The sequence below is a fragment of the Hyaena hyaena genome, unplaced genomic scaffold (assembly GCF_003009895.1).
Source record: "Hyaena hyaena isolate Hyena2069 unplaced genomic scaffold, ASM300989v1 scaffold_549, whole genome shotgun sequence".
In the NCBI taxonomy this organism is placed as follows: Eukaryota; Metazoa; Chordata; class Mammalia; order Carnivora; family Hyaenidae; genus Hyaena; species Hyaena hyaena.
In genome coordinates this window covers 336,825-481,003 of record NW_024081180.1, presented here as the reverse complement: position 1 = coordinate 481,003, position 144,179 = coordinate 336,825, and the positions used below count along the sequence as shown (strand labels likewise).

Here is a 144,179-nt window from a genome sequence, read left to right as displayed (position 1 = left end):
AAACTCTATAGCAGGAGGGTAAGAACAATGCAATCCCCACTCACAGACAACCTGTTCACCGCCCTGTCTCCCAAAGCTCATACTTACTATGAGTGGGTTCATCTCTGAAAAAGCCCGAGACCACATCTGTGTAATGTCAGAATGCTTTGTGTCGATGTGCAACATTCTGCCAAATAGATAGCTATTTTGCCTGTATAACATCAAGCAAATAGACATTCATTCATTTTCCCATTCATTTATCACATAGTTTTCTTTTCTCCTTTGGATGCTTAATATCCTTTAAATATGATCCAGAACTCATTCAGAAATTAAAAACACTACTTTCTTAAACAGCTCCAATAACCAGCATGATATCACCACCACCTGGCTATAAATAACGGAGTATCAGTGATCCTGTGGCCTCCCTCACAGAGAGCAGATGACAAACTCCTACCCCTTTTCTCCAGGGGAAGCTCAGGTTTTGTTATTTCCAGTGTGTGGTTTATAAAAGATCTAATGTACAATGTTCTTCTATTTTTACATCTGCAAAAATTGTGTCTAGGAGACATAGGAGCTATTTAGGGTGTTTTAGTTCACTGGCCACATTGACTCAAGGGCACTTGAGAGGCCCAGTCTGCAGCAGAAAAGCCAGGCATGCTGCTTGTTTCTGACACTGCTGCCTGAGTAAGCCAGGTGGCTCGCTAGGAGTGTGGCTTTTCTCAGCTCAACCACTATAAAAGTCATCTTGAGGGGCATCTGGATGGCTCAGTCGGTTAAGCATCCGACTTCGGCTCAGGTCCTGATCTCCTGGTTTGTGAGTATGGGCCACATGGGACTCTGTGTGACAGCTCAGAGCCTGGAGTCTGCTTCAGATTCTGTGTCTCCCTTTCTCTCTTCCCCTTGCCACTCACACTCTCTCTAGGCAAGGGATGACAGAGACAGGTGGTCTGTACTGTAACAATGTATGAAAACTAAGAATTGCCATAGGTCAAAAGGTAGCTCACAGTGAGTTGCTGAGCAACTGTGGTGTCATCTTTGAAGGGAAGGCTTTTCCTAGCAGGACCTGGTGAGTTGGTTTCACTGCATAAACCAAGATTCCCAGGCCTTTCTGCCATTGATTGGAGACATTCCTAAGTTTGATCTTAGAACTTTCTTCTGGACCCCAGGGAACTTCTAATCAAAAACAAGACAGTATAAGTATGTAGACTGATATTCTGTAAACAGAGACTTAATTAGAAGTGTGGTCCACCTTTCTGGTATTGTCCATTTTTTAATTAATTGTAGCAGTTGCACACATAACTTGCAATGCCAGTTATTAAAATAATTAAAATTAGAATGGAAGCAGATGTATAAGGCCTGAAGAAAGTAGGAAAATGCATATTGCAAATGCATTAGATCATGACTGAGGAATAAAGCCAACATATTTTTTAAAAGGTAACTGATTTACATCAGTAAATAATTTGGCTGTATGGTAATTTGGCTCAAACGTTTATTGTTCTATGAATGTATCTATGTAATCTTTATAAAGTTCTATGAGTTATTGGAATAGAATAACATAGTATATGTTCTTTTCTAACTTTTTATTTTAAAATATTTTGAAATTTGTATGAAAGTTGCAGGAAAAATTTAAATAACTTACATTACCACAGCATAGTTAACAAATTCAGTACATTTAGCCCTGATATAATAGTTTTTATCAAATCCACAGCCTGTTTTACCATTTTCATAATTTTCTCATAAAGTTCATGGTATTTTTTCCCTTTAGGATAAAACCAAGATCATACATTGTAGGAAGCTGTCATGTTTCTGTGTTCTATCATCTGGAATTGTTCTCAGCCTATGACATTGATATTTTGAAGAACACAGACAGGTTATTTCATGGAATATTCCTGAATTTTTAATTGTTTGCTATTTTCTCATAGTTAGATTCAGGTAATGCCTTCCTGGCCAGAATGCTACAGAAGTGATATTATGTCCTTTTCAGAGTGTTGTGTCTGGAGGCACGTGATGCTTACTTATCCCTCCTTGGTGATTTTTGATCCCTGGTCAGTGCGTTGTCTGGTTTTGCCACTATGTAGTTACTAAGTCCCCCTAGAAACTGATAAACAATTTGTGGAGAGACACTCTGAAATCATGCAAACATTGATAAACATTTATATCTTAAAGATATATATTTATTAAGTAGCCAGAATTTTTCATTTTTTCAGCCACTGTATGCTTAATAATAAATTAATATAACTCATTCCAAAAAGGGATACTATAAGCTCTGAATCCCAAAACCTCCCTAAAGGCAGTACATTCTTTCATTCAACAAATATCTGCTGAGCATGAACCATGGCCAGGCCCTGGTTTATGTGATTAAGATGTATCAGTGGACGTAGCACACAGGAATCCTTGACCTCCTAGAGCTAACATTCTGATAGGAGACAAATGGTTGCAAGGGCTCTAAAACTTCATGGGATATAGGTCACTGGAACCCCAAAATGTTCAAGGAAGTCTTCATTGAGGAAGTAATGGTGAGCTGTGCATTCAACTAAAATTTAGATAACCAGAAAGAAGAAACAACACTATAGTAAATGAATTCCTGGAATTTGGCATGCATTTTTATGAGTTAAAACACTAGTGTGTTAGTTGGTATTGGTAACAGAAAAAATCTAAAATCTGCACTTAAAAAAATGTAAGTAAGGTAGATCTCAATTTAAAGTCTTCAAATGGTTTTCCAATGCTCACAGGATAAGATTTAACATCCTCAATAGGCTTCTTCAAGACCTGGTTTAAGTATACCTATAAAGCTCCTTCTTTAACCTTACTTTTCCTTGGTTAATAAACTCTAGACACACTGACCTACTTTTAATTCTTATAGCTTATTAATCTTCATGCCAAACTTTGCTTAGAAAGACCTTCCCCCATCAATTTTGCTTAACTAACTCCTACGTATCCTTTAGTTCTCAGCCAAATAGCATTTTCTCAGGAAGCCTTTCCTGATGCCCCAGTTACATACTCTCAACATTTCGTATTTTTCCTTCGGAGAAGTTAATAGAATATAATTAAATAATTACCTGTATAATTATGGTTTAATATGTGTTCTCCCACTTGATTGTAAAAATTTTTGAGCACTTTTAATATTTGTTAAATAAGTTAATGAATAACATGAAGCTGTTGTGCCTATTGAGGAGACCCTTTCCTGTTCCAGGGAATATTTACTGTAGAGATTATGCATGTCTGGGAACAAATGACACTAGATAATCTCACGATGGGATTTGCCAACAAGGAACCTTATAGCAGAGAGTATAATCTTTTCAGTCTCCCTGTCTAGAGTAGATTAGAGACTGCAAGAGACGTTGCTTTCTTAGGGTACCAGTGAAAATTCCCCTTTCTTCTTCTGTCTGTCCCTACTCATGGGATGACTATCATGTACCCCTCCACCTCTACCCACCCACCCAATTGGAGGCTTGCTGAGTTGCAGGATCTGCTGTTCCATCCTATGCCTCTGGATTGTGCAGAAATATCTTTAAGGTGAGGTGGCATTGTGAATATATAGGGAGCAATAAAAAAAATAAACTGATTTAAAAATATTAATCAAGTTTCCAGTGGTGGGTGAGATTCCCTGGGAAAAATATTAAAAAGTATAAAAAGAAGAGAACTAAAAACCCCAGGGCATCTACATTTAAGGGAAGATTTGAGAATAAACATACTGAACGGGAGAAGCCAGAGGTCTGGAGAGAAAACATGGAAGCTCTATGTCATGGAGACCCAGGGAAGAGAATCATTCAAGATGAGGGGCAAAGTCAGTGCTTTAAATAAATGCTCAAAAGGGGTTGAGTACAATTTTAAAACTTTTCAAATTATCTCTAACAAGGAGATCATCGATGACCCTGATAAAAGATAATTTTATGGAGCTAATATGGCTTGGAGACATGGGGCATATTGATTCAAGGACGTGTTTTATTTATTTAAAAAAATTTTTTTAATGTTTTATTTATTTCTAAGAGAGAGAGAGAGAGAGAGACAGCGTGAGCAAGGGAGGGTCAGAGAGAGAGGGAGTCACAGACTCTGAAACAGGCTCCAGGCTCTGAGTTGGCAGTCAGCACAGAGTCCGACGCAGGGCTCGAACCCACGAACCGCGAGATCATGACCTAAGCAAAAGTCGGATGCTTAACCGACTAAGCCACCCAGGCGCCCCTCAAGGATGTGTTTTAAAGAGAGCATGTTTAAAGACTTGTAGGACAGAGATTTTAAAGATGGAAACATTTCAGATATATCTACAGGGAAGGAACAGTCCCTAAGGGAGTAAGGGTAAATAGCATCTAGGGCTCAGGAAAAAGAGCCAACCTTTGAGATAGGAGGGAGTCAAGGTTCAGTGTCTGGCATGAGCATGAAGGGAAAGATAACCCTGTTCTTGCCAAATGACTTCCTTTTTTCCCCAGTTATAAATGAGGTGAGGTAGATTGTTAAAAACAAGGAGGGGGAGCGAAGTGGAAAAGTGGGGGACTGAAACTCGCATAGGGAAACGGAAGGGACATAACAGAAAAACCAGAGTAGCGCCTCAGTAGAAAAACTGAGGCCCAGGTGAACTTGATGATTGTCCCATGTGGCAACACACAGACGAGCCTGGACAGCTGTAGGATTTCCTTTCATTTGTTCAGCACTCCCAATAGATGAGAGGAAAGAAACTATTGGATTGGTATAGATCTGTCTTTTTCTAGGTGAATGACATGGTTAGGTGCAATGATGGCCAGATACTTCCCTCTCCTCCTATGATTGTTATTTAAATTATAGAAGAAAATCCAAAAGGAGGAAAGAACATACCACATCAAATAAACACACCAGTGGCGTTTTGATATAATTATTTATGTCTTTTTAATGCACGTTTTTATTATTTATATGATGGAAGCCAATGACTATATAATGAGGGGTTTTCTTTTCAAATTTAAAATAACTTTTTACAATGATAAAATTATGTGTCAGGTGTGGAAAATTCAAGTTAGAAATTCAAATTATGGGAATGATGGATAGGTGATCCTGAACTCTCATTTTTTTTTTCATAATGTGCAGAGTGGCCTATATTCTCAATTATGTACCTCTCTTATAGCCACTTGGATAATTATCAAGTACCTTTTGCCCAAACATGATCTTGTAAGTACTTTTAATAGTTTTCCAAATTGTTCTGTTAGACTGGAATATAAAAGCAAAATAAATATTCTCCATATTTAAAGACTCTTCATGCAAATATCATCTCTTTTAGAAATATTTAATTAGAAGAATTATGTTTACACTATATGGTAAAAAGATGAGTCAAAATTAGAAAGTTTGGTATTTTAGTTTTTCATTGTGATATAGTAAGAAGAAAAAAGCCAATGAACATTTGTTGATGTTTTTGTTACATTTCACTCAAATTAGGACAAGGTTCTTAAGTCTCTCCTAATCTGATCTTCTCCTTTTCAACTGACTCTCTACTTGCCTAGAGCTGCATATTGAATTTAATAGCTCAGGAAGAGGAGTCCCGTATCCTATCTGTTAGAAAACCAATTATATTATTGCTTTGTCTCCCACTTGGGCAAACAACATTATCGTATACAGTTGGTCAGCAACTCACTGCCAGTAGGTTTTGTCTCTTTCTGTTACTTCCTTGGCTGCTTGACTTTCTGGCTTCTGAGCTGGTCTGTTACAAATCCCTGCCTGACTCCACTGAGCCCTGAATCTGATAACTCTGCTTTCAACATCCCTAGTCACCTCTTGTACACTCCACCATGAGCTTTTCTTTAAGTACCTCATTGCCACTGGGGCGCCTGGGTGCCTCAGTTGGCTGAACACACAACTTTGGCTCAGGTCATGAACTCATGGTTTGTGGGTTTGAGCCCTGCGTCGGACTCTGTGCTGACAGCTCAGAGCCTGGAGCCTGCTTCAGATTCTGTGTCTCCTTCTCTCCTGCTTACACTCTGCCTGCCTCTCTCTCTCAAAAATAAATAAACATAGGGGCACTGGGTGGCTCAGTCGGTTAAGCATCTGACTCTTGGTTTTGGTTCAGATCATGATCTCACAGTTTTGTGGGTTCCTACTCTGTGTCAGGCTCTGCACAATGTGGAGCCTACTTGGGATTTTCTCTTTCTTACTATCTCTCTCTGTTCTTCCCTTACGCACACTCTGTATCTCTCAAAATAAATAAAGTTTAAAAATGCATTTAAAAAATAATAAATAAACATTAAAAACATGAGTGCCTCATTACCACTTTCTTAAGGGTGATGGGAGGTCCTCTCACCCATATCGCTTTAGGTAAAAATAAAATTGTGTCTTGGATACAGTCATGGCATTTAAACTTTCAGAAAGTACCTCTCCCATGAGGTGAGTGTGTGTATGTGTTTATGGGTTGGGAGGGGGGAGGGAAGACAATGAGAAAGAAAGTAGATTTCCTGCCTTTTCTCTTGTTATGACTTTACCTTCTCCTATTCAATGCTAATAATCTTACTCTGTTCTGAGGCCAAGCAGAAATGGAGAGAAGCGAACTTTTTTATTTTTTATTTTTAATTGTCAAGTTAGCTAACATACAGTGTAGTCTTGGCTTCAGGAGTAGATTCCTGTGATTCATCACTCACATACAACACCCAGTGCTCATTCTAATAAGTGCCCTCCTCAATGCCCATCACCCATTTTCCCCACCCCCTCAACCATACAGCTCTATCAACCCTTCATCCTTCTTTCTGCTTCCACGTCTTCTCCATGAGTAAAACAGACCCCATACTGATATATCAGCATGTTTCCCTAAAGCCCTCTATTTCTGGCAGGGAGGAAATTAACTTCACCTGCCTCTGTGATCAAATCTGAATATCCTAAATCCCTGGGTTGTTTCCATAATCTAAATAACCCAGATTTTAAAGAGAGATTTACCTTGTAAAGCTAGATTTACTGAATCTGCTGTTTTTACTTGAATTAGCAAGATAATAATTCATATCAGTGCTATGCTTACAGATTTAGAGCCCATCTGACAGACAATAAATCACTTACAATTACTTTTCAATTTCAAGGGTATTTCTGGGAACTCTAAAGTCCTTGATTTTATAAGATACTCATTGACTTATGTAAAATCTAAAATATAGTTTTATGGGAGGTGGTTTGGATGCTGTCCCTTTCCTCCTGTGACTTTAGAAAGGAATTCTTTCCAGGATCTCAAGTTTCTGTGAGTAAGGAGGTATTTCTGGGTAAGGTTTTCTGGGCTCTGGGATCATGCCATGTTCAGGTTCTGTGGACTCTTCCCATTCACAGAGCCAACGTTGATTCAGAGTCCTCCCCACCTCCTGTTTACACAATCTAAAAATCAGGCTCAAGGTAACTGTAATAGGGAGAAATCACGGCCCAGCAAGCAAAAGGTGGACTTTGGCTCATCTAAGCCTCCTTATTCTCAGCCAGGTTCTTGGCCTCTAGCCCTTACTCCTGACACATTCTTCTTAAGTCTGTTCAAGAAAAAGATTTAAGGAGCAATGATCACTAAGAATGTAAATTTCTGTCCTGCCACAGAAATAAAACGAAAGGGGAAGCTACCCCACATTAGCTTTAGACTGCCTAGTACCTAGGTTTATCTGAAACCTGCGAAAGTAAATGCGAGCTATATTTTTTAAATTTCAGTACTGTTTTACTTAAAGCAATATATAGTATTATATCAATAAGTAATCAAAGCCAACATTATTAATGAGATACTTGACATTCTTTTTTTGGTAACAAATCTTCAAATTCTGTGTGTGTTCTGTGTGCACATTATTAGTGATTTTATCAAAATGAAGGCAAGAAAAGTAAGTGTAATGGAATGTATGATAATTTATTAATTGTGTTTGTATTTTTATTTTTAATTTTTTAAAATTTATTTATTTTTGAGAGACAGGGAGCAAGCAAGAGAGAGCACGAGCGGGGGAGGGGCAGATAGAGAGAGAGAATCCCAGACAAGCTCCCTGCACTTGGGGCTTTATCTCATGAAACGTGAAATCATGACCTGAGCCAAAATCAAGAGCCGGACACTTAACCGACTGAGCAACCCAGGTCCCCCTGAGTTTGTCTGTATTTTATTATTCATCACAGCACCAGTCTGTGAGCAGGGATCTAGATGTGCATAACAGAAATTGAATTCAGCTAACTTTGGTATTTTTCAGACATTCAAGTTGTATGTAAAACCATATTATACACATATTTTATAATTTTGTTGTTAGGGAGGTATCTGGCATGTAGAATATGGGCCTCCATTTTTACTATCGCCTGCAAGCTCCATAAATGTCAGGAGTAGGAATGATTACTTTCTCTCATCCTATGACCAGAATCCATAGTATCATAGACTCCCTCTCTGATAGCACTTACCACTGTGCTTCTTATTGCTAAATACCTTCCCACATTCTCTCTATTCTCCCCAACCTTCCCCTTTCAAAGAAAGAAACACTTATTGACTTTGTAAATTAATGTGGTGTTTTTCTCTCTGCAATCTGTAAGGACTCCCACATGCGTTATGTAGGTGACATAACATACTCTGGGAGGTAGATAATAGCATATAAGGAAACAGACTGAGCAAGTTTAAGTGACACAACCAAAGTTTAGCAACTAGTCACCCAGTTTCTTGTTTTTTCCACGTCATTCTGTTGCTTCATTTTGGGTATCTTTTAGCAACCAGGAGAAAGGGGAATTCTGGATGCCCTTTAGGCAGAGCGAACAGCATAAGCAGAGAATAGCTTCTCAGTTTGGCTAACGGTCTCTGTCCAGGTTCAGGAAAAATAGGAAATGTGGGAAAGAATAGCAGTGTGTGGACGAAGCCTCGGATGTCAGGTTTGGAATTTTGCATTTTACTCTAATGAGTACGTGCTGTATATTTTTTAAAAGTACGTCCTACACCCAAAGTGGGGCTTGAACTTATGATCCCGAGATCAAGAGTCACTTAATCCATGCTGTATTTTTTAAAGAAAGTAAATGAATTAAAGAAGGCTTACTTTTTATTAATAAATATACTATTTACTTGCTGTTGAGAGCGAACTGACTTTCATCTTGGCAGGAGCAAGGGGAGAAATAAGAAATGCAATTTGCATCTGTCAATATTAAGTTCCTAGGGCCCACATCTTCCTTTCATTCCCCAGTGTGGGAAGGAAGCACATAATCCTGACCAGCTGGTCTTGTGGTGTGTACGACTGGTCACAAGGTGGCAAGGCTGGGGAGGCCGGATGGACCAATTCCCACTTCATCACCAGTTTTTAGCCACATACTTAAATGAGGATGGATCGGTTACATCTATGTACAAAAGACATGACATTTTCCTTCTCAATTCATCTATGATACTTTTATGGGTTCTCTATTTCCAAGGCAAAGGAGAATTACATGTTTAGACTTTTAATTCTCAACATAACAGTGAGAGAAATCCCTTTAAAACATGTGTAAGATCATGTTGTTCTTTTGCTTAAAACTCTGTAATAGCTCTTTGTTCTATTTGGAGTGAAAGCATAATTTAAAAAAATTTTTTTTTAATTTGTAAAAGAGAGAGACAGCGTGATCAGGAGAGGGTCAGAGAGAGCGGGAGACACAGAATCTGAAACAGGCTCCAGGCTCTGAGCTAGCTGTCAGCACAGAGCCTGTAGTGGGGCTCGAACCCATGAACCGTGAGATCATGACCTGAGCCGAAGTCAGACACTTAACTGACTGTGCCACCCAGGCGCCCCTGAAAGCATAATTTTTAAAACAACTCCTAGGGCTTATACAATCTGGTTCCCCATTACCCTCCTAGTCTCTTCTCTCTCTCTGTCGCTCTCTCGCACACATACACATTCTCTCTCTCTCTCTCCTCTAGCCACATTGGATTTTTGCTGTGCCTCCAAAACACTAGATGCACTTCTGTCTCAGGACATTAGCACTTGCTATTCACTCTGTCTAGACACTTTTTCCTCCAGATGCCTATAAGTTCACCTCCTCACCTGCTTATGATGTTTGCTCAAGTATCCTCTTCTCAAAGAGGCCTCCCTGGTCACTCTAATTAAATACAATCCCCTTTCCTCTATTTAATTTTTCAACCTGCTGTTCATCACCACGTAGCATCCTATGTCTTTTATATATATATTTCTTTTTGGTCTCTCTTCAGCCACTAGACTGTTAGTAGCGAGGAAGGACATTTGATCACTTTTGCTTATGGTTATATTTTCCAAGACCTATAACAGTGCCTGATATATACATGTGCTCAACAAGTATTTGTTGAGTAAAAAAAAGAGAGGTTTTTTCATTCTCTGGTGATTGAGCATAGAATTTCTTTGGATCTTTTAGTTTGTTAAAGAAATTTAAATCTTCTGATGAATCTCTATAAATCTAGATAAATTTCTTCATCCCCCTAAGCATTTTGAGTTACAATGATAGAGGCTTCATTTGTTCTTTTTTAAAATTTTTGCCTTTTCAGGACTGGCAATATCAACAGGGTTTTAGTCTGACTAAACAAAAATGACATTACTTCTAGGTCATAGAATGGGCTTGTCAAAGCCTGAGGCTTTGAAAAAATTTCCATCTGCTGAATGGGACATAGATACTATCTACAGTCAGAAATACTATTCCCCAATCTGTCTAATTTGTTATTTCTGCTCTGCTTCTAGTTTATATGTATGTATTGAATTTGTGCTATTATAATATTGTTTTATGCTCACTGACTGCTAACTTTGGAAACACTTATGTGCTTCGGTCCAGTCAAATCCAGCGTCCATCATGAATGCTCCCTGATAGGGCCGTGCTCCAGTTTTGATCTTCTAGACATTTAATTGCCTTCAGAATCATGAATTATGTTTTATTAGAAGTGGAAGAATGGGCATGTCTCCCTAAATCCCAATTTCTTCATCTGTTGAATGGCGTAAAAATACCAAACTCACAGAGTTGTTGTGAAGGTTAAAGTTTCTAAACCTTAAGAAGTTATGAAAATATTAGGCATGTCATAATTTCTGTTCAATGTCATGTACTATTTTTAGTTATCATTTTATATGTAATTATCTTATTTCTCTATCTATAGCCTGAAGTCTTTGAGAGTGCTGCAGTTCTCATACTTTGTCTCCCTACCATGCCTGGTCAGGAATTCTTTTTATTCTACATGAACAAAAATATTTGTCAATTGGTGGCCTGGATTTGATATGGTGATGAAATGCTGCCACAGTATCTCACTTTGATATCTTATTCATTATATAGTGCTTAATTCATTTTTGTAGTTGTTAATTACAGTGGATTTGGGATAATTTAAAACAATTATGTGACAAAGAAGATCTATGTTGTATACAGTAATTAAAAAAATTATATACCCCTCCTTTTCATTTCTACTAGAAAACCAGTGCTGAATTTGATCAAATGTCACCTGTTATTCACTATTTTAGTTTTAAATGCTAGGATCCAGTCTTTGTAGAATGACATAATTCAGCCTTTTGGGGGCTGGCTATGTATAAAAACACAATGGCTTTAATTAGAGCTTTGAAACAGCTAATAAAAGTGGAAAAGCTTGGGTGCCTGAGTGGCTCAGTTGGTTGTGTCTGACTCATGATTTCAGCTCAGGTCATGATCTCATGGTTTGTGGGTTAATGTGAAGCCTGCTTGGGATTCTCTCTCTCTCTCTCTGTTTCAGACACTCAGGTTAGTGGATTTGCCAGGATTTAATCTAACAGGTCTCTAGGGGAAATGTGACAGTATGGAGCAGAGCAAGAAAAATATGTAACACAACCAAATATATTACTTCAAAGGCTACCTTCTGGTTATTAATACAAAGTTGAACAATCTGTTTCTCTGTACATTATCACAGGTGTCCATTAAGGCTTTAAATTTGAAGGCAACCTCAGATTCATCAAGTATTCCTTCTCCTCTTATCTCTTATCTTATCTATATATATTATATTATGTCTTATCTATTATTCTGTTGGGTTATTAGTGGTGTGTCACTGTGCTTCCAATGATGGCTAAGAGGGCTGGGCTTTCCCTAAAAGGAAGGGAAAATATAACAGGGACACTCTTACCCATGGGCTCCCAATAATTTTGAATGTTTCAGAGTATTTAATCAGAACAAGAAGAAGGAATTTTAAAAGTTACTTAAAAGAATCATAGGAACCTACACTTGCTTGAGCAACAGGGTAAGACAAACTATTGCATAAAACATTTTGTGCTATTTAGAAAACTAACTTTTCGTAATTCAGTAACATCAAAATTTTAAAAATATTTAATCGTATTTACTTAGAAATCCAATTTTTGATCATCTTTCCAAAGGAAATAATAAGAATTAAAGGTTTATTCACCAAGATATTACCTAGCATAAATGAAGTATAATGCAGCTCTTATGATACTGCCATTAAATGTGACATATATAATAAGTGATAGTGTTAAGAGAGAGAAAAGACATAAAATTACGTTTATAGTATATGATTAAAGCTTTACAAAATAAACAAAATGATATATAAAATATTATAATATACCAAAATGCTAGTGGGGTTATATCTAGGGATAGACAGTATCAAGTTAGCTCCTTAATTTTCCTATGTATTATATCAAGACAAATACAATTTTAAAATGAGAGACTTAATTATTCCTGTTGAAATTAAAGGAAGAGATTTGCTCTCCCCTCCTTTTCTCAGAACATTTATTTTAAAAAATGTGTAATTGTAAATACTTTCTCTTCTCTTTGAAAGGCTTTTTGTCAGCTCTGGAGCATCTCTTTCAAGGATCTGAGAACCATCTCTTTGAAATGAAAACAATCAAATCTTTCCACCAAGTGAGGACACAGTGAGAATGGACCTGGTTGTCTATGAACCAGGAAGTGGGTTCTCAACAGACTTGAATCTTCCAGGCTACTTGATTTTGGACTTCCCAGTCTCTACTCTAGAACTGTGAGAAATACATGTTTGGTGTTAAACCACATATTCTTCCCCCTCTTCGTCTACTCCCATCCCTGCAGGCAAAAGAAAATGTAAACATTAAAGAAGATAGCACCCTGGTCTCCCTCTTTGGGAAGGCAGGAACCTCACTTTTAGTGGGCACCTTGTTCCAAGTTGCAAGGCTACCTTCTGTTATAAACACATGAGAAGTTTGCTTTTTCCCTGGATCAGGCTGGTTAACTTGCACAGTTGGCCACTCCATTACCAGGCAAATTTAGGACAAACTACGTGTGACAAATGGTGCTAACCAGTCTTCTTACTAAGGACTAGTTATTGTTACCTTGATAACTTACTTTTATCTTACCTAACATCTATGAAATGGGTTGAATCACCTTTGCTGTATAAGGGAGTGAGATTCCTTTCTGTTTCTGCAGTCTCTTAGCAGATTACCTGTGATGTGGCCTATTCAGTAATAAAAGTGCTTTCTTTCTCCATTAGTGTTTTGGGTTGGGAAAACATCATGTTTTAAATTCTATTTCTTCAACAATGTCGTTTTTTTCCTGTAGGCTTCACATCCAGCACAGATCCCAATCTGGGGCTTGAACCCATGACCTGAGATCAAGATCTGAGCTGAGATTAAGAGCCAGGCACTTAACCTAAGCTATCTGGGTGTCTCAACAATGTCAAATTTTATATAATGAGCTTTATTATGATTGCAATGGAAAAATATTTTATTTTATAATTGGCTTTTATTTTCCTAAATGATGATTTCTTTTGTTATTAGTTTGTAACTACTTTGTTGGTTTAGCCTACTCTAAGCTATAAGCTCCTCTTTGCTCAAAATCTTTTGAGTTGGATGCTGTTCCTTTTTTTTTTTTTTTTTTTCTGATCTGCAGGTTGTAGAATTTTAAGCCTGCAAGATACGTATCAGTACATAGGAAAAAACCTATGGTTAACTGACAGAGATCACATTCATGCAGGACTTGAGTCTCCATCAGTGTAAAGTTGTAAATTACAAGAAAAAGTTACTCTCATCAATAGCCTAACCTCCAGAAACCCATTGACTCAGTTTCCTGGGGCCCTGAGATTACCCCTCCCCCCATAGTGATGTGGGAAACAAAGGTAAGAAGGCAATGGTAGGTAAAACTAAATTTCTTATAACTTGTAGCCCATTGACAAATACTTGAGATGGAGAAGTATAACTAACACCCTACTGTCTTAATGTTAATGCTTTGTTAGACAGAAAAACAACCTTAGCTTGGCAATAGCTGGGCCTCTATCTTTTGAGTCTTATTTAGCATATGAAGGTCCTTTCGGAAATTTTTCTTTTGCCTTTATCTCCCTCAGCTCCATAGTATATAATCAGTCATTCCTCAGAACCCCAGTGCAGCTCTTTCTGCCCATGATCCTGTCCCTGTAAAATTGCCTTTTTTGCACCAAAGATGTCTCAAGAATTCCTGATGTCTCCCACCACTGCTCCAAAACCATATCAAAAGGACATCATTAAGAAAATATAAAGACAACATACAGAATAAGAGAAAATATTTGCAAATCATATACATAATGAGGCAATTATATCCAGCCTATATAAAGAATTCTTAGAAGTCATCACTAAAAGAAACACAATTATGAGTTTTTGAAAATTTGAATAGACAGGTCTCCAATGAAGACATATCAATAGCCAATAAACACATGAAAAGATGCTCAAATGTTTTGGTCGTTAGAAACAAAATAATCAAAACCGCAATGAGATACCACTTCACATTCAGTGATGTAAATTCAAAAAGGATTGCTAAAATAAAAAAGCCTCATAATGACTAGTGTTTGCCAAGGATGTGAAGAAACTTTATCCTTTGTGCATTGTTGGAGAGACTGTAAAATGATGAAGCCACTTTGGAGAAATATTTGACAGATCCACAAAATGTTAAACGGACATCTTGGCTTGTTCTGGCCAAGATGAAATAGCCCAATTCTTCCCAGGTCTTTCTTTAAAAACCTTGGACATAACACTATAAACAAATATCTGAAGTCTCTGAAAGCTGTGATGTGAGGCACAAGACAAGGTTGAGTTCCCTGGAACTTTCTTTTTTGCCTCCCATATACCCAGACAGGGCACTGGGGAAGTCTGCAACCTGAACCATCAATAGGCATGAACAACAATAACTCCAAGAAAAGCCTATTTACCCTTGTCAGAGAACCAGGAAAAAGACAACTTAACAGAGCAGAAAAGCTTTTTGACAATACCTACTGTACTCGAGCAAAATATCAATACAACATTCAATACTCTGTCCACCTTACCCACAGCACACACTCCATGGTTTTGGCAGAGATGAGTTGGGAGCCAATTCTACCTCCTGTTCACTGGATAATGGTGGCAATGATCTGCTAGTTTTGCCATGGTAGTGATAGTGGGGTCCAGCTGGGAGCTAGTCTCCATCCTGACCCGGCATCAATGAACTAGATCGAGGAGGAGCAAGCCGGGCTGGTCTTCACTCTGTATTCCCACTCACCCTGTTGTCATCAGGGCCCAGAGAGGAGCCGAACCTCCATCCTTGCCTGGCATCGAGGTAGACCAAGGTGGTATGAGGTGGGCTGGATGCCACTCTGATTTCCTCAATTCTGGTGCAGCAGGGAAATGCACATTAGAACCACAATGAGATATCATTGCATACCTATTAGACCATCTAAAATAAAAAAAATTAATAACAAATATTGGTGAGAATGTGGAGAATCTGGAGTCCTCATACACTGATGTTGGGAATATAAAATGGCACAGACACTCTGGAAAATAGTCTTCCCAGATTTTACAAAACTAAATATGCACTTACCATACGACCCCAGCAATTGCTTTTTTGGGGCACTTACCCCAGAGAAAACTTACGTTCACACGAAAACCTGTACATGAATGTGCAGGTGGTTTATATAGTAAAATGCTGGCAACTATTCAAATGTCTTTAAGTGGCTGAATGGTTGAACAAACTCTAGTACATCAATACAATGGAATACCACTCAGCAATAACAAGTAATGAAATAGTGATATACCCAACAAACTGGGTGGCTCTCAAAGACCTGGTGTTTAGTGAAAAAAATTAATTTCACAGTGTTACATATTGTATGAGTCTATTCATATAACATCCTGGAAATTACACAACTATAGAGACAAACAGATTAGCAGTTGCTAGCACACAGAGACAGGTGTAGTGTGGGAGGTGGATACACATACAAAGAAGTAACACAGTGAGTTCTTTTGTGATAATAGAAAAAAATCTGTATTTTGACCGTGATAATAATTACACAAATTTATACGCAGAAAATGCACGAGATTATACACACACAAGTGAATGCAGGTTTTAAAGCAGTAATGTACTAATGTCAATGACTTTATGCTACTGTTTTATTATAAAAGATGTCATTATCGGGGAGCCTGGGTGGCTCAGTCGGCTAAGCGTCTCACTTCGGCTCAGGTCATGATCTCGTGGTTGGTGGATTCGAGCCCTGCATCGGGCTCTGTGCTGACAGCTCAGAGCCTGGAGCCTGTTTCAGATTCTGTGTCTCCCTCTCTCTCTGACTCTCCCCTGCTCATGCTCTCTCTCTCTCTCTCTCTCAGAAGTAAATAAACATTAAAAAAATTAAAAGATGTCATTATCGAGGGTACTAGATAAAGCATTCATGGGATTTGTTCTCTTTTCTCAACTTCTCATGAGTCTATTACTATTTCAAAATAAAAAGTGTAAAACTGTGTTTTCTACCTGCCAACAAAATACGAAAATCTACATTTTTTTGTTGGTGAAGATTTCGTTAGTTTTATATAAGCACAGAAAGCATAAAATTTTTATGCACAGGTATTGACTGAAAAATTTGATACCTCTGTGTTTGCAGAATAAAGTAATGTCAGTATTGCAGTTCCAAGAAATTGATCTGGACCTCCTACTAGAAGAACAGAACATGCTAAGGTTGCTCATGATACCGGCTGCTAGATTGAAAAAGCTGAAAAGTGTGATGTCCTCATGTGTCCCCAGAGACCTGCACAATTTTTAGAAATTATTTTGTCACTGCAGGAATCAGTGCTTGGTTTTTAAACTTTAGGTTACACCATCACACCCCACAACCCCTTCCCAGAAAGTCACTGATTCCAAAATGGAGTTTAAGAATTTGTAACAGTTTCATTATATATTTTGTTTACAAGTGCTTGATTTCTTTTAGTTCTGCTTCCTGCCACTAGCAGGTAAGTACCTCCTAAAAGTCTGTACTACGTGTGTGATATTAGTATTTTTTTCACTGATACGTTTAAAGTTTAACAATTTTGGGGCGCCTTGGTGGCCCAGTTATTTGGACATCCAGCTACGGCTCAGATCATGATCTTGTGGTTTCTGAGTTGGAGCCCCGCATTGGGCTCTGGTCTGACAGCTCAGGGCCTGGAGCCTGCTTCGGATTCTGTGTCTCCCCTTCTCTCTGCCCCTTTCCTGCTTGTGCTCTCTCTCTCTCTCAAATAAATGAACATTAAAAAACATTTTTTAAAAAGACATCTCTCTCAAATTCGCTTTAAAAAATAAAAAATAAAGTGTAATATTTTTCAAATTAGATTTCCAACAGGAAATATATGATTTAATACAGGAAGTTTGGACCACAAGCTAGATATTGGGTAAAATAGGAAAGGTTATTTAAAATTTTTAGTACAACCAGAAGTCAGCAGTCAGCCTTACCAGTGACATTGATGGTAAAAAAGATCATAGACCACGATTGAACTGGTTGTAGGTAGCTGCCATCTAAAAATAGCAGGATACATTTAGAAGCATATTTAAAATATGAGCTATGATACGGTAGCACTACCAAAGGATCTAATCCTTTATATCTTTCAGTGGATAAAACCCTGAGGGTAGTTGCAACAAACCATCATTGCTCTTTTGGGTAACATTAAAAATGAACTATTGAAATAACCAGAAAATGTCATACCAATAAAGGAAACAACAATATTGGCTAGGTATGGAAAGTACAACAAAAAGACAAAATTGCTTGATGATCAATTTAGAGTCTATTTAAAGAAAAAAGAAAAAGACTTGTTAAAACTCCAAGCTATAGTTATGATCAAATCTCTTGGGAACTTAAAAAAGAGGTGGAAAGTTGCCCTTACTGGCCATTGCTCCATACATTTTTGGGTTTTTTAAGTTTTTATTTTTTAAAGTAATCTCTATACTCAACGTGGAGCTCAAACCCACAACACCGAGATGAAGAGTCTACAGTCCATCACTGAGCCAACCAGGTGACCCAAGGTCTATTTAAGGGGAAAAAAAGTCTTCATTAAACTCCATGCCATAGTTATGGTCAAATCTTTTGGGAGTTTAAAAAGAGGTGAAAATGATACTCTTATGTCAATGCTCAATACTTCTAACACTTCAAAAGGATATCTTAGAATGTTGAGAGATGAAAGTTAACTTTGCTCTTTATCTTAAATTGGAAATATGGACTCTAATAATTTAGCAATTCGATCAGCTATTGACTTTTTCCACTAATTTTAAGAGGATACTTTATAGTAAAATAGCCAGTACAAATAAATTTTAAAAGATCTAGGAGATTTACTTTTAATGATTGGAAAAACACATATTGATGGATGCATGCAGGGAAACAAATCTATAATGCCAACATCGGCGGAAAAACTTCCCCTTTTGTATTTTGCATGAGTCAGCAGCACTGGAACAGCCTGTCAATACTATCTCCTCTCAAAGAGCTTGTCTCTTGATTTTCCATGCATATTAATAGGTTGACAAAAAAAAATATTGGTTTCTATTGTAAATTTTCAGAAATAATTATTTAGATACTTATCTTTTTAAATAAATTTGTAAAGAAGTGGGAAAATGGTTTGAAAACTTGCTCTTTGACATACATTTGTGCCGACTTAGGCAGAGAAAAATGCTGATTGAATTTCAATTTAGTGAAATTACACTTTTCTTAATGGAGAATTAAAAACATAACAGTGGCTAAAACGTGAGTTAAAATGATGAATTACATTTTTGCCTAATGATAACTAGTTCTAATGGTTGGCTTGCTCAGTAAAAACACTTCAAAGGTAAATTGTTTGTAGATGTGAAATCATGAAAGTTGTCACTGGGTGTGACAAAACACAGCAGTGTTTCTCACACTTAAAGTGTGAGAGCTGTATGGGGCGCCTGGGTGGCTTAGTCGGTTAGGCGTCCGACTTTCGCTTAGGTCATGATCTCGCAGTTCGCGGGTTCGAGCCCCGCGTCGGGCTCTGTGCTAACTGCCAGCTCAGAGCCTGGAGCCTGTTTCAGTCTGTGACTCCCTCTCTCTCTGACCCTCCCCTGCTCACGCTGTCTCTCTCTCTCTCTCCTAGAAATAAATAAAAAATTAAAAATGAGTTGATTTTATTGACAATGAAATTTTGGAAACTTAATTCAATTACGTTGGTAAAAGTTAGCTCGTATGATGTTATTTTTTTTTTCCTTTGAAAAGGGTCTTCAGGATGTGTGGGTGACATCCATTACCCCATTAGTCACCAGGATTGGTTGGGCTCATCTGGATGTTTAGGCAGCTGTCCCCTTCCACCCTCAGCACTCCTGGGTGTCTCTACCAAAGCAGCATGCTGGGTCAAAGAGGAGAAATTTCCACAATAAAAGAGGGTTGATCTTCATCAATGACATAGAAGTAGTTGTGCTCCTCTGATGGAACTTCCCAACAGGCTCTCAAGGTCGATTTGTAGGAGAAAGGTAGGGTAGTCATGCTTCCAAGACTCCAGATACATGCAAATTAGGTACTCCATGAGGCAGTCAGCTTTTCCCAGAAAAAAATAAAAACAAATAAAGCAAAAAGAAAAGAAAAAAAGTTCCTTCAACTATTTTTCCCTTAAGACAAGAGACATCCTGACAATATTTTCTATGACATGAGTCAGACTATTCAGTTAAAGGATACTTAAATTTTTCATCGGTAGTCATGTCACACATTCCATTGTACTATAACTTTAGTAGTGTTCTGGGCATCATAATTATTATGCTTATAAAGTTTTCAAAACAATGAAAAGAATTATTCTTTTTCTTTTTTGAAAGAGAGAATGTGTGTGCTCATGCACATGTGTGAGGGAAGGTGCAGAGAGAAAGGAAAGAGAATCCCGAGCAAGCTCCACCACCAGCACCGAACCCCCAGGAGGCTTGATCCCACCACCATGAGATCATGACCTAAGCCTATATCAAGAATTGGGTGCTTAACTAACTGAGCAACCATAGGTGCCCTAAACTATATTGATTTGTGTGCACATTTTTTAAATGGGTTCATGGTCTTAAAATACAATGACACTATGACAAGAAGGAAAATTACTGTGCAATGTAAATTCAGATTGGCTCAATTTTATAACATAAGTATATCAACAGATGTGATTAAATAGGGAAACAGAGAGGAAAACTTTTTGTTTTTCTTGATAGCAAACTATAAAGTGTTTGAAGTTTGTATTAAGGTATTCAACAAATATTTATGAACCTACTATTTGCTGACACTTTTCTAAGTGCTTTGTATAGTCGTGGATAAAGCAGAAAAAGTCCCTATTTAAGAACTGAAAAATGTAGTGGATAAGAGTCAACATGGTGAAGAAGTAGGGAGACCCAAAATTCCCTCGTACCTCAAACACAGCAGTATTGAAGCCAGAAGACAGAATTCCAGGAATCTGGGCTACAGAGTGACAGAAACATCTCCAGGGGCCCAGGGGGACAAGTTGGCAGGCCATAGGTGTATGATTGTGAACTGGGAGAGATAAAGTGGGCAGCATAGGCACTGAGGTGAGAGATCCCCTTCTGTGGAGAGACAAAAGGAAGAGAAAGAGAGGGTATGGAAGTGTAGGATTGTATTTGGATGAGAGAAAAACCTCTCTGGACCATGGACAGGGGAACAGAAAGAAACAGAGAAAGACCATTTTTTAACCTGCAAACAGCTTGGGAGGTGATGATCCGGGGTTGCGGGACTTTCTCTGGACTATAGTTGGCCACCTTCTGTGTGTGCCTGATGAGGGGGGGGACCAGCCCTGGCCTTGATAGCGGCAGTGAGCTCAGAGGCACAGTCCGAGAGAGCAATCTCTTCCCTTGAGTGCTGTGGGAAGAAGGTATACAGCCACTCCAAAGACAAAAGACCCTACAGGCACCTTCCAGCCAGGGGCACTTTCTCAGCTGGGTAGGCAGTAATACTACCCTAGAACCTGGGAGAACAAAGCAGGATCCTTTAAGACAACAGAGTTTGAATCCCAGCCAAGCACCTGGGAGGCACAGGAGATGGTGGAGCAGAACAGAACCAGCCTGCTAGTGCCTGTGAGGCACCGTGAGGAAGGCCTGAACAGAGTGGTCTGGGAGACCTGGTCTGGGAAGGAGAGACTGGGGTGTCACCATTTTTCTCCCCATCGTCAACAAGGTGGGGCTTCAGGGAATAGGATAGTGGGACCACAGTGGAGGCGGACGGGCCTACACCACACCCCACCTCTCTGAGTCTGGAAACTGTGTATCTACTGGAGTGAGACTGACACCGACCAAACCAGACAGCACAGCCACCAATTCCAAGGCACCATCAAATATCTATCTGTCCAGTGGTTTTGCATTTTCTGATTTGATTTTTGGTCAATCCCCATTTTATATATACATATAATTTTTTTCTTTCTTCTTTCTTTTCTTCCTCTTATTTCTTCTCTTCTCTATTCTGGTTGTTGGTTTGTTTAAGCAGATATTTTTAATCTATTCTTATTACACCTCCTCTGTATCTCCTTCTTTACTTTCCTTTCTCTCTGGATTAAGTCTTATAGTTTCTCTGATTCTCTGCCTAATCAATTTTTTTTCTTTTCTTTTTCCCTACCCCTGTCATTTCTCTCTTTGTAGGGATAAGGCTTCTTCTACCATCATCCTCTTTATTAAATTTTTCCAGGATTACTTTAATGAACAAATCAAAGCACACCTGGTAGAAGATCCAAACCACCACTACAAGTAGGGAGGTTAAAGCAACCAGAGTCAAAACAACAGAGAGTACACAACACACTCCAAAATAACCTCCTGAAGGGCCAGACCTGGACAATGTATGACCCCTTTATCTTTAATATAGTAGTGTTCACAGGTGCAGGACACATAACAAGCTATTGAAATACATAAAGGATAGAAAACTAGCCAAAATGATGAAACAGAAGAATTTTCTTCAAAAGGCATTCCAGGGAGAAATGACAGCTAGAGAATTGATCAAAACAGATGTAAACAGGTATCTGATAAAGACTTTATAATAATAGTCATAAGATTAATCACTGGGCTTGAGAAAAGCATAGAAGAGAGCAGAGAATCTATTGCTGCCGAGATCAAGGAACTAAGAAGTAGTCATGACAAATTAAATGCTGTAAATGAGGTGTAAAATAAAGTAGATGCAGTGAAAGCAAGGATGGAGGAAGCAGAGGGGAGAATAACTGAAATAGAATATAAAATTATGGAAAAAGATTAAGTCAAGAAAAAGAGATATAAGAAAATGCTAGACCATGAAGGAAGACTTAGAGAACTAAGTGATTCAATGAAATGTAATAATATCCAAATCATAGGAGTTTCAGAAGAGGAAGAACAGAGATAGAGGAGCAGAGGTTTATTTAAACAAATGATAGCTGAGAACTTCCCTAATCTGGGAAAGGAAGCAGACATCCAAATTGAAGAGGCACAGAGAATGACCTTCAGATTCAACAAGAATAGGTCTTCACCATGGTATATCACAGTGAAACCGGCAAAATACAAAGATAAAGAGTATTCTGAAAGCAGGTAGGGACAAATAGGTCTTAACCTACAAGGGTAGACACATAAGGGTAGCAGCAGACCTGTCCACTGAAACTTGGCAGTTCAGAAGGGAGTGACAGAAAATATGCAGTGTGCTGAGTTGGAAAAATATGCAGCCAACAATTCTTTATCCAACAAGGCTACCATTCAGAATAGAAAGAGAGATAAAGGCTTTCCCAGACAAACAAAAACTGAAGGAGTTTGTGACCACTAAACAAGCCCTGCAAGAGATCCTAAGGGGAATTCTGTGAGTGGAACACTGAAAAGACTACAAAGGACCAGAGACATCACCACAAGCATGAAACTTACAGATAACACAATGACATTAAATCCATATCTTTCAATACTAGCACTGAATGTAAATGGACTAAATGCCACAATCAAAAGACATAGGATATCAGAATGGACTAAAAAAAACCAAGATCCATTTATATGCTGTCTACAAAAGACCCATTTTAGACCTGAGGACACCTCCAGATTGAAAGCGAGGGGATGGAGAACAATCTATCATGCTACTGGAAGTCATATCAGACAAACTAGATTTTAAACTAAAGTCATACTTATATCAGACAAACTAGATTTTAAACTAAAGTCTGTAACAAGAGGTGAAGAAGAGCATTATATCATAATTACAGGGTCTATCCATCAAGAAGAGCTAACAATTATAAATGTTTATTCTTCCAATTTGAAACCACCCAAATATATAAATCAATTAATCACAAGCATAAACAATCTTACTGATAAGAATGTGGTAATTGTAGGTGACTTTAATACCCCACTTACAGCAATGGACAGATCATCTAGGCAGAAAATCAATGAAGAAACAATGGCTTTGACTGATACACTGGATGAGATGGACTTGACAGATATATTCAGAACTCTTCATCCAAAAGCAGCAGCATACACATTCTTCTCAAGTGTACATGGAACATTCTCCAAGATAGATCACATACTGGGTCACAAAACAGCTCTCAATAAATACAGAAGAATTGAGATCATACTATGCATATTTTCAGATCACAATGCTATGAAACTTGAAATCAACCACAAGAAAAATTTGGAAAGCCTCCAAATGCATGGAGGTTAAAGAACATCTTACTAAGGAATGAATGAGTCACTAGGAAATTAAAGAAGAAATTTAAAAATCTATGGAAGCAAATGAAAATAAAAATATGACAGTCCAAACCCTTTGGGCTGCAGCAAAGGTAGTCCTAAGAGGAAAATACATTGCAGTCCAGGCCTATCTTAAGAAACAAACAAACAAACAAACAAAAAAACCCAAATACAAAACCTAAAGGAACTAGAAGCAGAACACCTAAAAGAACAAGAAGCATCAGCAAAGAAACCCCAAAGCCAGCAGAAAAAGAGAAATAACAAAGATTAAAGTAGAAATAGACAATATAGAATCCAAAAAAAAGTAGAACAGATCAATGAATCTAAGAGTCATTTTTTGAAATAACAAACAACGCTGATAATCCCCAGGCCAAACTTCTCAAAAAGAAAAGAGAGGACCCAAATAAATAAAATCACGAATGAAGGGGACAGAGCAAAACCAACACCACAGAATACAAACAATTATCAGAGAATACTATGAAAAATTATATGCCAACAAACTGGACAATCTGGAGGAAATGGACAAATTCCTAGACCCACACACTACCAAAGCTCAAACGGGGAGAAATAGAAAATTTGAATGGTCATCACCGGTGAAGAAATTGAATCAGTTATGAAAAATCTCCTAACAAATAAGAATCCTGGGCCAGATGGCATCCCATGGGAATTCTACCAGACATTTAAAGCAGAGTTAATACCTATCCTTCTCAAGCTGTTCCAAAAAAATAGAAACAGAAGGAAAGCTTCTGGACTCATTTTCTGAAGCAGGCATTACCTTGATTCCTAAACCAGAAGAGACTCCACAAAAAAGAAGGATTACAGACCAATATCTCTGATGAACATGGATGCAAAATTCTCAACAAGGTACTAACAAATCAAATTCAGTATGATCAAGTGGGACTCATTTTTGGGCTGCAGGGCTGGTTTAATATTCACAAATCAATCAATATGATACATCACATTAGTAGAAGAAAGGATAAGAACCATATGATCCTGTCAATAGGTGAAGAAAAAAATTTTGACAAAAGTCAGCGTCCTTTCTTAATAAAAACCCTCAAGAAAGTTGGAATAGAAAAAAAGTAACAACATCATAAAAGCCAAATATGTAACCCCCATAGCTAATATCATCCTCAATGGGGAAAAACTGAGAGCTTTCTCCCCGACATCAGGAACATGACAGGGATGTCCACTTTCACCACTGTTGTTTAACATTGGAAATCCTATCCTCAGCAATCAGGCAACAAAATGAAATAAAAGGCATCCAAATTATTAAAGAATAAGTCAAGCTTTTATATTTGCAGATAACATAATACTCTACTTGGAAAACCCAAAAGACTCCACCAAACGCTACTAGAACTGATACATGAATTCAGCAAAGTCACAGGATGTAAAATCAGAATATCAGTTGCATTTCTATACACCAATAATGAAGCCATAGAAAGAGAAATCAAGAAATCTGTCCCATTTACAATTGCACCAAGAAAAATAAAATAACCTAGATCAACCTAACCAAAGATGTAAAAGATCTGTATGCTGAAAACTATAGAAAACATATGAAAGGAGCTGAAGAAGACACAAAGAAATTGAAAAACATTCCATGCTCATGGATTGGAAGAACAAATATTGTTAAAATGTCAATATTACCCAAAGAAATCTACACATTCAATGTGATCCCAATAAAAATTGCACGAGCATTCTTCTCAGAGCTAGAACAAAAAGTCTTAAATTTATATGGAGCCACAAAAGACTCCAAAGAGCCAAAGTAATGTTGAAAAAGAGAACCAAAGCAGGAGGCATCACAATACCAGACGTTAGCCTCTACTACAAAACTATAATCATCAAGACTGCATGGTACTGGCACAAAATCAGACACATAGACAAATGGAATAGAATAGAGACCCCAGAATTGGACCCACAAATGTATGGCCAACTAATCTTTGACAAAGCAGGAAAGACTATCCATAAGAAAAAAGACAGTCTCTTTAGCAAATGGTGTTGGGAGAACTGGACAGCAACAATTCAGAAGAATGAAACTGGACCACTTGCTTACACCATAACAAAGTGTAAACTCAACAAAGTGTAAACTCAAACAAAGATAAACTAAAAATAGATGAAAGATCTAAATGTGAGACAGGAAACCTCAAAATCCTAGAGGAGAAAACAAGCAATAAAGGTCAAAGGACATCATCTGCAGCAACTTCTTACTTGACACATTTCCGAAGGCAATGAAAATGAAATAAAAACGAACTACTGGGATGTCATCAAGTAAAAATCTTCTGCACTGCAAAGGAAACAATTAACAAAACTAAAAGGTAACTGATGCAATGTGAGAAGATATTTACAAATGACATATTGGATAAAGAGTTAGTATCCCAAACATATAAAGAGCTTATCAAACTCAACCGCCCCCCCCCAAAAAAAATAAATGCAGTGAAGAAATGGGCAGAAAACATGAATAGACACTTTTCCAAAGAAGACATCCAGATGTCCAACAGACACATGAAAAGATGCTCAACATCACTCATCATCAGGGAAATACAAATCAAAACCATACTGAGATATCACTTCATACTGGTCAAAGTGGCTAAAATTAACAAGTCAGCAAACAATAGATGCTGGTGAGGATGTGGAGAAATGGGAACCCTCTTGAACTGTAGGTGGGAATTCAAACTGGTACAACCACTCTGGAAAACAGTGTAGAGGTTCATCAAAAAATTAAAAATAGAATTATCCTACGACCCAGCAATGTCACCACTAGGAATTTAGCCAAAGGATACAGGAGTGCTGATTCATAGCGGTACGTGTACTCCAATGTTTATAGCAGTTTTATCAGCAATAGCCAAATTATGGAAAGAACCCAAATGTCCATCGGCTGATGAATGGATAAAGAAGATGTGATTTATATATACAGTGGAATACTACTTGGCGATGAGAAGGAATGAAATCTTGCTATTTTCAACAACATGGATGGGATTGAAGGGTGTTATGCTAAGTGAAATAAGTCATTCAGAGAAAGACAGATATGTGTTTTCACTCATGTGGAATTTAAGGAACTCAACAGAAGATCATGGGGAAGGGAGGAGGAAAAAATAATTTCAAACAGAGAGGGAGGCAAACCATAAGAGATTCTTAAATACAGACAACAAACTTAGGGCTGATTGGAAGGGTGAGGGAGAGGGGAAAATGGGTGATGGGCATTGAGGAGGGCACTTGTTGGGATGAAACTAGGTATTGTATGCAAGCGATGAATCAAGGGAATCTACTCCCGAAGCCAAGAGTACACTGTATACACTGTATACACTGTATACACTGTATGTTAGCTAACAATAAAGTATATTAAAAAAAAAAGAAAAGCAAAAAGGTTGAAGATCAAAAATAAATAAATAGGTAAATAGATAAATAGATAACTAAGTAATAAATAAATAAACAAATAAATAAATTGATGAGAATGGGCAAAAATTAATAAATAAAGTTATTAGAAAGTAGCTAAAATAATAAGAGCTGAATAATGTTCAAGTTATAACCCCCCCTCCCACATTCAAGAATTGTAGACACCATCCCAGACATTTGGATACATATTTCTTTTCTCTGCTATTCTAGAATTTTCTGAAACATTCAAGAAACACTAGTCTAGATGCTCTTTTATTTCCTTGAATACCTAGAATAGTTAAGTTGAGACTCTGAAGGCTGTTTGAGTGTGTGTGGGAAAAGTGAGCTTCCTGCATTTGGGGACCTTGAGGGATACCTGTGTGGTACAGGTCAGTCTGGGGGAACCTACTGCTCCCATGACCAGAATAGAATAGGTCATGGCCAGGAATGTCATCTTTTCAGACCCCGGCCTTTTCCGCTGGAGGGCAGGGGAACAATACTAAATATTTTTCTGTAGGGCAACTTTTTCTTTGGTTCCATGAAGCCCATTTTCTTTCCATTCAGATAGAGTTTGGAGTAGGTAAGTCTTTTTTTTTTAATGTTTATTTATTTTTGAGAGAGAGAGAAAAAGAGAGAGAGAGCGCACAAGTAGGAGAGAGGTAGAGAGAGAGAGACACACACACACAGAATCTAGGCAAGCACCAAAGCTCTGAGCCTTTAGCGCAGAGCCTGACACTGGGCTCAAACCCATGAACTGTGAGATCATGACCTGAGACAATGTCAGATGCTTAACGAACTGAGCCACTCAGGCGTCCCTGGAGTAGTTAAGTTTTATCTTTAGTTATAATCACATTGTATTTCTTTTTCTTTAAGACAATATTCTATTCTCAGATGCAATTTGGGTGTTCCCTATGCTCACCCATATCATATATACAGACAATTTTGAGTGATTTTCTAAGTTTAAAAAATGGCCTTACTCTTTGATTACGTGCCGGTTTTATATTATTATTGGAGAAAAATATCACTTCCAATTTCTGGGATACCTAATTTTGCTCTTATGGTCTATTATGTGAAGGTATAAGTGGCTTATTTTATCAGATTATCTAGATAAAATTTTTAGATTCTGCTGATACAGTCACAAGAAAACAATAAAGCAAAGGTGGAGAGAAAAGAATATTAGTCTACCCGTAATCATCTTTACCTGTCTTTTTAAATCCCTTATAGTGTGAGGTCTTCTGATGGCCTCCTATCAATTCTAGTTCCTAAAAATATTCCGAATGAGAGCTCAAGATGCACCGAAACTCCATTTATTTCAGCTCTGCAGTGATTACACTGCTAGTTGCCTGCTAGCAGTTAATGGGTCCTTAACTTGCTATCCAAGTCTCCTTAACTCCCAACTTCAGTAAAGATGTGGTGCACCGGTGAAGACCTCTCCATTCTATTTCCAATGGAAACACCCCCTCTCTACCTCTAGCTGCATATTTTCACTTTCCTACACGTTGGTCCCCAGGACAAAGCTCTTTGATCTAGCGTCTTGCTTTTGACAATTTCCTTCCAGAGTCACTTCATTCCTACCTTGGCTCAAGCATCAGTTTCGGGTTTTAGCTGCTTTATGAAGAATCTCCTTGTAGATGACCACTTGCTTGAATCTGAACCATGGTCCACATTGGCGTCTTTGATGTTGAGTTTTCTCCAGGTCCTCGATTTGTTTGTCTGGGAAAGTCTAGTGCTTGCTTTTGCTGAGTTCAGTAAGTCATATAGTTTTGGCTCCCTGGGCTACACCATGACCAGCTTCTTTTTTAACAAGGTGACACGCTTAGTCTCAGCTCCCCTCTCCTTGCCTGGGATCTCCTAGGAAGAATCTGTATTCCCAATAATTTACCTCCTGAATTTTAGCAGATGGAGACTATTGCCCACTTTTACTCCGACATGTGACTCTTTAAAAAAAAGTTATAAATAGTTCTCTGGCTTTCATTGTAAATTGACTATTTCACCCCAGATATCATTAATTCAGAGAATCTTTTAGTAGGTTAACTTTAATGTAAAATTTTGTGCAAAAATTAAAAAATATACATAATTCAGGTTAGATAATTTGGCATTATTTTGAGGCTGAACGGCATTATATAGAAAAAAAAATCTGCAGATCCCAAATAGCTGGATTGAATTTGTTTAATGATTTTTATAAAATTACATAAGTAAATAATTTACTTAGAGAATAAAGCCTCAAAATGAAATTGGCAGATATAATTTATTTCAGAGTAAGATTATAAATTGGAAATAACTGCAAGCTTCAAGGGAAATGTTCTCATTCACTTTGGAGTACATTTAAGTCATATAGTATGAAAATTTTCCATGATTCCTTTGAAGGTTGAGGAGATCAGGATTCACTTGGTACTATAGATGAGGATTGCTTTCGCTACTTATTAGTTTACCTTCAACATTTTGGCCCACATAAAAAACTTATACGATATCAGAGGATAGGCATCAAAAAATGAAAAAATATTTTGATAAAGTGAGCCTTCTTCATGACTTCTTTAATACTAACTCTTGAAACCACTGAAACCATATAAATCATGAATGATGAACTTTGGTTAAGAAAATTGAAAGGCAAAATTAAGAGAAACTCCCAGTGAAAGCAAAATAAGCCATTTGTTTTGCAAATTTGCTTTGCAAACAAAATAAGCAATTTGTTTCATGCATAAAACATAAGTGAAAAAGAAGCGTCATTCTTTGCTCCCTCTTCTTCTTTTTTTTATTTTAGAGCCTTAATTAGGAGTCTGGACAACCACCTATATATTTGTCAGTATTATCTTGGGAAATGTTATTCTATTATCTTCATTATTTAGTTTCTCCCTCTGTAATTAGAAAGAAATCACAGAGGCCAGCCTGAAGTTTGTTGTAAGAAGTAAACAAGCCAAAGGATAGAAATGTGCTTTGCAAACTGTCAACTCATAGAAGCACATAGCTGTACAGGGAGGCAGGACATGGGTGTTGGAGCCCAGCTTGCTGCCTATCCTGATAACCTTGGCAAGCACACAGACAGCTCTGAGTTTCAAGTTTCTCCCCTCTCCATGAGATTGTTCTGCGTGACTTTTACGGTCCTTCCCATTCTAGACTCTTCCTTAATTTCTAGATTACATCACAGCTTTATATAAGCATATTATTTTTCAGAATTTGCCAATGTTACATGTTGGCTTAATAAGATCATTGCAATATGTATCAGATTTTAAATCTGTTGGTTTTTTTCCAAAATTATTTTCTATGAGAAGAAAAATTCCTACAGTAAAAAATGTTGAGTACACACTTTCCTGAAAGCTGCCCCCACCAACTTTTTTTTGTTGTTTTGTTTTAATTTTTTTACTTTATGAAGTCCATTTTTTGAAAGAGCATATTATGGGCTATATTAAACATGTCATAAATTCTAAGAACAATACTTGCTACTTAAGAAGACATGCAGAATTGAAGCAAAATAGTACTATAATAGAAGTCTGAAACTGCCTAAAGATAATTAAACTAATTTCACATGTAAAGGCAAATATCAAAAGAGTAATCTTGTTTAAACAAGAATTCAGTAAGTGGTTAAATGGGCAGAGTGGATGTCAGGTGTAAAAAATTATACGGGGTTATGTATGGCCAGGTGCAGGAATTCATACCGGAGTGGCTTTTAGATTGTATTATGTAGAGATATATTTTTTTAATGTTTTATTCATTTCTGGGAGAGAGAGAGAGACCGAGTGAGCAGGGGAGGGTCAGAAAGAGAGGGAGATACAGAATCTGAAACAGGCTTCAGGCTCTGAGCTGGCTGTCAGCACAAGAGCTGGACGCGGGGCTTGAACCCACAAACTGTGAGATCATGACCTAAGCCGAAGTTGGACGCTTAACCAACTGAACTACTCAGGCGCCCCAGTGTAGAGATATTTTAAGAGAAGCTAGGCTGAAGTGTGATTTTAGACTTCATAAAACTTTCAGCTTTACTGGAGATTGCTATAGAAAAGGAGGAAAATCAAAATGTTCTCAATGTATATACATGCCACAGCAGGTGTTTCCATATCTATTTTATTTGATAACTTCCAATACTGAAGGGGATTTTAATATCAAGTAGTTGTTTGTCAGTAAATGTACCTATACCTAAAAATAATTTTAAACATCTTTGTAGGGAAGCAGGTTCTTTTTTAGGTCCAGATATTTTCTCAGGATGACATGGAGTCTGGCTAAATCCTCTATGTAGAGCTAAATCATGCATGACAACATCTGGTTATCTTCATTGTCTATGTAAAGACAAATGAAAGTTAAGGTTAATTTTTGACAAAGTGAATTATGCAAACAATTTATATATTTATATCTGGCTTTGGTGATAAGGCAATATAGAGAACTCGTGCAAGGATTGTGTGCACTCACACACATGCACAAAAACTCAAGCACTTTTTCTGCCTTGTTCTTATTCATCTCTGAGACCAGACTCCTCAGTTGAAATAATGTAAGAGTTTTCTCCCCAAGAGTCTGCTCAGGAAAATTTCTATTAACACAAGTATTTCTAATCAAATAGTTCTGAAATATTAACAAATGTCTTAAATCTAGCAATGAGAGCATAATGAAGGGTATGTTGTGGGGAAGAACATGTTCATCCAAAGTAGAAAAACTACCAGTTAAAAATCACAATACATAAAAAAATATTTTTCAAGGATAATTTCCATTTACCTGATAGGTTTTTTCATAAAAAATTATAAAATATTTTAAAAGAGAAAACAGAATATTTCAATAATTTTTGTTTTAGTTTGTTTATCTTTACAATCAAGGAGTTGGACTATATACTAAGGTTTTTTTTTAAATTCTACTCTTCTATGATTTTTAGTCCACATAGGAAGGTGTTAAAATATGTCCCATTGCTTCATTCAAATGGTAGTAGAAACAGTGGTTTAAAATTGTATGCCTGATAATATAATCATTTTCTTTTACAGGTAACAAAAGCAAATCCCAGGGAAGTAACGTGACTACCAAATGGTGCCCATCTATTTGAGCATCAATGCCACTGCTTCCAAATCTCTCTAATCATCAAATATTTTGCTTTCTTGTTGGTGCTGTTGTTATTGTTTTATTAAAGACTCCAGATTCCGACTCTGCACCCCTGGAAATTCTGCTCTAGTAAATATGGGACGAGGTCAGGAATCTATTTCTTTTTTTAACGTGATCCTCAATATTCAACTTTAACTACAGATCCACATCAGACTGCCTGGGATACAGTGATGGAGGGGCAAGAAGGTTGCCCTGTTCTTGGGCAGCCTTTCCACTGTAGCAATAGCAGCATCTTCCTAGCAGGCCAATCATTGTATGCCATAGGCTACCATTGCCCTAGTGTTTCTCCTCTTCTAGATGAAAAGCACACAACATAAGTGACATCAGTTGGCATCTAGGTTACTTGTCTCTGATAGGTTTCCTATGGAAAAGGATACTCCTGAAAGAAACAAGAATTAAAAGAGTGGATCTAAACACCAACCACAGAAGTATAAACAGTTATAAGAAAAACTGTATGTCAACAAATTGGACAACCTAGAAAAAAGCGATAAATTCCTAGAAACAACCTACCAAACCTTAAACAGGAAGAAAGAGAAAATTTGGACAGATCAATGATCAACAAAGAAATTGAATTAGTAACCCAAAACTTGCAACAAACAAAAGTCCAGGGCCAAATGGTTTCACAGGCGAATTTTACCAAAACCTAAAGAAAAGTTTCTATTCTTCTCAAACTATTCCAAAAATGAGTGGATCTGTAGCCCTTACTTACCATCTGCTCCATCTTCACATTCTAGAAGTTTAATTCAGCTCAACTCCTATAAACTCTCCTTACTGGAAAGTACAAATCTGTCCATCACCAAGCAATAGTCTTGAGCATTTTAAGGCAGTCTGGGATTTGGAAATTATTTACTTTACCTCAAGTCATGATGTATAATGAAATGAATTTCTCTTAATTGTTAGAATATATCATAAGAAGGTTACTGAATGCTTATGTGGCAAGAATTTCTTAACCTTTTTGGTAGTAAAAGAAAAGCTTACATAGAAGTTGTATATAATAACAAAGTTGGTTTTATAGAGAGACAATAGAGAGCGAAGTTGCTCTACGATTGTCCATGTAGAATTCCAACCACCTCAACATTCATACTTCTTTCAGTTCTCAACATAGATCTTACATGTTCACTGTATGTAAACTGTGGCCAAAATACACATTTCTGTTCCTTATGCTACTCATGGATGCCAAAGTTTAGTTTAAGGCTTTTTTAAAAAATGTAGCACTCTATAAGAAATATATTATAATTCAGCTCTCAGTGAAATATCATTTCTAATCTTCCCTGTTAATAAAAAAGTGAATTAATTTTTCACCTACTAATTTTAGAGAAAGTTAGAAAAAAGAAAAAGGAAATGACTTACCTCTAAATATGACTTCAAATAAAGGAGCTTAACTAACAGCTTACTACAATTTAACAAAAAAGTAGAATTTAACATAACTGAATTTATTTTCATATCCTATTTAAGGATTATTTGTCATTGAAGTTGATAAAATAAGTTCATTTTTAAGTTCTGTTATTTCTAAGGCAGTCTCATGATATGGCTCTGGGGATCAAGTATATGGTTAAAGCCATAATAGACTACCAAATGACATACAAAAGATTTTGTGAACATTTTATGTTTGCTTTAGAAGGCTGGTCTATTAAACCTGTGACAATTTTATTTATTTAAGAGAATAAACAAGAAGATCAATGGTATTAGTCCATCCTTACATTGGTTAAGAAACTATTTATGAGTTGTATATAGAAATCTACCAAGTGTTATTAATGTGTATAATTCTTATTTTTTAATGTAGTTGGGACCACGAAAGTGGTTAGTTTATATATGTGCCTCAAATGCCTTAAGTGGATACCTATTAAAAGGTATACAAAATAGAAATAGTACTGTATATTTTCAAAAATTTTAAATAAACACAAAGAATATATAGGTATACATATTATAATTTCAAAGTCAACACTAGCACAGAATGGTTTCCTATCGAAGTACATACTAGGATACTTCCTATTTCAACACATGCACCTACAAACACATAGCCATGCACATAACCTTGTTTTCTGCCACTTGCAAGAAAGTTAGAATATACAATATAGTACACTGTTTCAACTTAAATCATATTGGCAAATTAATGAAGATGGCATCAAAAAATTCTGATCTAAGAAATCAAAATACAGGAAGATAATTATTCCATAGATTAAAAACACTGAAGACTGATGGGAAGTTAAGATTTAAACTGTCTGTCCCAGTGATCTTGAAAGACAGAGAAGAGACCGGATTGGCTGTAAACACTTGGAATGCTCTGTTTGGCAATTAGGACTTTTGTCATCTAGCAATCCAGGCCAGAGACTCAGACCATCGATGCTGCAGATTGCAGAGAAATGGTATAGCTGGGGGCAGTTCTCCGCAAGGCGGGGGGCGCCGATGGAGATCTTGAGGCCCATCTGGATGGGAGACGGCGATTTGCTGGTCTAGCAGGTCGGGAAAATCCTTTTCCAGGTGAAGATTTCATTGCCATGGATTCCTAAGAGACAAAGGAAGACATTTATCTCACTATACAAGCACCAACAATAGGCTTACTGTGTTACGGATCCCAACTACAGGGTTAATGTGTTAGCATTTTTATAAGCAAGTAAAAGCATCAATAACTAAAGAAGGCAATTGTCTAATATTTGTGGCCTTAAACGTTTTTGCTTTTTTTAAAACAAAATTTTAACGTTTATTCATTTTTGAGAGACAGAGAGGACAGAACGTGAGCAGGAGAGGGGCAGAGAGAGAAGAAGACAGAATTCAAAGCAGGCTCCAGGCTCTGAGCTGTCAGTACAGAGCCTGACGCGGGGCTTGAATTCATTGACCATGAGATCATGACCTGAGCTGAAGTTGGACACTCAACTGACGGAGCCACCCAGACACTCCTGTGGTCTTTAATGTTTTAATTAAAGCAACTCACTTTTAATATGGAATATGACATTTGATAATCTTGTAGATCTTTTTACATTGCCAAATTTTAATACAACTGATCTCTTTTTACAATGAAGAGTTCAGGATTCAAAAGCTTATGTTAGACAAATTTGATGATGGAGCCCTAAATGTTTCTTAGAGGGGTATTAGGATGTAAGATAATAATTTATAGGAGAAACTGTGCTCATTTATGTCAAGTTTTTGGCACTTTCAGAAATCATAAGCAAAAGGCACACATTGATGCTTTTTACCAAGAGCTGCTATTACTATTTCTCAAGTTTCAAAATTATCATTAAAATATTTTAAACTATAATTTTATTGTAAATGCTAATAAACAATCAATATATTGGACATTATCTGATGACTTAAACCATTTCCTTCCCTTCCCTTTCTTTTCTTTCATTTCTTCCTTTCTATTTTAATGGCAGAAAAACATTCTTAGACCCTTGCAATTAAAACAAATTCAAGTGCCTGGGTGCCTCAGTCGGTTAAGTGTCAGACATCAGCTCAGGTCATGATCTTGCAGTTTCTGGTTTCGAGCCGCATGTCAGGCTCTGTGTTGACAGCTCAGCCTGGAGCCTGCTTTGGATTCTGTGTCTCCCCCTCTCTCTACCCGTCCCCCACTCACATTTTGTCTCTCTCTCAAAAATAAACATTAAAATTTTTCAAAATTATTTTTTAAAAATTTTAAAAAGTTCAAAAGGGTGCCTGGGTGGCTCACTCAGTTAAGTGTCCAGCCAGCTTCAACTCAGGTCATGATCTCTCAGTTTGTGAGTTTGAGCCCTGCACTGGGGTTGCAGAGCCTGCTTGGGATTCTCTGTCCCTCTCTCTCTCTGCTATTCCTCCACTGGCGTTCTCTCTCTCTAAAATGAATAAACATTTAAAAAAAATTTTTTTTACAGCTTCCATGACACATTTTATACCAAAGTAATATTACTGAGCTTCTTAACAAAGCCTGAGTTCTTTCAGCTGAGATGGGTAGTGAGGAGGGCCTCTATTTCTATACAATAATCTGCATTTCCTTTTTCTCTCTTTGGAATCTTTTTTTTTTTTTTTTTTTCAGGTTTCCTCCAGCAGCAGGGTGGAGGTGGGAATGAAGAACTACTCTTAAGAATCTATACTATAGGACTCCTCCCAAATTCTGAACCAGTGCAAAAATGTAGTGGATGAATATTTGGCTAGTTATTTTATACATGTTTCCATTTGCCATCTGAAGCTATCGGGCTTTCCAGGTATTTATGGGCTCAACTAAAACACAGAGAAATACAAAAGCAGGGTAATTATTTGTACTTTGTACAAACGGGCAAGGTTTCTGACAAAATAGATAAAAACTAATATTTTTATTTATTTATTTTATTTTTATTTTTAAATGTTTTATTTTTATTTTTATTTTTGAGCTCACCACCCTAAGATCAAGACCTGAGGTGAGATCAAGAGTCAGACGGTTAATCAACTGAACCACTCAGGCGCCCCCAAACTGATATTTTTATGGGTTTGAAAGCCATATAAAAATAATTTTTTACACCAGAAGTAGGCAACCTGCATAGCTTAAAACTATACTGCATATACACTGCACTTTGCGAAACTAGAATTTTTCAAAGCATTAGTGAATGAAAACAATATGTATGTCACCATGTAACTTTTTGTAAATTATGCATAAAAAGGGACTATTGGAGAGCTCATTTTTATAAATACAAATCTTTTCAACCACTTTTTCTCCTATACCTAACAAGGAATATATTCTTTTGCAAACAAACTGGAACAAAGATAGAATAACAGTTCATTTAAATACTTATTTTGGGGGAGCAATTTTCATGGTAAGGATTTACACAAATAAGAATGACCTTAAAAGTTTTTAAGTTATAATATCATTTTATTTACATGTACTGCCTTTCTGCTCCACAAAAAAGAAAATTTTATGAGGCACTGTTTTATGATGTGTTATACCCATAGTCACATTCATGTGACTAATCCCATGAGAAGGAAGATAAATCAAATGCTGGCAATGACTGAACCAATCATAGCCAGTAAGTGAAAAGTTATTTGAAAAATATTTGCAATACTGTTTTGTTAAAAATATAAAAACTTTAGAAGAATAAAATTCTGTAAACCAATCCATGAGCATTTAAGACTATTCCCAATCTTAAAAACTGTATTTTAAGAAGTTCGTGTTGAGTTACAGTCCTAAGGTTTATACTTATTCAAAAGTAAAGGGTTGAGAAGTTAAGAAGATGCCAGAGTATTTGCCTACATTCTATTTATATAAATGGGCAGTTGACTGAGCTTTGAGCCACTGTTTAATATGGACACAGTTCTACCAACATATGTTAATGGCTTTCTCACCTCTGTTACCTTTTTCCAATCTGCTCGTCGTTTAACTTGCTGTGCTCCACACATAGTTGTCTTTTGCTGAAGCTCTTGTTCTAATTGAAGTATTTCTAAATGCTGACTTAATGTGGACCCACCACTGACATCAGAATTACATCTGGTCCAATTATCCTGGAAGCATTGAGAATTTTGCAGTGTGGGCCCTGTTGACGTCTCATAGGTTTTCAGCAGCTTTTCCACAACACCATAATTTGACCTAGGATCAGCTGATCTTGGCCGGCCAGACAAATTACTTGGTCTCCAGTCATGCTCTTGGAGCATACTCCGATAACTGCTAGGACTCATGTGTTCCTGCATTTGTCTGATGAGACCTGTTGTGGTTTTTTTGGTGGGATTATCAGGCACATTTTCTCTGGGCATGGGCACGTGGGCACTAGTTTTCAGAACATCAGACACATTGTCATTTTCTGATATGTTACCTGTATGAGTAATTAAGGTATCACAGGACTTAAGATCTTCAGATGATTCTGAGTAGCTTTGATTTTGCTGTATTGCCTGACAATTTCTATCTGTTCTAAATACAATTCTGTTAAATTCATCAGTCTTTGCTGCCAGCTTTTCATTCCTAGTTGTCCTCTTAAAGCCACAACCGAAACTTCTAAGTGACCCATTGCTCTCTGTCGCTGAGGAGCTATAGTCACTGCTTACACGAAGAAGAGGATGAGATTTAGCAGGATGATCTGGAATCACCTTTTCACATTTTGCCTTTTTGGGAGTAAAGCACGTTTTCTGAAACCACAATGTAGAGGGACTATTTTTTGCACTGATCCCTGTGTCATATGACCACATGCTAAGTCCAACATTTTCATCACATGCATGCTGGTTATCTATTTTGGTTTTGGGTGCCAATGAAGGGAACATGGTACCATCTTTCAAAGTCTTCCTTTCATTTAGACACAGCATAGGCATCTCCTTGTGCCTCAAAAGGAAATCAGGACTGCAGTCCCTTTCACCTTGTCCCTCTTGGGCCACGTGGCTGTTGTGTTCTAAACTTTCCTTCAAACTTTCCCGAGCTTGTTCAGAATATGAGCTGGGAAAATTTCGAGATGTGCTTCTTGGAGGAGGAACTGGTGGAATTTCATTTCTTTGCAGATCAGTTGTATCAAATTCACATTTTTTCATAGAATTGTTTTGCAGCACATTGGAACAGCTCAGATTCTTTGTATTTTTCTGCTTTTCTTTTTCTAAATCGATTGGAAGAATGCCCTGGCCATCAGTGATCATGTGGTCTCTGTGAGGCATATGAATTACATTTGGCATTTCCTGAAGAAAAGAATCTGACTTCATTCTAAACAATTATAAAACAAGATACATTAGTGATAACTTTATTTAGGACAAGTTCTCAAAAGAAACCATGACATAAACCATGAATTTCTGCTGTAAGAAAAGGACTCACAACTTCCTCAAACAGCATTTTCGTATAAATTCTCTAGTCAAAACCCCAAGTCCATTTACTATAGGATCAAACCCACCTCTTAATGCTGCACTCACAGTGTACATGCTCTGACCCAAACTATCTTTCCTTTGTATTCTCAAACTGCTTCTTACACTTAGACTAGACTGTGTCGTCTCTTGAGTGTTGGCTACTGGGATTTCCATGTCTATGGGTTCTCTCCAGCCATTGCCTTACAGCTGCTCTACCTGTTCAGTTCCTATTCATTACATCACATGAGCTCAAGTTTCTTCTTTTGACTTTGAAATGACATTCTAAGCTAAGAAGTATGACAGAAATCTGAATAAAAGTTCAGTGAAACATAAGTAGTACCAAATGGGAGATGTCATTTAGGTTTGAAACAGAAGTAAGAATTTTTTTGATGAGTAAAGGGCATATAAGGCAAAGCGAGCCACAATAAAAATAGGGTGGCTCTTCAAGGAATAGGGAATAGTTTGGTATGGATGGATCATAAAGCGAGTGTGGAGGATGAAAGAAACATTAGATTAAATTGTAATGTATCTGAATTACATACTAAGGATTTTGAAACTTTTTCTAAAGTGTATGGAGTAGCAAGGAGAGCTTTATACCAGGTGTGATTTGTAAAAGAAAATTGACAGGTGAGCCTTTTCTAAGTTTAATCAAAACAAAAAAAACAAATATAAATTCACAAATTAAAGTTAATTGATCATACTAATAAATATAGATCATATTTCTATCTCTTCACTTGTAAAGTATTATGAAATAGATTACAGTAAAGTGTAGATAAATACTCATTAATAGAGAATGGTAGCTAAAAGTTAAATGGGGAGGTAGAGGGAAAAATTGTGTATAAAACATGGTTGAATAAGAAAATCTATTATAAGTCAACACAAAAATTCTTTCCGAGCTTCTTAACACTAAAGGAAAATATGGATACACACTGCTGTTGCTTTCTAAGGAAAGCACGCTCCCTCATTATGAGATAAATATTGATCCTAGAACAATCTGTCTTTACTTACCTTATAGAGCATTCCAATTTAGTGTTTAATTTGGTGAAATTTACTTTCACAATTGTATAGGTGCTTCTAAACTGAAACAGCTTTTGAAAATATCATTATATATGTTTGTACACATATTTACAATATGTTGTGTTGAGAATTATATATGCTTCCATTATATACATAATAAATGCGGACAAACAAATGACCTTTAGGTATAAAAATGCTGCAGTAGAACATCATTATATAATTAAAATTCCGCATTGTTAAATCTGACATGCTTTGTAGGTGTATTTAATTACCCAGCTATATATTCTTCCAATGGCCAAACACTCAAAAGGAAAAAGAACTACATTAGAAGATACTTGTTAATTTATTATGCATACTATATCTTCACCCAAATACCAAAAGAGTATAGTATTCCTAAAAGTCAAATTACAAAGAGAATGAGATTTGGTTTAAAAGTTAGTAAACAGAGATATATTCAATTAAGGTTTTTATTTTCTTTTTCTTTTTTTTTTAAATGTTTTATTTATTTCTAGGAGAGAGAGAGAGAGACAGCGTGAGCAGGGGAGGGTCAGAGAGAGAGGGAGTCACAGACTGAAACAGGCTCCAGGCTCTGAGCTGGCAGTCAGCACAGAGCCCGACGCGGGGCTCGAACCCACGAACCGCGAGATCATGACCCAAGCAAAAGTCGGACGCTTAACCGACTAAGCCACCCAGGCGCCCCAAGGTTTTTATTTTCTATCTAAAATAACACGTTTTAATAACTCATTGTTAATTCTTACTAGCAAAGTGTAAGGAGGAGGCAGTTGGGATTCATTAACTGAAAACAATATTTTTCTTTATTTCCTGATATAAAATAATCATAGATGTACCAGCCTACCTTCTGTGGTTAGACCGCTTTCGGATTTCCTCTTGAAAGCTGCATAATTCTTCACTAACTTTGGCAAGTTCCTCCAGAGCCTTTATACAGATAAGCAATAGCATGTTAGCACTTTGAGATGTAAATATTTCTTTAGAAACAGTTCTAGGCCAATCCCAGTCCTACTTACTGTGTTAAGGGCTCCAGAACAGCTCGTGCCCTCTACCTTGGAAGTCTTCAGGCCAGGGCAGGCCTCACATGCTTTTTGGTTATCTGTGGCCAAAGGATCCATAAACCCTACTTTTGATTTTTTTGATGCTTTTTGTTCCTTACACATTTGATTTCCTTCATGGAGTAAGCTCTGCTCTGTTTTATTTTCTTTTTCCAGACCATCCCTGTGATTCATCCCTGTAAATTTGCACTGTCCTGAATTGGGGTAATTTGGAGAAGTTTCCACCGCTTTATCTTGAATCGCTTTCTCACGATCATGATCAAGGATCTTAGCACGTTCATTCATGTTGATTTTCCTCCGAAGCTTTACTTCATGGCAAAGCTGTAAGGAAAACAAAGATAAAACTTTTTCTCTCCCTAATTTCTTTTGTCAATTTTTTTGATACAAAGCACACTATTTTGAGTTTTCTTTGCTAGATCATGACACACTCCTCTGGGGTATTACTGTTCATGCATCTGAGTGGTGCTTCTAAAATGTGATTAGCCAGAACAACTTCGATGAACCATAAAGATTAGTTTTAGTAAGTCAAGGTATGGATGGCAATTTCTGTATCTTTGTGTAGAAATCAACTCATCAAAAATTTTAAAAAATTTGTATCTATATAAACATGTCATTATGATGTGAAGCACTGTTACCAAGTTGGAAGGTCCTGAATCAATTACTGGTCATGCTCTCTAACTGTTTTCAGAGAAAATCAAGAGTTTAACTGACATTAAAGTGATGTTTTAAAAATACATGAAACGGGGCGCCTGGGTGGCCCAGTCGGTTATGTCCGACTTCGGCTCAGGTCATGATCTCACAGTTTGTGGGTTCGAGCATCCGGCTCTGTGCTGACAGCTAACTCAGAGCCTGGAGCCTGTTTCAGATTCTGTGTCTCCCTCTCTCTCTGAGCTTCCCCTGCATACGCTGTCTGTCTCTCTCTCTCAGAAATAAATAAAAACATTTTAAAAAACCAAAAATTAAAATGCATGATTCTACTTGTATGCCAAATAGTTGACAATATCATGTGGATATTGTGAAATCAAAAGATATTTCCTTTGGAAGTTGGGTTCATGTTACTGAGATATTACTAGGTATTACTGAGATTCTTTTTTTAATGGCAAGCCTATACACATTTAAAAAAAGATTTTTCACCCTTATTAAAGCAAATATTACCCTGTTCTATGTGATATTAGAATTCCAGTACTTTATCATCTATCAGTCTATGTTTAAGTGATTTCTTTTTTTTTCTTTTTAAATTAAATTTTAAATTTAAATTCTTTTTATTTAAATCTAACTTAGTTAACAAATAGTGTAATAATGATTTCAGGAGTAGTATTTCTTTTTTGTAACATTTATTTTTAAGAGAGAGAGCATACTAGTCATACTCACTAACTGCTTTTGGAGAAAAGCAAGAATTTAACTGATGTTAATGCTTAAAAATACATGATTCCACTTGTATGCCAACTTCAAGTGTCTAAATAGTTGACAATATCATATAGTATGTCAGTTCATTTCATTCCCTAAGTGGATATTGTGAAATCAAAAGATGTTTCCTTTGGAAGTTATGTTGGTGTTACTGATGTATTTACTACGTATTACTGAGTTTTTTAATGGCAGGCCTATACACATTTGAAAAAGATTTCTCACCCTGATTAAAACAAATGTGACCCTGTTCTATGTGATATTAGAATTCTAAGGCTTTATCATCTATCAGTCTATGTTAGAGTGGATCCCAAATGATTTTTTTAATGTTTATTTTTTTAATGTTTATTTTTGAAAGAGAGAGTGTGAGAGGGGCAGAGGGAGAGGGGTACAAAGGATCTGAAGTGGGCTCTGTGCTGACAGCAGAGAGTCCGACACGGGGCTCGGACTCACAAACTGTGAGATCATGACCTGAGACAAAGTTGGACACTCAACCAACTGAGCCACCCAGGTGTCCCAATCCCAAATTATTTCTTGATGAAAGTTTAGTTTAATCTGTAGGCATGAACTCACTCACCCCTAATTAGAGGAAATAAGTGGCTTTCTCCTCAGGGTTGCGTTGTGGGAAAGCTTGACTATTTTATTTTATTTTATTTTTTTTAATTTTTTTTAATGTTTTATTTATTTCTAGGAGAGTGAGAGAGACAGTGTGAACAGGGGAGGGTCAGAGAGAGAGGGAGTGACAGACTCTGATACAGGCTCCATGCTCTGAGCTGGCAGTCAGCACAGAGCCCGATGCGGGGCTCGAACCCACGAACCGCGAGATCATGACCCGAGCGAAAGTCGGACGCTTAACCGACTAAGCCACCCAGGCACACCAAAGCTTGACTATTTTAAAGGATTCTGTTAGATAACCTTTGAAGCAAATGACTACATTTTACAGCCACAACCTGTATCTACAGACATCTTTTATTCAAGGAATATAATAACAGATTTATTGCTGCTCAATATTTACCCAAATCTCAGATGGAGGAAGCACTAAACATAGTTGATGTCTGAAGGATATGCAGTACATTTATTTCTACAGATACCTACATATCTATCATTGGATGATCTCAGGATAACATCAAATGACAGCCATGATTCAATTGTTTTGGGCCTCATGAAATATTTGTTCTGAGCTATTGTGAGCCTTATGATTTTGGCTGATCTTGAGAGATACCATAAGAAGCAACCCACAGAAGTACATATTAAATTTAAGGATGCATGCTTATAGTGACATTGTCCTTTTTTTGAGGAGCTATGATTGAAAAACAAAATTACTTTAGTTTCAAAATCAGGGACAAAAGTGTTATTCCTGGGAAATATGTTTGCTTTTGTGTTCTAAATATTGGGAAATATGTATTTGGTAATTTTTCCATTAGTTACTGGAAAGACTAGCTGCATGCAATTCATGTAAAATCCTCCTGTCTTCATCTCTCTTTTTTTTTTTAATTTTGAAATACTTTACCTTACATGACATTTTATATCCCATCTTAAATTCCCTTCAGATTTAAGTGAGGTATGGAGAACCAAATAATATAATGCTATTGATGAAAAACAAATTTATTTTGTATAAGGAAATCTGTGTTATTTCATACCCAAAAACTTGTCAATGGTTATCTGATTATTTGAAAAAAGGCAACAAACAAGAAAAATTGCAACATCATTAAAAACTAATTCCCAGGTAACTGGAACTTCTATCTGAATTAGTCCAGATTTCAAATGATTCAAGTATATAGATAGCAAATGGTTTTGCAATAGTAAATGCAATGACAGTGGATAGTAACTGAGCAAAGGATCATTAATATGCAATGCTGGAACCTCTCACTAGAAGATATCACTTGGTGGGGTGCTTGGGTGGCTCAGTTGTCTCAGTCAGTTAAATGTTAAGCATCCGATTTCGGTTCAGGTCATGATCTCACAGCCCATGAGTTCGAGCGCTGTGTCAAGATCTGTACAGACAGCTCAGAGCCTGGAGCCTGCTTCAGATTCTGTGTCTCCCTCTCTCTCTGCCCCTCCCCCACTAGCACTCTGTCTGTCTCTCAAAACTAAAATAAAAACATAAAAAAAATTAATAAAAAAAGGAAGATATCACTTGGAATCACCAAGGTTACATGTGCACATTTGGGAATCTACAATTCTCTAGTACATGACTTAATAACTTGTGTTGGAATTAATACACAGAGGGGCGCCTGGGTGGCTTAGTCGGTTAAGCGTCCGACTTTCGCTTGGGTCATGATCTCGCGGTTCGTGGGTTCGAGCCCCGCGTCGGGCTCTGTGCTGACTGCCAGCTCAGAGCCTGGAGCCTGTTTCAGTCTGTGACTCCCTCTCTCTCTGACCCTCCCCTGCTCACGCTGTCTCTCTCTCTCTCTCTCCTAAGAAATAAATAAAACATTAAAAAAAAAAATACACAGAACTTAGTTATATATGCTAAACAAATACAGTCTGTTATGCTTGTGTTATGTTATACAATCTTTTCAAGTGTTGATGTTTAATTTTAGTTTTAAAAAAGTCTTGCTTCTCTGTGACATATGAAAATACTGAAAATACTTTCCTCTTGTCTGCATCAAAAAATTTTTTTACCCCCATCTGTGGCCTATAAGATGAGTATATATATATTTTTTGAGTAGGCTGCACACACAGTGCAGAGCCCAAGGTGGGGATCAAACTCATGACTCTGAGATCAAGACCTGAGCCAAGATCAAGAGTTGACTGCCCAACCAACAGAGCCATTCAGGCACTCCAAGATGGGTATATTAAAATTACATTTTTTTTTATTTTTATTTATTTCTAGGAGAGAGAGAGAGAGAGACAGTGTGAGCAGGGGAAGGTCAGAGAGAGAGGGAGCCACAGACTGAAACAGGCTGCAGGCTCCGAGCTGGCAGTCAGCACAGAGCCCGACGCGGGGCTCGAACCCACGAACCGCGAGAACGTGACCTAAGCGAAAGTCGGATACTTAACCAACTAAGCCACCCAGGCGCCCCTATTAAAATTACATTATCACAGGTTACAAAGCTGGAAGTAGAAAAATATATATTAATATGATAAGGGGAGCACAATGTTAGTATCAGGTATTAAAAAGCATTGTCTATGGGTCTTCTGGGGTAAGCACATTATCCAAACATATCCCCAGTAATGGAGCTGTATATTTCAGATAGCTTACAGTTACTATTCAAGATAAAGAAAAAAAAATATTACACCTTTATATCTCCCTGATGCAGAAAGGAACAGCATTTCTACAAAGTATCATCCTATGTTTAAAATGTGTTTAATGCCTGCTAATCAAAAAGGGTAATATTTACCATAGACAGAATTTACAGAATTGTCAGAGTAATTATATGACCTTAAAATATTTAACCAGAGAGCAGATCATTTTAGTTACGTGGCTTAAACAATTGACTACACTAGTCCCGACTCCTTTGAATTTTTTTGCTTTGATGCTAGAATTATCTGAATGTTACTAACTGGCCTTCCAAACCTTTGGGAACCAATGACCATGATTTCAGGATTCTGTTTGGAATTCTGGATTCTGATTTGACTTAGACATCTCCTTGTTGATGCAATCTTAGTCTTTAGGTAAGGAGTTGAGAGTAAGCAAAACATATTTTCTAAACTTTAGAGGTATGAGCAGTGGAGTCTCCTTTTAATATAACCATGCACTACCTACATGCTCTCTCAGTTCTGTGTTAGAGAAACAGTTTAATAGCTACTCTTTTTAATTCTTCCTTGTAGCATGCCAATTTATATTTTATTCACAGCCAACTACATGGCTGTTAATGAGAAAAATATTTGCACTATAAACACATAAAGCATCATGTGTTTGATTGCCTATGAACAAAGGTCAAAGAGTCGGTTAAAAATAATCACTTTAGTAATGTGCACAAACCATATTATATCACGATGTCACTAGAAGAAAGCAAGATAAGTATAAATAATTTTCAGTTGAAACAAGCTTAAAAATACATCAATGTAAATACTTAAAGGAAATATTCCAGGGCCAACAAGCTGAGGGATGGTTAATGGTGATAAAACGGCTATTTGTATCAGAGTCATGGCATGTCGTTTTTCATAACCCCTTTCCTAACAAATGTGCCAATAAATGTGTCCCATCTTGCCAGAATAAATATCACATCCACTGCCATTTTCTGTTTGATATATGGCACTCCTTTTGATTATACTGAACTATCTAATATGTAATTTCCTTTAGTAGATATCATTCATAAATCATCTCAAGAAAGATCTGTATTTTAATGCCCAATTGTAATTTTGCTAATATATGTTCCACCAGTTATGCCTTTCTTAGATTTTCCTCCTGGACCCTGTGTTTGAAAACTCATGCAAAACACATACCTCACTTTTGATACCAAGGCACTTTAGCCAAGGAATAAATTGATATACTTTAGAATGACATTTTAAGTTCTTAATTTTCATGCAGGGCTACAACAAAGCATAGTCCCTTGGATACCACTGGATAAGGTTCTGCTATTTTTGATCCAGCAAATGTCATTGAGACATGCATTCTTTAGGCAGAATAAGGAAAATAGAAATAGTTTCCAATACAACAAATTTGAAACAGAATTTTTATTCTCAGCTTTAAGGTTCAATATATTCAAAACAAATCAACTTGTACCTCTTCTATCTTCTTCTGCATGATTTTCCATTGACTCTCCCATTCCTTTCTTTCACTGTCAAACTGGTCCAGTAATTCCATCTTTTCCTTGTGCCAGTCAGTCTCTGTGTTCTCCCATTGCTTATGCAGGTCCATGGCAACCGTGTGAGTGTTAGTGAAGGGTATTTCTGCTTGTCTCTGCCTTCTTAACTGTTTCTTGAAAGCTTGGAGTTGTTTTATTTGAAGCAGTCTCACTTGCCTTTAAAATAAAGCCTAATATAAACATAACAAGAAAGAGTTCCAAATCCATTTGCTTTTTGAAAACACGTTATCATCTTATTAAGAGCCATGACATAAACAAACTATAAGAATACTATCCTTAAAAGAAGAGAGGAGATGATTAACAATCTGCTTAAAAAGAACTAGCACAGTCAAAAAGTCAGTTTTGTTCAAAGGCTTTTTCTCCCCTTTCCGAAATCAGACAGCAAAATTAAATACATACTTGAAATGTAAGCATTCTTTTAACTAACTAATCTAAAGATGGAATTAATTTTGTGACTAAGAGTGGTGGTATGAAATTCAACTGTATGGTCATTATCTACACAATTGTGGTAGATTCTACTGCAACAGAATTAGTCCTGTTTTGATGTAACCAGATTATATGTTTCTACGAATTAAAGTGCTGAAACGGTGTTGGACTACAGTCTCAATTTTATATTCAGAGTTCAAGCCCATGCCAAATGGGATTATTGTATTAATAAGAAACCCGAGTTGGTAGTCGATCTGGAACTGATGTATCAGCAAAAAAAAAAAAAAGACAAACTAAATCATAAAAATATCTTTATTATTTTACTTCATCAAGTAAAATGTAAAAACAGCAAAGTTATCCTGGGAACCACATGTTAAAATTCATCTCTCTTTTTCTTTGAATGGACCATATATTCAAATCTGTTTAGGCTAACGAATACAGAGCACTGAAAAAAACAGCTTGCTCATTTTGCAAGGAAATCCTTGATCACCTCAAGCAGTGACTGAAATAGATTTCTAGCATTTAGGGTATGTGTATTTAGCATTTGAAGATGTGATTTAAAATACCAGATTGGTAACTCTGTTGTAAGTCATCTAAAATTTCTGAGATTTAGTTTATTTATGTTAAAGTGGAAGATACAGGTTTATTAGAAAGATTAAATGACATATGGCATACGAGATAGTCTGAAAAACTTAAACATCTTCCATCAGATACTGGTCTGATCTCTACTAAAAATAATTTTTATTAAGAAAGTCATATGGGGTGCCTGGTTGGCTGGGTCAGTGGAGCAGACGACTCTTGATCTTGGGGTCATGAGTTCAAGTTGGGTGTAGAGCATACTTAAAAAAAAAAAAAAAAGATGTAGAGCTTTATTAGTGGGTATAAAAGCATATTTAAGATGTTTAAACCACCATCTAAGATAATTATGTCTATTAAAAGTCTGTATCTTCAGGTTTCTAGGCCATGACTGAAATGTGTTAATTTACCAGGTGGCGGCTTATGCTAATTACAAGAAAAGTGCCCCCAGGGTCTATAGCTGCTTGGTTCCTGGTGCTGTGGAATGAAGCCGACACAACCAGGCAGCAAGCCCCATTTTTTGGTGCAGAAGATGGCTGCATATTTCGTGTCCCAAATATAAGATAAACATTGAAGATTAATTTTACTTTTATCAGACTGTTCTGAACATGCACATCCAAGTGGTAAACTGTTCCAAACATAGTTTTGAGCTGCAATCTATCAATGAATTATAACAGACTAATAAGGATAAAAAATGTCAGTGCTTTATGAGGGCTCACCCTTCAAAAACAGCCTAAAAATATTGAGATCTACATTGTTATTCTTCTCTTAAACTATTTCCCACAGACGCATTGGTCCTTTTTACCTACTTCTTTGACACTCACAATACTATGACTACTCCAGTCAAGAAAAAGAAGTAATTTCAGATTTAGCCACTTAAGATGCTATCATGTCTCATTTTATCCACTTAGCCATGCTTTTTTTCTAATCTCATTTTCCATCTTCTCTGTTACCCTTCCTTTGGCTACCTCCCACACCAATGAGCCAGGGACCACATGTACCTGCCATTGCCAATGCAAGTTGCCCAAAATAAATACATCAATGCCAAAATGAAGATAGTAAAGAATATACGTGATTTTGTCTTCTGTTTGTTTTGGAGACTCTGTCATTAATCTTGATTACCTAGTAATCTTTTAAGTTTGTCTAATAACTATATTCACAGGAAATGCCGACAGTGCTTATTTTTAGACTGGTAGACTGCTTTAAAACTATATGTAATTAACTGTGAGCTGAAACTGCGTTGCTCAACAGCAGATCCTTAACACTAGGATTTCTTAGGAAGAGTGGAGTGAGCAGTTTAAGACCTCAAGAGATAGTTGCAAATGAACCAAGGAAATGAGAGGAAAAAAAAAATACTTCTTTCAAGCTAGCTGGAAAAGAGGTGCTATGACTGTCTATATTTCATCCTGTCTTTAAGCACTAGAAATGTTCAGAAATCATAAAATTTATCCGACAGTTATGTAGCAAATGGCTCCAATTTTTCTTTCTATTGCTAATTCTTCTAGAACCACTTCCAGACCAGAGTTAATAGAGTTAAAAGATGCCAGACTCTTTCTCTTTTCTTTACTTCTTCTTTTTTATAATCTACCTGAAGGTCATCCAGGAAAACTCTAACTCAGGCTTGCTGCCTGTAACAGCACTATACATGAACCCAGGTAATGTTCCCAAAGCAGACAGAATCCTGCACTTAACTGCTAAGAGCCACTCATCACTTACTACGGAGAAGAGCCAATCCGCAGAGCTTCCCCTTTCCAGGGCCAGACCCATATCTAGTGCCAGGAAATGTAATGGTTATGGATCAAAACCAAGCCTTTGAAAGAAAATTCCTATAGAGCAATGTCTGTGCCAAGTTTTGTGGGAGGATTTATTTTGCCTTCCTAGCATCGATATCTCATCATAAATGTCAAATACAATATGACTGAATTTATTGCTTTCTCCTCCAAAAATAAAATGGGGTCCATAGAGTCATTGTGAGGATTACATGAACAAAAGAGAGAGAATGCTTAATAAAGGTCTCTCACATCGCTTTGAATCATAGTGGGTGCTCAATAAATGCCTATTCCTTGGTTTCTCCCTTCTGTCCTTCCCCCTTTTTATTTTCCTTCCTCCCTCCCTCCTTCCTTGCCTTCGATTGTCCTTCTTTATGTTTTCTTTCTCTTGAATAAAACTGAAGATTTTCACTTTTATTTAGTTGGGAAAAATTAACAGAAGCAAATCTAATTGTGTGAACTCTCATGTTTTCAATGACTTTCTTTTGCTCTAGTTATTTAAGTATTTTAGGATACATGGCAAGTTGAATATTCAGAAAATGTTTTATTATTAGTAAAGATTTGGATAGATAAATCTATATAAAACTGATTTATTATAATTCTCCTTAAATATTAAAAAATCAACTCATGGGGCAACTTTGGGGGGACATAATGTTCTACGATGAGAAGTTATGGGGTAAAGTGGTTCAGCAGATTCTAAAACTCAATTTCACTGCTCTCTACTGATGTAAATACAAAAGTTCCCTTTGTTCCTAGTTGTCATTCTTTTTCGCCCACAGATATTGGCATCTATGTGGGAGAGAAGGAAGGATTTCTGCTATCTGTATCCCTCCTTGTGTCTCTATCAATTCCCTCCATGCAGAATTTCATTCAGAATAAAAATTTATTAGAGCAACTGTAGCAGGGCAGAGTGAGCTGCAATACTCAGTCACACGCACGTTCTTCTCTCAACAACTCCACAGTAGCATTAGACAATCCATGTAACCTACTTCCAAGCTCCTGAGGCCAAAAGCCAGAATTGCTGGGATGTGAGTGGGCTGCATGAGTAAGGTGATGGGAGGAAGATAGTTCTGCTTTACCTTGTGCCCTACCAGCAAGCAGCATTTAAGAGCAACACAGGAGTCTCACAATAAATTATCTTAATTTCCCAAATTAGCCTCAGTTTGATCATGGGAACACTTCTTTGAGGAGTGTCCCATTCTTACTACTCTTGGGTCAGTACCCTTTTAACCACCTTCTCTCCAACTGGAAACCAGACGAGAGCCAAACAAACGAACCAGCGTTACGGGAGCTGAGTCTCGCTACTTCTCTCTTCTGAGATTTTTGTTCAGAGTATTTGTTTCTTGCTCTCTGGTCTCCTTTTTCTAAACATACTACTTTTCAGATCATCAGAGGTTTTTAATTTGTAGAAGGTTACAAATGACTGCAGGCATGCTACACACAGGGCTCTCTAGGACCAAAGGTGCTTCGCTTCTCCTTAACTTTGAGGGATTAGGAATTCCAATGCCTATACCCGCCAGAGTTATGCACCACTTGCCTCCAAGATTCTCTATTCTCCAGCTCATTCTCCAGGCTATCATTCGTTTGCATACTTTCAGCTTAACAGACCTTATTCCTCGCCTATTGTTTCACTAGCAAATGCGCCTTTCCAAAGACAACCATGATTTGCTTTGATTGCAAGGCAAAAAGGAATTTTTTTATTGCTATTTCTTGCTATTTCAACATGTTCCTCATGTTCCAAAAGGGTCAAAGAGATACGACTACATGTAAGTCTGAAGAAATACTTTTTGCTTTCTCATTTTATTACCCTCTTCTTCCTTGTTTTTCCCCAGTTATACACTCAAACTAGAAAACATCCAACACATACGTGTACTGATTTTACCTCTCTTATGAAAGAAAAGCTTTGAAAGAAACTTTAAGTATCCAAAATTAATTCACTTAAACAATAGAAGATGAGGTGATAAGGTCCTCTTCTAATGACAGATTAGTCAATTATTAATGGCACACACTTCCACTAAAATTACAGAAACACTCTGAGGTAGTGAGCAAACCATCATCTTGAATGAGCTACATTTACTTTTTTTGTAATTTTCAAATACCAATAATCTCATTTGAACCATACTCGTAAACATAAGAAGTCTTTATCCTAATGAAAAACAGCATTCTAAAAAATATATTTAGTGAAATCCTACAGTACGAAAAGTGCTGTTCAAAATACTGAGAAGCAGTGCTTGAAAAACAGTTTCGGAGGGCGGATGTCATTGTCAGTCCAGAGTTGAGAAATCCACTCACTGCAGCTGGACCTTCTCTTCCCTGGGCGTCAGTAAAATCCGTTATGCACCCCGCCCCACTGTTTTTAAAGCCCAGACACAGACACTGAAACAGGCAGATGTTGAAATAATCCTGCACTTAAACAGTGCCCATAGTTTAAAACACATCAGCAGCAGCCCCTCTATATTTTGCCACAATGAATCACTTGATTTCAAACGGTTAGGAAGAAACCTACCTTTCAGCTCTGGGAAGAAATCCTATGAATGTTCCACCATTGGTCAATCTAGCAATGGAAGCATAGCTAGTTTTTTGTTTTTTTTTTTAAGACAAAATCTCAGCTCGGTGAATTTTGCTTCTTTGCAGGAAATGGGAATGCAAAATAGGTCCAACCATGCAACAGAGCGGTACTGACAAGTCCCTTTGAAACCTTCACTTTCACAAATCAAGAAGCTGCTCAGCTCAGTGTCACAGCAGCAGCTGAGACTCCTGTGACGTCAGTTACTTGGAGGCGGCCTTCAGGCCACTCTTCCAACCAGAGCTCTGTAACCTTAGAGCGGCTCATACTCTGGGTAAACAACTCCAGGTCCAGGACATTTTTAGCTTTTATAATGGAGCCCAGTATTTTCAAACTTGCCAAAAGGGCTGGTGTTAATATCACACAATGACAATGGCCAATTTTACATTTTATTTGAAAAAGTCGACTCCTTTTTTATAGTCAAGAATTATTTCCTTGCACACCCCTCTCCTTCCCTTTTGCAGCTAGAATCAGAATGCACTCTTCAGTGCCTTGAGAAGTTGGTGTCTGGATGTGGCATAACAACACGTGCAACAATCTTATATACATACATATATATAATATATACAATATACAGTATATATATACATATTATATATATACATATATGTAGATATAAGACATATTTAATCTCCAAAGATTGGTGAAAACGTATCAAACTTCCGTCTTTAAATAAAGTAAGAGTGGGGCATATATAAAGACCAGCCTCATACTCTTTGTGTTTCTATGACAGCTTGCTGTCTGTATCTACGATAATGATGTATTTCTGCCAGACGGAATCAGAGGCCATGGAGAAGAATAACACTCATTTTGGGAGGAAAAAAACCCAATGAGATACCCATGTGCTTGTTTTCAATTGAGGTGCACCGCAGCCTGAGTATATGGAGAGGCTCCCTAAACCATGGCCAAATCGATCTCTCCTAGAAATGCCAGGGAAGGTGCCTCTCTCCAGCAACATTTGCAGGTTGCACGTGAACTTGTACATGCATCCATCTGCTCGTGTTTGGTTTAACTGAGTTAAAGAAAGTGTCTAAAACAATTTTGTGTCTATTATAGCAAATAAGCCATTTAAAGGTTTAAGTACTAAGGTCTTTTCCTCACATCTGAAGAATTTCCTCTGTGTGATCATTAAAATGTTACATATTCACTTTCACATTATTTTTGCCTGCTTCCAGATGAATATTTCATGGGGACTTCAGAAGTTTAATTATAGTAACCTGCCCATGGTAGCACTTTAGTACATACAGTACAATTGAAGGAAATCATGCTCTGTGTTTTGAAAGCCTGGCATCACAATTTCAAAAGCAGTAACAGTAATAACAGTTATAGCAATAATAGTGGTTACTCATGGAGAGACAGCTCTCTGCAAAGCTCTGGGCTAAGTACTTGGTACATCTTTATCTTAGTTCACTCTCATAGCAAATATATCTATAGATATTATTACCCTGATCTTACTGATAAAACCATGGCTCACAGATGTCAAGTATCTTGCTGAAGTTCATAGAAAAACACCCATGTGGAGGAATAGGACTTGGAACTGGCTTTTCTTTTCTTTTTAAATTTTTAAAAATTTGTTTATTTGTTTTATGGATCAAAACCAAGCTTTTGAAAGAAAATTCCTATAGAGCAGTATCTAGGAGAGAGAGCAAGCACAAGCAGGGGAGGGACAGAGAGAAGGAGAGACCGAATCCCAAGCAGGCTCCACACCATCAACACAGAGCCTGATGCAAGGCTTGAACTCATGAACTGTGAGATCATGACTTGAGCTTGAGATCAAAAGTGAGATGCCTACAGACTGAGCCACCCAGGCACCCCAGAACTGGCTTTTCTAACTTGAGACGTGAGAATTTTGTCACAGAGATCTTGGTTTCAATTCTATTGCCACCATTTATCTGTGTGAATTTTCAAGTGTGTTTCTTCTGTAAAGGCATAATTATATTTACTTCATTAGGGAGTTGTAAGAGGATGAGGGGATACTTTTAGTGCCAGGCACAAAAAAGACGTTGGCTTATTTCTGCCTCTAACCTTACCAGGACAGGAGGATAATCCTGGGGTGGGGCAAGGGATTGCCCCAAAGCACCTCTACAGGATTATCTAATAACATTATTCCTCCTACACTATTTTCCATTCCAAATATCTTAATTTGCATGAGTCCTTTGTGAATCGAATCAAGACTTTTTAAAATCCTATCAGAACTTCAGATAATATGTAGCTAAGTATGGGAGAAATGATGTTGGGCTATACTCTATAATATCACTCAATAGTACCTATTCCAGTGGCCCCTTTCATGGAAGCCCCAGTAATTATTTATTGCAGGTGCTTCTATCTGCTTCTTGTCATGGTAAAGCCAACCTCAAATTATGCAGAGCCAAAAACTAGGGAGACTTTGACAAGAATTTCACTCCAAGTATACCACTTATTCTAGTCTTTACCAATTCTTTTTGTTGGAATACTTTTTTTGTATGTAGTAGCTTCAATTTCCAGGCTATATTATATACCCAGAAGATGAAGGCATACAAAGGCAATAAATATTCAGCCCAGGTGCTTTTGAATCTTTCCCCTAAAAACTTTTAAGAAAACTTTGAGAAACTACTGCATACTACTGGTATGCATGTAAAAGGAATGGATTAAAAAGACCTATGCTAGTGCATTCAGTCCTTTAGTGATATTCAGATATCTTAAAGTGCCTGACATTTTCAAGCAGCTGTCAGAATGACTGAAAACATTAAGGCAAAAGTGGAATTTGTTGTATAATCTAGATTACTTTTAAGCCATTTCAATATTTTTGCCTTCAAATATGAAACTGGCCCAAGTAATTGCTCTGTGTAGCAGAGAGAATTTGGAAGAATCATGCCTATCTGGTGACATGCTGGTCCTCTTTCAAAGTATAGCTAATAGGTAAGAACATGTATAAACTAATACTTAATGTAAAGTAAATGCAGCAACATGAACTGCTTCAGGAAACATAAAAGAAAATCCTGAAAAGGATTTGAAAAGGTCTACATGCATAATGATATTAGGCCACAAACTAAAACATTTTGGGAAGGGTGAGAGAGAAATATTGACTATATACATGTTTCGAGATGCAGGTGTTTCTAGATTTAGAGAATTTTAGAGCCAGAAAGAACCTCTGAAATCATCTAGCCAGCCCTCTCATTTTATAGCTGGGGAAAGAGGCCCTGATGTTAAGTCATCTGCTCAATATCACAGAGCCACTTGCTAGCAATGCCAGGAATAGAACTCTGGTCTTTTCATTCTTGGTGGAGTGCCTTGAAGTTTAAAATTCCAAGGAGTTCAAGGGAAGGGAACAGAACCCAGGGATAGGGGGCTGTGGCATGAGAGGTTGAATTCTGGACATGTCAACTTTTAAATGCAGTTTTCTGCTACATCCATACGAGGGAGATGACATTTCATCTTCCAAGTACAACATAGGAATCAAATAGCAGACTATTTACCTTGATGACTGCTCATCTAAAGAGGCCTATGTCTTGCGATAATATAAATCTTGGGTCAAAATCCAAAGACAAATGGATTTTATTTAGTGGTTGAAGGAAATCTGGGGATAAACACTCCAATTTTACCTTTAGCTGGCCAGTACACATATAGTTTATAGTTTGCATCTAAATGATGATCTTGAAGCATCACAAAGCAGTTATTTACTTAATCTCTTTATGCTGTGACAACTATGGCTGTGTACAAGGCTGGGTGGCTTCTAACTTCTTTGTTTAAAAATTTTTTATAGTTTATTTATTTTTGAGACAGAGAGAGACAGAGCATGAGTGGGGGAGGGACAGAGAGAGAAGGAGACACAAAATCCGAAACAGGCTCCAGGCTCTGACCTGTCAGCACAGAGCCTGTTGCAGGGCTCGAACCCATGAACAGTGAGATCCCACCTGAGTCGAAGTCGGATGCTTAACCGACTGAGCCACCCAGGTGCCCCTGACTTTTTGCTTGTATAGTTTTCTGTCCCTTTTCTTTTCCTCTTGAACCATATTTATCAGTTGAAAGGGTATAGCGCTTCTACTTACCTTGGCAAGGAGATGAAAAAAACTGGAAAAGAGATGACTGAAAAACTGAACTCATTCTAATGCATATTAAATTTTAGAGGCTCTTACACAGGTGATATATTTAAAATAATCCTTCCTTCTAGAATACTGCATGTTTTGCAATTTTCATAATACTTTATGATACAAGATCTCAGTTGCTTAGCAGGACTCTCTTGACTCTTAAATTATCTTCCATTCCTAGGGAGAGGTTTTGGGCACTCCAATTAGCATTCCATGTAACAAATATGTGTGAGCACCATCTCTGCGCTATGTATACTGTTGGACCCTAAGGCCCAGAAGAAGAATAAGACAAATCTTTGTTCATAGCAAGCTTGGTCAACTCTGAAGTTTCTTGAAATGTAACCTGTGGCATTGACTGCCCACATCCTGAGCAGCCCACGACCTTGAAATAAACTTACAAGCAAAAGCAGAGAGTCTCTCCTGGTAGTTCCCATTCCATCAAGGTGACCACAAACTTGTGGCACTCCCAGACTTGCTGGACACTGCAATCACTCAGAGAACTATCTTTAAAAAATTATGAAAGTTGGAACTTGCCCTCAGACACTGCAATCACTCAGAGAACTATCTTTAAAAAATTATGAAAGTTGGAACTTGCCCTCAGACCAATCAGGTCATCCAGGGATGAGGCCAGTGTTTCTTAATTTTTATAAAGTTCCACAGCTAATTCTGTCACATTTGATCCTGTGTTATTTTAGCCCTAGAATGACAGAGTTTGGATTTTCTGTTAGCAACAGAAATATAATTTTGATACTTATAAGAGTCTGTTTTGGTTTATAAAATTATAAGAGTCACACACAGAGTATTTATTACCCATGAAAGTTACATATTTAGATTGCCGTGTTTCAGTGAATGTGCTTATTTCCCCAGTGCCAGAATCATGGGTTGCTGGCTCTCTCTTCTATTCTGAGGGCTGGTGGCATGTCAACAGAGTTTTTAGCCAAGCAGATCTGTCATGGGGCTTATGTACAGGCATTTCCAGATGACAGAAATATTCAAAAGAAACAGTTTTAAACTATCTGTTCTTTTTGAGTACTGGTCTGTATTCTGAAGAAACAAAACAATAAAACATTTTAGAAGTATGGACTATTTAAAACTAGAGATAGATTTTGCTTACTGTTCTCAAATTAGTTATTAGCACCTCATTATATTATTTCCAGATTCTGGAGTTGGAACATTTTGATAATGATGACAACAAAATCTAAATAATAAAGGGACTGACTGTTCTAGGGCTATGTCTTCTTCTAGAAAAGGACCTTGGGAACGCCGGTCCACCACAAGAGGGCTGCCCTGAGCCACTTCTCTCTGGGAGGAAGTTCTAGCAGTAATGTGGGGCTGAGAGAGGCCATTTAGCCAGTATAATTTGAAGATACAGCAACAAGTCCCAACTCCCTCTTCTTTCCCCACCCACCTTCTCTGAGAGTTGCTAGCCTACTTATATCTTCTACCACAAATGTTCAATTTATCATCATTAGGTAGTAGCACTATATTTCCCGTTTGTGATTGTCTAATAAAATTTCATTGACAGAGGAAGCGGTTATATCTAGGCACATAAAAGAAGAGCTAGAACACAGAAGGGACTAGAAGGAACAAACAAATATAGGTAAGCTTTGACTGGAGCCTGGGAAAAGAATCTGTTTCACGAAACATGGAGTGGGGAGACAGGGGGAAGGTCAGAACGGGAAGCTGTATGGGTGGGTGCCCAGGTGAAAAGAAATGTGACATGATAGTGTGGGAAGGCTACAGTAAAAAATATAAAGACAGGGCTATAGACAGGGAGGCTGAAAGCCCCATTTCAGTGCAGCCTCGCCCCCATCCAAACAGAGCTCTCTACAGAGCCCCCAGACCCACAGCCACACCAAAGCCTCTCAGTAAGTCCACATGAGATGAAAACACTGTACCCACAAGGCCGTGCTTGCCCTGACACTATAGTCTTGTGTTGATGTTGTTGCCATTGAAATATTTTACACAGGAAGAGTCCCACGACTTCATTCTTATCTATTTTGAGTTTACCCCGCTTTTCTGAATCTATTCACTTTCTACAAATATCAGTACTTCAAACAAATAGCTGCTTAGGAAAAAATTATATTCCCTCTAAGGTGAGGATATGACTTGTTCTCCTGAAAAGCTTTCTCACTGCAAGATCTGTGAGTGAGATGATTGGTGACATCCAAGCCTGAGGGATCCTTACTTTCTGTCAACCACCTCCTTTGGCTGCTTCACTGTGGCTTTTCTCCCTACACGGAGTCTAAGCAGTTACAGTAATGCTAGACCCTCCATGCAGTGGCCCTGGGGCCTCAGCAGATACGCAATTCCCTTCAGAGACAGGAGCTCAGATTCCCGGGAGCCACCTAAAATCCGGAGTAAATTAATTTGGGTCACTTGTTAATTTCTTCCTCTGAAGTTTTAAATGACCGACTGAAACTGATATCTACATTACTCTATTTAAAAAGTTAAGCTCTGTTCTATCTATCCAGGAGTTCATGCTACAGAGGAAATGAGATGGATTGTGCAGAAGTTGCACATGTTCGTGAAAAAGAAGAAAGGGAATTATAAAGTAGATGCTAAATGAAGTTTTCTGACTAAGAAATAATAGACTCTATAAATCTCTTTGAAAAAACAAGCTCTTAAATTCTCTTCCCTTACTAAATCATTTGAAGCCAGTAGGCAAACTGATGCACTTCTCCCTGCTCCTCACACCCTCTTAATTTTCAATGCATAGGTTAAGGTAGGTACTTTCAACATGAACTTAAAAGAGCTAACTTGCTGACTTTCAAGGTACATTATGTTGGGCAATTTCAGAAAGAAACAAATGCCATTTGGCAGCCTTTGATAATCGCTTAATGCATCTTGTTTGTTAACATACATATTTAAGCAACTCAAAACACTCAGAAGGAAATAAAGAAAATAAAGAACACACTGTTTTTAGAATCAATCATTTCCAGAGCTCCATCTTTGGAGTATGCAGGATAAAAACTCCTGAAATGGTTGCATCATTTCTTTTTCTTTTTTTTTTTTTTTAAGTTTATTTATTTTGGGAGAGAGAGAGAGAAGAGGAGAACATGATCAGGAGAAAAGCAGAGACAGAAGGAGTGAGAAATAATCCCATGTAAGCTCTGAACATCAGCACAGAGTCCTATGTGGAGCTCAAACTCATGAACCACGAGTTCATGACCTGAATGGAAACCAAGAATCAGATGCTTAATTGACTGAGCCACTCAGACACCTCGTTGCACCATTTCTTTTTTTTTTTTAAGTATCATTTTCCGTTTTTTTTTTCAGGTTTTTTTTTTTTTTTTTTTTTTTTTTTTTTTTTTTTTTTTTTTATGTTTTATTTATTTCTAGGAGAGAGAGAGAGAGAGAGCATGAGTAAGGGAGAGTCAGAGAAAGAGGGAGTCATAGACTCTGAAACAGGCTCCAGGCTCTGAGCTGGCAGTCAACACAGAGCCCGACGCGGTGCTCGAACCCACGAACCGCGAGATCATGACCTAAGCGAAAGTCGGACACTTAACCGACTAAGCCACCCAGGCGCCCCTACCATTTCTTAATACTACAGGGGCGTTTGCATTTTATGAAGTGAATTTGGGTTCTAAACTTTTCTAAAAGGTTCTAATTTTAAAAGTTGTGCTATCCTCCATATTTAATATTTATTTCAGTATAACATAAAAACTTTTATTTACTTAATATATCTAAAAAAATACTAATAGCTCAAAAGAAAAATAATCAAAACAAAAGCAAAATATTATGAACTGAGATTGAATTCTGGTTTAGACAAATATTCAGAGAAACATTCTAAAACATAAGTCAAAAAAGTTACATGAATATTTTTTAAAAGGCTGAATAACTGCTAAAAATCACTAAGTAGATATTTACTTACATCACAGTAAAATTTATTTTATGAAATTTTGTGATTTTAAGGTATTGAGTTTTGATGGCACCCTATTTTGAAAGATAGAAAAACAAACAGCTATGAGCTAAAAGCCTTTTGTAATTTTAACAATGAAACTGAATAATCAGGAAATGTCAGCATACTTAAGTTTATTAAATATAAACATCTGAGATATACAATGAGGCTCTTTAGGACAGCACAGCCTGGATTAACAGTGGGCAGTGAAAGATGGAAATTTCTGAAATTTCTCCTTTTTTTTTTAAAGGGAATGTTACACCTGCTGCTCCTATTCTCTGATCAAGTGAAGTTCTAATAGTACTCGAAAGTCGTTCCTGGAAGTGTTTAAAAATTAACTCACAACTTCACTAGGAAAGCCACAGAGTTATTTTAAAACTGAGAGTGACCCCACACATACACCCTGACAATCTACCATTTTGTGGATTTTTATGCAGTTATCTCTGCCACAAAGCGTCCCATGTGGTGTGCTACAAATGCTCTGAGAATGATGGGTGCCAACGGACTCTTCCATCCAAACCAGGCTGAGAAAGCATACACAAGAGATGTGATTACGCAGCAGAAATATAGAGCATAGATCCTTTGTCTGTTTAACAAACATTGTAATGTGATGGCTCTTAGGTACAAAGTGATATTTGGTTTCTACTCTTTTAGCACTTTTTATTGGTTGACTGGCCTGGACAGATATGTAAATAGCTAATTCAAACATGTACTCGTAGTGAAGTGTAAAAACAAAAAGGCTTATGGTTGCAATTTATTTTGGACACTTGAGAGCATGTTAGCTTTCCCCAAGAAAACAATAAAGCTCCAAGGCATTCTTGGATGAAATGATATCATAAATAAATAAAAAGAGGGGTGCTACATATACCTCAACAATACCTTGTGGCCTGAATAAGAATGGAGCGGCTAACCAGGAGAGGTCTGGGCTGATCAAAACACCAGCCTCATCCTTAGATCTCCATTAGGAATTAAAGTCATTCTGGCAACAGGAATATTAATCTTACCTATGAAGTTTGAAAGCATTGGTTTTATAGAAGAATTTCATGATAATGAACTCCATCCAGGCCCTCCATACATAGAACCCCAGAAAGATACTGAGGAGGGGAAACAACTGACTTGGCTACTGCTCATAGATTCTCAGGGAATTGGGGTCACTCTGACAGCTTCTCTGAAGTTAATGAAGCAATTTTACCATACAGTCCAATATCAAGGAGACTCTTGACAGCTCTGCCCTACCCGCCGTATAGCCCGCTTTCCAGTTCGTGCCTGCGGGTAAGCACACACCTCTTCCACAGCGTAGTGTACAATGAAAGCTGCATCCAGCATCAGGGAATTCAGACTTACCTCTATCTCACTGGACTGCTGGGGGCCAGTATTTGGGAGGTGGTCTTAACAAACTGTCAGCAGGCACAAAGTGACCCTGTCCCTTGCTGCCTTCTCCCTGGAACTTCAGGCTATGCTGTGGGCAACCACAATCTATGGTACATCACAGGGCATAGATGTGGGAAGAGAACTTAACCAAAATGGTACCCAAGAACTCAGAAAGAGTGTCCCCTGTATCTTTTTTCTCCTCCCCTGTGATACTGTTACTTGTTTTATGTTTGTTGTGCAAAGCTAGTTCTAAAAGAGCAACACCCAAGCTTCTTTGTTCCTCAGCAGAAAAAGTCCCCCAATTATTGAGAAAAGGAATTTTTTGCTATTTGTAACTCTGAAGCTGTGCTATTTAAACATTACACTGAAGATAAATTCAAACAAGCAAACCTTATTGTAGAAAATTCCCTTGCATGCACATTCTTGGGAGTAGGAAGGAGTGTCTTTGGTAATTTGGCCTGGATTTAAGAAAAAAAAAATAGCTGGCTATTTTTAAGCACAACTACTCAAACTCATAAAACAAAGTAAAATTCAGTGCTGAGCTTGGAATGTATTGGCCTGTATCCTCCAACCTTCACTTCAATTCATGTGGTAGAGTGGGATATGGTTATTTAATCGGGTGCCAGCAAATGTCAGTTTGTTGGGTTAAGTCTGAACTCTACGTATTGGTGCAGTTTGTAGCTATATTCCAGTACAATTACAGCCCACTTCCATCTGATAGTCATGCTTCGGGTCAGATGCTCTCATTGAATATAAGGATTGAAGAGAATGTGGTGGAGGATGATATCAGAAAGTGAGAAAAATTGGTCATTAAACTACTGGAATTTGGTACAGTTCAAAAATAGTATTTGTGAAGACACTACTGTTTAAACTCTAGTTATAAACCAATCAGGTCTAATGAACAATCATTTTCATTCTTTATAATTTTGAACTAGCTTTGGGAGGGGAGTGATTGCATCCATATTTGATTAGATTAATCTTTCATAAATAGGACCTGCTATTCTCAACAGCTTGTGGGATTTCAAAGGGAAACTTATACAGAGTAAGAAAGCTTTCTGGCCTGGACGTGACAGGAAAACCTTTGTAGGCACAGTAAAAAATGTGGTAACATACTAAATGCTTCACAGTAGTACTTTTGTGTAATCACTTGAGAGAAGGGGAAGTAGCGGTAGTTGTTTTAAATGTTGGCCCTTGTGAAAGTTGGTTCAGAATCATAGTCTTATAAGATGCTTTCCATGGAACTTAATAAATACATTTCAATCCATGCCTTCTCTGCTTAGTCACTCATTCATACTACTCACTCTCAGATGACCCTACAAACTGTCATTAGAGGCAAAGGCAAATCATGAAACTTTAAGGTCTACTGAAACCAAGACAACTTTTGATTCTATATAGTTGGTACCACATAGTTTACTGTAACTTTGTTTTAGGCTGTGTGAGATAACTCAAACATCTCAAGAAATGGCTCTTCAGGGTTTAAGAAAATACAAATGCCTAGACTCAAAAATTCAGTTTCGATTAGTTAGGTAGGGCCTCAATTTTAGAAACATACCAAGAATTCTGATGTGCATCCAGGACGGAAAACCACTGATTTAAATACTGAGTTCTTGATTCTTCTTCTCATGATAAAGAAAGTTAAAATTCTCATGCCTGTTTCTTAAAGCCACATAGGGTAGTGAATATCCATGATACTTCTGAAGTGAACATGTGCACTGCAAATCAAGCTTCATCAGAGGGACAATATTAACAATTTGGGTGGGACAATTATTTGAGATTATAACTCCTTTTATCTTGTTAGAGCTTCTGCATCATTATAACAACTTTTAACACCTCCATTAACCACCAAATGTTCCCTAAGTACCTGAGAATCATTGCTTTGGTGGATGTATCTGGCTTCAAAGGCAATAAACCAAATGCCAAAATGGTCCCTATGAGATGGCAGACTTGAGGCCTATCAAGGATGTAACAAGCAGACACTGAGTTTTAAAGTGGTTGCTTTCACTGATATATATATATATATATATGTAATATTTATATATATTTATATATATTTATATTTTATATATTTATATATTTTTTTTAAGTAAACACTTGAGGGCACCTGAGTGGCTCAGTTGGGTAACTGTCTGACTTCGCCTCAGGTCATGATCTCTCAGTTGGTGGGTTCCAGCCCCCTGTCCGACTCTGCTGAGAGCTCAGAGCCTAGAGGCAGTTTCAGATTCTGTGTCTCCTTCTCTCTCTGCCCCTCCCCTGCTCGCACACTGTCTCTAAAAAATGAATAAACGTTAAAAAATTTTTTTAAGTAAACACTTAAATATTTTAGTAAATATAGCACTTACCTTATATCATTTCTTTTTGTCATTTAAAAAAAATTGTCAATTTATTTTGAGAGAGAGAGAGAGAGAGAATCCCAAGCAGGCTCCATGCTGCTAGTGCAGAACCCAACACGGGACTTGATCCCACAGCTATGAGATCTGAGTTAAGATCAAGAGTCGGATGCCTAACCGACTGAGCCACTCAGGTGCCCCTCTTTTTGTCACCAAGCTCAATCTTGCCTTTTGAAATTTTTTTGTTTAATGTTTATTTATTTTTGAGAGAGAGACAGAGACACAGTATGAGCAGGGGAGGGGCAGAGAGAGGTAGACACAGAAACTGAAGCAGGCTCCAGCCTCCAAGCTTTCGGCACAGAGCCTAACACAGGGCTCGAACTCATGAACCATGAGCTCATGACCTGAGCAGAAGCCAGGCAGCTCACTGACTGAGCTACCCAGGCACCCCATCTTTCTAGCCTTTTGAATCTCTAAGATGAAAACTCAGAAATACATAATGACAGATTCTAATTGTTGGCTAACTACTCCTCACTCCAGATCTCTCTTTCTTCCAGAATAAAATGAAATAAAAATCAAAAAGAAATTTAAAAATATGGAGATTAAGAGCAGTTATTTTTAATATAATTCTGTGATTTATAGAATTAAACGAAATTTAACATATAATTTTCAGTTCTCAATAAATGTTAGCTATTATTTGTTATCATCAACCAATTTGATTTTTAAAGTAAGATGCGTCTATGTTCTCTTTCAGCATCATATAGATAAAGGATTAGGAGCAGACTCTGACAAGATCAGGTGAAACTATTTCATACAATAGATAACCTCTACTGTTAGAAAGCTCTCTAAAGAAGGAGGTCCCTTTCTTCAACTTACTATTTATTTTAATTATAAGTAATTTATACATATTGAGACTTCCTTTGCCTATTTTGTAAGTTTAAAAAATATATATCCATATATTTTATTTATTTATTTACTTACTTATTTATGTTTATTTATTTTTGAAGGAAAGAGAGAGACAGAGCATGAGCTGCGGAGGAGCAGAGAGAGAGGGAGACACAGAATCCAATGCGGGCTCCAGGCTCTGAGCTGTCAGCACAGAGCCCAATGTGGGATTCAAATTCACAAGCCATGAGAGCATGAACTGAGACAGTCAGACACTTAACCAACTGAGCCACCCAGGTGCCCCATCCATGTATTTTTAAAAGGATGTGTTTTTTAACTTATTTTTCCCCTTTTTTTCTTTTCAGACTTTTATTTAAATTCTAGTTAGTTAACATATAGTGCGATATTGGCTTGAAGGGTAGAATTCAGTGAATCATCATTTTCATACAACACCCAGTGTTCATCATAACAAGTGTCCACATCAATACTCATCACCCATCTAGGTCATCCTCTACCCACCTCCCTCCTCAACTCTCAGTTTATTTTCTATCTCAAAGAGTCTCTTATGGTTTGTTTTCCCTCCCCACCCCATATGTTCATCTGTTTTGTTTCTTAAATTCCACATATGAGTGAAATCATATGGTATTTGTCCTTCTCTGACAGACTTATTTTGCTTGGCATAATACACTCTAGTTCCATCCATGTCATTGCAAATGGCAAGATTTCATCCTTTTTGATGGCTGAGTAATAGTCTATTGTGTATATGTACCACATCTTCTTTATCCATTCATCAGTCAATGGACATTTGCACCCCAAAGTTCATAAGCAGCATTATCACTAATAGCCAAACTATGGAAAGAGCCCAAGTGCCCATCAACTGATGAATGAATAAGAACAGTTATTTTAAACTGAATTATCAACTATTGTGAAGTTTTTTCTCTTCTTCTTCATTTTTTAAAATTAACACTCAAAGGGAAATGGAGGTACTGAGGGATGAAGATTCAAGAGATTGTTACTAGAACCTACTTTTGTAGTAGAGCAAAGATTTTCTAATGCTATTCTTGATGCTGAAGTGCAAGATAACTCATTTTACAACAAATTTTCATATCCACCAACCAACCTACAAGCATTTCTGAGTACATGACTTCCATGAATGCTGGTATTTCTGAATCTTGGCAGCAGTGGTGCATTCCAGCTTTCTATTGGGTAAATAGTCAACAAGATGGACAGAACACGACACTTCAGATTCATGGGACCCATGAATTTTAAGGATGAAGAGAAAGGAGGATACTCAGGTTCACCTGAGTTTATACTAGAGAGCACCTCCCACTGAAACTCTGTTATTGGTGTTGGATTGTGATTTAATGAAATTCTAGAGAATTTCATTAAAGACTTCATTCTAGAGACTATATATTTCCCTACTCAACTGCCTGCTCTGGAAGAAGCTCTGTGTGGTAATCTATTATAGAGGACAGAACTCTAGGCAACACAGTTAATCAGCAACAAATGCCACAATATAATAGGTAAAGGCAGAAACAGCTATTTTGATTGGAGCTGGTTAAATGCAGTAAGATGGCTATAACCATTTTCTGAGTGAACTAAGACCTAATCCACTCTCATGCTTCTGAACACATCTTTTTAGACAGAATACCACCAGCACTGCAATAAATTGTTGAGTTTCTGTGATGGTCATATTGTTCACCATAGTTTCATTGCCATTTACTGGATATCAAAACTATGCAGTTAATCTGACAGAATCTAGCAGAGTTACTTTATAAATATTTCTATATTTTAGAATGTGACCAACTCTTGAATGTCTCGATTTTCAATTATCATAATAGTCAACTACTGAGAAATAATTGACAGACTTAGTCAATTTTACAACCATTCTTATGATTATTTATCAAAAAGAGTACAGTTTAACATGCAAAAGAAAGAAGCAAATTAAAATGATTTGTATTAAAAAAAGTCACAATTATTTCTTACCTGAAATACTTTAATGCTTGGGCTTCTTATTGAATTTGGTAGTGGTAAGAGGTGTCTTTTTAAAGAAATAAGCAGTCTTCAGTGTTTTTATAGCATTGATTACTACAGAAATTATACTTCTTTTACTTCTTGTCTTGAAGGGTGAACAAAATAAACAAACTGAAAATACTACAATGAATGGTAAATGATGAAAGATTTACAGCACAAAAAACAGTGTAAAAAGGAAGACAAGTTTAAATATTGTTGTGTAAGAAAGTGATGAAAATAATACAAGAATGAGAATAAGTAAAATGATAGGCTGGAACATCTGGGAAGGTAAATGCAGAGACAAAGAGAAAGGTTAATTAATAATAATTTTTAAAATTTAAATTTCTATTAACTAATCTAAGCATTCATTCAATTGAAGATGAAGAAGAACCCTCCTTTAAGACTAGATTTACAAAACCCGAAACCTATTATTATTACACACAGTGCTTTCTCCCACTCTGATCTCTATTTCTTACCCCTGAGGGTATATCTGAAAACCCACATGCTCAACATATTCAAAATTCTGCTACAAGGAAACTAAAAACCAACTATTTGACATAATTAGAGAAAAAGATAAAGCTTTAACATTTCAAAATCCAACACGTTTTATCATAAAACTTTTTTTTTTTCATAGCAAAGCAGAGCAACATGCAAGGTGAATAAGCAATAGGGTTGCAATTTTTCTAGTTGTGACTAACAGGCAGTTAATTTAATGTCATGCTTCGGTGTATGGATTGATTTTTGAGTGTAAATCTTTCGCGTGTCTTAAAAGCCATGCATGCTCTTGTACTTCTGTGGCTTCTCCAATGGGTACAGGACAGGAGGCTTGCCAGAGAGGTAGCACTACCTGTTATGTTTCACAAATTCTCTCTTATGTGGTTAATTCTGACAAAATGCATGGGTCTTTGGCCACCATACCTGGCTAGAGCAGCTCAGTCCAATTCATCAGTTGTGCCTCTACAAATTAGGATGAAGGAAAAATGCTGGTTTTCCCTGTTCGGGAATAGTTATTACCATTTCTTTGAATTAGTGTTGCATTAGACCTAACGTATAACACTCCTTCCCCAGTCCTGAGATTCTCAGCTAGAGAGCTGGCAACGATGAAATAATGATCATGTTACCACCATTTGTAGTAGAGGGGCAACTTCCATTTATTCCTTTCGGTGGGGTTGTAGACACAATATCACCTCTCTTTACTGCTGGTTTGTACACCTGTCAGTAGTTACACAATGATCCCAGATATTCAGTAATTAAAAATATATTTTTTAAACTCAATTTGAATCTTGGTTCAAAACCTGCAAAACTACAATTGAAGATTCCCACTTGGGGTCTTCTTGCAGCTCCATTAATCAGAATCAGTAGAGTAGTACTGAACACGTTGACAAATAACGATGTATCTTAAACATCCTTTAATCTTTACACAAAAACTGAGGGGTGTGTGTGCACATTTCCTTTTTAAACACAACAGAGTGGAGGTCGTTACTAAGTGACTGAGTCACGAGAACCTGAAGCCTGAAGAAGGACAGGGTGAAAGAACAGGTGTGCTGAGGGGCCACCAAGCCCAGTGAGGCCCTGGGCAGGGGGCTTCCCTAAAGCGGGGCATGGAGGTTGGTGCGCGGAGACGCCCCGCCAGGGACCACGAATCCGCGGACCTGCCTCGCCATCGCCATGGCTCGCAATAGGCAGAACTGTACCTGACTCACGGATATGGGCTCCTCGGCGCCGCGGTCTTCCGTAGACTTGGGCACCTCGAGGCGGTCGATGAAGGTCTGCAGCTCCTTGCGGAAGGCTTTCATCTGCGCGTTGATGCGGTAGAGCAGCTCGTGCTCGCGGATGCGGCTGCCGTCATCCTCCTCATCCATCAGTCCGAACAGGTCCCCGTTGGCCACGTAGATGCGGGCCTCGGTGATGATGGTGCTGGTGTCGGCGATGAGCCGGTCGATGGTCTTGCCCAGGCGCTCGGCCTCGGAGCGGATGTCCTTCATCTGCTGCCGGTCGGAGAAGCTCTTGGGCCAGGGCCCCGGCGCCGGGTAGAAGGAGCGGGTGGGCGTCAGGCAGCGGATGTTGCGCACCTCCTCGGAGTCGCTCTCGCCGCCGATGGGCCCTTCGCGCTTGCGGTGCGGCGGCCGCGAGTCGTCGTCGCTCTCCTTCTTGCCCGCGTCGCTCTCGGCGTCGCTGTCGCGGGGGCTGCCGCGGATGCCCAGGTGCGAGGCCAGGTCGTAGCGCTGCATGTTGGACATCAGCACGCGGTTCTCGTACTGCAGCTGCATGACCTTGCCGCTGAGCTCGTTGATCTGCAGGCGTGCCGCCTTCAGCTCCTCCTGCAGGGCCTCCGTCTTGGCGCTGTCGTGGTGCCGCGCGCTCTCGTGGCCGCCAGACTTGAACTTGTACTTGTTGAGCTCCGCGGTGATGCGCTTGTTCTGCTCCTCCAGGTCGGCCACGTTCCGCCGCAGCAGCTCCGTCTCGTCTTCCACCAGCTGCAGGTGCTGCCGCAGCTCCGACAGGGATTCGCTCTGCTCCCTCATCAGGGGATTGGCGGAGCCATTGAAGTCGTCGCCCCTCAGGTCGTCTAGTTCCGCCTTTAGGCCTCTGTTCTCCACCTCCAGTTCGACGATTTTCCTGCCCAGGATGTTGGCTTCTTCCTCCACCAGTCGCAGCCGCAGCTTGAGCTCGGCCTCCCGGGTGCTTGGAGGGCCCCCCGCTTCTCCTTTGGGCAAAGGACTGTCCAGGTCTCCATAAAAGGATCTGTACTTCTGAAGTTCGTGTTCAAATCTGTCCTTCTCTTTATCGATCTTGGCCATCTTCTTTCTCATCAAAGCAGCTTCTTCCTTCACGAACTGCAGCTGGCATTTTAGATCTTCATTGTCCTCCTCATTTTGGGAAAAAGCAGGGAAGAGGATAGATCATTTTTATGTAAATCAAGAAAACAAAAAGGACACCTGCGAAAATAATGGCTTTTTCTTGTAACTGAGATTCAATGAGAGAGAGACAAAGCGCGAGAGAAAAGTAGATGCTGTATATTTTCTACAGATCATTTAAATTATGTGGCAGATAAAAAATTAGAACAATATCACATCCTGGAAACAAAAAGAGAAGGAAATATAAAAAGAGAAACACTGTTGTCATCACTATTCAAAGATTATCATATGTCGTAACTGCACACAACTGTTGGGCTGTCATTTCAATAATGTTTGTTTTGTATGTTTTAGATGATTTGAATTCTCCTGTCTATAATAAATGTGAAACCTGTTCCCTGGAAGGAACATGGACTTAACATTCACTCAGTGCTATTTGATTGAGCACTGACTTTCAGCCATTTCCTGTAAAGTTCTTTATACATGTGACTTAGGTGAATGTTTAGAGCAAACTTAGTAACAGGTAACCATTGAAATAGTTGGTTTAAAGGTATTCAATAACTTGTTCAACCTTACAATAAGAACTAATAAGTGGCAAAAGACAAAGGTGAAATTTTAATTCATTTCTGCCTGACTTGAAAGCTTATGACCACTCTGAAAGATCAAAGAGGGCAATCTCTTCTTCCATCTTTATTCAAAGCAGAATTGCCTTTTTAAGGCTTTAAAGTAAGGAAATTTTAACACCGGCATGGCACATCCAAGGAGAAACTGGACAGTGTTTCACCCAGATCACTTTAAAAGTAAGATGTATTCCCATCAGTCTGAAATGAGTAAAGTTGGTTCTGTCTGGTAAATGGATGGTGGCACAGATCCCAGAGAAGCTCTTCTCACAATTCTGAGGAAAACCTGCAAACCTTAATCATTGACTAAGTGGAAAAGTACAAACAAAAAAAGGTGGAAATCCACTTGCTCAGAGCTAATATAGCTAATATCAAAGTACATTTGTCCATGGACACATTCCCAAAGACAAATTCCCAGAGCTCTCTTTTAAGTATATACTTTGGGTCACTTATGTAACTTCTGTGGATTTTGTTTTCCTTGTTTTTAAGTGGAAATAAAAAGGCCTTCCTTTCCTAGCCATGAGTCAGCTGTGTTTGAGATGAGTTGTGCTAAAGTAGCAGCAACCACTGGGGGTGAAGGTGAAGATAATAAGCTTCTGCCAGAGATGCTCATTAAATATGGCCCAGGGCCTTTGAGATGAAAGAGATGGAGAGGAGGGCACGGGTTCCCTGTCCTCCCATCTACTGATGAGAATTAGTATGGAAGGTTGAGAGCTGCTGAGTGTACAGAGCCTGACCATCATTCTTTATATTGTTATACCCTGGCATTAGCCCTGTGAGGAATATGATCTACATCTACTTTATAGATAAGGCAGATGAGCTTCAGAGAGGTTTATTAAATCAGTAGAGCACAAACTAATAAGTGACAGAGCACATCTGTATTCTGACTGATTCCAAAACTTTTTTTAATTTTTTAATTTTTAAAAATTTATTTATTTATTTTTAATAGTTTATTGTCAAGTTGGTTTCCATGTAACACCCAGTGCTCATCCCCACAAGTGCCCTCCTGCATGCCCAACACCCCCCCACCCCCATCAGCCTTCGGTTTGTTCTCAGCATTCAAGAGTCTCTCATGGTTTGCCTCCCTCCCTCTCCCCAACTATTTCCCCCCTTCTTCTCCCCCACGGTCCTCCGTTAAGTTCTCAAAACTCTTATTCTTTCCACTGTATGTGTTGCCTCTAGAAAAGCAGAGGAAAATTGGGACAATGGGGTAAAACTTTTTAAAAAATCAGATGTGTTGGCTTATCTAGTTTCCTTCAGAAGAGGTTTAGAAGAAAGGACAGAAGCACAGAGAAAAGACATGAGAGACCCTCAGGAGCACAGCAAGAGGGAAAGATGGGAATGTATGTCATAGAAGAGCTGACATGAGAATCCATTTCACAAGGGAAGACAGAAGCTTCTTTGCAAGGGACTATGTGTTGGGCCCTCATACTAATTCAAGTGAGGATAAAAGCAAGGACACATGACAATGTTTAATAGCACATCAACAGGAGGAGAGAAGAGAACCCTGATGTTTCTAGCTTAGGTGTCTTGATGGCTGAGGCTGCTAATAACAAGGACAGCAAATGAGCGAAGAGGAGCAGATGTGAAGAAGATACGTCTAAATGTATTAAACTGCCGTGTTTAAGATGTCAGTGGAGGGACATCTAGTGGAAACATCTATCAACAGGCAAGTGGAATTTCAGGCCCAAGATTACAAAGATTACACTTCTGGCCCTGCAGAGAGTTCAGATCCAAAGGGGAGGACATGAGAATGAGATGTGTAGAGGTGATGGTTGAAGCTATGGCAATGGCTTTGAAAGCAACCAAAGAGAGGAAGAAAAGTAAAAGAGACACAGAAGAAATGGTTAAAGACTTGGCAGGGGCAGGAGAGTCAAATATCACGTAAGAATTTGAAACAATGTTTGACTCGAAAGGTGGTGCAGCAATATGCTTATCAAATATGCTTTTATTTTTGTATTGAATTAGCTTTTATTTTTTTATTTTTATTTTTTTATAGTTTATTTTCAAGTTGGTTTTTATATAGGTTAGGCTTTGTTAGGAATTAAGAGTAGGGGAGACTGGGGAGTTAGGTTGGGCTACATGTATGCAAGGGAAGGCATTTATTTGCTAGTAAAAAAAAAAAAAGAAAAAGGTAGTAAAATGCTGCCGTTTGAATCCAACCAAAACAGCAGCGGATGTGATATAAGTCACAGATTGGAGCAGAGTAACACTTCACTAGGTTATGTTAAGCAAGTATAAAAGAGAAGGATATCTGATTTCTGTATATGTAAGGTCTCCTGCCCAAAGGAATGAAAACATAAATATTATTTTAAGACTTGGACATATACTACATGTAACAAAGTGACTACGAGGGAAAGAGAATGACGGGTATGATAGTTATTTTTTTTCCTTGTTTAAGAAGAAATCTTTTCAAGATACAAAATGATAGTTTCTGCAATGCCGAGAACTTAAGAACCCTGTATGCTAATGTGCCCTGCATGCTCAGACTGTAACCTAACTATTGTAGCTGCATGTGCAACTGAGCATGGAAGTACTGTATAAAAATCCTGAAAACGTCAAATCAAAGATGGTATGGAAAGTGTCTGGTTGACAATAACTGAGCAGTGCATGCTTGCTCTTATTTTCCACAGTGAATGCTAAGCAAGAAACATTATAATGCTTTGAAATGAGAAGCACGTTGTCTCTTATTTTTGTGGATGTTAAAGACATACTCTTTTTTTAACGTTTATTTATTTTGAGGCAGGGGGAGGGTCAGAGCAAGAGGGAGAGAGAATCTCAAGCAGAGTTTGCTCTGTCAGCATGGAGCCAGATAGAGGACTCAATGTCACAAACCATGAGATCATGACTTGAGCTGAAATCAAGAGTTGGATGCTTAACCAACTGAACCACCCAGGCACCCCAAGTCTCCCTCTTATGAAGATACAAATGACCTGTGAAGAAGGGGAACATAAAGACGATGAGGGGCCAAAGAAGTAAGATGAGTCTGGCTTTCACTTAGCCACTACCAGAAACTACATTACACTCTATATGAATTACATGCATTAAACTCATTTAATTTGTACAAAAATGCTCTATTATGATCCCCTTTTATAGATGAGGAAACAAGGGCATAGAAAGAATAAGTAACTTATCTAAGGCCATAGAGCTTGGCAGGCTACTGTTCTTAATTGTTATGCAATACCATTTTTCAGTAAATAAAGTCACTGTGCTGCTGAAGGAACATGTAAATAATTCATCAAAGAAGCTAAAGCAAATAAAAATGAAGTACAAAGCTGTGCAAATAATAGCAGGTTGAACCATATGAAATTGCTTAGGTCAAAATCACAGCATGTTGACAATTTCATTTGACTCAACCTAGAAAAAGGGGACACAGGATTATTCAAAAGTGCACACTGAACATGTTGCGATGTCAGACACTAGACACTGATAAGTCAAAGATGAATAACATGCCCCATGACTACAATCTGCCCTAGCTACATATGGGAGATGAATATGTAAGCAAGCATTACAATAGAATGGATGCACACAATAATCTAAGAATCAATGGTCCTCAACCTCAACTGAGCAATAGAATGATCTGTGACTACTTTATTATTGAGATCTCCCACCTGAGACAGTCCCAATCAATGCTGAGGTGGGTTTTTGAAAAACTACAGGTAATGTCTCTGAAAATAGATGAACTGGAAACACTATCAGGGATTTCAAAGGCCACAACAGCATACTTAGGAATTTCCCAGGCATTTGGGCCATGACATAAGAACTGCAATGTTCCTTGACTGCTGTAAGGTCCCAGGTCCCACTAAGAAACTGATGAAGGCTCTGGATGTCTTTTGCAGAAAGGTGCCCACGTACACATGGAGTGGGAGGGTCATGGAGTTAGAAACAATCAGTTAAGCATTCCTGGATAACAGAGTATGGTTGAAAAAATAAATACTTTAACACAGGAAGTATAAGAATTGGCCAAATGTGAGTTTTTTAAAAAGTAAACTGCTGATTAAAGCTGACTTAGGATTTTAGAACAGGGAGAATATAGCCACTTCTCCTTCAATGAGGTGGAGAAAATTGATGGCAACATGTGAAATGATCCATAGCAAAATACATAGAGACAGGTGGCTAAAATTATGGCAAAGACACAGCCAGAAAGCTGTAGTGACAGAGCATATTTGCATTTATTAAGGAAACCATGAGAAAGTTAGAAAATGGAGTAATGATCGTGGTATAAGACTCTCTGGGATTTTAGAACTGCTGAAGTCTATCAATGTCCTTGTGCAAGAACCAGGAGAAAAATTAACCAAGAACAGAGTAGGAAGAGAGGGGAAAAGGGAAAGTAAACATTTAATATGCTGTGCTTTAAAAAATTGAGATTGGCTTTTTCAAATTTTGGATATTTAAATGTTGCTTCAGTTAAAATTATTATCTAATGAGAAAATGTCTTGTAAGAATTTTAAAGAGGTATGCTATAGTATGAGATTCCAACTTATGCATTTAAAAGTCAATGACTAGCCATGTGTTTTTAGAGAGCCATCATGTCATTTCTGCCCCCAAATATTTCCCCTTCTGTTTTAAAATCTCCTTCATTACATCCATCAGTACCTTCAACTCACCCTGAAAGCAGAGCTGGTCTTTACTGTGGCTGTGTTTCTAAAGGTCTTAACAAGCCCCTTTTGAATACATTTTTAAAAAGATTTCATTTTTAAGCAAATCAACACCCAATGTGGAGTTTAAACTCACAACCCCGAGATCAAGAATCTCATGCCCCACTGACTGAGCCAGCCAGACGTCCCTGAATAATACATATTTTAAGTTTTTTAAGTTTTATTTTTATTCCTTCTTTTTTTTTTTTTTTTTTTTTTCTTCTCTAATCACTAGCATAGAGAATTACTTCCTTCTGGAACTCTCATCACCAGCCTCTCTCTCCCCTCCCCATCACTTCCTACAACATTCCTTTCTTTACTCACTCCTAATGCTATAGGAATACCCATTCTGTTGACTTTACTAATTACAAGTGAACAAGATTAGCACCATGTGTATATTTCTCAAATATAGCAACACATAAGGTCCTAATGGCCTTTTGCCGTATGCTTATTGTGTAAAAGCAATAATAGAGATGTTAATTAGTGTTAGCATTGTAAGCAGTGATACCAGATGCTTTATATTGCCTGTATCTACAGCTACATAATGGATGTAAACTTTGTTTTACATGAGTGTATCTGGCTGCTATGTCCACTTATAGACGAAGCTCATTATTATGTACATTTACATAATATTTGATGTACTAGTTGAAATTTTATTTCCACATACCTCTGTGGGAGTCTGTTGAGTCTTTTTTTCAGATTTTGGCAAATCTTTGCTTCCTCTTCTTTTTAAGGATAGCTGAAACAAATCGTGGATATATTTAGTTTGGTAAATGATCATTTTAACTTAATTTTATGTTTTTAAGTATCTAATGTCATATGATCAAACCAAGCCAAATAAAAAGTGTTAGTTCAATAATCACAAAGGAGGAAAAAAACACCAAACCAGATAGATTTTAATGTGTTTTTTCTCTGGACTGGGATACACTTCACAGTAGAAGAGTAAGTCGCAATCATGGAAGTAATGTGAGGAAGGGCAGGAAACCTACTGTGGAGCTGCAGAGAACAACCCAGATAAAATTTAGACTGATGACCCAATATGCGATATATTCCAAATGAAAGCAAATCCTTGTTAGCATTCTACATCACCAACGGGGGTTAAAAAGGAATAGGGTATTTCTGGTTGAAGCCAGGTTTCTATAAGCTTATAAAGACAAGCTTTTAGTAGGTTTATGTCGAATTTGAACACTTTTACTCTTTCCTCACCACACATCTACACAAATACAGTACACGAATACACATACACATGTGTAGTACAGGAGGGGATGGTTACAGTGAAATGGAGAGGACACATTGTTTCTAAAGGAGCAGGCTGACTGGGTGACTCAATCAGTTAGGCATCCTACTCTTGATTTCGGCTCAGGTCGTGACCTCGCAGTTTGTGGGATCAAGCCCTGAGTCAGGCTGCATGCTGATGGCATGGAGACTGTTTGGGATTCTCTCTGTCCCTCGTTCTCTGTCCCTTCCCCCTGTGCATGCTCTCTCCCTCTCTCTCTTTCTCTCAAAATAAATACATACAGTTAAAAAAAAATAAAGGAGCAGGCTGAGTGGGAATTATCTTCAGCTGACTGGTGCAATACAAGAATGTGGGCTTTTTCTAGAGAAGCTAGAAGTCTGGATTTTGTATTGGTTGGCCCTAGGTGAAATTCAGACAAACAACACTTTGTAGGTCAAAAAAATACATATCTAGTGCCAAATCCTTTCAAAGACCAGCAACATATGATCTTTGGTAGTCTACTCCATTTCTCAGCACCAATATAACAAGGAAGGTCCTTCTGTATAAATAATAATCCATATGTATGAATACCTACCGTATACCTAATATTGTATTGGATATCCAAAGATCAGTTAAATAGTACACTTATGATCTGGAAGCTCACAATATACCATGGGAAACAGAGAAGCAAACGATTATCATACCGGTTGGTAAATGTCATGCTTTAGGTTCTGTGAAGCAGGGGCTTTGTCTTCGTGTGGCATCACCACTATCAGAATGGTACTTGGCCACATGGCAGATATTGGGAAAAATATTTGCTGAACTAATGAACGAAGATAAAATATGACTCTGTGAGGTCAAAGAGGAGGATGGGGGTATAGAGTGAATAAAAAGGCAGGAAAAGCTTCTCAATAGAGGAGGCTTCATGAAATTTTCAACAAACTTCAAATTACACTTTTTCCGTGTTCATTTCTAACCCATATCCAGTGTTAAACGGAGGCATATGTTCAGGCCCAGAAGGCAGAGGAATGCATTGCTGCAACTGTTTTTATTGAGTATGAAATTTAAGCTGCGGAGCCAAATGAATGGCCTGTGTGCTTATTTCTACTTCTTTACAGAAAGATGTTCTCTACTTTGCTTGTATAATCTTAGAAACAAAAGCTGTGGGGACTGATTCACCATAACCAAGAATGGTTTAGAAACCAATCAGCAAAAACAGTCCCAAGAAAACCCAAGAATATAGCAAGCCAAACTAGGGAATCCTGGAACAGTCTGCATAGGGGCTACCTCCAAAGAAGCACTTAAATTCACTTTATCATTTACTGAATACTTTTATTTTGAATATATTTTATTATACATTTATTTAGTGCTTACTAATGTACTTCATCAGGCACCTGTGTTACAATAATAAAACCAACATAGTCACTGCTCATTAGGAAGTTCCTAATTTACCTGGCAAATGGTCTTTTTGGTCTGCAATTTAAAACAGTGTGATGAAAGCAATGATAATATAAAGATAATATTAACTGTCATTGATTGAGCACCAATTCATGACAAACACTTTACATATATTATCCTAATTAACTCTTAAAACACCCCTTCAGTTTAACAAGCTCTCCAGATGACCCTGATGCATGATAAAGTTTGTAAAGCATTGGTCTGAAATCATTGCTTGATAATTAGTCGAATCAGGTTTTGACCAAAGTCTTTTTGATCTTTATTATACTAGATCATAAGGATAAAGCCTTAAACAATTTTGAGGAGGAGACGGTGTGGGGAGCTAAGCATAATTTCCAGCAAGAAGTAACATCTTATCTCAAAGATAAAAAAAAAAAAACCTTATCTGGAAGATGAGGAGTAAGCCAATCAAAGACAGAGAAAAGGGGAAAGGGAAGAGCAAAAGCATTCCATGTGAAAAAGCCATTTCTGAGACACAATTCAGTATGTCTGTCACAAAATATAAGGAGAGCAAATGATGGTGATGGCATGAGTCATTCTTAAAGGATACTCAATAGGGTTGTTTCAAGCACAAAGTTTCCATAGTCAGACTGTCACAGGAGAAATATATACACACAAAGTAGAAGTTCAAATGGCCATGATGTAAAGGGCCATCATGCAAGGGAAATGAAGGGAGGAATGTTCTAATTCTGAGAGCTTTTTTAGGAGCGATCCTTATTTTTCATTCATTCCACAGATATTGTTTGGGTTCCGGCATATAGATGATACTATATAGTTACACAAATATGACTGAGCAATATTTTATTCTCCTCCCCACCAAAGAACTAACTTCATGATGGTTAAAAGCATGCAGACAATTAACTAAAACAGTAGACAGAATTAACCAAGGGCAATAAATGAAGAACAAAAGATTGAGAGGACAAAGAAGCAGCTATGACTTCAGATCTGGAGAAACCAGAGGAAATCATCTAAGAGAGCCGGCTGATCTTGGAAGGATGTACAAAATGTCAACAAACATAAAACCAAATAGAAGAAGCAAAGAGTCAGGAGAATAGGTTTGCCTTTATAGATGCACTGCTTTCTGAAAAAAAGTAATGGAGGTAGAGACACTGCAGAGGTCAGCTTGTGGAGCTGAGAAATTTAGATTTTATCCTGTGGGCAATATTAAAATGAGCCCTCTAAATTAATATAGGAGACATGCTGAAACCAAGCCATCGTTTCCTAAGAGGCATTTTCTATTTTACTTTTATTTGAATATCCCTCAAGCAAGGTGTCAAACCCAAAGCTCTGAAAAAAGATTTCTCCCTGAACAAAGGTACACTGCCTTTAAGGCGCCTCTAGGTCAAATATTTTTAAAAGTCACATTTAGATGTTCAATAAGTATTTCATCATCTTTTCATATTCCAGAAAGTTTTTGTTAACTTTCTGACTCCAGTAAAACAAAGATGAGGTTCATTTGGACAGGGAAAGTTGGAGAAATAATGTAAGTCCAGTCTCTTTCTTGTGAGTAGAAATTTTCGTCATCTCCTCCTCATCAACCTGTGCACCTTCATGCACTAAATCTGGACCGCTCTTAGTGACGCAGTTTGAGATGCTAGAACTAAATCTCACATTTTCATCTTTGCTTTCAAAGTAGGCACCTCTGATGGTTCTCTAGATAATTATGTTCAAAACATGTCTTGCCCGTGTCTTAATTCTTTGCATTCCCGCTCCAACTAGTCCAAAAGAGGCTGCTGTTCTTTTTATCCACGTGAAGGCCAGGAATTCAGGAGTTTTTACCAAAAACCATGATTGCACAGCAATTATATAAAATGGTTTGTTTGTGTTCTAAACAAAGAATTGTTTGAGACTGCCCTTTTTCCTCAGTTGAAAATTTGGTCCACCTCATGATATGTAGCATCTCGATGTTTTCAGCAATGACACAACCTGTCTGAAATGGCACTAAAAGACATGATATGTATAAAAGGTTCCTATGTGTTTGATAAAATTAAAGAGATCCATTTGTACAGTGAAGTCAAGAAGGAAACTGTAACTGTATTAATGTGTAGGATTTAGTGAGCACTAAATGTGTGCCGTACACACTTCTAGTTGCTTAATATGTAAATATGTTCTCATTTGATCTTGCAACAGTCTTAGGAATTTGGCACCATTATCTGAAGCACAACAAGGAAAAATCATCAGCTAGTAAGTGTTTGACTCCTGAGGTAAGTTACCCAGCTTCAGAGCTCTTGTTCTGAACAATTACATTACAATGTTCCTCCAAAGGAAGAAAAGTACAAGGTTGTATTATTTCTGAGCATATTCTTCTCTCTGCTCTTCTATCACTGCTGCATGGCCTTAGGGCATTAGTTTACATATATTGCATACAATCAATGTGTTTTTCTGTTTTCAACACAGAGGTCACCAGAAGTGACATACACACTCACTGGTTCTCACAGTCATCCTATAAATATTTGTGACTTTAGGGTAACATTGGGAAGGAGACGGGGATTCCCAACTTAAGACTAAGGAAAACTGAAAGAGGCAGGAACTTGGCTCTGCTATGGTCTGAATGTTTACATTCCCCAACCCCCCATTCCTATGTTGAAATCCTGATGGTATTTGGAGATAGAGCCTTTGGGAAGTGCTTAGGTCATAAGGGGGGAGTCCTCATGGATGGGATTAGTGCCATTACCAAAAGAGACCCAGAGAGATTCCCAGCCCTTTCTGTCCAGTGAGTATACAAGTCTGCAACCTAGAAGAGGGCCCTCACCTGGCCATGAAGGCACCCTGATCTCAGACTTCCAGGATCCAGAACTGTGAGAAATAAATTTCTGTTGTTTATAAGCCACCCAGTATGTGGTGTTTTGTTATAGCAGCTCAAATGGACTAAGACAGGCTTCAACTCATTTTGAAGGGGAACAGGAGAGGCTCTAGAAGTCCTTCTTCTGTCCTGTTATATCCTTGACGCCTACCAGAGAGCCTGGAAGAGGACAGGCTGGCAAGAGCGCCCAGAGATCTCTCTCACAATTGCATTCTCCACTGTCTTCCTTAAAAGGGTGAAGCAGGCTCCCAAGCTCTATACTAACACAGGGTCTTGGGGCCCAAAGGGAATGTGGGTGAAGGAGGCGAGCTAGGATTATCAGGTCGTGCCATTCTGTGCAAAATCTTCTAGCAGTGTTCCATCTCACTCAGAATCAGAGCCATGCTTTATTAAAGGCACAGGAGACCTCAGTTACACTCTTGGATTTATCCCGGTAATGTTTTAAAAAGACTTCACCAGACATCAACCAAGACCAATTAAAATATGTAAATGTTAGGCCCAGGCCTTTTTCCCCCCAAAGTTCCCATGGTGAGTACAGTGTGCTCTGAGAATCACTGTTCTGCTCCACGCAGACACTCTGCCACCTCCTCCAAACAAACTCTTCGGCCTCATCTGCCACCACACTCCTCCCCTGCTTTCCCGGCTCTGGTGTCACCAGCATCTTTGCGGTTCCTCAAACATGCCAAGCATGCTCCAAATAGGGGCCTCTCCTCCACCTACAGTGCTCTTCCTACACGCCCATACCCACCCCACCAACTCCTTTGGGGTCTGTAATCAGAGATTCTCCCCCAACCATTTCAAACAAAATAAGAAATAATTCCACACAAAATACCTTCTCTACTTTCTTGCTCCATGCATTGCTTGTCATCCTAACCCCGCTTTATTTTTCTCCATAGCTCCTTTCACCATCTGACGTGTGTATTTGATTCATGCCTATCTCCCCATTCTACAATGTGAGCTCCACCCACACAACTTTGTAATGTTCCTTACAGCTCCCGCTCTTAGACATACACCTGGTACAAAGTACTTGCTCAGACAGTACCGACTGAATGCAGAAATCACTGCTTCAACCTTGTTTCTTACACGGACTTGTTTCTGAAGCATTCTAATCCAAGAAGTCAGTAGAAGGTTAAAACAAAGAAATAAAACTCCATTTTTAAAGTTCCATTTAAAGCTTGTAAAAATAAAAGTGTCTCAAACTTTTCAACAGGAAAAGCCTAGAGAGCAAAAAATGTATGAGCTGAAAAGTATTTAAAATGGGACACACAATATACCTTCACTGCGCTCTAATACTTTTCTTGATTTTTACCAACCCCATTTTCCTCAGTGTCAAAAATTAAGATTTTGGGTCTCAAATTCATTCCATAAAGGATACCTGGTACCAACATTCTTTGGTGGGCTATCCGATTTTGTGGCTTCTACTCTGAAGCTTCTCTCACACAGTTTGTTTTCTGGTGTTGGCCTTCAAAGTCTCCAGAGCCTTGGCTTCAAGCTCAGGTCACAGGGACCCTTCTCCAAGTGCCCTCTCTTTGCTCTCGCTCATGGAGGAACCAAGTCATTGACTCCCCCAACTCTTTTCCTTTCCCTCACCTTGGAGAAACACCAATGTGATTACTCTGATGTGAATTAGGTTATTGTATAAGTTAGTATAACTAAGTTATTTTCCATGTTATGTAACTCACCAAGAGTCTACAAAAAATTGTCTGGAAATTATTGGCATAAAAGCACCTAACCTTTGGGTTCCAACCACGGTCTGTTATACATTAGACTTAAGACTTTTATTAGTGACTAAGGTTTTCTACAGTAATACTGTTTACAAAACTAGTTGTTATTCCCCCTTTCCAGTAGGCAGTCCATTTGCAATGTGCCCCATTAAGAGGCAGTCTCTTTCTGTGCCTCTTCAAAGCAGGCTGGACTTGGGACTTGCTTGGAGTAATAAAATATGGCGGGAATAAAACATGGTAGGAAAGGTGACATGCTAGTTCTGATGCTACCTTCAAGAGACCCTGCACACTTCTGCTCGCTCTGTCTTGGACACATGCTGCCCTATGTGACAAGTCTGGGTGGGATAGTTTGCTAGATGGAAAGAGTCACATGACCTAGTTATTCCCATTGACCTGGACAATAGCCAGCAAACTTCCAGATCCAGAGCCTCTCAGTTGACAGTCAGATAACCAAAAGTAAACACGCAAGACCCACTTGAGACCAAAATAATCCATATAGAGGATCATAGAATTATGTAAATAAACCACTCTTGTTTTAAGCCACTAATTTTGGGGATGGTCTGTTACATAGAAAAAGGAGATACATTTATTAACTATGTTTCACCATTGGAATTGAAAAGGCCCCAGTTGATATATATGGCAAAAAAAAAAAAACAAAAAAAAAACACCTCTTATTCAAATTCCAGAAAAGCAAAAGGCCCATGTAAAAGGTCAAGAAAAGGAGTTGAAGGGGGTTATCAAACATAGGAAAAAATAAAGCTCAATGTACTATCCTTGTGTTTATTTTTCCCCTGCCTTTGCCAATATTTTGATTCCAAAAAGTATTTTTTTAATAAAACTGAGCTTTAAATAAATTGTTGTAAAAGGTCACATTTCAGTTCTAAACTGCAGATGCTTCTTTTAATAAAAGTAGGTGTTCAATTAGCACCAAACGCGTGATATGAGTTAAAAGCTAATAAAGTTCATCCTAACACTCAAGCTTATTACAGAGTCTGGCTCAGCACATTTCTGAAGTATTTCTTCCATTTGAACTTAGATTTTAGTCTTCCTTTTCAGGAAGAAGTGATGTATACACATTTATAGTGCTTCCTTAGATCTAGATTTCTTAAATATAATCTATCAATTCCACCTTTAGCTTCATCAAATTTTGTTCGTTCTTTTGTTTGTGTAACTTTTTCAGGCACAGGAAGAAAATAACTTTAATTTTACAAGTCAATTTAGAAAATTGAAACATAAAGAATTTATGAAAACTGTACCCAGACAATCCTCAACTGTGATACAAGGATTCGATTTTGCAAATTTCTAATAATTGTTAGTTAAGAAGAGCAGAATTTAGAAAAGAACAGAATGGAGGAGAAAAAGAAAGTCATGATTAATTCATCTATTCCAAGAAACAACCTTGGAAGATTCAGGAAAGGAAATTGACCAACAGTTTAAATCTGGGATTTGTTCCATAAAAAAAAAAAGCTGTGAGATTTTCATCCTTAGGAAAGATAGTGAACCCCTTTGAATGTTGACACAGAGGTGCATGTCACAGAAGTGGAGAGGTTGATCTGGCAGACAGAAGTGTATATCACAAAAGCTGAGCCTCAGATCTGCAGAAATAAATCAACCCTCTTTTGCCAAGAGGTCATCTCCTTTTCTGTCCTACAAGCCCAGGCTCCATTCCTATCTTCTGAGTTATGAACCTTCCAAACCTTGTGGGCTTTTTTGTTGTTTTTTGTTGTTGTTGTCATTGTTTGTTTGTTTTGCCTCTAGTGAATGTCTAAATAAACACTTTTAAAAGCTGGAAAAGCTCCTTTTCTTGCTGGAAACCCTCAAACAAGTGCCAGATTTTTCTTAGTTATTTTATTTTTAAGTAAAACAATCCAGTAAATTTTCCTTTCCTTGACTCCTCTACCCTTCTCCCTTTGTGCTAAGGTAGCTATCTACAGCAGAGGTCAGGGTGGCTAGAGAGTTGCATAGATTCTTTATTGCTAGGGAATATTAGTGAGTGAACTTTGTAGAACATACTATCAAGCCAGGCTACCAATGAAAGCAAAAACAGTTTAATCTTTTTGCCTTTTTAAGAATCAGGATTATCTCAGGGCCACATGGATTTGAATGGCTCTACATTTGCACAGTATCTTTCCTTTATGAAAGCCATTGTTTGGTACCAATAATTACTTTGGAACTCTTCTTCTCTTTTCCTAGCATATTGTTTGCTAATAGTCCTTCAATGCATTTACATTGGAACTCACTTTCCATGATTAATAAGTACAATGAGATTCAGGTAAGCCAGTAACTTGAAGAGCAAAATCTTGAATTTAACCCCAGAAAATCTAAGAGATCTTAAAAACCATGGGATATGAGAGAGAGAGAAAGAGAGAAATGGAGGCTTCATTACTTAATGGAATGTGTTTACTACAGAACCAGAGGAAGTGAACTTGGAAGGAAGCTGGAGTTCATATTATAATAGTTGGGTCTTACAAAATTTTTGTGAAAAATATCCCTTTTAAAACATAAGTTTGGACCCAATAAGGGGCACCTAGCTGGCTCAGTTGGTAGACCAACCAACCCTTAATCTCAGGGTGGTGAGTTCAAGCCCATGTTGGGCATAGAACCAATAACTGCCTGCTTTCCAACGTGTGCTTTATAACATATGATCAAAACAATTCCTAGATCGTTAGGAAGACTTAGTCTTTGTATTCTCTGAGCTATTGTAGGACCCCCGAGGGGCTCAAGGCTACTGGTGAGAGAGTTTCTAATATAATATATTATATTAGAAATATATCTGAGATATACATCTATATATTATATCTAATATATATGAGATATATATATAATATAATATAACTCTCACATCATTGTAGAAACTCTCTTTTGGAGCAGGGTTGTTAGTGGGTCTTCCAAATTACTGATTACATAGGTTGTTAGTGGGTCTTCCAAATTACTGATAATAAACTGATCCCAAAGTAAGACCAGCTTGCTTTTAAAAACCAAAGACAACATAACAATAAATGTTTCTCTGATATTTGTGTCGTATATTACACTTGGATAGGAACCATCCAAATGCCTCAGAAAGCCTTACACAAGCAATAGATTTGGGACACAAAGCTTTCTCGGTTGAGTTTTTTTTTTTTTTTAAATCTGAAAACCTGGTTAATGACTTTTGAAATAATAATTATTAAAAAATTATGTTATGCCTTAGGCCCTTGATCCACAATAAATATATACTATTACTAAGCTATGAATATCTTCAGCAAATGCAAAGCTTTATATTCATTTCTAATTTGCTGTGGTTAATGAATTGATTTCTAAGCATCATTGCATTTGGCAACTAAAATGCATTTAGAAAATTATGGCTCTGTAGTGATAGCAGTTCTTTATGGCCTTTTACTATAATGAGCCGAAGGGGGAAAAAAACTGCAGCCAGCATTTATAAATTGAAATGATTATTTGTCCTGTCTTTTTTATATGGTGTCTCAATAGCTTCTACCTTATTAACACAGAAGACTTTGTATCAGTTCAGAATCTTATAATAAATATGCATAAAGTGCCATTACAAGCACCACTGAAGTGGCCGGATGCTAAGGGGTGGGTACTTAGGTACTTTAAAAATGATCTTTCTACGCATTTAAGATATTTTATGATAAAAATTTAGAGGTCAGAGCTTTTAGTCATTCCTGAAATGCACTAAAAAGGAGCAGAGGTAAGTTTATGGAATAATTCCTACACTAGCTTAAAAGGTGATAGTCCTTTAAAATTTTTGGAATTCGTTGTCAATTTTTAAAATGTGGACAATTTACATTTTAAAAATCAAGATTTCCAGTTGTGCTTGAAAACTCTGAAGGTCTGGTAACATTAGGTCTGATTATGGTATGACACCGTTGGGTTGGAACTAAACACTAAGACATACAATACTCAGTTTGCTCCTTCACTCTTAACAAAGACAGCTTCCCTCATTTATATAACCTGCTTGGCCTCCTAGGGACAGTGGAATGTTCAGACTCTGACCTGGACCATTCAGGTCACATACGTGAAAGGTACCTAAGAAAAGCAATCTTCCATTCAGCACCCGTACAGGAATCCTTTATATACCATCTAGTCTTTGCTTGTGTTTTTTCAGGAGCTGGCTTCTGCATGAGGCAGGCAAGTCAATCCCTTCACAAATGGCTCTAATGGATAAAATGTCTGTATTTCGATCCCAAATCTACTTAAGTTAAAAATCACTTAAAGTAATGCAAAGAATAAATCTACTTTATCTGCTATATTAAATCCCTTCACACATTAGAAGAGAGTGATAACACATCAAGTATTCAAGTATTTTCTTCTTCAGGTTTTATATATATATATATATATATATATATATATATATACACATACATACATACATACATATACACACACACTGTATACATATATACGTATATACTGTGCGCACACACACACACTTATATATATACATATATACACACATTTCCCAGTTTTAAAAAAAATTTTTTTTGATGTTTATTTTTGAAAGAAAGAGCGTGAGTGGGGGAGGGGCAGAGAGAGAGGGAGGCACAGAATACAAAGCAGGCTCCAGGTTCCGAGCTGTCAGCACAGAGCCCCATGCAGAGCTCAAACCCACAAACTGTGAAATCATGACCTGAACCGAAGTTGGGTGCATAACTGACTGAGACACCCAGGTGCCTCACTCCCCAGTTCTTTTAAGTATTCATCATATGACATGGTCTTATATCTGGCTTTTGGTCAATGAAACTCTCTAAGCCTCTTTTTGTGTAAATAGCTATGAATATATTTCTATCCTTGTATATTTGTATAAATTTTAAAAAATCACATTGTAGGACATCCACATTTATTCATATAAATTTCATCTTATTCATGTGCACTCTCTTATGTTGACATCATTCTGATGCTCTTTGCCTGTGTCTTTCTTGATTGCTACTAAGGAGGATTCTGCTTAGATATGTTTTAGAGTATAACAGATATTTACCAGAGGTATAGTTGAAATAACTTGAACACAAATGGCATAAGAAGAAAGACTGAGTTTAAAAAAAAAGAAGAGAGTTAACATCTTGTAATGAATTTATGAAAACATGAAAATATTTATGAATAAAGCATGACAATCACAGTCTTTGTAGTCTCTATCTTGTGCCAATAAAAATAAAAATCATGAATAAAGTATGATTTTAAGAGTTTTCTCTGTAAATCTTAAATGGATTAAAAGAAAAATCTTGTTTCCATGGTTTAATTCAGTGATAATGAACTATTTCTGGGAAGTGACCCTTTTCTATTTTTAAGGACAAAGAAAGTAAGGGCAGAAGTAATTGGTTTAATAAAAAAAAAAAGCACAGAGTATATTTTAAAAAGCAAAACAAAAAACAAAAAAACCCCTGCACCCAAGCTCTTAAAATCAAATAACACATCCATGAGGTGTGTTTTGTATGTATGTGTATGTTCACCTTCATAGAGCAAATGTGCATGAGTATGTGTGCATGTCTATGTGGATATGTGAGTATGTGAGTATATGTATATATGTGTTGGAACATATATGTGTATACACATATGTGTTTTAGGTCCTAGAAGGAATTTCAGCATATCTTAAACACTGCTCCGTGGATTCTAAAACACAGAGACAAACAGAATCTCTGCAACCTCTATCTATATACCAAACACACAGTTTGAATATAGCTGTCACTAGAGAACACATACTCATTGAAATGTTACAATCTGATTTTGCTTCATATTGAGAGATATCGTAATATCTTTCGGAAGTGTATTGTAGTTGACCAAATTAGTCAGTTCATTTCAAAGTAATTTTGGAATAAATGGGCAATCACAAAATTTCTGAAATTTGAATTTGAACAAAAACAAGGACCATTCTAGACTAAGTAAGTTTACTTAGTCCCTTGATATAATCCTAAAGTATACACACATGTGGACGTGAATCTTTTTTAGACAGGAGATCAACTTAACAGCTATGCATATAGTAGTGCCATTATATATAATAAAAAAGTACTTGAGGGGAATACATGCATGAATATAAGAGCATCAGATATAAATGGAATAAAAATAAAATATTCCATATATTAAGGAAGTTATGGGTAGGAATCAGAGATGAACCAGATTAATTTCCTAAGGTATTTTTTTTAACTCTTTCTTTTTTCTCATGTTTATTTCTTTATTTTAGAGAGAGAGAGAGACAGCACAAGTGGGGGAGGGGCAGAGAGAGAGGGAGACACAGAATCTGAAGCAGGCTCCAGGCTCTGAGCTGTCAGTACAGAGCCCAACGCAAGGCTCAAACTCATGAACTGTGAGATCATGACCAAAGCCACAGGCGGATGCTTACCAGACTAAGTTACCCACGTGTCCCCTAAGGTGTTATTTTTTTTAAAAAAAAACTTACTGTTTTACATTGTTAGTCAATTAGAAAGAATTTTGGTTGAATATAGGAGCATCTGGGTCGCTCAGTTGGTTAAGCAGCTGACTTTGGCTCAAGTCATGATCTTGGAGTTCGTGGGTTCAAGCCAGTGTGTTCGAGCCCCACATGGAGCTATTTGCTGTCAGCATGGAGCCTGCTTTGGATCCTTTGTCTCTCTCTCTCTTCCCCTCTCTGCATCCTCTTCCTTTCCCTCTCTCTCTCTCTCTCTCTCTCAAAAGTAAATAAAACATTAAAAAGAAAGAAAGAAAAAATTTTGGCCAAATATAACATGAAGTATATAAAGTATACTTTAATACCAAGATAAAAATACAAATGCAGTAACACTGGAAACTGAGGTTAAGAGTCAAACACTTTCCAGAATCTGAGAAAAATTTCCTTCAACAGTAGCATCAGTGGAATTCAACAAAGAAACATAATGTATCTTATGTGTAACATTTACTGTCGGAAACAGAACTGGAAATGCAGACCAAACAAAACCAAACATCTCTGTTTCTTAAAGGTTAAACACAAGTTTGCCATATGACTCAGCAATTCCACTTTCAGGTATATACCCAAGAGGAATGAAAACTCGTATTCACAAAAAGATTTACACAAGAAAATTTCTTAGAAATATTATTCATAATAGCTCAACTCAAATGTGCATCTGCTGGTGAATGGATAAATAAAACATGGTGTCCATACAACACAATTCAGCAAATTTTTTAAAAAAGGAACGGGATGCTGGGTGGCTCAGCCAGTTAAGGGTCTCACTCTTCATTTCCGCTCAGGTCATGATCTCAATTTTGAGCTCGAGCCCCACGTCAGGTTCTGTGCTGACAGTGCGGAGGCTGCTTGTGATTCTCTCTCTCCCTCTCACTCTGCTCTTCCCTTACTCTGTCTTGCACCCCCCCTCAAAATAAGTAAATAAACTTAAAAAAATAAAAAAGGAATGAACTACTGATACATGATATGACATGGATGATTCCCAAAATCATGTGAAGTGAAAGAAGCCAAATGTAATAGACATATACTATATGATTCCACTTATATGTATTGTCTAGAAAAGGCAAATCAATAGATATAAGAAGCAGATTAGTGATTGCTGGAGTTGCAAGAGAGAGGGAAGGAATGGGGCTTAACAGTAACTGGGTATGAGAGATTATGAGGTAACAAAAAAGTTCTAAAACTAATTTATTGTAGTAATTGCACACCTTGGAAAATGTACTTAGAGATCACTGAATTGCATAGTTAGAATGGGTTGATTATATGATATGTAAAACAAGCCTCAATAAAGTTATTAAAAAACAGACACCTAGGTAGCCAGCACTTCTACACCCCAACCCTCCTTTCCCCAGCACATGCATAAATATTGTGCAGAGACTGCTTTATCATGTTTTTGGAGAAAGGGCTGGGCTTATTTGCAATCAGCAGCTCTCAGGTTATTAAAACTCCAGTACTCCAATACTCCAATAATGTAGCAGGGTAAGAGCTAGATGATTAATTGTGCAATGTATCATTCGACATATTCTTTCCCTATCCAAGGCTTCATGAGTAGAAGCACAAGCAGAAAAGCCTAGGGAACACCCAAATTAGGGGTTTATTTTTCACATACCAGATGTAAGAAAAGAACAACTACAAGATGTTTAAAATTTTTCTAAGATTCAAATTTTCTTCACAGTCAGCATGCCTGAGTGCTGCAGTAGTAGACGTTCTCACATTCCTTCAGAAAAGGCCAGAACTAGATAAATGTCTACCAGCTGTCAGACGCTGGGCTGGAGCTGAGTATATCAAGTTGTTCTATAGCTCTGGATCTGAATGTAAACAGTGAGAGGAACTAAGCAAAAATTACACAGTGAGTGTCTTTAGCCAACATTGAATTTAAAAAGAAAGTTTGACATTCAATGATATTTTCTAAAAAGAAAAAGAAGTGGAAAAAGAGATAAAAGTACATTGGACAAAGGCATTTCAATGCGGGAAAGGATAATCTTTTCAACAAACAGTGCTAGGGTGATTGGAGATCCAGACGCACAAAGATGAATTTAGATGCCTAACTCACACCATACATAAGAGTTAACACAAAATGGATCAGAGGCCTGCACATAATAGCCAAAAGTAGTAAAACTCTTAGAAAACCAGCAGAGTCATTTTCCTGCAGGTCAGGCAGGGATTTCTTAGATATAACACCAAAGCATAAATGATATAAGAAAAACATTCATAAGTTGGACTTCATCAAAATAAAAAGCTTTTGCACTGCAGATGGCATCATAAAGAAAGTGAAAAGACAAGTGACACAGAAAGCATTGCAAATCATACATCTGATAAAAGACTTGTATTCAGAATATATGAAGTTTATATTAAAACTCAAGAATAAGTAGACAATCCAATTAAAATGAACAGAAAATTAAATAGACATTATACCAAAGAAGATACATGAATGGCACATAAGCACAGGAAAAAATGTTCCACATTATTAAGCCACAATGACATACCACATAAATATACCTCAATATAAGAGTTGTAATAAAAAAGATCGCCAATAAGGGTTGGCAAGGATGTTGACAAACTGAACCCTCCTCCTTTGCTGGTAAGGATGTAAAATGATTCGGCCACTTTGGAAAACAGTTTGGCAGTTTCTTTAAAAGGTTAAACATAACTTCATTGTATGACCCATAAATTCTTAGATTTCTACCCAAGAGAAACCAAAACATAGGTCCACACAAAGACTTTTACATGAATGTTCACAGTAGCGTTATTCATAAAAATGGGGGAAAAAAACCCTAATGTCCATCGACTGATGAATGGATAAACAAAATGTGGTGTATGTATACATATATATTCAAATACTATTTGGAAATATGGGGCACCTGGGTGGCTCAGTTGGTTAAGCGTCCGACTTCAGCTCAGGTCATGATCTCATGGTTTGTGAGTTCGAGCCCCGCATCTGGCTCTGTGCTGACAGCTCAGAGCCTGGAGCCTACTTCAGATTCTGTCTCTCCATCTCTCTCCGCCCCTTCCCCACTCATGCTCTGTCTGTCTCTCTCAAAAAAATAAATAAAAATAAAAATAAATAATTAAAAAAAGCATATTACTTGGACATAAAAAAGGGATGAAGTATTGATACATACTATAAGGATCAGCCTGAAAAACATTAGGCTAAGTGAAAGAAGTGAGATGCAAAAGGTCAATACTTGTATGATTATAATTGTATGAAATATTCAGAAAATACAAAGCTATAGATTTAGAAAACAGATTAGTGCTTGTTTGGGGTTAGGAGTGAAAACAGGAGGTGACAGCAAGTGAACACTGTAGATAGATCTTTTTGGGGGGTGATAGAAATGTTCTAAAATTGTATTATAGAGATGGTTCCACAACTCTGTACATTTACTAAAAGCATTAAATTCTATACCTAAAATGAATTTATGGTATGTAGACTATATTCCAATAAGGCTGTATACAATAAAACATATTGGGGAAACTAAGAAAAAGGTATTCAGCTAAAGAGAAAAGGGGGGAAAAACAAAAATATATATCTAAAAACTATTTATTCTGAAAAACAAGGTAGCTTTAAGAATATTGTATCCTTAATAAGATAATGAACATGGCCTCTATAAGCTAAAAATAAAAGATCATAGGGAATATTAAGATCTGAAGAATAGGGGGCACCTGGGTGGCTCAGTCGGTTAAGGATCTGACTTCGGCTCAGGTCATGATCTCATGGTTCGTGGGTTCGAGCCCCGCGTCAGGCTCTGTGCTGACAGCTCAGAGCCTGGAGCCTGTTTCAGATTCTGTATCTCCCTCTCTCTCTGACCCTCCCTTGCTCATGCTGTCTCTCTCTCTCTCTCTCTCTCAGAAATAAATAAAACATTTTTAAAAAATTAAGATCTGAAGAATAGGAAGGTGTTGGGAATAAGAAAACTCACAGAGGACACTCAACTTCAATGCAAGAATCAAATTTTGCACTCGAGTCTTCAAAGAGCACGACTGACATACCAGAAAATTAACTCACTGATACTGAGAACAATGTTGAGAAATCCGAGGACACAGGTGAAAAGGACAAAAAGAAGGTGAAGGAATGAGAAGATAGTCAGAAGGGGCACAAAGTGAAGAAAATGTAAAGAAGAGGAAATAGAGTATGTGTGATTGACAAGCTTATACTACAAGAAAGCTCCTCTGAGATAATTAATAAATAGTAATTTTCAGATTAAAGAGACAAAGACCATCACCTAGATATGTCCTGGCAATGTTTTTGAACTGGTTATTCTCCTTAGCTATCCAAACTCATTATTGCCCCTTCTCTGTCCTGCTCTGTGCCTCAGGAGGCTGCTCCCTGCATACATTTCTGCCCAGGCTCCCTTGCCTGCCACAAGTCTTCTAGTTGAGTTTGGTCAATAGAAGGCACTGGCAGAAGTGCTGAGCAATGGAGGGTAGGAGGAGAGAGAGTTCACAGTATCTCTCCTCACTCCCTCACTTTGTCAACACCATATCTTAGCAGTAGCTAAGAACCCTCCAGAACACAACTCCCACTGGGAAGGAGGGGGGGTTCCTCCTCTACAGTCCCAGCTTTCACCAGCCCCTGTAACATCTTTTCCTTAGCAGTGTCCTTATATCTAGAGGTGGTGATGGGTTCCATGTGTTGTCAGTCTTCTCTGAATGTCTCACCAACCCAAATTAAGAGCATGTTCCCTTAATCCTGCCCACATCACTGTGAGTAATCCTATTTACATGATCCATCTACTGGAGGATCCTGATTGATAGAAAGCGTAAAGAAAAATATCTATAAATATGTAGAGAGAAAGCAATCTGATCTACGAAGGAATCAAAGTCAGACTAATCTCATATCTCTCCACTCCAAAACAAATTCCAGAAGATAATGGAGCAGAATATATAATGTGAAAAGAAAAAATTTTGACTCAGTAACGCCATCTTGTCATTCCTGTGTGAGGTCAAAAGTATAAAGGCTATTTTCAAAAGTACAAAAGCTCAGAAAAGGCTAACCTCTACAAACCTTTGCTGTTAGAAAAAAATCAAGATCATTATCTAATCAATTAAAGATTAGTTAAAACTGAGGTTTCAGAAATGTAGCTGTAGTTTAAAATCAGTGATAGTTAAGTATTGAAACTGAATGTATATTGTTTGAATTACATATAAAGCAAAAGATATTCTTTAAATTCAAACTATATACTATAACACTAAATAATAGTAACAATCTTAGTTTATAATCCTATGTTAACAAAGACCAGAGAGTAATCCAAAGAATTGGGTTAACTGAAATAATTCTTAATTCCTTGTTTTATTCTTGATTTTGGTAGTTGAGAAAATTGAGAATCATACATGTATTACAAAAAAAAAACCTCAAAAAACCTTAAGATTAATACTAGTGGAATTAAAAATAGAATAACTACCTTCCAAGTCATTGCAGAACATAATTTTTCTATTTTGAATGTAGCCATACCTCTAAAGAAATGAACCTAATAGCTGTATTTTATCCTTGAAGAATAATACTTTACATAAAACAGATCCTCTTGAATACATACAGGTGGCTACCATTTGATAAAGTTCAATGAAAATCTTTTGGTCCATATGCAAGGGGGTGGTAGATACAATCACATACTAACATATTAGCCACTCATTATGCACTTGAATACAATAATCATTTGGGCTGTCTAGTTATTTCTGCTATTGTTCAAGGTTGCTGGTCAATGTAATGGTAAGAATGCTTACTTTGTGAAAGAAAGGAAAAAATAATGTAGTTAATTTTATTAACCACTTAACACCACGATTAACTGGCTAGACAAATTGGAAATAACTAAGCTAGCCAGCAGATGAATATAGAATACTTTGAATTTTTAATTTTAAGCACTTCTGAGTTGAATCACGCTGAATATAAATGGCCCTATTAAGTGAAATATATAAGTATAAAATGGAAAATGTCAGTAGAGAAACTAAATGACATCTTTAAATGTCATCTTCAAATGTCATTTACCATCTGGATAAAGATCAGTTTAACTGACCCTGAAATGTAAAAATGGAATTAGAATGGAGACATCAAATAAGTGATTGTATTTCCATTAAAATGCAATGAAGTCTAAAATCTTCAAGATATAACTGAATTTTCAACTTGGAAAATACTTCTTAATATACAGTGAAATTGCATAGTATATTTACTCCAATGTAACACAAGCATTGGAAAACAAAGGAACCGAGTAAATTCTAATTTAAGAGCTAAAGATGAGCTCCTCTGACAGCAATCATATCTTCCTAAATACCTCTTCTCTTGGCCAAGCATTTACAGTTTTTGTATTTGTAACAGTCTCTGTGTATGAATTAAACACAAATACAGTTCTTAATAACAGTCTCTGTGTGTGAATTAAATAGAAATACAGTTCTTAAATTCAGAGAGCATAGAATTTAGCTGTGGAGTCACTGAAATGCACAGAGCAATCTAAAGTATCTTGAACCTGAATACAATAGCCCTCCTCTTTCTATTAAGATGTTTCTCTTTAAGAAAAATATTTATCAAGCAGCAAAGGTAGGAGAGACAATTATCCAGACAAAAATCGGTGGTCAGCTCTATGGGTGAGTACAGGGGCAGACAGTATAGCTGGATTGTTTGCACCTCCCTTGAAATTTCTGCAAATGTGAGGTACTGGATGGTGAAGCAGTAAGGACTAAGGACATGCCCTGTGGAAGAGGGAACAGGATACGTAGCAGTTAGAATGGCTCTACAGTGAGGTGACCTATAAAGGAGAACTTCACAGTCATACACATTCATTGGGAAAGAGAATGGAAAAGTGTTTTTAAGCCCCCTGTAGAAAAATCAGACTTCTGGATAAGTCTAAAATGTCACTCTCATGGATTTAAACATTCTCTTTAAGAGTTAAGTCTTAATCAGCTCATCTAGAACTATGTGATAACAAGAACATCTGATGTCTATGCAATTTTATGGTTTATAAAACACACCACACATATTATCTTCTGTTGTCTTGTGAATGGGTTGCATAGGGAAAATATTTATTTTCCTTTAAGAGGTGATTAAATTGAGAGTCAGCTATTAAGTGACTTATCTGAAATAACACAGGTATTAAGTCTGTATAAAAAGAAGAGACAGCATCAACAGACCCAAAAACACATTTTTTAGCCCTGGGGTCCCAGTTTCTTTGTTCTCTCCAAAGACTTCCTTCCTGTGAGATAAAATGGAGTTTTCCTTTAGATGCTTTGGAAGTCCTTGCTAAAGGACTTTTCTAAATGTGGACTAGAGGTTCAGGACTTGGAATTTCTAGGAGAATTGAGGTCCCTAAAGAAGGCAGATCATTTGTGGGTCTGGAAGATAGAAGTGGCTATGCAGGGTGGACTCTGAGTCCCAATAGTGTGGTTGTGCAGCATGGGCCAGTGGAGAACATGGGCTTAGAGACAGGCAGATCAGTATGTACCCTGCTGGCTTACCAGTGATATTGGCTTTGTTGTGCCTTCAGTGTTTATCTCTAAAATGAAACTATCAACAACATAATTATACATACACTATCTGCCACAGAGATTGGCACTCAACAATGGTAGCTGTTGAACTACTGTGGCCCTGGAGTAATTTTCCTTATCTCTCTAGTCAAATTAACTGCTAAATTGACTATGTCAACACTGAAGATTTAAAGCAAACAGTTGGATTTTCTTGGGAGTGTCAAGACCTGCAGCCTTCTCTTACTCTCTAAACCTGCATTTCATACTGTCTCACCAAAGGATACAGAAGTCAGATGCAGAACCGAGGTCTAGGGTGTCAGAGCTGTCTTGTTTTTGAGCCCCTGTCCTCATTCTCCATCCTCAGAAGCCCATGAGACCTTATTTTAGGAAAGACTTGTTGTTTCTGGGGAATAACTGAGGTTTGGGAGAAGTAAGGTAGAGGACTAGAAGTTTCTAAGAGACAATAGTATCAAGAGATCTCTCGTTCTGGGAGCAGGGTGAGTCTGGAGCCCCTTCAACTCATGTTTGTATTGCACTGAGCACCACAGAAAAAGCCTTGTTTCTGAGTCATAGTTCTTGTTCTCTCCACAAAATATGGCCTGAAACACCTCTCCTAACTACATTTTCTCATTCAAAATTATTTATTGTTTAATCAACTTTGTGTCAACAGCTTCTGGTTGTTGTGGACACAATGATGAATAAGGCAAGATTTAGTTCTTACTCCCAGGGGGTTTACAGTCTAGAGTGGGAAAAAGATATATACAAATTAAATACGGAATAACAGTTATAATATTAAAGAAAAACGTGGTCTAACTGATTACATGACAGGCACTGAAGTAGATGTTGAGGTTGCCACAGTGAACAAAACAGGTATTGACCTCGTATACTTAGAGTTTTCCCTTCTGAGATCATGAATATCAAAGCGTTCAGTACAGTAATGCATATGTGTAAATATTGTCAAAGTACACCTTCTATAAGGCTGTTTTTTCTATCAGAAAGTAATTGACTTCAGGTCAGAAACTACCCTCATGGTTATACTAACTGTTATTTTGTTATACATTCTATATATACTCAATAAATGTTTGCTAAATTAAAGTCAGATCAAAGGTTTGCTGAGACAGAAAGCAGATGCTATTTTCTCCACCACTAGAAGCACAGCCCTTAACAAGCAGCCAAGGGAGTGGTAGAGAATCATGTTAATTACAGCCCCCCAAACCTACAGGCACCACAGGAACCAGTTAGGTCACAGCTACACCCATCAGAGATCCTTAAGGAAAAGACTAGCTGTTTAATGGGGGTCCATTCGACATGAGGGTTTTGTCTGTCACAAACAAAGGCCTAATGACCTCAAGAAGATTTTTATTATGCTTTTGGAAACATAAAAACTTTCACCCTCAGAAAATGTCAGAGAAATCATACTATTTCAATAATAGCAAAAGAAAAATGTTTGGATGTTTAACTGATGACAGTACTCATTTAGTATGAAGTCTGTGTAATGCAACACCCTGATATCTGTATCTTTGTATCCTCTGTGTGGTGTCTGTAGGCATTACTAGTGGGTAATAAATTACTATTCAATAAATATCTGTTGGTTGAATAAATGAAAGAAAATAATTAGAGTAATAAAATAATAGTACTGAAACAGACTGGCATACCTGACTATAAATAAAATTTTCAGGGAGAACAGAGATGAATAACTGACAAAGTAGAAAATGACATTTTCCTAGGAGCCTTTGAGTATTTAGTTTAACTTCTAGATTTATGAAAAAAGACACCGAAGCCTAAAAATTCAAGACACTTGCTCAAAATTCACAAGGTATGAGAAGTGGGCCTCAAAGTCAGTTTCTAGACTCCATGACATATGCACTTTCTAATAAGCCACACTCAAATTCACAGCTAATGACAAAATGTCTAATTTTATTTTCCAAAAAACTATAATTCTTAATTTATTGATTGCATGAATGAAAATTTCCAGTTGTTATGAAGGCTCAGCCATCTACCGGTTGTCCTCTGAGGTCTGTGTGTGATTAATTTTGTTCATAGTTACTCTGAAGACCTCCTATGAAACTTGGATATTGCTTGAATATCCAGTCACATTCAGGAAAGAATTACTTTCAATATTTCTCTCCCTGCCTTGATTGTTCTTAAACTCAGATCTTTTCCGTGTGAGGTATGGGCGCGAGTGCAAGTACGGAGCTCCTTACTTCTCCGCCATCTTGCCCCTCCTCCGATTGTTCTTAAACTCAGAACTGTTTCCCAGCAATGCACATCTCTTGGAGTAAGTGTATATTATGTGTATATATTGGAGTATGTATTATCTTCCCAGAATTCTTACTTGGCCAAAATTTTAAACCCTGATTGCAACAGTTATGATTTATTGAGAACCATTTCAAATTCCTTTTTAAGGTAGGTTGGAAAAAGAAGTCAGAGAAGTAAATATCTCTTTAATACCTGTGTAGGTGAAGTAGTCCCATGGAGATATTTAAACATACATAAGCTACTCTTCTCTTACATGTGGATCACTCAAAGTTCACCCTAGAGTCCCAGGACCCCTGTTAAACTGGTAGAGTCCACGGCTTACCTCCGTAGAGTCTTGGGGAGACTTAACTCCCATCAATATGGTTTACCAGCAAATGCAACAAACATTTCATCATATATTTATTGAACATTTTCTGTGAAGCCTTGCCATTGCAAACATCAAAATTAATAGATATTTGAAATGTGAACCCAATATATCAAAAGGAGATGCTTAATTAGGTAAAATTTATATTTACACAGTGCCTTAATGCTTGAAGAATATGAAGTTCAAGATTCCAGCCAAGACACAAACTGGCAGCAGGAAGAACCTTTACTTTCAAAGCTTTGAAAGCTTTGTTGCTCTTCATGTAAATAAACAGAAATTTGAAGTCTACAATAAAAGTTCTGTATATTTTACAAAATACTCCACCAATATTGACTTTCTTATCTGTGTATACTTCTTTGCTTTTGCTAGGAGGTTGGCATCTGGGTGAGAGAAAAGAGCCACTTCCTCAGGACCGACTGAGTCCTAGGAATCACTTCAGAGTGCATACAGCTGCATATGCAATTTCATGAAAAAAAAAAATTCAGCAGAGTTTATGATTCCTAAATAAATACGACTTGGAAAATACAGTCATGACATACAGTAACCTGGAAAATGAGCTTTCCTCTGTTCACCTGGCACATTATTTTTGCTTTTAATTTAGTCTATATTATTCTTGCCTGTGTTATTCAACATACTACCACCTCTGAGAAGATGTGACTAAAGTAATAGTGTTTAATTGATGCATTTAAAAATATTTATGGCAATTTGATTTAAAAAGATCAATGGCTGCTCTTCTATTTTTTAAAGTATAACTACCAGAACCAGGGTAAAAAATATTTGAATGCCAAAGAAATCTCTCTTTTTAAAAAGCAGCATCTTGGCTGATTTATTACTCAGCATTTTTTTGCACTTTATATATAACATGTCCTATCAAAAACAAGTAAAGTTGAATAATGAATACTCAAAACCATAATTTGTATAAGAAAATAAATAAGCAGAGGTAAATGTGCAAGATAAGCATTTGTTTATTAAAGTGTTCTGCCTGTAAAGAGAGTCTGAGCAGATATATTCTTTAAAAAAAGAGAAAGACTACTGTTGAAATTTATGGTACTAATTATTTTTGTGCTCTAGAATGAGAGTTCGTTGTAATAGATAGAATCTATTAACCAAGTGCACAGAAAATAAAAGTCCCAAGATAGATAGTGCTATTGCAGTAGGCAAGTTAAGAGCCCTCTAGAGCAAACACTAGGAAAAGTTAAGAAAATTATTTTAAGACTTGCATGAGGTTAAGGGATGAAATAACACAAAGTGCATAGATTCTTAAATAAAAAAGATCAGAAAACATTTATCGTCATCATCTCAGTTAGTCTTTCCTCCTTTCTATCTTCAAAGGTCTCTATTGGTTATTTCTTTCCTCCACTGTCTGTCATCAATGTTTTTCCAAGTGTCAGATCTTAAAGGTGACATGAGAAGACCTCTCCCTTCTGAAGAGCACAGTGTTTCAAAGCTCTCAAAGCAAAGTTTCTTCCTACAGCAGAAGGGCTTCATGAAGGGCAGTGACCTTCAATTAATTGTGGCAGAGACCCATCCTGCACAGAGCTTCCTCCATATCCTTCCTCACTTTATGCTACCTGTGCAGTAGCCTGTCCTGGCATTCAAACAACAAGCTAGTCATAGTTTCCATGAAGTAACTTTTGCAAAACCAGTCTCTGATTATTTGTGATGCTGAAAGACCATCATTTTTGGCAGATTATGTAAAAGAAAGGCATTTTTCTACAGCAAGAAAGCATACTGCTAGTAGCAATCAATGTTTTGTAATCGGATGAGAATACCATTACAATTCTAAGGCAGCATCCTAAGAGGTCCCTCTTGTTTGCAGTTGGCAGACTATCAACTGTTTCAATGCAAGCAATGAGTTGCAGTAGATTCAACTAATTACGTCTATCCTGCCTCTACTCAACCCTTCGTATCCCCTAATGCGTACTCCACAGTCTCAGAGGAAGAAGATAAGCAGATGGATGTGAGCAGGTGCAGAGGACCTTGTGCAACCACTAGCCTTGAGAGCAATTGGTCAACACCCTTGAAGCCAATTAAACTCTTAGTAAATGGCTTCCAAACTCCAGCAGATGGCCTACTGGTCCCAGTTGTGCTGTTCAACATCTATATGACTCCATATAAGAAACTAAAAACTGAGAGTTAGAGGATTGCTTCTCTCTAGTATATTCTACTTACCATTTTATAATTTACTCCATAACTTTTGTCTTTTCTTCATAATGCAAAGCTTGGCCCGATTCTATTTTCTCCTCTGATTAGAAGGCCACAAAGGGATGTCAGTGGTGTAGTTCACCCTATCCAAGGACTTGAATATGTTTTCATTTTACAACCAAGGAAGCAGATGCTTCACTGAAGCTGTCACAGTCATATAGAGGCCAAGTCAGGCTTCAAACTCACAGCTCCTACCCCACAAAGTGAGCCACTTATTGCAGCTCAATTTCAATATTGATCTTCTTGGAAGATAACAAAGTTACCATTATAAAAACCTCATTTTAATGAAACATTCTTGATTTCCAAATAAAACTACCTTTTCTGTTCCTGACATTTTTCTGTGAATATCAACCTCAAATAAATGATTACCAGAACTTTCCTGCCAGAATATTTTCCATTTTTCCTTTATTACATTTAGAATCCCCTAGATCTTTATCTTCCACTCTCATGTGCTTTCTCTCTACTCCTGTTTTTTTTCCCCCAACCGCTACCCACCTTCCCAAACTGGGAATGCTAGTTTAGAGCCCATCTTTTTAATAAAAGGTTACTTTAAATGCTGACATCCTGAATATATGTTCCTACATTCCTTATGATTTCATTGTTGCAGTTTCCACTTAGGGATTGGAGTTTGGCATTTATAACTCCAAGGAGAATGTGAATTTCCTTTTTGGCGTGAACATATACCCACATCCTTGGTGCTGTAAGACTTTTCCCAAATCAGAGTGAGAGCCCTAAAGGAGGAAATAGTTATAAGGAAGAGTGTAGGAAACAGTATCAAGGAAGTGTATTTTTATAATGATTCTCCTGAGGACCTTCTCAGGCTCCAGTGCTTCTTCTTGGTGGCCAGATCATTTTGGCTTTATTTACAATGGGAGAGGTCACATCTGTCTGGCTAATAGACAGTAGTCTATAGACATTTTCCACTTTTCTGGACCCAGAATGAAATCAGAAAGCTCTTATACCATTCTTAAATCCAACTTTCCAGATATTCACTTAAAAAACATTAACATGATACCAAATCACAAAATATTTCTCTTATTCCTAGTCATCAAATGAAGTTTGTTCTGACTTGAAACCTAATGGAACTGACAACGAACTTTTTCTTTGCTTGCTTATAGGAAGAAAGAACTTTCTCTTTCCTTTGTTTAATTGCTATGGTTATGGGTTGAATTGTGTCTTCTCAATTCACATGCTGAAGCTGTAACTCTAAGTACATAAGAATGTGACCTTATCTGGAAATAGGGTCTTTACAGAGGCAATCAATCTACAGTGTACAACCTAAAATTACGTAGCCCATAATCTACAATGACTGATGTCCAGAAAAGGGGAAATTTGGACATAGATAGCTATAGGGAGAATGCAGTGTGAACATGAAGATGGTCATCTATAAGCCAAGAAGAGAGGCCTGGAACAGATCCTTCTTGTACAGCCCTCAGAAGGGCTTCCTTCACGTTGATTCTGGACTTCCAGCTTCCAGAACAGTGAGAAGATAAATTTCTATTGTTTACACCACACAGTTGGTGGTGTTTTGTTATGGCAAACCCTAGCAAATTAACACAGCCACCTACTTCATTTTCTTCCTGGAAATTAAACTTTCATTTTTGACACACTTCAACTTTACATTACTGTTTAAGAAACATATACTTGTACCTATATAATTTCATATTTGATCTCTTAACTTCAGGGAAAAAAAAATCTATGCTACTCTTTAAAGGTAATGTCCTGTATTTCATGATAAAAGTCATGATAGCTGCAGGAGACGTTGAGAATCATTAAAACAACATTTTACAACCAAATAAACAGGCAAGTTAGAAGCCTTTTAAAATTACTCCATTGGTTACTGGTAAAGATAGTCACATGGCTCTCAGCTTCCATATTGGAGCACACAGCCATCCTTAGGCATTAGTCAAGAATTACATATCATTAAAATAGTTTTACACTAATTTGTCATGTCAAAAAATGTTTAAATCAGGATAATATAACAACAAGTAGAAACTTAGATCACAAAATAGTTTACCCCACTTAAACCATTTTCTACAAATTACTGACATTTTTTTAAAGTTTATTTCTTTGGAGAGAGAGAGAGGCAGTGGGAGAAGGAGAGAATCTCAAGCAGGCTTCTCGCTGTCAGTGCAGAGCTGACTCAGCACTTAATCCCATGAACCTGTAAAATCATGACCTTGGCCAAGATCAAGAGTCAGTCCTTTAACCAACTGAGCCACACAAGCACCTCCTTGACATATATTCTTAATCAGACTTGATATTTTCACTTTTACATGGTAAATATATTTTTATATCATTTTGAGATAAGCATAGCAATGGAAGATGCATTATCTCATTTAGTCCATGGAAGGATTAGGATTTTCATTTAAATTCTGCATAGTTAAGCAGAGGGAAAGTGTCCAGAAGACTACATGAGTAGCAGCTAATGCTCAATAATAGATTCCACAAATGCATTGTACATTCTCAGGCAGTTTTCAAGGAATATTATTTTAATTCAAATTGCTACTTATCACAAAGCTAATTACTTCTTGATAAATCTTTTCTGTGTCTTTTCTCCTCCAATTTACTTCCTTTGATAGTAGTTTTGTTCTTTCAGAAGATCTAGGGGAAACATGGTAGAAACTCCAAATACCTGATGTGGAAGAGAACTCTTGACTCTTCTACACCAAAGAGGAAGAACTAAGATGAATTGGTTAAGGTTACAATGAAATAGATTTCAACTCAAAACAAAGAAAACCTTTCAACAGAGTTATGCTGTGACAGAATTGGATACTGCAAATGATCTTAAAGGTTAGTCACTGGTGATGTCCTAAGCATTAGATGGTTTGGAGGCTTTGTTACAAAGAGGATTCAAGCAATGATTTGATTTGGTTCAATTCAATTCAATTATAGTCAATGGTTTTAATGGCCTTTTCACTCCAAAAGTCTGTGGGTCTATGCACTTAGAAGTAATCACAGGACTAGTTCTTCCTCTCAACTAACACCAGGCTTAGTCCTTCATACTTGGACATCCTGTGTGTCTGGTATAGCTGTATAATTTCTTTAACACATATTTAGAGGTGAAACCTCAGTCAGAACTCATGTATTTCACACAAGAGGCAGGCCTGAGGTCAGTTTTCTTTTGCTAATTATTAATTAGTATGAAATCATGTACCTGTTAGTATATTGGGTGAGAACAATAAACTGTTCTAAAATCATTAGAAAACAGCACTATTTTAACAGTCATTTTAGTCCCAGGGATTCTTTTCTAAAATGTTACATATATATGGGGGCACCTGGGGGCTCACTTGGTTAGGCGCCAGACTCGATTTCGGCTCAGGTCATGATCTCACATGTCCTTCCCCCTCCCCTGCTCACACTCCCTCTCTCTTTCCCTCTCAAAATAAATAAATAAACAAGCTTAAAAAACAAAGAGCTAAACGTATATGTTGTATATTGTGAGATAATCAAATACTAACCTCCTTCATTTTTTCCAGTTCATTCTGCAAAGCTTGCTTTGCAATCTCAACTTCTATAAGCTGTTGCCTCAGTTTTTCATTTTCATCTTCTGTTGTGGTTCGCTTTTCCTCCACATTTTCCAATTCATGGTGAAGTCTCACAGATACATCCTTTGCAACCTAAATTAAAGTATTTTAACAATAAAATATAGTTAAAGACTGTACAATAAGTGAGCTAAAGTTATACTCATATTAAAAGTACTAAAAGCCAATACACAAATAGTTTCTACAATATACCAGGCATCTTTCCAAAAGCTTTACATATAAGTCATCACATACATAAATAATTTGACCCTCACAACAATCCCATGATATAAGTACTATTATTATTCCTATTTCACAGATGAGGAAAGTGAGTCTCAGAGATGTGAAATAATATGCTCAAGGTCAGACAGCTAACAAGTGATCAGGTAGTCTGGCTCTCCACTCTGTTCCCTCAACCTCTACACTACACCAAGGTAACAGATGTTCAATTGTGTTTTATCATGTGTAAAGAAACTTCATATATCTCCTCTAATTCTACAACAAAACAAGATGTTTCCGCTATCACTCATTTTAAAGACTGGAAAATGGGGGTGCCTGGGTGGCTCACTCAGTTAAGCATCTGACGGTTAAGTCGGTTAAGCTCAGGCCATGATCTCGTGGTCCATGAGTTTTGAGTCCCATGTCGTCAAGCTCTGTGCTGACAGAGCAGAGCCTGGAGCCTGCTTCCAATTTTGTGTCTCCCTTTCACTTTGCCCCTCCCCTGCTCATGCTCTGTCTTTCTCTCCTCTCTTTCTCAAAAATGAGTAAACATTAAATTTTTTTTTAAAAAGACCAGAAAACAAATTTTCACAGGTGGGGAATGGAGCCTGGATTTTGATCCTATAATGTCAGGTGCTTACTTTTAGGAAGCATGTCAGAACTTGAGATTAAATTTTTTCTGTTTTTTTTCTTATTACAGTGTACATTTTTGCCTTTTGTTTGGAGATTATCTTGGAAATTTTAGGGTTTGAACAAAACCCTATATGTAGTATGATGTAGCAGCTCAGGACATAGACCGTGGTTTTATTCTGGTGGGGACACAGCCTGGCCACCTACTAGCCTATTTCCAAGGATAGTGGCTGGGGACTTATAACCTCTGTAGAAGGTTCGGCTTCCATACAAGATGATGCTATTACTAATCCTAACGTCATGGGTGCTAAAAAAAATCTTGAGCTAACATTTTAGCTAGATAGATAACTAAATGTTAATGTGTATAAAAATGCTTCCCACTGTGCTTGGTGCATAGTGAGCACTTGACAAACCTTAGGAAAAGAAAAAAAAAAAAAGAAATAATACAATGACTTTCATGAAATGCTTTCTCACAGCTTTCTTTAAAACAAATATAGGATAATTACACTTGTTTTTTTAAATATCTTGATGAGGTTAAAAAATTAAAATTATGCTTGGTTGTCCAAGGTTATGAAGATAACACTGGGTTTGCATTGTCAATGGATCTGCCTACAGCCAAACTGAACTGAACATACCACATCTACTTTAAACAACTTATTTCAGGGTTAAAATTTCTCCATTAGGGGAAATTCTAAAGGAACAACTTCACATTAAAAACGAGGTTCTTTCATTTACTGCACTCTTTACTTCTCCAAAAGGGGCGGCACGTTGGACAGATTTCCTTTCCGGGAGTTAGCCAAGTGGTGAGTACAGAAAGGAAGGAGGATAGGGAGACTTGCAGAGAGAAACCTTAGCTCTAATATCGTCCCAATGCTGTTCCTATCATGGGCTTTAATTCCTCTCTCTGCAGGAGTCTACATCCCGCTGCTCTGGAGGCCAGATCGACGCCAGAGCCTGCGCTCTGCCACGCCCGCGTTTCTGCTGGGGGGGGGGGGGGTAGGCGCCCTCTCCCACGATGTCTGGAAGAGTCACCGTTACTCCCTCGAAAGCTCGCAGGGCTCGCTCTCCGCGAGGCACTGCACACACGCTAGACCCCTCAGACCCAAAGGTCTCTTCTTCCCCTTCCCCTGCCCGGAACCTGGTATTTTGTGGTCAGTGCTGCGAAACGCCGTGTCTTTGCCCATGACCGCTGAAGGCCTTTCATGGCAAAGAGGTGCCCACTTGCGGCCCCGGCCCCACGCCTCCCAGCCCCGGCGGCGCAGACCTTGAGGTCCTGCTCCAGGCTGCGCAGCAGCTCCCCGTCGATTTCCCCGGTCTGTGCGTAGCGGAGCCTTTTGCGCTCGGCTTTGCGGAGGCGGTACTGCAGGATCCGGCAGTTTTTGTTGGCTCGCTCCAACTCGTGGCGCATTTCCTGCAGCTGACAGGCATCCTCCTCGAAGAAAGTGTCCCTCATCTCGTCCATCTCGGTCCTCAGCTCATCAATCTCGTTCTGGGGCGGTGACAGGCCGCGCGTCAAAAGGAACCTCGCCCCCCGCCGCTCGGACACGTACCACGTACACCCCATGCCAACTCCAAATTCTCAGTTTGATTGCCCCCTCTCCGTGAGACAGGAGTAACCGAGCTGCACGAGGAAACTATAAAAACGGGCCTTCTATGGGCCTTCTCTCCTCTCCTACTCAACCTCTCTCCACGAAAAAGTGGGACAACCCATGATAATTACAGAAACGGAGGACCGAATCTGGATTTAAATTAAACCCAAGACTACTGATCTTAGGCTGTTTTAAATCTGGAAACGAGCCTAGGAACCCCTCCTCTCATTTCCTGTCCCCTTCCCTCTTTAAGGCTCCCTAACAGGGTAACAGCCCCCCCCCCCGCGGGACACGCCCTAACCCTCCGAGGCCCACACCTCCCCTCCCCCACCGGATCCCCCCACCCTTCTCACCTTGAGAGTCTCGTTCTCCTCCCGCAGCTTCTCCATTTCCTCTTGCATTTCTTCCTGCTCCGGGAGCTGCTGCGGGTGCGGCTGCGACGCCGGAGGCGCCGCCGCCTGCATGCCGCCTCCAGCCGCGCTGCCCTCGGCGCTCTGCTGGGGGCCCTCCGCTGCGGCCGCCATTGGGGAGCCGGGAGGGACTGCAAGAGGCTCGCAAATGGCAGGGGCGCCAGCGACCGGGGAGCTGCGAGTGCTGCCGCCGCCGTTCTTCGTGTGCATCTGAGCCGCGGCCGCCGCCGCCGCCGCCCGCTCCTTCTTGAGGTGGAACTGGATGAGCTCAGACTGCAGACATCCTTCCTTCCAGTAGCTCCCTCCGCCCCCGCTGCCGCCCCCCGCGACGCCGCCTCCGGAGCTTCTGCTGCCGGGGCCTAGGGTCCTGCCCGCAGAGGAGGGTGAAGGGGAGGCCCCCTCCCCGCCGCTGCCGCCCCTCTGCTGAGCTCGGGCGCCTTTCCCCCGCCAGCCCCTGGGCGGCGGCGGCGGCGGCGGCTGCGGAGCGCCCCCCTCCCTTTCCCCGGAGCCGCTGCCGGCTCCTCCTCCTTCCCCACCCCCTCCTCCTCCTTCCCCGAGCGGAGGGGGTTCCCCGAGTTTAGCGGACACGGGCTCTAGCTCCCGGGGAGGCTCCTCCGTCGGGCCAGGCCTCCTGCCGCCCACCGGGGCCAGGGTCGCCGCAGGGGCCGCTTCAGCACCAGCCCCGAGGTGGACAGCTCCCGGCACAGCCCCTTTGGGCGCCAGGGGCGCAGCCTTCTCCACCCCGCCTCCGCCTCCGCCTCCTCGGGCGCCGGCCGGAGGCACAGAGCGGCTCCCGGTCTTGTTGCCTTGCTGCTGCTGCAGCTGCTGCAGTCGAACCGAATTGAGCTTAGCGCCGGTCCCCAAGGGGGACCGGGTGGTCGCGGTTGTCTGTCGGACCGAATTATCCCTGAGTCTTGCAGGTGATTGTGCACGCTGCTGCTTTCTGCTGCTGCCCTCTGGGTGCAGGCGAGCCTCAGCGGCAGAGGTGGCGGCAGAAGCTGTGGCTGTAGCAGGGGCAGCGCCCCCCGTCGGTGGCTGACTCATGGCGGTCTAGGAAGAATCTCTAAGACGAGATTTAGAATGGTCCATCACCAGATCATTCTCATTCTCTTTCCTCCTCAAGTCCGCCAACCTTCTTCCTTTCTAATCTGGGATAGAAACGAAAGGGAAGCACACAACATGTCTGCATTGTTACAAAGCAAAGGGCGATTTCTCTATAAAAAAAAAAGAAGTCCTAGAAAATAATGAGATTTAAAAAGAGCTTAATGGAAACCTCGAGTTTAGGAATAGGTGCAGAATTGTCAATTCTCATTTTGCCCAGGGAGGCGCCATCTCCCTTTAATCCCAGTAAAATGGTGATGATCTGAGAGCAGCTTAAGGTACCATTCTCATGGTAGCAGAAAGGTTGTCCTTTCTGGCAATGGATCAGAAAGGAATTGGTAGGAGGGGGGGGGGTGGTCGGAATGTGAGGAAATAAAGTCAGGCAGAAGCTTCAGAAGGAAAAGGAGATGTCCACATGATAGAGGTGAATACCTTTTTTTAAATTTTAGATTTTCTCCTTATTCAATCTGTAATTTAAAGCCTAGTTTAGAAGAGAATGTTTCATTCAATCACTACTTTCAGTTAGAGAAAGAGGGTTATGAGGTAGGTTTTTAGAAAAATTTTTCTGTGGACACGTGATACTTTGTTCTCAGACACCTTTAGCTCTTCATGTTGTTCTTGGTTAGAGAAAGGCACCCATTTTCCTTTAGACTAGAACTAAAATAAAAGTAATGAATGACTTTAAATCAACTTCAGTTTCAAGAAAGTAATGGCATTGAGAATCATCTATATGGTTTAGTTATTACTATCCCTAAGTATTTTTCTTTGAGCTTTGGTAAATAATTAAAAAAATATTTTTGGAAAGGCTCATTGGTGGCTCTGCACAATTTCTTAAATTATAGGTGATGACATCTACATTTATCCAAGTTTTACAGTTTTTGTGAGTTATTTTAGTATTAAGTGTAATTGCTAGATCTAAAATATTTTCATTCTTAACATCTTATTATATGTTATATATCATAAATAAAGTTGTACTTTTAAAGTGCTCAGTTCCCCCTGTGGAGCCAAATTCTGAAACAGAATAACCCTGCACCCCAGAAACCTGGTGCATCCTTATCCTTACTCATGGTGGCAAGATAAACCCTTATTGTATATTTTTTCCAAGATAAATCCATCACTGGCTTTTAAAATCTGGAAAATAGCAAGCCATTGCCTCATGGGTTCTTCTCCCTAGAGATCCAGCTACTTGGTTAGTCAATTTGGTGCTTTTTTCCTTAGAACTATCATCTCTGTCTAACACACCGAACAGGGTATGACTAGGCAGAAAGTAGTAATTTTTAAAAAAAATGTCTCCTATTAGGAGAGGAGATGCTTGCTAGTTACTTTACTAGCATTATTCCTGTCACAGTCTATTTTAAGTATCATAACTTAGTCAACATGCAGCGATTTCTCATTTTATGAAGAAATATTACTGGAAGTTTCCTTCTCCACCTGCCTTTCTTTTTTCAGGATCTCCTTCCAACTCAGTTTGAAAAACAATAGTGAACAAAGAAAACATTAGGCAGAGAAAAGTTATTCACCAACTTATTTTTTATATGTTCTCTGGAGCTTCATGCTCCTAGAATGTCTGGCCTAGTTCTTGTCATGGGTCACACTAATATGGACCACCTAAACAAGTTATATTGCCAGCGCAACCTTATTTTTGTTTTGTATCAGGCATAATCACTCTCTAGGTGAGAGCCACCAGACAATGTTTAAATTCGGTTACCGGGCAGCTCTGACCCGGGAGAAAGCTCAGGTTCCTGGAGCTGGTCTCCCACAATCAAAGGTACCACGCTGTCACGTGGTTCTCACAAAGTGACAAGATGCTGTGCCCCTTTAAGGCTTCCCCCGTGGAAATAGCCAACCACGCAACCCCGGATGGGCACAAACCAAGAATTTTAATCTCAAATTTTATCTGCCCAATGACCCACCCCATCTCTCATCCCCATCCCTTTAGAAATCCAGAAGAACTGCTCACTTCTCAGCAGACGCGATGTTTCGAAGTTGATGCAAATCAACAGCGTTTTCCTTCTGATCCTCCGGCGACCTCAGGGTTTATTTTTATGTCTTTTAAAGGCAAGGGAAGTTTAACTTCGTGGTATTCTATGCGACTTTCTGGAGCACGACTTTGGGCTGTCTCGCCCCAGCTCCACACCGGTTCTCCAAACAATGGCGTTAACGTGCAGACTCGGCGGCCCCCAGAGCCGGTGACTTCCCGCGGCCGGCGCCTCGGTTGGAGCTGCGGCTCGGAGCAGGCGAGCAGGCGGACACGAGAGGCGCCAAGCCGTGCCAGACGCTCCCCAGGAAGTGCACTGCTATTCATGAGCTGACCTCACCGGACTGGGCCGGGGAGAAGGCGGGATTGCAAGGGAGGGTAGCTTAGAAGTAACCAAAGCGAGGCTACTTTCAAGAGGAAAGAGAAGAAGGCGGGGACGGGCCGGGGGCGGAGGATGGTAGGAGAGGTGGCAGGAAGACAAAAAAGCCGGGGCCACACCCGAGATGGAAGATCCGTGGCTGCACTCAAAGTCTGTGCGGCGCTCTCGTATTCCGTACTTGGCAGGAGATCCCAAAACCGCCGGAAATCGGATGCGCTGGTTTTCTGCAAAGCTTTGTTCTGCGCCGATCAATCTCCATCAATTATTTACTTGAGCTCTTTTCTCTGGGAGGCGTATTCGAACAGCCTTCCGGGCGTGACTGACGTCTCCTGATGCAGCTGCGAGGAGCCGGCGGGCGGCTGCTGGGAGTTCTCTTTGTTCGCTCACTTTAATTCTCGTAGAGCTCTCCACGCGGTGCACCCTCCCCACCCCCAGCCCGGGCGGAGTCGTCACACATCGCCTCCCCCAGTAGATAATGGTTGCCAGACCCACCGTCCCACAGACAAAGGGCTATTGTGAGCCCTCGACCAGTTTAGTGCAAACCGACTAAATATCGCTGTACAGAGATCGTTTACAGCCGGGTTTGCCTTCGGTACATTTCCTTTTCTCCTTTATCAAGTTCGAATTTCAACTGTGAATACACGGAGTAATTGCTAGAATCCATAATCTTTATAGCAGTGCGTGTGGTTGAGGGGAATCATCCAATGTGTTTATAAAATAGGAGATTAAAGGAAATTCATGGGGTAAGGAGGGAATTCAAAATATATGTCTTTACAATGTACACTAATCCATACTGTTACACAGTAGTATTTTTTAAATCCAGCTGCAAATTCTTTTTCCTTCCAGTTATTATTATTATTATTTTTTTGTTTTTTTTGGGGGGGGAGGAGTGGTGGTGGTGGCATGAAAGTCTACCTCCTACCTCAAAGGGTTCCTTGGTGGACTTAGTGATTCTGATCTTCAAGGAGAATAAAAATAAACAATGCTTTAAAAAGGGTATTTTTTGTTTTAAATTCATCTCATATATATATGTGATTTTATAGGCAAAAGGAGCTCAATATATTGAACTAATAATTTTTTATGATAACATGAATTTTAGTATAAGAGATTTTATTTTCTGAGTATAATATCTAGCACTAAAAATAAAATAGAAACAACTTAAGAGTAGTTTGCATACAAGCAACATAATTACAGCAAATAAAAATATGTTCAAGTCAGTGATAAGTATCTCCAGCCATCTATAAGACATATATAGTATCAGGACAAAAACATTCATGTATTCCTCTGTTCTAGAAGAGACGAGGCTTGGTTTATTCTGGGCACTGTCCAAGGTGCTAAGCATGCAAAGATTAAAACAAGAAATGCGTCCTGTCTGGGGAGACTTGAGCACATTGAAGGGAATTAGGATAATTTCCGTATAATCCTTTGAGTACTTTTTGAAAGTGGAAATGCAGTATCTGTGACATCTATAATGAATAGTTCAGGCCTTGACTATGGTACCAAATATAAAGGGGAAAAAGAAAAGTAAAATACAATCACAATGTATTTGGAATTTATAGTAGACAATTTGTCATTAGGTACCGAAACTTGAATGACAGTTTCCTTAAGAAATACCAAGATCCACAGGTCTTATTCAACCAAAGTGGATAAATTGGATACAAATATTTTTTCAGATTAATCTTTACCAATAAAATAATGATATTGTTAAACATTTTTAATGTTTATTTTTGAGAGAGAAAGAGAGAGTGAGCATGAGTGGGGGAGAAGCAGAGAAAGAGAGGGACACAGAATCCAAATCTGAGCTGTCAGCACAGAGCCCGACACAGGGCTCGAACTCATGGGCCATGAGATCATGACCTGAGCTGAAGTCGGATGCTTAACCAGCTTAGCCACCCAGGCACCCCAGTAAAGGTAATTATTATTACAGTGCATGGTACATGTACTAATCCTAACAAATTATAAGTGACAATTACTATATGCCTAGCACTGTAAGCTCTCAGTAACTGTTAACTATTGTTCATATTTTCAGAATATTATTACATTAGTTATACAAATTCTCCCATTCTTGAATTTCTTAGAAACATTTGGTTAGTCTTGGATTATTTTATAATTTTTTGTCCAAGCTAGTATAATATTATATGTTAACTATAATTCTATTAAAATTAATTGTAAATATAGTAAATATTTTCAAATAATACTCTTGTTTCTTTCATTATCTCTAGCAGGTAGTCAGTGAAGAGGCTGGATTTTTATTGGTACTAAGTGATAGAAAAAAGGTGATATTTTCAGATCCATCCTCTGTTTTTAGAAAGTAATTTACCTTGGAGATGTGCCATTGTCCTGACCTTTGCTGACATATGTATGTAGTCACAAGCCACATTTGTTCTCTGGACTACATTTCAGATAATGATTTATGAATCATAGACTCCTTGAGTTGTAAACATCATGATTCATATTTTTATGTCTACACAGACTATCCAAATCTATTATATATTGTGTTTAGTATAATTTATATTCTACAATTTCTCAAAGTAAATATATGCATGCTATAACTTAACGTGACCAAAAACTAGTAGTTTAATTCATATTTTGGATTCAGGTTGTTTTGTGAATGGCAGAAAGTGCTACTCTACTATGAATGCTTTAGTTACTCATGCATTTGCTGTTGTGTAAGTTTGCAGTTAGGTATTGTATACCCAAAATTCTGTTGCATTACTTCTATAAATGCTCATGAATATTCACCCTTGGTAATTCAAATCAGTGTGTAGGCATTCATCATAGCCAAAATACTGTCAGATATCTGATTTCAACATAGTCCCATTTTCAATCTTAATCACAATGGAAATTTTTAACAAGTCTGCTAGTTATCATGCAAATGCTATACGTATTTAAGATTGCCATTAAATTTTCCCTAATATCAAAATCATTAATTTTTATAACAACATTTTAATAGCTCTTTATCTCACCCTTAAATCCTTCTTCATCAGTAATTGAATTGACCTGCTATAAATATAGTAGGCTAATTCTCAGTATGCCAAACAAACAAGAATGGCATCCTAAGTTACCTTATACTTCACTAGGAAATTTTAGTACAAATTTTTCTTTTCTACTTCCTACCTTCCCCCATGCTGTCTAAAAAATGTATCTCTGCATAGACATAATTGAGGAAAGATTCTACTAATAGTAAATGGATCTGCTCTTTTTCTTTAAATATGATTATGTGCTGACTATTTGTTAAATAAGCTGCAAAAGTGATATTTTAACATTTATTTCATCAAGTTATAGAAAAATAAGCAAAATGCCACCTATATTTTATATTCTAGTATCCAGTTTTTTGTTGTTCTTAAATGTCAGTGAAGTTTTTATTCAATATCTAGTCACTAACGTTTTGGATATTATAATATGCTATGCAAAACTCAGGGCATTCTTTTATCTGATGAACTTAGATTGCTTGGACTTGATTTATTCTTCACTCAATTATATTTATTGTACATAAATGTTCACTCAGGCATACTCAATTTAAGATAATATGAAGAGGGTTTATTTAAATGAGATTATTTATAAGATGTAGATTGAATGTAGGAGAAACCATAATAGATACTTTAATAACTTGGGGTTGAATACCAGGGTGGAGCTATCAGCACACTTTGTAAAAAAAAAAATCCATTTACCATTAGCAATAGTATTAAAAAGATAAGGAAACAGAGTGTCATTGGAACCCAGGAAAAAGGAATTTTGTGCAGAGCATGCCACTTGAGAACAGTGATTTTCTTTTTTCTTTTCTTTTCTTTTTTGTTTTAGAGAGAAAGAGAGCATGAGGTGGGGAGACAGGCAGAGGTGCAGAGAGAATATTAAGTAGGTTCCACACTCAACATGGAGCCCAACATCATAGAGCCCAATCCCACAACACTGGGATCATGACCAGAGCTGAAATCAAGCTCAACCAACGCAACCACCCAGGTGCTCCTCCCTCCATTTTTTTTTTTTTTTTTTTTAAAGAAGGAAACAGTGATTTTCCTATTGGGTGCATAGTCAGCTCATGATGACCTCACTCTCCTCCTTGCCTCTGGTCTCCTGCTGCGGCTCTCCATTGGTTGAACCAATTAAAACCAGGGGCCTATGGAAGTATTTGATGTGACCCACTCATGCCTGCCTCTTCTGGTTGGAGAGCAAATTCAAAGGAGTCAATTATAAGATATTTAGCACAGAATAAAATAAGTCAAACAGAGAAAGATAAATGCCATATGATTTCACTTGTACATGGAATCTAGAAAACAAAACAAGCAAAACAGAAGTTGAGTCATAAATAGAACAAACTGGTGGTTGCCAGAGGGGGGATATGGGGGGAATAGGCAAAATAGGTGAAGGGGATTGAGAGGTATAAACTTCTAGCTATAAAATTTGGGGTGCCTGGGTGGCTCAGTTGCTTAAGCATCCGACTTCAACTCAGGTCATGATCTCACGGTTTGTGAGTTCGAGCCCCACATGGGGCTCTGTGCTGACAGCTCAGATCCTGGAGTCTGCTTTGGATTTTGTGTCTCTCTCTCTCCCCTGCTTGTGCTCTGTCTCTCTCTCTCAAAAATAAATAAACATTAAAAAGTAAAATAAAATAAATAAGTCACAGGAATGAAGAGTACAGGATTGGGAATATAGTCAGTGATATTATAATAATTTTGTATGGTAACAGATGGTAACTACACTTATCATGGTAAACACTTCATCATGTATGTAATTGTCAAATCACTAATGTTGTACACCTGAAACTAATCTAATGTTAATTTGCCAGCTATACTTCAATTAAAATTAAAAAAGATATGCAGCCCAATAAGCAACAATATGATCAAGAACTCAAAGACTTTAAAATTACTGTTTCTCACAAACTCATATTTTTCATATATGATAGAAATCTTAAAATTCCCATTATCAGAAAAATTGTACATTTTGAGATATTTGTTTCAATACTGGTAATGAATTTTCTCTATGGCTATTTTCATTGGGATTGCATATTAATCATTTGAAAAGGTTATAAATTTTATGATATTAATTTTACCTTTATGTTAACTTAGTACATCTTTTTATTTAATTATATTGTCATTCTGAATATGAATAATTTTTTTTGTTTTCCCAAAAAGTTTACACATGGTTTGTTAGATTTGCTCTAAGGATTTGATGCTTTTATGCTATTGTTAAAAGTGTCTTCTTTTTAAGCACGTTTTTAAAGTTGTTATTTAAATTCCAGTTAGTTAATGGACAGTGTAATTTCAGTTTCAGGTGTATAATATAGTGATTTGACACTTCCATACAACACTCAGTGCTTATCACAAGTGCACTCCTTAATCTCCCTCACCCATTTAACCATCCCTCCATCTCTCCCCTTTCTGATAATAATCTGTTTATTCTCTCTAGTTAAAAGTCTATTTCTTGATTTGCCTGTCTCTCCTTCCCCCCACCTTTGCTCATTTTCTTTGTTTCTTAAATTTCACATATGAGTTAAATCAAATGGTATTTGTCTTTCTCTGACCGATTTATTTTGCTTAGCATAATACTCTCTAGCTCCATCTATAAACACATTTTTAAATTGTGTGCTGTTAGTGTATAGAATGGCAATGGACTTCTGTATAACCTTAAATGAATACATCTTGCTATATTCTTCTATCATTTTCATTTTTTGAGTAGATAATTATATTATGTAAAAATAATGAATAAAATGTCCTTTCCGATCCTTTTGCCTTGAATTTACTTTTTTCATCTTATGATACTGGCCAGTATCTCTGATACAATATTGAATAGAAATAGTGATGATAGAATATTCCCAAATTTGGAACAAATGAGAACATTCTCTTCTTGATATAGTGTATCCACAAAAATTATCTCACAAATTATGAGATCATGACCTAAACTGAAGTTGGACCCGTAAAGGAATGAGCCATCCAGGTGCCACAATAGAAAATATTATTTAAAGTGATATGTATTATTATACCTACAAAATAGATAATACGTATCTCACAAAACCAAATAAGAAATGGATGCCTTTTTGAAGAAAGTGAGGAACTCTTATTCAGAAAAATTATATTAGGCCTAAGTCAACCAATAGGTTGATATTAACAAATGTTAATAGGAGGACCCAGTATCCTAAACATTTTCCCAATGGATTAACAGAGATTTAATAGTTCATAGAATGCCAGATAAAATCCCAAAATTTACTTTTTGAATTATAGCAGTTTGATTTTTATATGTGAAGCCTGAAGGTCAAGAATAACTATGATACAGGGGCACTTGGGTAGCTCAGTAGGTTGAGTCTGACTTCAGGTCAGGTCATGATCTTATGGCCCATGAGTTGGAGCCCCACAATGGGCTCTGTGCTAATAGTTCAGAGCCTAGAGCCTACTTCAGATTTTGTGTCTCTCTCTTTCTCTGCCCCTCCTCTATGTGTGCACTCTGTCTCTCAAAAATAAATAAATTAAAAAAAAAAACATGATTCATAGTGAGTTAACATCCCTTATGAGATATTGATATTTAAACTTTATTTTTTAATGCTTATTCATTTTTGAGAGAGAGAGACAGAGAAGGAGCAGGGGAGGGGCAGAGAGAGAGGGAGACCCAGAACTCAAGCAGGCTCCAGGCTCTGCTCTGTCAGCACAGAGCTCAAAATAGGGCTCAAACTCACAAACCTGAGATCATGACATGAGCCAAGGTTGGACACTTACCTGACTGAGACACTCAGGTACCCCTAAACTTTAATACTTAGTATGCTATTGGTCCAGGGATAGGGAACTAGAGAAACAGACTTGGTAAGCAACAGAAGTGGCATTAAAGGCAGTAGGAAAATGATGGATTATTCAATTAATGGTACCAAGATGAATGACAAAGTCTATGGAAACAAAATAAATTGGATAACAGGGATGCCTGGGTGGCTCTGTTGGTTGAGGATCTGACTTTGGATTTTAGCTTAGGTCATGATGGTTAGTTTTCTCCCCACATTGGGCTCTGTGCTGATGGCACAGAGCCTGCTTGGAATTCTCTCTCTTTCCTCTCCCTTACTCTTGCTCTCTATCTCTCCCTCTCTCAAAATAAATAAACTTAAAAAAAATTGGATGACAATATTGGCTTACAAACAGAATGGACCTGACATCCGATTTATGACTAAAATATGAAAGGTAAAATCTTAACACTTTTAAAAGAAAGGTTAAGAGACTGTATTTTTTTTTCAGTTTGGTATAAAAAAAGATTAAAAAAATAAGATTCAAAAAGTGCATAACACAAATGGGAAGATTAGTACATTAGACTTCATGAAACATGAGAATTTCTGCTCATCAAAAGATAATGTGACAAAAAGAGTTAAAGGTGAGTCATGAGAATTTCAAATGTCTTTCAACAAATATTGACATCCAGAGTGTTTCCCCAAATCAATAAGAAAAAGATTACAGCTTAATAGAAAAAAATGGTCAAAAGACACAAATAAGCAATCCCAGAAGAGCAACATGAAAGGCCCATAAATATAGAAAATACACTCAGCCTTATTAGTAAAAAGGGAAATATAGATAAATTAATTGGGCTACCATATCATGACCACCATTTTTTTAATATTAAAAAATCTGATAAAACCATTCAAATAGATGTAAAGCAACAGGAAGTCTTAGGTATACTGGTAGAATTATAAGTTGTACAATCATATTGAGATATAATGTAATGTTGTATAGAAATGTTGAAGGAATGCAGTTTCCTATCTGGTACCTCCAATCATAAGAATAGAATTTCTTGCATGTTTACGAAGACGTGTTAATAGAGACATTTGTAATGTCAACAACCTAGAAATTATACAATTCAAGCATTGATAGATTTATTCAGTGGGTTATGGCAGAGTAGTGAAAATACATGAACTATACTTACATACAACATAGATGATTCTCAAATATAAGCAGATAAGCAAAATTACAAAAATCTATGAACAAAAAATTTTATACATGTAAGTTTAAAACCTGTGGAACTAAACAATCTATTATTTAGAAATGCATGGATAGAAATGAAACGAGAATGCAAAGCAAAGAATTGGGAAGAAAATTTAAAATAGTGGTTAACCTTGAATGCAAGAAAAAAGTAGTTTAGGGGATGAACTAGCTTCAATAGTTGATAGACCTAAATTCTTGTGTTGAAAGCATTTCTCACATTTGTCTTTTTCCTCCTGTAGCTCTGTTTTTCTTTGCGTTGGCTTCAACTTCAGGCAAGCTCTCCATTTTGGGGGACTAATAGCACCTCTAGGCTTAGGAACCCCTGGAGAATAAAGACATTTGTTTTCTAGTAGTTTTAAAGAAATTTTGGGTATCATTTTTATTGTTCCACACCGGGTATTGAGTCTACCCCTGTAATGTTCACAGAGATGTGCAATTATCACCGCTCTATGAACTGTTCAAGCAGTCTTAAGTAGTCTAGTCTACGTGGATAGGATGGAAGATTCATGGTCTTCCAAAGTAAAGTTAAGGTTCTGTTACCAAAACCTCTGTTACTGATTCTGAGATGTCAAAACAACAGATGTGTATTTCATTCTTAAGGCAAACAATGACTCTGTCTTGTATCAAGTACCTGACAACCCTTAAATGGGGGTTGAGAATGTGGGAAGTCTCTAAGATGCTCAGATACTTTGTTGAATTCTGACCAGAAATTAACAGGTGAGAGGAAAATACCATCTACACAAAACAAGATATCTGGCTCTGTGCAATATACTTTGGAAAAGCTGACTCAACTGTAGCGAATGTTGGAATCAATTGACACCGCATTCTTAGTGGGAAAACTCAAATTTCATGAAGGATCCAAAGGGACCTGAGACCATGCACGGTAGGTGAGACCACTTAGGTTCATATCCACTTTCAGTTTTTCTGCACTCTTTATCTCTAGTCCATATAGGACAGGAATAGAACAATAATAGCAGGAAACCAACTTGAAACATGAAATTTAAACTTATAGAGCTCAGAATTTGATCTCTGAAAATATACACCTATTTATTTTGGTTGCAGTAATATATATATTAGGACATTTTACCTATTTTATCTGCAGATTTCCAGAGGTACGTGGCCCCAGGAATGGCTCAACAACATTAAGGTTTGATTCACTGCCTCTTATATGGTCTTAGCTTTAACTCTTAGAGTAACAGGCTAGTTGCCCTGGCTTAAACAGTCACATCCTTGTAGTACAATGTTCAAAGGGAAAGAAAGTGGGTTGAGAGTTCTGAAGAGATTAGTTTAATATAAACTCCATTATTTTAATGGTACCAGGATATTTTCAGAGTAGTTATGAGATACCTACCTCAACTATACACTTTTTGTTTTACAAAAAGGTTATACTACAACTTTGTTCATATTTCTACTCATTGGATTTAAAGTACAAAATGAGACAGAGTTGAATTGTTCTGCATTATGTTTAAGGAAGGGATTGATGTAACTTAAGTGGCAGAAAATCTTAAATGGAGAAACAGAAATCAGTGAGACTGGGCATTTTGTGAAGCAGCAAAAATATTATATAGTTGGCAGAGAAGGAGCTTTGTAGAATAGGAAATTCAACTATGGATTACTTACGTTATTTACATAAGTGATGCCAAATACATTATTGTAGAATAGCTTAAAATGTAGAATTATATTACAATAGTTAAGATATCTATCTTAACTCAAGTATCTATCCATAGAAGAATAGATAAAGAAGATGTGGTATAAATGTATGTACACACACACATGCAAACACACACACATGCAGACATGCACATACATACATACATACAGTACTACTCAGCAATAAAAAGAAGTGAAATCTTGCCATTTGCTACATCATGGATCTATCTAGAGGATATAATGGTAAGCGAAATAAGTCAGTCAGAGAAAGACAAATAACATATTTCACTCGTAAGTGGAATTTTAGAAACAAAACAAAAGAAAAAAAGAGGGAGAGAGAGAAGGCAAAACAATACAAACCAGACTCTTAACTATAGAGAGCGAACCGATGGTTGCCAGAGGGGAGGTGGGTGGAGGAAATGTGTGAAACAGGTGAAGGAAATTATGCATACACTTACTGTGGTGAGCGCTGAGTAATGTGTAGAACTGTTGAATCACTATATTGCATACCTGAAATTAATATAACACTATATGTTAATTATACCTGAAATAAAAAATCTATAATAGATATTCATGAGAAAGACTGGTAAGTATTCATGCTAAACTGTCAGAAATGATCACCTTTGTGTTGGAAAATAATGTCATAATAATAACAGTACTTAATTTTTACATATTAAGAAATCAAGATTCAGTGAGATTAAAGAATTTTCCTAAGATGACATAGTGAACATCAGCATCAGTTTGAACCTAGTCAAGCTGGCTCTAGAATGCATGCTGTTAGCTATCATACTATGTTTATAATGGTCTCTTATTTTCACACCAGTGTGGAGCCCAATGCTGGCCTTGAACTCATGACTCCGAGATCAGGAACTGAGCAGAGATCAAGAGTCAAACCCTTAACCAACTGAACCACCCAAACATCCTTATAATATTCTAAATTCCAATAATAATAGATGTCTTTTCTGTACTATCCACTTATTTTGTTGATCTATTCCTATGTTACGGTATGCTATTTTAATTACAATGAAATCAAGACCATTGATATATTGTAGGGCATATCCCCTCTTATTTGTTTACATATTTTCTTGTCTATTTCCATTTCCTTCTTCATGTGAACTTTTAGAATTAGCTTATCAAGTTTTTTGAAAATCTTTCTTGATTGTCTGATTTTATACATTTTTTGAGATAATTAATGTCTCCTTAATATTAGAGTATTTTTACATAAGAACATAATCTACTCACTGATTTTGACTTTTTAAAATTGATCTTGGGACTCCTGGGTAACTCATTTCAGCATCCAACCTCAGATCAAGTTAAGATCTCACAGCTCATGAGTTAAAGCCCCTCATTGGGCTCTGTGCTGACAGCTCAGAGCCTGGAGCCTGCTTCAGATTCTGTGTTTCCCTCTCTGTCCCTCCCTCACTCATGCTCTGTCTCTCTGTCTCTCTCAAAAATAAATAAACATTAAAAAATTAAAAGATAAAATAAAATTGATCCTTAACAATGTTTCTTTTCTTTTTTTCCCTTTTTTTTTGGGGGGGGAGGGTTATAGTCTTGCACTTTTCTTTTGGTTTTATTTTCAGGTATTCCAAAATACAAAATATTTGTTTCAATCGTAAACAGCATATTTTCAACTATACTTTCTAATTAAGTATTATTATATGTGAAAACTACAATTAGTTGATTTTTGTCTCTGCAATGCAGCCGAATAATCTTGTAAATTCTATTTGTTTTTGCATTTACTATTTTAAGTCTCTTTTAGAAATCAAGACTGAAAGCCTTTGGATTTCCTTTTGAAATGAAGAATATATAATTATTACACAAATGAATAATTTTAAAAAGAAGGGCAGAAGTAACTAAATTTTATGTATCTAGAGCTAGTCCATGTGAGTGTGAAATAATTTTTCTCACTTGAAATTTTTTTCTTTGCTGTCTTTTTTCTGGCTTTTCCTTTCTTTTGCATAAAAATCTCTAAGAAAAAATTACACGTCAATTTATTTTATTATGATAATTTCAAATCTTGCTTAAGCAACTAAAGTGTACCTCACTGAAAGTGAAAATATCAGCATTGTGCAATGATTTCTTTATGATTTGTCAATCTCAGCATCTTTAAAAGGCAAAATTTTCATACTATAAATGTCATTGATGGTCTGAACAACTTAATGAATACTTCATTTAAAATACACACACACGCACACACACACACAAACACACACACACCCCATATTAATGTATACCTCTGAAATGTGAAGAACAGAATCAGCAAAACAGTAAACTAGTGACAGCCATTTTAGATGAAATGTTTCATTTTGACGGAGAGCATCTAGTCAGGAGAAGACAACTAGCATAACAGCAGGTTTTAGTGATTTATAAAAATATGCTGCCTTTGCAGAATGCCTCAAATTTGATAGTGTTTTCATACATTTCCGGTTTTTAAATCTTTATCACAAAGTGATAGTGGTTTAAATTACAAATATTTCAGGGGCACCTGGGTGGCTCAGTCTGTTAAGCATCTGATTCTTGTTACTGGCTCAGGTCATGATCTCATGGTTGGCTAAGTTAGAGCCCACGTTGGGCTCCGTGCTGGCATCACACAGCCTGCTTGGGATTTTGTGTCCTTCTCTGTTTTCCCCTCCCCCCCCTTTCAAATAAATTAACATAAAAAAAGAAATATTTCAGAGAGAAAAAATTAACACAACATGCAGTGATTGATGAAAGGAATCTTTACATCTGAACACTACCAAAGGCTACTTATTAATATTTTCCTTTAAAAAGTTGAATTCTGGGGCCCCTGGGTGGCTTAGTCGGTTAAGCGTCCGACTTTCGCTTAGGTCATGATCTCGCGGTTCGTGGGTTCGAGCCCCACGTCGGGCTCTGTGCTGACTGCCAGCTCAGAGCCTGGAGCCTGTTTCAGAGGCTGTCACTCCCTCTCTCTCTGACCCTCCCCTGCTCACGCTGTCTCTCTCTCTCCTAGAAATAAATAAAAAACAAAAAAAAATAAATTTAAAAAGTTGAATTCTATGTTCAGATTATTAACATCTACTGCTAATGTGGAGCCAATGATACAGTTTTGAGTATAGAGTTGATCAAAATCAATTAAGACAGTGTCTTCAAAAGAAAAAGAAAGGAAGCATCTGTAAGGGGAGCAGATGAAAGAGAGGAGGCAGATATTCTAGGTGAGGGACAGGATGGTGGAGTAATGGAAGTGTGAGTGTGTATGAAGGAAACTACAGATAGAAAGGAGAAGGAAAATAAGAGGGAAAGCTCAGAAAAAAGAAAATGTATTATTTGATTGATGATTAGATGGGCAGAGAAGCAAGTTCAAAACTAAGTTGAAGGACATGTTTCTATCATTTACAAAAAAGTTATGTAAGTCAAGGACACCCTTTCTTTTCCAAGGAACTGTAAAGAGAATGACGTCTCACTGGAAAAAAATTCGTTCTAAATTTCCCTAACAAGAGTACTTAATAAATTATGTTTTTTCCATACTATGCAATTATTTTAACTGTCATAAAAGACAAAAAAAAATCACAACATATTTAGTTTTAAACCAGAGGATAAACTATGCATTGTGAAGGCCATTTAAAAAATATGTTGGGGGTCCTGGGTGGTTAGTAGGTAAGCGACCGACTTTGGCTCAAGACGTGATCTCAGGGCTCATGAGTTTAAGCCCCACATCCAGCTCTACGCTGGCAGTGTGGAGTCTGTTTGAAATTCTCTCTCTCTCCCTCTCTCTCTCTCTGCCCTTTCCCCACTTGCTCCCTCTCCCTGTTTCTCAATAAAAATAACTAAACTTAAAAAAAATATGTTGTTTATATAAGTATGCTTAGTAAAATGGGAAATATGTTGACTGCCCCTCCAAAACCCCAGATCCTTACACATCTCATAACTCATAGAAATTGTACAACATATGTACAGAGTATAGTTGCTTGATTTAAAGTCTAAGAACTAAAATTCGAGAACACATATTTGACTAAGTCTCTTGAACATTTGGTGGATTCCTATTTTGGGCTGAGATAGATTGATGATGGATGGATAGATAGATAGATAGACAGATAGATGACAGATGACACAGATATAGACATACACATAGTTTTATATATGTTACATATATATGCATACCATATGTATGTTCTATATATTACACACACACACATACACACACAAACACACATGCACCAAAATGATGAAGTTTTCTGTATTTTTTGGAAGGCCCCTTCCCCTCCCACACTCCTTTTCCAGAAGCATTTTAATATAATATATTTGATAATATTTGGTGATATTTTATAACTTTCTCACAATATTTATGTAGTGCTTTTAAGGTTCAAAGGAAATTAAATAAGATGAAGCTCCTGCTTTTAGGTTTACTCTCCAGGGTATAACTAGTGTGTGTTTCTTAGAAAGCATTAGTGAAAGTGCAGATCAGGCTAGTGCTGATTTTATGCAGGTGCTGAGGCAGCTCATTGGAAAGGCATGTGGGCTAAGCACCTGGATCAGTAAAGCTCAAGCTGGCCTTTAGGGAATAGCAGGCTTGACCTGTTTCTTGAATTCCCCTGGCTGACATGATCTCTTTCCACTTCAATCCTGATGTGCCCTTCTTTGCATTTTGTCACTCAGTACCTATTGCAAACCTCTTATATCTCAACTGTGGAAGGGTAACAACACTCACTGAGCTTTCAACAAATGTTAGAAGATTCTTGAGAACAAAGGCCAGGTTTTGCTCATAGTTACAACACTGCTGTACCTCTGTACCTGTTCACTATTCCTTGCTCATGAAGGTAATTTATTCATAAACATTTGTGTATTAGGATTGTACTGCTTTATTATCCCAAATGTATATGTTATTTTTCTCCTATGGATTGTTAAAGATGTATAAGGAATCTTACGTATTTTTGTATTCTTCTAGTTTCTAGCTCAGGGCTTTGCAAACTATCTTCATGAAAATTCTCAATTGAATGAGTGTGTTGTGTTTGGCAGATGGATGAAAACAAAGAAAGTAGGAGATACAGACAGAGTGAGGAAAAGAGCCAAATTGAAAAATGTAGAATCTTTCTGTTAAGGGGAATCGGTATCTTCAGCCATTCTCCAATATCAGTTAGTAGAAACTCCACCTTTCCTATTACTGAGTTCAAATCTTTGTTCTTTTTCTCCTCATATGCCACCTCAAGCAATCAGGTAGTCCTGTGAACTCTAAATACAACATAAATTCTAAATAGAACCATTTTGCACCACTGTAACCCAAGGGAAAATCGTCACTTACTTTAGAAAGGATCTCCCTGCTTCTACCTTTGTTCTCTTGCTTGTATGAGTAATGTCCACATGGTGACCAGAGTAACTTTTTCAGTTATAAGTCAGATCGTGTTATTCCTCTGCTCAGCCCTTAAAATGGCTTGTTCTCTCTCCCAGAGCAAAACTCAGGGCATGAAGGGGCCTGGGCAGCCCTACATGGTCTGGATCCCGTGCTCTCTCTGTCTGGCTCTTCTCCCACTCTCCCTTTTCACTAGCTTTCTTGCTTTTCCTCAAACACTAAAACACACCCAAGACTCACAATTTTTGAAGCATTATTTCCACTCCATCAAGAAAGCTCTTCCCCAAAATAGTTACTTGCTTCATCTCAGTATCTTCTCTGGTCTTTTTCAAATGTCTCTTTTCTGACTGTCCCAATATTCTGACTTCTTTATACAAATATATGCCTTTATTCAACAATTTCTATCCTTTCTATTGTGCTTTAGTTTTTCTTCACAGCACTTATTTCCATCTAACAGATTCTGTATTAACTAATTTGTTCCCTGTCTGCCTCCCTGCTCTAGAATGAGAGCTCCAAGATGATAGGGCTTTGGTTTTTTCCACTGCTCTGTTCTTAGGACCCAGGGCAGAGGACTATAGTAAAGCATTCAAAAATGTTTTTACTTAGGGAATGAATGAATGAATAAAAAATAAATGCATGAGTAAAAAGAAAGACCTGATGGAGGATTCAAATGCCAAAACAGAGTTCTGCTTTGATGTGAAAAGCAGCAGGGATACCCTATGCATACTTGAGGAAGGAAGTAGAGGTTACCTACAGTCAGAGAAAGAACAACTCTGAGGAAGACAGAGAATAAGGGAGGGATTGCTGTCATCCAATCTGAGGCCACTGGAATCTGATTTAGGAGAATAGTTATGGGAATGGAGAAGAAGTAATGAATTCAAATGGAACAAGTGAGTTGGCTAGATTAACGATAGTGGGTGGTTGGAAGTAGTGTTTCGTCAAACACTCCAATTACTGTGACCTTAGAGAGCTGTTGTGCTACTTCCCACAAGGAGAAGTTGGAGGTGATGGCATTGCTATTATGAAGGAAGGGCTGTGGCTTATGGATAGTTTTTGAAAAATCAGTTTGAACCCATAGTACTCTTTATTGCAATGACATAGAGAAGAGTGGATGAAAACAAAATTTTACCATCATAAAGGACATTTTCAAACTATGTTTTACTGTCGTATTTTATATTGCTCCTCCACATATCAGACAGCTGTCCTTTGACCTGTATACTAATTCCCAGAACCCTCGATCAGTTCTTTTTTTCTTTATTTAGGGTATGTTCCTGCCGGGTCTGAAAGAGTCATAAAACTAAGAGATGAGTCCCTACGCCTCTCTGGTCTTACCACCCTGCCAGTGTGCCCATTTTAGGACTCTGCTTTCACAGACAGCATGTTGGCATAATGGATTCTCACTGTCTCACATTTTCCAACGAGATACAGAAAGAGAGACAAAGGGACAGAGGAAGAAGATCCATTGGTTTACTGCTTTGCACTAAAACCCTAACAACTTTTGTTATTTTTTTTTAGTCTTAAATTTCTGAGAATGTAAGAAATATATGTCTACCCTATTAGTTTACAAGGGAGGAATCAAGACCGATATAAGTTAATGGAATAAAGGCATACCACTCACTGAACCTTCAGAGCTACTGAAATCTCCAGTAGCATAATGTCTGGAAAGGCTGAGCCGTCTAGTCTCCTAAGACCAAAGAGATGGCTGTACGAGGTAAAATCCATTCGCAAAGTGCTTGGCATTTCTGGGGAGGCGTATCCCTTTAAGATTCTACTTACTCCTAATGGATCAGAAATTTTTAACTTGTTCTCCTTACTTTGCCTTTTGTCTTCTTTCCATTTTTCAATTTTGCTATTATTATTACATACCACAGGAGTGAGACTTGAATAGATATACATTCGGGTAAGGACTTAAACTGCTTGGCCACACTTTTGAATGAGTAGACCTTGATTAGTAAGAATTTTTCTGGTCAGAGTAATGATAACTCAATTCAAACTCTCTGGAGCATGGGGCACCTGAGTGGCTCAATCAGTTAAGTGCCCGACTTCAGCTTAGGTCATGATCTCACAATTCACGAGTTGGAGCCCTGTATCAGGATCTGTGTTGATAGCTCAGAGTCTGGAGCCTGCCTTGGGCTTTGTGTGTGTCTTTCTCTCTGCTCCTTCCCCACTTGCTCACTGGCTCTCTCTCTCTCTCTCTCTGTAAAAAAAAAAAAAAAGAAAAAAACACCTATCTTAAGCAAAAAGGAGTATTTATTGGGGGGCCACTTTGTTGTGGTTAAAGAAGTGTGACTAGTCAACTCTGGGAGGGCAGGGTTGTCACCGACTCTAGGAACAGCTAGAACTGAGACCTAAACACTAAGACTCAGTCTTGATCCTTCTCTCTGTTTCTCTGCTTTTCATTTTTTCCTCCTTGAGGCCAGCTTCCTGTCCCATTTCCCCAGCGCCTGCATCCCGCTGCTTGGTGCTCCTCCTCCCAGGGAAGCACTAGCTGGCTTTTCCTAATTCTAGTTTGAAAAAATCCCAGAAAAGGATCCTAAATTGCTCTTTTGTTCTCTGACTGCTCTAGGCTCGCCCTTGCTCTACTCACCCAGGGCCAAGAGGTTGTGATGTGGGGCCCTGCAAGAGAACCCAGAGTCCTCTGGCTGTTTCATAGATGAGGAAACAGAGGAGGCAAAAGGAAGAAAAGTGACTTGTCCAAAGTCACTCTGCTAGCACAGTATTATTTGACAAGTGTCTGTAGAAATCATTAATTATGAATTATAATTGCAATCATAAAAAAAAAAAACATATTGAAAGAGGCTGAAACAGCAGCAAAACCAAGAGGGAGCCGACTGCATTTACTAGGTTTTTTAGTACCACCTAGTGGTAACCTAGAGAATTTCCTCATTGTTCATTTTTCACACTAATAACTGAGGAAATTTTATTTTGCTTAAGGTAATCTTTAAAAAGGCACTACATATCGGCAATATATTTATAGTCAAATATTTACATGCTTTTTGAGGCCAGTAAGAGATCAGCATACATTTAAAGGAATTTTTTTTCCAATTAAGATTCAAGAAACTCGCTTTCTAGTGCTGATGTTGACAATTATTTTGAAATTTTAAAAAAATGGGAGAAATTTTCTTGCAGAAAATAGGCATTTGCTCTCAGATGCAATATAAAATGAGTCAGAGTTTAAGGTTTGTGACAGTATGGTATGTGAGCCCTCTTTCTGGGAAATAGTTGCTACCAAGAATGAAGTAAAAAGACAAGCCTTCCCAGGGGGCTGTCCTGAGGATGTGTTCACTTATTCCTCGGGCAGCACTGGAACAGCTCTGCAATTTGCCGCTAGGATAGGAGAGAGGGAGCCACAGGGCACAGAGCTGGCCAGTCAACCTGCTTGTGAACCCCTCTGTCCACTCTGGTCATACCAATAATTTTGATACAATGCAGCCATACTGTTCTCTTTTATAAACACATGATTTTCAACAATATAAATCTGGATTAAAAATCTTTCTCTTTTTTAAATGTTTATTTATTTATTTTGAGAGAAAAAGAGAGCATGTATGCAAGTGTGTGGGGGGAGGGACAGAGAGAGAAGGAAACAGAGAATCCCAAGCAGGCTCCACGCTGTCAGTGTAGCGCCTGACGCAGGGCTCTATCCCATGAACCATGAAATCATGACCTGAGCCAAAATCAATAGACACTTAACCAACTGAGCCACTCAAGTGCCCCCTAGCATTTTAAATTTCTACATATTAACAGCACAATTTTAAGGTAAGGGAAACCTGATAGCCTGATCTAAACATATTGATCCTTTGAAGGAATATTCTTAAGATTACATTTAGTTTATCATTTAATGATTTTTTTCATATAAACTTACACTTCATTGCAGAAATGATATTTCATAGTGCATGTGATCACTGAATTTGTTCCTGGAGTCTGAGATGTGTAACAAGAGATTTTACATATCTTTAGAGAGTTCACCAAGCCCTATAGGCTCGATAAAACTGAAATCAAACTAATATTCATAACTTTCTAGTTATTTGATGAGGCCATTCAAATCTTGATATGCTCCACAAGGGGACAAATCATGAGAAGGTTTGTAACTCGAACATGATGTTTTCTAATTTTTTTTTTTTTTATATAGAGAGAGACAGAGCATGAGCAGGGGAGGGGCAGAGAAAGAGGGAGACACAGAATCTGAAGCAGGCTCCAGGCTCTGAGCTGTCAGCACGGAGCCCAATGCAGGGCTTGAACCCACAAACCGTGAGATCATGACCTGAGCTGAAGTCGGACGCTTAATTGACTGAGCCACCCAGGTGCCCTGATGTTTTCTTACCTTGAAGTGACAAGATTTCATCATGTGTGGAAGTATTATCCTACCCTTCCTTCAGGTTTAAAAAAAAAAGAGCTGCTACTCCAGCTAATTAGTTTAACTTCTAATTCCTGTATCAACCACCAGCATGGGAGTAGTTATTAGTGGATTGGTAAACTAAGTGCTAATGAATGCAATGAATTGAGTAGTAAGACCTAAAATTAGATACACTCTAAGTGTTAATCGCATTTGTGTGGAAGCAAAAGTTTTTTTTTTTCCAAAGGGAGTCTTAAAACATAAAATGTATACCTCGAGTCATTAATGTATTTCTTTAGTATAAATTTGTGGGTGATATATTTTACAGGTATATCTGGAACATTATTGAAACCATTTGGCTTTTTAGTTAGTAATTTTATTTTATTTATTTTTAAAATATTTATTTTTGAGAGAGAGAGAGAGAGAAGGAGGGCATGCATAAGCAGAGGAAGGGCAGAGAAAGAGGGTGACACAGAATCTGAAGCAGGCTCCAGGTTCTGAGCTGCCAGCACAGAGCCTGACATGGGACCCAAACACACAAACCATGAGATCATGACCTGAGCTGAAGCTGGACGCTTAACAGACTGAACCACCCAGGCACCCCTGTAATTACATGTTTTCATTAACTCTTTAAAAGACTTTTTTCTGGGGCAGTTGGGTGGCTCAGTCAGTTAAGCATCTCACTCTTGATTTTGGCAAGGTTGGTGAGTTAGGGTTCACTGATAACAAGTCTGTTTGGGGTCCTTTCCCTCTCCCTCTGCCCCTCCCTCACTTGCGTGCATGTGCACCCTCTTTCTTTCTCTCAAAATAAATAAATACACTTAAAAATTTTTTAAAAACCCTTTTTTTCTTTTTCGATGTGATGTAGAATTTATTTTTCTGAGGTACTGGTCTACCTTGACTTTTAGTTACTTAGACCAATACATTATTCAAAAACCAAAGTGGTTTGAAAGTTCTTTTTTATTATATACCAAATTGTTTCAAATATTTGGGCCAATTTCTGATATTTCTTTTCTGTTCCATTTATCTGCTTTAGCCATTACCAGGTGCCTTATTTACTTTTCTATATTCTTTCTTTGTTTTTATATTTTATTTCTTTTATTTTTCTCAGATATAGGAAAGCCTTGGAGTGTCTATTTTTATTCCAGGAACACACTGCCATTCTAATTTCTCACCTATCCTGACAGTTCTTTATTTGATTTTCTAGGCATACTACTTTACTGTTTGTAAATAATAAATTTGACTCTTCTTTTTTGCATATATATATATATTCTATTGATTTTTTTTCTTTTTTCATCCCTCCCTCTTTCTCTCCCCCTTCCCCTTCCTCCTTATCTTTCTTTTATATTTCTTTCTTCCTTTCTCCCTCCCTCATTCTCTCCCTCATTTTTGTTCCTTCCTTCCTTCCTTCCTTCCTTCCTTCCTTCCTTCCTTCCTTCCATTCTTTCTTAGTTAAAACTTTCTAAACAAAGCTGAACAACAGTATGCATGGCCCGGCCTCATTTTACTAATAATCTTCATAATTTTAAGTGGTTAACTAGATTTGTTTTTGCCTTGTTTTTCAATAAAGTATAATATTTGCTGTTGGGGCCACTTCCCAGTGTACCATCTTGGCCAAGTGCAAGAAAGAAGTAATAGCCTGTGAACCAACCTGTTTCCATGCACTTCCGTAAGACCTATGTAGGGTGAGGTTGAAAACTCCCCTTCCTTTCCTCACTCTTCGCAAGCCCTGCTTTAGGTCAGGCTTGCCTGTACTCCTTACACCTTGGAGCTTAACTCTCTCCTCAGATCTCTCTGAAAACTGCCTATTGACTCTCCAGATGAGCTAGTGAACTGCTGGGTGGTTTGCCATTCACCAAGCTCATCAGTATCATATCCTTCTGAAATTGCTTGAAGTCACCCTTTTCTGATTTCTCTTAAATTGTTAGCAAAAGTATTTCCTTGGAATATGAGTGGAACTTAAGTAAACAAATCAGCTCAGCAACTTGAAATGGTTAATGGTTCTTTTAAAAAATAAAATTTATCATGTTCAGTCTTCAAGTATCAAAACATAAGTGAAACTTCTCTTAAGTAATAAGGACAGATGGAAATAATACATTAAAACTCAGCTCCTACCACACATCAGCAAAGGTAGCTTGCTTTATAATGTTATTCTGTTAAACTTAATTAACATTAAATTAAGAGCAGTGATTCCAAAATGAAAATATGAATATAAATTGATTGTTTCTTTTCCCCCAAAAGTGAACACTCAGCACATGTGTTGAAAGAGTGCTTTTTATTCGAATTCGGCTATGAATTATTATTATTTTTTTTGATGTTGGCAAAGAACCTTCCTAAGAAACAACATTGAATTTTAAATCAACATTGCACAGTAATTGGGGGAAAATCCTCCTTTATTATTCTCACTGAATAAAAAGTATTTTTCCAGGGGAGCCGCTATAGGTTTGTGCATATCAATGCCTGATTTTTCAACAGATTTGCTACTCTGATCTATGTTTTGCAGCATTAAAGTCTCACTGTGTCTTTCACAGTGAAATGCTGTCATTGTTTGAATTACATTTTTGGCAGGATGGTGCTGTTACATTCCATGGGAATTGTGGGAAGCTGAAAAATGAGGGCGATAAACTTATTCATGAAGCTTATGCTTGGATTGTTGTTTTGATGCGTAGAAAATTTGCCGTTGGGCATGACAGAGACATAAAACATTTCCAAAAGTCTTGATAAAAAAATTCAGTTTCTTGCAGCAGCGATACCACATATCAAGAAGCTCTTTTCTCGGTTGTTTATATGCCTTTAAACTTAGTTCAGCATTCAAAATGAGTTTGTTTTATAATTATTTTTTTAAGTTCATTTACTTATTCTGAGACAGAGAGAGAAAGAGAGAGAGAGCACAAGGTAGGAGCAGAGAGAAAAAGAGCGAGAATCCTAAACAGGCACCACACTGCCATGCCAGAGCCCAATGTGGGGCTCAAACTCAAGAACCGTGAGATCATTACCTGAGCCAAAGTCCGGTGATTAACCCAGTGAACCACCCAGCGCCCCTGGAAATCCTTTTCAAAAAGGGAGCTGTGCGCCCCCTGCTGGCAGGTTGCCTCTCTGTTGTGGCCACTCTGGGGGTGGAAAGGCCCATCAACTGTTTCTTCTTCCATAAGGCCAGAACCACCTCTAGCTCTGTCTCCTGATCCATTACTACAGCTTTTTTTTTTTTTTTTTTTTTTTTTTTTTTTTTTTTTTTTTTTTTTTTTTTTTTTTTTTTTTTTTTTTTTTTTTTTNTTTTTTTTTTTTTTTTTTTTTTTTTTTTTTTTTTAAGTAGGGCATGCTTCTTGCAAACAATGTGCCAGATGAAAGAACCGTAGTATCTGCATTTAATGCACGGTTCTGTTACAGGTTTGTGTCGAGTCCTAGGTTCTTGTCTTCTTGAAAGAAAGAATTCAGTTGAGAGGCAGTGACACGGAGGCAGCAAAGAGGCCTTATTGACAGAATCGGAAGTACACTCCCAGGAAGCGAGAGCCGTAGCCCCAAAGACAGCAATTGCGCTGTGTTCTTTTGTTTTCCAGTCCTGAAAGACTCTTGATGGGGGAAGGTTTCTCAGCTTTCCCCCCTTTTATGATTGACAGGGACCTCCTTTTTCCAGGGTGCAAGTGCTAGCCAGCCATTTTCCCATGATCTCCTGAAAAGGCCACAGGGGAGGGGGCAAACCACAATGTAAATGGCAGAGTAATTCAGGAGATCATGCTAGGACATCTCGAGGTTCTTTGCGAGTGCATGTCCTTCCTTCCGGGACATACAGACATCCTGGCTACCAGGATGCTGGTGACCACAACCTAGACAACTTTTGAGGGTTGCTTCTGACTGGAGGTGTGGTCTGCCACCGAAGGCCGCCCATCTCACCCCTCCCCTCCCCAATCAGGTCCTCTCCTGCTCACGTCTAAAGTTTCTACCTAACAGGTTTTATTTTGTTTGGATTTTTGTTTTGTGGTTACCACGAGGCATACATATAACAACTTATATCTATAATAGTCTATTTTAAGTTGATTACAACTTAAGTTTGCTTCCGTTCTAATCCTCAACTATTTTACTCTCCCTTCACATTTTATGGTTTTGATGTCATATTTTGCATCTTTTTTTGCTTGTGTGTCCTTTGTAATTGCGTTATCACAGTTATTTTTACTATTTTTGTCCTACAGCCGTCATATTAGCTTTAAAAGTGATTAATCTACTACGTTTGCTATATATTCACCTTTCTAGTAAGATTTATTCTTTCACGTTTTCTTGTTAATTAGCACCCTTTCTTTTCAACTTAAAAAATCCCTTTAATATTTCTTGTAAGGCTGGTTTAGTGGTGATAAACTCCAGCTTTTCTTCATGGAAAACTCTTTCAATACATTCTGAATGTATTCTTGGTTGGGAGTTTTTCCTTTCAGTATTTTGAATATGTCATTGTACTCCCTTCTGGCCTGCAAAGTTTGTGCTGACAAATCTGTTAGTCATATGGGGATTCTCGGGTACCCCAAAAGTTGGTTCCCTCTAATATAATGTATAGACTTCTCAAATCACTACATTTTGCACCTGAAGCAAATGTAACATTGTGTGTCAACTGTGCTTCAGTAAAAACACTGTTTTTCTCTTGCTGTTCTGAGGATTCCTTCCTTGTCTTTAAATTTTGATATTGTAATTATAATGTGTCTTAGTTTCCTCTTATTTGTAACTCTTTAGAATTCCTGGGTCTGGATATTTCTTTTCTTCCCTAAGTTAGGGAAGTTTTCAGCAATTATTTCTTCAAATAATTTTTTTGTCCATTTCTTTTTCTTCTCCTAGGAGCCTTATAATGCAAATATTAGTCCACTTGATGTTGTGCCGCAAGGTCCTCCAGCTATCTTTACTTTTTCATTCTTCTTTCTTTTTTCTTTGCTCTGATTGGGCGAGTTCCACTGCCTTGTGTTCAAGTTCACACTTCCAGACCATTTAATTTATCTACCTGATAATCAAAGGTTCAAAGAGTGACCCATACTTTCTTCAAGAGTACTTTATTAATCAAACTGAAATGATAAACTTCCTTAGGGAAAGTGATACACAATCTAGGGTATGTTTCCTAACATCAAATTCCAGATGGTGGCTGGCATGTTTGGAGCAAAGGATGAACTTTCTTTTATTGATCCTGTATGGGAATGACTGGCCTGGAGTTACTAGAAAGTCAGGAAAGTCAGGAAATCAGAAAAGGAACTGAAAAACACCATGTTTCTAGAAACTGGTATGAAGACCTATTTATACTTTAGATGACTAGGACTTTCTGGTATGTTTCAGTTTAATAACCTATGAGTAAGTTTTGAAATTATCTAATTCCTGAATATTCTGACAGTATCAGAGATGAAAAAATGTCATTTGAGCGAAGTTAAAATGCAAACAGGGCAATGTTTATAAGTCTGGAATGTGTGTGCAAAATGGAACTGGAATTTCTGATTGTCTGGAACCCAGTGTAGTTGAACAGTGGAATAGAGCTTCTGGTTTTTTCCCCTTTCTCTTATTTGTCCAGGCCGTCCCTGTGGGCCACTGAACACATAGGCTAATTACAGAGCTGTGGGTAAGTTCAGAAGTTGAGGTGTATGAAAGGAGGGGCAGGAGCATAAAATAAGGGTGTGGGAAGCCAAGGCTTACCAGGACTTCTGAAACAAAAACGCACCTTGTATGTGGGAAATCAAATAACTATGTTCTGAGTTAGGAGACTGTAGGGAACGCATTGCAGAACAGATCACTGCTTTCTGGCCTTGCTGAAAACAGCGGGCTGCACTTTGCTTACCTAGTTAATGTATATCTAGGGGTTAGGTCCTGCCTATGTTCATAAATTCCTTAGCCCATGTTATCGCATGGAATATTTTATCCTGTCTTAACTTGTTTTTCTGCACGTTTTCAGCATGTTCTTACTGGCACGTAGCCCACTGATATATTGCAATTGTTTCCCTGAATGTACGTTTCATAAATACGGAGGCTCGAGAACAGCTCAAGGAGACTTCCTTAGCCTTCCTCTTACCTCTCTTGACTTGCACAGAGTCTTGAGTAATACTTTCTGCCGGCCTCAGATTTGCTGGACAAAGCTGAGAGCTGAACCCACAATTGATGACCGCGACGTGACAGTAATAGATTTGAGAGGAAGACGTTCAGGCGGCAGAATAGACATGCTCAGGAGACGAAAGGGAAATTGTCCGGACTTCAGACTGCCCTCATCCCCGTAAGGGACAGTGTCGCCTTTCTGGGATATAGCTGCCAACGTGCCTACTATCCAGTGAGAATATTTCTTTTTCTTTACCGGGGGCCAACAAACAACTAAGGAACAGTTAGAAGATTTAAACACTTTACAGCAGCTTTTAAAGGTGGCTCATTGTACTGTTACAAAAGATCAATTAAGTACATTGTTACTAACATTATGAAACTCTGCCCCTGGTTCCCTGACCATGGTACAGTTGATTTAGATCTGGGGCAACGATTGGGAAGATATTTAAAAACAAAACATGAAAAAAGAGAGAAGGTCCCTGCTTCCATTTTAGTGAACTGGAGTTTAGTCTGTATTGCATTTATGTCCATTACATGTATCTCCAGAGAAATAACAAATTAAGAAAGAAAACCCAACATCCTCCCCCCCTTTCCTACGGCACCTTCTACAATGGAAGATGACTTCCTTGCCACCTCCTCCTGTCCCCCATCACTTAGAGCCAATCCCTATATAGGAGGGACATAAACCATCAGCTTTGCAGCAATGTTTACAAGAAGTATATGCTGCTGGGGAGTTTCATGCATTCTCTGGTCGTCACCACTCCTGGACATCAACCTAGGCACGAGTCTTTCCCTTTTATTGTCTTTAAGGTATTGAAATGATGTGTTGCTGAAAATGGTGTGTGCCCAAAGCTCCTTTACTAAGGGGATAATTGAAGTAATAGGAAGTGGATATGAAGTGACCCTTTGGGATTGGAAGGCATTAACAAAAACTATACTTTCTCCTGCTCAGCATGCTGTGGTGGTGGGGGAAAGGGAGAGAGGCAAACCATGAGAGACTCTTGAATGCTGACAAAAACTGAGGACTGATGGATGTGGGGGGGAGGGGGGGATGGGGAGGAGGGCACTTTGGGGATGAGCACTGAGTGTTATGTAAAAACTAATTTGACAATAAACTATTTGTAAAAAAAATAAATAAATAAAACACATTATCTCAGATCACAAAAAAAAAAAAAAAAAAAAAAAAAAAAAAAAAAAAAAAAAAAAAAAAAAAAAAAAAAAAAAAAAAAGAGGGTTGCACCTCACAGGCAATCGATAGTTGAGATTTGGGTTCTCCAATAAGAGTAGAAACAAAACAGGGTGGCGGCCCTTAATTTCAGGGCTCAAGCCCAATGCCAGGCCGATCACAGGTTATTCCAGCAATATTCTGCTATTGCAATTGCTGCCTAGTCTGGAGTCTCTGACACAAAGACAAAAACAGGTTCCTTTGCCACACTATGCAGCAGGGAGCCAATGAGTCTTATATTGATTTTGTGAATAAGTTACAACAGAGTATTTTCAGGCAAATAGGTAATGGAAAAGCTGCTCAAGTTTGCCTGCAGCAGCTGGCCTAGGAAATGTAATGAGGACTGTCCGGCCATTGTCTCCGCATTCATACTCAAGCCAGAGGTATTGCTGAATTCATTAGGGCGTGCCAAAATGTGGGAACTGAAACACATAAAGCACAAATTCCTGTGGCTATTATGAGGCTGTTTCCAGGCTCTTATGCCTGCTTTAAATGTAGAAAACCAGGGAACACAGCCTGATTTAAGTGTGGAAAACCAGGGCACATGCAAAAGGATTGTCACCAACAAACAAGAGGACAAACAGTAAGTTATCCAATAAGGACTCTCCCAGATGTAGAAAAGGAAAACACCAGGGGTGCCTGGGTGGCTCAGTCGGTTGAACGTCGGACTTCGGCTCAAGTCATGATCTCACCACGGTTTGTGAGTTCGAGCCCCGCGTCGGGCTCTGTGCTGACAACTCCGAGTCTGGAGCCTGTTTCGGATTCTGTGTCTCCCTCTCTCTGCCCCTCCCCCACTCATGCTGTGTTTCTCTCTGTCTCAATAATAATAATAAACATTTAAAAGAAAATTTTTTTTAAAAAAGGAAAACACTGGGCAATTAATGCTGATCTCAATTGATAAGGAAGGATGACCCCTCTGGGGAAACAATGAAAGGGGTGATTCTCCCACGCCCCCAATCTCAAGTGGAGCAAAACTATACAGAGTCCTGTTCCTCCAGTTTTCTTAAACCAGGTCAAAGATGCATTGTAGACTTTTGAGCAGTCACCACAGGAAGTGCAGGATTGGATTTATGCACCTCAGAATTACTTTTAAAGGAACAAGATCATGTCTATACAATACCCACTGGGGTATATAGCCCCTTACCCCCTGACACAGTGGGGATTATTCTAGGAAGATATAGCCTGACAAAAAAGGGAATTTTTGTACTAACTGGAGTCATTGACTCAAATTATACAAGGAAATTCTTGTTATGATAAAGGTTAATGGTTACATACTGTTCCCTCCACCCCCAACACGATTAGCACAACCACTCCTAATTCCTTTTGAAGTTCCAGGAACTTTAGCACAACAAAGAGGAAATAAAGGATTTGGCAGCACAGGATCTAAGGAATTCTATTGGACTCAGATCATTCAATCTGACAAACCTTTTTAACTATTACTGTGAATGGAAAGCAATTTTCAGGATTAATTGCTACTGGAGCTAATATCTCTGCTGATATCCCATGAATGGCCTAGAAAATGGGAAAAAAAGACCTATCTTCTTGGTTATTACTGGAGTGGGAGGCACCCACATTCCGTTACAGAGCAAAAGGCTCCTCATATGTCCAGCCAGCAGGGCAAACAGGTGACCTTCAACCTTTTATTCTACCTGTTCCTATGTCTTTATGGGGAAAGGACTTACTTAAACAACGGAAAGTAGTCATTCAGTCTTTTTAATAGGGACCGTTGTTAAAATTCCTCCCCTTCCACCGTATGGTAATCTTTCACACCTTCTTCGATTGAACAGTGGCGCCTAAGAGGGGAGCGATTAAAACAAATTGAGAATCCAGTTTCACAACAATTGGAGGCCAGTCATAATTGAACCTTCCACTAGCCCTTGGAACACACCCATTTTTACAATTCCTAAAAAATCAGGTCAATGGGGATTTTTCCATGACCTCAGAGTTTTTAATGCCATTATACAACTTATGGGGGCATTACAGCTGGGTTTGCCTAACCCTGCTATTACTCCTTCAGCATGGCTTTATTCTAGCAGAACAAGACAAAGGACATTTTGCCTTCTCTCTGCCTGTGACTAACAATCAAGAGCCTTTGTCTAGATATCAATGGAAAATATTACCTCAAGGCATGATTAATTGCCTGCCTATATGTCAATATTTCGTTCAACAAGCCTTACTGTCCACTTGTAAAAAATTTCTGTCCATCTAATTTATCATTATACGGAGGCTATTCTTGCTGCTCCTACATAGACCTTACTTCTCACAATACACAAACACTTACAACTTTCCACAGAAGAACATGGGCTTCAAACAGCTCCTGAAAAGTTTCAGATGCGGGAGCCTTGGCAATATCTAGGACATATAGTCTTTGCTTGGACAATACGGCCTCAGTGCATCTTGTTAGATACTACTCATTTATATACCGTGAATGCTTTTCAAAAAAAAAAAAAAATTAGGAGCTACTTACTGGATTTGTCCCACTTTGGAATTTACTACAGGACAACTTCCTAATTTATTTAATATTTTGAAAGGGGTCACTGCTTTAGGCTCTCCTTGTAGTTTAACTCCCAAAGCAGAAAAAGAATTAATTATTATTAAACAGGCATTTAAAAACAGGCAACTGTGTCACCGACAGCGAGGTTACCCCGTTTATCTATTTATATCTCCTACCCTCCATGTGCCTACCAGATTTCTAGGCCAACTTATAACAGAAATTCAATGTTTAGAATGGCTTTTTCTTTCTCACTCATTTAAGAAAACCCTCACTTCCTGTATACAGCAGACTATACAGAGTTGTTGTTTAAGGGCAGATATCATTGCTAACAACTAACAGGATATGATCCTGATTTCATATACCCTGCGATGTCTTATGAATGATTTCAACAGATTCTTATGCCATCTTCAGAACTCCAAAGTGTTACGGCAGACTTTGTTGGCCAATTTGTATATACTCTCTGCCATCAGATAAATTGTTACAATTACCTCTTTTAAATATAACTTTACCTAAAAAAGTACCTCCACAGCCAGTTTCACAGGCAATCACTGTTTTTATAGATGTCTCTGGAAAAACTATTAAATCTGCTATTGCTTGGTTTAACCAATAATGGCGTGAAGTAATCTCTAAAGGACAAACATCTACTCAAAGAGCAAAATTAAAGGCCATTGTTATGGCTTTACAACAATTTTCTGACCAACCTATTAATATTGTAGCAATTCTCAATATGTAATTTATGTGATACAGAATATAGAACAGGCCTTTATTAAGGGATTAAAGGATTCCTCATTACTGTTGTTATTTTTAATTTTACAGGCCTTACTAGAATAATGAACACACCCTCTTTTAATCACTCAAATAAGATCACATTCAGGCTTACCTGGACCTTTAACAGAAGGAAATGAGATTTCAGGCCAATTTGTTGGGTACAATAGTTTTTTAAAAAATTTTTATTTATTTTTGAGAGAGAGAGAGAGAGAATGAGTATGAGTAGGAGAGGAGCAGAGAGAGAGGGAGACAGAATCTGGAACACACTTCAGGCTCTGGAGCTGTCAGCATAGAACCTGATGTGGGGCTTGAACTCAAGAACTATGAGATCATGACCTGAACCGAAGTTGGATGCTTAACTGGCTGAGCCACCCAGGTACCCCAACAATATGGCTTTTAAAACTGCTTAATTATCTCACAACTTTTTCATCAAAATTATAAGTCTCTTATTAAACAATTCCATCTTACAGTTACTCAAGCTAAAGAAATTGTTGCTGCTTGCCAAACCCTAGAGGTCTAAATGCAAATTAGCTTTGGGCAAACTGATATTACACACTATGCACCATTTGGGCATCAGAAATATATCCACATGTCCGTAGATAACTTTTCAGGATTTATAATGGCCTCTATTCACATTGGAGAAAATACAAAATACAAATTTTTGTATTTGAATACAGATTCATTATTTTTTACCTGAATTTTCACAAGCCACTAAACCTCAACAAATGAAAATGGACAGTGGGCGCCTGGATAGCTTTCCTCCATGGTAAAGGAATTCTTCCAATATACGACACATTATGGGCAAACCATATAAACCTACTGGACAAGCTATTATAGAAGGTACACTTGCTACTTTAAGAGAAATACTTCACAAACAAAAAAAAGGGGAGCCTACATAATGCCTCCCCTTAGAATTCATTATATAAAGCCTTGAGGTGTCTGGGTGGCTCAGTCAGTGAAGGGCTGACTTCAGTTCAGTTCATGATCTTGTGGTCCATGAGTTCAAGCCCCGAATTGGGCTCTGTGCTGCCAACTCAGAGCCTGGAGCCTGCTTCAGATCCTATGTCTTCCTCTCTCTCTGCCCCTCCCTCATTTGCACTCTATGTCTCTCTCTCAAAAATAAATAAACATTAAAAGTTTACTTTTTAAAAGGCTTGTACACTTAAACATTTTTAAATTGTGATTCCCATGGCCTCAGAGCCGCCAAATGGCATTTTGCACCATCTCGTGGCTCAAATATCAGAGCCAAGGTGCTACTTAAAAACATACAAGGTGATAATTCATGGAAAGGACTGATAACATGGGGAAAGGGAACTGCATGTGTTCTTCTCCCATCAGGACCACACTGGGTGCCTGCCCATCTGATTAAACCATACCATGAGTTAGATGGATCAGCCCTTCAACTCTCTTCCTCGGATAGTGAATTTGTCATTAAAAGGACAACAGAGAAGACCATGCCCATGAACGACTAAGACAATAATGTCACCTGTGGACAACTTAAGAAGCTTGATCAACATGCCACTGAAGTTATGCGCCATGTCAGAGTGCTACCAACCACAGAAAAGAGGTTTTTAGCATATTTAGCTGTGGTTTCTCAAAACTTGGCTAAAGTAACGATTTGCTTAATCTTTTTTTTTAGTAGTAATCGAGACTACCACTGCTTTTTCCTCACTATATTTGGCTCATATCATAGATTCCCCCTTTCATTAAGCCCGTCATATGGTAGGATGCAGAACCCTGTTAAGCAGCAATGATTCTCTTTGGACTGGACGCATCTGGCTTCTGCCAAAAGGTCTTCTTACTGAATAGAGAGATTAATTAAAGCTGAATATATCTATTCCTTTTGTGTCACCTTTCCCTCCTATTTGTGTAACCACTATGAACACTTCTGGATGTTTAAAAGTCACAGCACAGACATATCTTCTCAACATGCCCCCCAAAAAAGGCCATAAAGCAAATTTGACATTAATTTCAGTAGCCTCCTTTGCTACATCCACCTCCACCAATGATTCTTTTCTGGCCCCCATTGATCATTCCCAAATGTAGAAGATAGGGTCCCTAGTAGATCTTCAGTCATTTGGCAGCCTTACCAGACCTCCCTTGCCCATAAAGAGGAATGGTTTCAAAATCTTACTGTCATTAACTTGGATCCTAAAGGACACTTAATCTCAATGGGCAAACCTATTGGGTTTTCAGAACCTAGAAACTCCTCTATCCTTTGGGCTGATGGTGGGCTTTCAGGACCAATATTAAGAATTGAAAACAAAGATTCACATAGCCCATGGCATTACAACTTATGCTGTCTTAGCTTTCCCTTTCTGTTATGCAATCTCTTTCATGGGTATTATGCTAATAATAGTGGTACCTTTTACATGACTCTCACACAGAATGTCTCAGAGAGCATCATGATCTGTACACCTCATCCCTATATTTTTATAATTTCCACAAGCCTGTTAATATAACATTTGACAACCCATATTATGTTTTTGGAGTACCTCTGCTAGCTTGGTATACAGCCTGTATCAGCCATTATGATACTATCAACTTTCTATCTTACACATGTTTATTTAAAAAAAAACAGCCTCAAAAATGGCTGCCAGTAAATCTAACAAGGTCCTGGGAAGAGTCCAACGGTGTCATTGAATTAGCCCAAGCCATTTCTAAGTGGAGACATACAAGATTTGTTGGATGGCTCTTTGCCTTCTTTATCTCAGCGGGTGTCATCTTAGCCACAGCCTCTGTTGCAGTGGTATCCCTGACGGAGCCTATCCATACTGCTAAATAGTCAGTCACATAAAGACTAATTTCACTGAAACAATGATTGCTCAAACACAGACTGATAACTGTACCATGCAGAGACTGCAAGCTGCAGAAACAGCCCTGGAATGGATAGGAGACCACCAACAGGCACTTGTTGATTGTCAAAAATATACAATGTGACTGGCAACATGACAAAATTTGTGTCACTCCCTTACAATATAACATGTCTCAACAGTCCTGGAATTTAGTAAGAAAAGCACCTTCAAGGAAATTTTTCCACTAATTTACAGTCTGAGATTAATGCTCTGTCATCCCAGCTGCATCAACAACTCTTAGATATTCAACCGGAAACACAGATCCAAGTTGAACAGGAGTTAGCTGACAATGTGAAATGGTTGAATCCAGCCAACTGGTTCCATGGCTTCATTTTTGTGTTTTTCATAGCCCTCCCAATGATCTACACCATAGTGGCCCCCTCAAGATGCCATGAACAACGACTACTTGCCTTCCTAAACTCCCATGAACAAGAAGATTCTTCAAACAAAAGAAGAGGCTGTGGGAAATCACATTGCTATATCTTGGGTTAGGAGATTGTAAGGCACACATTGCACAGCAGAAGGCTGCTTCTGGCCTTGCTGGAAACAGCGGGCAGTGTTCCATTTCTCTAGTTAATGTATATGTAGGGGTTAGGTCCTGTTTATGCTCATAAATTCCTTAGCCCATGTTATCGGATGGAATATTTTATCTTGTCTTAACTTG

General features: G+C 38.0%; 2 protein-coding genes across 2 annotated transcripts; both read right to left on the bottom strand.

Moving 5' to 3' along the window:
- Window positions 1-33,147: 33,147 nt before the first annotated feature.
- Window positions 33,148-60,442, bottom strand: KIAA0408 (KIAA0408 ortholog). Its single transcript, XM_039255847.1, has 6 exons — window positions 60,434-60,442; window positions 47,074-47,311; window positions 40,956-41,318; window positions 40,787-40,866; window positions 37,444-38,776; window positions 33,148-34,663 (listed from the first exon to the last, which is right to left on the bottom strand). Coding segments are annotated over exons 1-6 (2,190 nt in total). The 5' UTR covers window positions 60,436-60,442; the 3' UTR covers window positions 33,148-34,489.
- On the bottom strand, window positions 57,176-108,484 carry SOGA3 (SOGA family member 3). Its single transcript, XM_039255846.1, has 7 exons — window positions 107,371-108,484; window positions 106,693-106,917; window positions 104,517-104,675; window positions 75,836-75,907; window positions 68,751-69,926; window positions 67,030-67,336; window positions 57,176-57,256 (listed from the first exon to the last, which is right to left on the bottom strand). The coding sequence occupies exons 1-6, from the start codon at window positions 108,469-108,471 to the stop codon at window positions 67,226-67,228; spliced, it is 2,844 nt and encodes a 947-aa protein (XP_039111777.1). The 5' UTR covers window positions 108,472-108,484; the 3' UTR covers window positions 57,176-57,256; window positions 67,030-67,225.
- Between the last annotated feature and the right edge of the window lie 35,695 nt (window positions 108,485-144,179).

Excerpts from the sequence above, each read along its gene's own strand:
- KIAA0408 (XM_039255847.1), bottom strand. Across the intron at positions 41,319-47,073 it reads TGCAGAAGAAGATAGAAGAG|CTTTGCCATGAAGTAAAGCT; the intron begins GTACAAGTTGAT and ends TTTTCCTTACAG. Across the intron at positions 40,867-40,955 it reads GTTCTGGAGCCCTTAACACA|GCTCTGGAGGAACTTGCCAA; the intron begins GTAAGTAGGACT and ends ATCTGTATAAAG.
- SOGA3 (XM_039255846.1), bottom strand. The coding sequence starts at position 108,471 with ATGAGTCAGCCACCGACGGGGGGCGCTGCCCCTGCTACAGCCACAGCT. Across the intron at positions 69,927-75,835 it reads CTCAACAGACTCCCACAGAG|GAGGACAATGAAGATCTAAA; the intron begins GTATGTGGAAAT and ends TCCCAAAATGAG. Across the intron at positions 67,337-68,750 it reads AGCCCATATCCGTGAGTCAG|ATGTTCCAGCCTATCATTTT; the intron begins GTACAGTTCTGC and ends TTACCTTCCCAG.